Here is a 121,896-nt window from a genome sequence, read left to right as displayed (position 1 = left end):
CAATACCTACACTTTTGATGCTTCCTTTGCTTCCCCAATAAACTACTTACACTTTGCTCCTCGCCTCAGGCTCTGCTTTGGGGAGAGACCAGCTAAAACAATCACTTCACACAAAAGGTTTCACATCTGTTCTTGGAAGGACTCTGAGCTGCACATCCTGGTGCCTGCTCAATGACACCGTTTGGAAAAAAGAACAAGACAAATCAAAACAACAAGAAGACTAGCCAACATGTCTTGCTGATGGGTTTTGAACAGGTACTGGGTTGTATCCAAGGCGTCCTCCTAGCTGACTGGGCAAAGGAGGGTTCTGATCTAGCTGGTGGCTAATCTCAGGCTGGCCCCTTGGCCAATAAGGCCCAACAACTAAGCCACGAGAGCCTCACTCTAGGACTAGGGTGAACTAGGAAGTGAAGAAAGACCCAGGCAGGGATCGAGCAATTGGAGCTAAGCAAAAACAAAACAAAACATAAAAACAATTAAAACAAAACAATCAAACAAAAAGCTGGAGCTTGGCTATGAGAGGCCAGGTTGAAATTATGAGAGAGCAGAATCCATGAGAGTGGAAAAGAGGGCAAGGACACCAGCTGGTGGTACGAGGAGCCCAGGCTTTCAGGAAGAAGCAGAGCTTTGGAGCAGAGTGGGATCAAATTCACTGCTGTGGGCCAGAGTCAGGATCTCCCCAGTCCTCCACGGAGATCCTTGGGGGCCGCAGGAGCCATCCAACTCCGAGAGGGCCTGGTCAAACAGGACTCCAGCATCCATTATTCCTGCTTTTGTAAAAAGACTATTTCAGAGAAGAGTTGCCAAGCTTTGCTTTTAATTGAGGATGTGAAACTAGGTATGACCTGGCCTTTTAGAGTTGAATTAGCTTTAAACTTTCATCAGAGCTGGAAAGGAAACCAAAGGCTCATTTAATTCAGGGAAGGCAAACTGATTGCATCTCCAGGGTGGAAACTTATTGATGGATGGTGGTCACCTGGAGGCTTTGCTGGGCATTCTGAGGCTGCCCTGGACACAGCGGGAAGGAATGCTTGATCGATTAAGCAATGTGTGCCAAGAGCAGAATGTGAAGGCAACCACATACTGTCCACCCCTTCTAATGTGGAAATGGAGGCTTATAGGACTTAGGTACTAAAAGTCACTCAGGACTGATTTCTTTAAAGTTCTTTTTTGGTGCTAAGGATTGAACCCAGGGGTGCTGAATCACTGAGCTATATCCTATTCATGTTTTTGCATTTTATTTAGAGACAGGGTCTCACTGAGTTGCTTAGGGCCTTGATAAGTTGCTCAGTCTGGTTTTGAACTTGTTATCTTCCTGCCTCAGCCTCCTGAGCTGCTGAGATTACAGGTGTGTGCTACTGCGCCTGGCACACAAGGCTGGTTTCTGAGACTACAGCTCACAACTTCTATCTTTCTACTCATCAGCTTCTCCGACATCTTTCTGATCTAGCTAATTTTGGCCATTTATAGCTACTTTAGGAAGTTAAGAATCTCTTCTCATATGAAAAGTTATTATATGAGAAATTGTATGCCCAGTCCTCCTGAAGTTGACTAGAATCTGCATGATGTCTTTGAAGGCAGTTAGTTCTAGGAGGGTAAAGGTGCCAGATTGAGCAAATAAGAATACTGACTATCCAGTTAAATACTTATACAGAGACATACTTATACAGAACAATTATTTGTTGCATAATCTGAAATTTAAACTTGAATTTCCTGAATTGTATCTGGCAACTCTAAATGGGGGTAAGATAGGTCACCACTTTTTGTTTGTGTATCTTATTATATGAATGCATATGTATGTAAGGTCTTGAGCATCTTATATACCAAGCATCTGATTATTATTTGCCAATAGTCTGATCCACTGGGATGCCTCGGGTGGCGTGTTCACTTTTAGTTCTGAATATGGTAAGACCTGGATGTTTGCTGTTGACAATCTTTGCAACTCTCCTCATTGTTCCTGAGTAGTTCCATCAACAATAAGGGTGCACAGCAGTGCCAGATTTGTTCTCTGAAGCTGCGGTAGGGATACATCGCAGAGACTTTGACTTTTCTTCTCTTTATTTTAGCCAAGGCAGCATCTCACAAATACTCTAGTAAAAGAGCACTTTAGTCACGTAAGAGCGTCCATGCAACCCCTCGGAGCTTATGGCTTTCTGCTCCCAGTGCTCTCTGTCATTCCTTGGAATGCTGACTGAATCAGGCCAGTCTCTGGTTCAGTGCGTTCTGCCACCTCCTTGATGGCACTGGAGAAAGGCCACGGATCCAATCTTCATGTTGCTGCTCATAAACGCCTCTGCCATCTGACACATGCACGGGTTCTGAATGACTTCATGCCGTAACTAGCCCATTGGGTTTATAGTTCCGGACTATTAAAAACTCAATAAAATGATGTCAATTCAAGACTCACTTCCTTCCCTGTTCAAGTTAGGAGGGAATAATTTAAAAAATACACAAACTAGCATTATTTTGTCTTATTCTTATTTGAAGGATCCCCTGGAGTAGAAGTCTGGGTAAACCACCAGAAACTTTAAGGACAATGTCATTTCACACTTCAACCTGCAGCTTTAGGGGGTTTGTTTTTGTCTCTCCCCTTAAGACTTTTTCTCTGCAATCCTTTGGAAGTAAAATAGTTTACAACTACTCTGATGATCCAAGAGTCTATGTAAAACAGTATTATGTAAAATAACCCAAATATGTTTATTATAAAGATTGAAAAGAAAGATCAAAAGGGTAGAAATTTGGGGCTGGGGATGTGGCTCAAGCGGTGGCGTGCTCGCCTGGTATGCGTGTGGCCCGGGTTTGATCCTCAGCACCACATACAAAGAAAGATGTTGTGTCCGCTGAAAACTAAAAAATAAATATTAAAAAATTATCTCTCTTTCTCTCTCTCTCTTTAAAAAAAAAGGTAGAAATTTAAGAATATCTTTTAATTACTTATTTTTATTGAGACCTCTTTTCGAAGCACATGTACAAACACTTTAAAAATGGTATAATTATGGAAAATATTCTTTAGTAATCTAGTTTGTTCCATTAATATTTCATGATCATCGGTGGTGCTAGTACATTTTCACCCTCAGTTTCAGCTACTAGATCCCATTGGAGAAAGGTACACAATTCATTTGACACATAGTCTATTATTAGGCAATTAGGCTATAGTTTTCCATATTGTAAGCTTTCCTTCAAGACTCTGTAATCAAATATTTGCAAACATTTTTAGTTAGATTTTTGGAGTAAATTCTTAGAAATAGGAGGTTTGTGATTTTTGTATCTTAGACAAAAAAAAAAAGAAATATTTTAGCTGTCATAAGAAGGACGTGCAATGAGGTCAGAGGTTCTGTTGCCTCTTGGACACCTTTAGGATGGTGTGTGGGTCAACTTGGGGGTCTCACAGGGAACAACTATGTATCTTACCTAAACAAATGACCAACCAAGTGGTCATGTCTATAAAAGTTAGAAAATGATTATTAGTAAATACACAGATTGGGGGACTGTGTCACCATGCCAGGGTTGCAGAGACATGGTTCTCAACCGAGGACAGTTTTCCCCCTGGGAACATTTGGCACTGTCTGGAGACACTGCTGGTTGTCATTATGGAGGACAGGTGCTGCTGTCACCTAATGGATAGAGGCCAGGGATGCTGCTATGTGTCCTCTGGTGGACAGGCAGTCCTTCACAATGAAGAGGGACCTGGCCCAAAGTGTGGCTGTGGTTGAGAGTCACACGTTTCCGCGTGTCTCTCGAAAGCTACAGCATGGCATTCAAGTTTCGTAAATTTTCATTTTTGAAGGATTCTTTAGTTACCCAACACTTTTGTCATATCTTGGGTTTGATTGAAAAGCCACATTGGGGACATAGGAGGCCTGTGGAGAGGTGGTTCTGTTAGGATTCATCCTGAGAAGAGGTGGCAAAAGGACACCACCCCGTGAACAATCCAGCTCACCTGGATTTTTCTGAGCAAAGTGATATAGGGATTATGCTAACATTTTGCCCAGGTTCTCTGTGACACAGAGGATCTGGAGTGGACCCCTGGGATCAGTCTTTATTCTTTGCCCAGAACCACAGGGGCAGATAGATTTTGGGCTCTGTAGAGTTTGCAGAGCTGTGTGGTCAGTCACACTATTTCCATAATGAAAGAACGAGCCTCATGGTGACCTCCTTGGCTCCTGTTGAAGCAGAGAAAATCAAAGCCTCCTGGGGCAAAGGAGAGGATCCAGGGTGGAGTGACTCCCCACCTAGTGCATGATCTCCTGGTGAAGCTGCCTTAAGGCAGCATCTTGGGTGGGGAGTCCTGGGGTCCAGGCTCATGGCGGGGCATGACATTGGAGGCAGGTGGGCAGGAGTTAGAACCCACATTTACTAAAGTTTGAAAATGGGGAAACCGCCCAACTGCTCTGAATCTCAGTATTCTCATGTCTAATCTCTGAAAGGGTAAGAAGATAATTTAATTCATGATGAACGGGAAAAGCTATTTGCCTAGAAATTTGAACCCCCGAATGCTCCACTGGTTGCTGATGCTGTTTCAAGTTCAGGAGGGGGGTTTCCAGGGGGGATGCTCTGGCAAAACTCTCTGTTCATGACTGCAAGGCCTTGGCCCCACACCACCACGCAATTTTCTTGTAAGTGGAGCTGGACCACTTCTGAGACCTGACGGCTCCTTCTGCATTAGTTACAGGCAGCCTTAAGCAATTCGGAAAGGTGTCCCTTCTGCGCTTCTCAAGACAGGTTGCCCGTTCTGTTGTGCCAGCTGCATGGGATTTTAGACTTTAGAGTAGGAAGGCCTCTAAAGGCCTGGGCTCTGTAGAGTTGATTTCCATTCACTTCCTCCTACTCCTGTGGCTCCCATCTATTTTCTCTGTTCTGTTCTTTGCCCTGGCACCCCATCTCTGCACTGCGTCACCCAGACTGCACGACTCCTGCGTTGATGGATTTGACCAGGGCGGGATACAAGTAGGAGACAGAGGGTGCAGGGGAGCATGGCCAGGGGACTTGTTGCCCTGGCTCCCTCCTTCCTTGAATGTGGTCCTGGCAGGGGCTCCTCTCCAGGCACAGCTTCTGTAGGATGGTCCCTGTCCCAAGTCTCAGGCTCTACCACACTCAGCCGCCAACAGTGCCTCCTTGTCCCTCCAGGCTTTGGGATGGTGATGGGTCCCTGCTGTTGCCAATGCTTTGATACCTTGACATCCCTTCTTGGTTCTTTTAACCCAGCCTGTACCTCTGAATACAGTCCTTTCATTCCTCCCTCTCCCTAATCCCTGCCCTATAAAATGAGGGGCCTTGGTATGGAAATGTTGGGGACCCCAGTGCTGGGGTATTTCTTAAGCATGAAAACAGAGGGAGTCAGTCTCTTGAGGCCACCTACTCCAGGTCTCTTGGGTTCGGTTGCCATGAGAATGCACTACTCAGGGACCAGGCAGGAAACCGTAGGTCTCACTCAAAAGGATTTCAGATGGAGAATCGAATGAAAGGATTGTACTCAAAGGGACCAGCAGGAGGAAGGAAGGACAGAAAGGGGCAATACTGGGGAATGATATTGGCCAAATTACGTTGCTATATTGTGAGTACAAACATACAACAATAGATCCCACCATTATGTACAACTATAATGCACCAACAAAATATGTAAAAAAGTTAACATGTGCTCTTTCTGAGAATAAAATGAGGTACATGCTATGAGGATCCAGCATGGCACCATTTACGAAGGAGGCACATGGTAAATCGGAGCCACTGTGTCATTAGACACTGATTTGTGATTTCTCAACAAAACAAGAAAGAAGGCTGGACAGCAATGTAGTTTGTGACTTAGAGTGGCTTTTTGGAGCTCTTGTTATGTTGTCTGAGGAATGAATTGGATTTACTGGCCTTTTTTTTTTTTTGATTCCATAAAGAGACTTATCTCAAAGCATGCTCCCTTTTTATAATTATCAAAGACAATTGCATATATTGTTGCACCTTCTGGAGTTCTGATGCAAAAGTCAGGGGGTCTTAGGGAAAGGAGAAGTGTTTCAGTTGAGAATAATATATTCTTTCATTAAAAGTGTCTGTTGGTGAAATGACAGCCAGTGGGATAAGATCATCACAGATGACAGGCTAATATAGTGAGAAATACTTAGTTGTGACCAAGTATTGTCAAAAAATTAGGTTATCTCAGAGAAAAGTGATTCTATCAACACATTTACTTTGCATCATGCAGATAAAATAAATGTGGTTTTGATTTTAAATGGAAACACTTTAGGGAGGTGTTGTTTGTGCTTTTGACTGCCAATTAAACAGTGCTTCTTTTTTTCTAGGACTGGCCCCTTTATTTTCTTTTGGGATATATTCTCTTCCCCACTTGACTCCATGGGACTCTGATAGAAGAGATACTGTTTCTAGTCCAGGGAGGTGCCATGCAGCCCGGGCCAATGGGCCCAGCACATCCCCTTGGCCAGGCACTGATTCATGATTCAACAGGACCCATAAGAGCCAGAAGGCTGTCAGACGGGGTCTTTTGTGAGCTATTGGGAAAAGGACTTTTCTTTTTCTTGCTGAGACTGCAGAATGCAAACCTGGAGCTGGTGGTGGCCATCTTTGCCACAGGCTAGAACCTGCCAAAACTGAAGCCAACCCTGAGGGGAGCTGACTTTTGATGCAGGGAAAGATGAAATCATGGCACCATGGATCAAGTACCCAGATCTGCCTCCAGAATTGTCTGTTATTTCACTTCCCTTTTCTTGAGTTGGTGTGAGTCAGATTCTGGCAGCTATAATCTAAAGAATGTGGGTTAAAGCACAGGATGTTACTGGGCTTTTCCTGGGATTCCCCCTCCTCTCTATGTCCCATTCTCTATGCACACGTGAAAGTTGTGGCTGAAAGGACTGGTCATCCATTAACTCATCACACTTTCATTGAGCACATTCTATGGCAGTTACCATGTAGAGTCCTTGGACATAAAGATGAATAGGAAAAAATCTGCACCAGATAGACAAATGTAAACAGGCCTGAGCAATGTGAGAAGGGTACAGGCCCAGCACAGTGGGTAAGAGCATGGGCTCTAGTGCCAGATGGCTTGGGCCTACCGCAACACTATTGATTTCACACATTTCCTCACTTCTCTCTCCCTCTGTTTCTCCATCTGTAAAACGGGTAGAATAATCACTGTGAGGATTTTCTGTCCATTTGGGCGGCTGTAACAAAATACTAAAAACTGTGCAGATATGAACAACAGAAATTTCTTTCTTTCAATTATGGAGGCTGTGAAGTCCAAGATCAAATTGCTGGCAGATTCAGGGTCTGAAGGTGGGCCCACATCCTGGTGTACAAATGGTGGTCTTCTTATCACTCTATTCTCCTGAGTTGGCAGGGACAGGGCAGTGTTCTGGGGCCTCGCCTATAAGGTCACTAATCCCATTCATGAAGGCAGAACCCTCTTGATCTAATCATCTTCCCAAATCCCATTTCTTGTTACTATCACACTAAGTGATTAAATTCCAACATATGGATTTGGAGGAGACAGAAATGTGCAGACCATAGCAAGGTCCAAGTGAGGTCATGCATATAACAGGTGCTTGGTAAGGCATGTAACAGGTGCTACTGTGACTAGATGCCACTTCTCAGATGGTAGAGGAGACACGGGAGGTTACCTATTGGTCCCCTCCTGCATAGGGAAGGGAATGAGTAGAGGAAAGGAAGTAATTTTTGAGCTGGACCTTGAAAGATAAACTAGCTAAGCGGATAAGAACAGCAGTGGCCTACGAGCAAAGGAAACATAGTGTGTAAATGTTCTGAGGTATGCCCTGGCCAGCCACTCTTGAACTGCAGTCGTCTGCATTTTCTTAGACTATATATTATATGTGGGTGACTTCTGCTTACCATGAAAATAAGCATAGGCTAGATCCCCAAAGGCACTATTATTAGTAGTAGGTAGGATTACATCTTTTGCAAATGACCAATTTTACACAGAAGATTTAAGTTAAAATGGCATTTAGAAGTTATCATTATGAAAAAGTACAAAGAAAAATACCACCATAGGCATATCTAGTTCAAGGTTGAAACAGTAACTCCAAGACTCACTTTTTCTCTTTTATCTCCATCTTCATTTGTGGATGAATTCATTCTCAGGTGTTATTAGCTTTGTGATGTAAGATGCCAGCTGGAGGTTCAGAAGCTGAAGTCCAATGGAAAAAAGAGATTCTCTCCAAAGAAGTTCCAGCAAAGTCCCACTGGCTTTCATTGAGTCACCTGGACCAATTATTTTGGTGAGGGAATGCTATTCTTCGATTGATCAGGCCAAGAAGCTCATAGACTAAGCATATGAAGGAGGATATTCCTTCAGAAGGAAGTTGGGTATAGATGGCAGGAAAAGAATATGGAATGCGTGCCTGCTAGAAACACCCAGAAGTGTAAGACACATTTTATATTTAGAGTTTGGGAGGACCATTGCTGGTTTTTATGCTGTGGAGTGACGTGACTGTATTTCCATTTTAGAAGAATATATTAAACTAGGCGTGGGGGATAAGTTGGAGGGTTGTGGCTGGAGGTAAGGGGTTGGTTGCAAAGGTTTCTAATAACCAAGGGAAGCGATGATGAACATATGGATGAGACTTGGCATCCAGAATGAAAGTTTCAGTGACTCAGAAGTATACATTTAGGGTCTAGAACCGCAAGAATTTGGTGCTGAACAAAATTCAGTGGGGAGGGAAAAGAAGACATCTAGAATGCATTTAGGCTTGTGGCCTTGGATAGTGATGCCATTTAAGCAAAGTGGAGCTACAGAAGGAGAGAGGGGACATTATAGGACAAAAAATAGCTAATATCTAAAATTTATTTATGTTCATCATCTTTTTTCCCAGAGTGTTACAGAAAAGGTATATTCAGAGTTCATGACATCTATCTTTCACCATAAGCAACATTATTCGCAGTGATGAGTGACCTGGGTACATCCTTGTGCAGAATGTGAGCTAGGAACCTGGTGCCCAGGTACCTGCACGTTTTTGACTCACACTGTGGTCTTCACCTTGCCCCTCTGCCTTTTCATTTGTTTTGCTCTTTTCTTTTATCCTGAATGTTTTCTGTCTGTATTTTACTTTTCTAAGATGCTGTAAGTCTTTCTAGAACAAGATAGTATGTATTCAATTCATAATGCCTTATTAATATTCAATACAAGTTAGCCCTTACAAAGAATGATTGGAATGAAACTTAGATTTTTCTTAAAAAAAAAATCACGCTTCCATTTTCCTTACACAAATATCCACAAATGTGGAAAAATTGTACCTGCTTGTTTTTTTTTTTTTTTAAGAAACAAAAGACACTGGCATTTATTTGCTTAAGATTTTATTCTTTCAATACCAAAACTGGCTTTCCTTTCCCATGTCAGCTCTCTGATCCCCATCACCACCCCACCAGATATCTCAAGATAAAGTTTATCTCAGGGCCTAAGACGAATAAGAGAAACTTTGTTTAAAATGCTACTCAAAATAGGCTTTGAAATGAAAAGCATTTACAAGATAAGTAAACAATGTCCAAAAATAAATGCATTTATAGATCATGCTCAGAAAAAAATTTACACAACAATCTTGCGGGTCATGACTGTCTGCATGACATCTCCATTTCCACTTTCTCCAGAAAATTCTGTTGTCCTGAAATGGCCTAAATTTTCTATTTCTAAGATTAGATAGATTCGGTTGTTTGTGCTCTATATCCGGGAATCTGGCTTTAGCTGTAATGCGTAGGCAGATGATCATCTCACACCACTTTGGCTCTCTCTTCTTGGTCTAACCCTTATTGCTCTTGAACAACTGGGCCCATTGCCTGACTCAGGAGAGCAACAAGGGGACAGAGTATGGAGGCAAGGGAGGTCTGAAAAACAGGAGAGTCAAGCATTGCGCCCAGATACAACCCATCAGTCATTACAAGTTTCACCACTGATAATGGCAGCTCTCAGTTCTGGAGCATGCAGACCTTCACCCTCTCATGAAGTCCCCACCCCTCAGGCTGGCCTTTGGGGCTCTTACAAATATGGTCCATCAATATCTGTCCTGGGTCTCTGCTCTCACTTGCTGCTTTGTCTGCATTGCTATTCCTGCCTGTGTGTCCTTCCTCTCACTTGGGTCACTCCAAGTCCTGTCATCACCTAAGGCCCAGTGGGCAGAGATTTCCTTGGCCTTCTCTATCACCTCACAGTTTGGAAGCAAACATTTGGTCCTCTTTTACAGCAATTTGTCTCTACCCCGAGCCCGACACTTAGCATATTTTAGTTTGTTCTTTTCCAGAATTGTAGGTAAGTTTATGTATACATTGCTGTATCCTTAGAAATTTGATGGCAGGGGCTGTGCCATTTTCATCTTGGTGTTCCTCTGTCTTCACAAAGGAGGTGACATGATTCACACATTTGTAGGCACTAAAAAACTTATTAAATTAACAAGCAAAGAGGGGAATAAATAGAAGGAGCATTAGAAGATACTGAAAGAAAAGCCTAAGGGAATATGATTACTATAAACCAAGGGAGTGGGAGATGAGACAGAGCCACAGACTAACTGACAGATTGCAGTTCAAAGGGCAATAAGAAGTGGGACCTGGGGGCTTGGAGGAGACAGCTATTTATCTGTTTGATCTCTCTCCTGCCTCCTCCTGTTCATTCTCTGATTGGCTCACTTGTGGATCAGCTAGCACTCATGGATCAGTGGACACATGCTTTGCCTCCTTGGAATTCAGGATTTAGGAAATCCACAAGAAATCACGTGCTAGAGTGATATAAAGCAGTGGCCTTATTTGTGAGAATGCTATCAGGTTAGAAGTTTGATTTAGGAGACCATCATGTTGAAAGGTTTGGGAGAATGACCTACTGGCTGTTTCTCTCCATTTCCATCTTCATTTCCATTACCCCTCCCAGGCCTCTATTCCCTCTCTAGGATTTTCACTCCTTCCCAGTTGAAAATACCATGTTTTGAGGGAACAGGGAGTAAGTGGTGCTGACTTCCTCATTTTCTCTGCATCCATTTCACCCACTTAAATACACCTTGGTATGCCCACTCTCTTCCCACATGTAAAATCTCCTCTGGTCCCCAATCCTGGGAAAAGCAGTCTTGTGTAGCTCTAGCATTGAACCCATCTATTTTCCACAGTGCCCAAAACAGAGTTGTGACAAGTGTGCTCCCTGCACTCTATCTAGCCTCTATGAAGGTCAGGCTGTATTCCACCTGACTTGGCGCCATGGTGTCTGGTCCACACACAGGGGCTCACCAAGGAGCTGTTGTGTGAATGTACACCAACACAAAGAACTAAACAATAAAACAAAAGAAATTTATCACTTTAGTTTGCTTGAAAATGCTCAGCGTCTCTTACCTTTGTTGTATGACCTATTATAGCTTTTGAGAACTCTCACACCCTGTCTGGGATGTTATGTTTCTCTTAAATAACAGACAAAACTGTAATTTTATGAATATTTAATGGGACAATATCATCCAGCTGACTTTATCACAATGGACATTTAATAAAAGTTTTGTCAATATTGTCTTTAATTTGTTTAAATATTTATGAACATTACTTTTTTTTTTTTTTTTTGGTGATGCTGGGGACTGAACCCAGGGCCTTGTGCATGCAAGGCAAGCACTCTACCAACTGAGCTATATCCCCAGCCCCATAGACATGACTTTCAAGAGAATCCATATCTGGAGTTATTGTGGACAGCTCATGTTGGTGTGGTTTTAGCTGCGTGGTGGTTTATCTTGTTTTGATAAATTCCTCCAGAACTGTCTGCAGATGCTCTGGAATCTGAGTAGGAGTTCTTTGGAACTCTTTCCTGCTCCTTCCACCTTCCAGTAACCCAGATGAGATTGAAGCATCAGCCGTGGTGACCTGGAAACTTTCAGGTCTGCAGTCGGGGTCACAGTTCGTCATCTTCTGATATGGAATCCAGGTAATCCGTGTCAACGTACAGGAGAAATCCAGAGAATAAGCTGTCTGCCCAGCCTGGGTCTGAGAAGAGGCCATTCTGGTCTGTGAAGAAGATCTCCAGCCAGACTTCATCTTCTGGCTGCAGGTAGATGACGGTGGACCCTGAAGCCACGTCATGGTTCCCTGTGTTGGCATCGAAGGTCTTTATCCGGAATTGCCCATTGTGCACCAGCCCGATTGCCAGGTGCTTATTGGCCAAAGTGATATCATAAGAAAAATAGTAGATTCCTGGGAAAGCGCAGATGAACTTTCCTGTCGCAGGGTTGTAGTGCTCACCCTCATTGAAGAGCACCTTGTTAAATATAATAGGTATTCTTTCTTCAGGGTAGCTGGTGGTGATGCCAACAGAAAAGGCGGATTTGAGCACGAGGCTGCCACATCTGCACACTCCAGGGAGCCCTGGGTCCCCTTGGTCTCCTCGGTCTCCCTTTGGTCCAGGAGGCCCAACTGGACCTACTTCTCCTTTCTCTCCCTCTGGTCCCATGGGTCCTTTCTTCCCAGTCTCTCCTTGGTCCCCTTTTTCGCCAGCAAGACCCAGGGGTCCCGTCTTACCTCTCAGACCTTCAAAGAGAGTTTATAGTTGAATTAATAGTTCTTCTAAAGAGTCATGAACAGCATTATCTACATGGTCCCAGCACACCAACTTTGTCTTTTCAGTCAACCTTTTAGTTAGTTAGCATTACTAACTAAAAAAATCCTCTAAAAAAAATCACTGATACACTGAAAATGAAAACAGAAAATTTTCATCAGAATTTCAAGTCTGTTTTCCTGAGTATGTTACACATCATTTAAGACCTGTCTAATTTTAAAATAATTAACTACTATTTTGATGATGATGGATGACCTGTCATTCAATTATTCCAATCCAGGTACTGGTCACTGTCTGAAGAGTTCAGTGAGCACAATGATATTATTCTCCAGAGTAGACTCATAGGGACAAATAATTCTTATAATCTATTTAGTCTCATGCCCCATTCTATTTCAGTTAGTTTTTTAACAAAATAACGAATGTTAAATTTGCTTATGTTTATGAACCGTTTATTATGTGTCAAGAAAAGCATTAAGAGTTTTATTTGCTGTATTATCTCATTTAAATATCACACAACTCTATGAACTAAGAATTATTAATACTTTAATTTCAGATGAGAAAGCTGAGCCATGGAAAAGTTATTTTGCTCAAGAGATAGAGCTAATGAGTGATAGAGCTGTGATCAGAATGGCATGCATCCTGCCTGACTCTGGAGACTGAGTATCCCCCAGGGGCAGTGGCTAGAGTATGAGCTGGTATGTAGTGTTAATATGATACAATAACCAGAAAACTATGACTGCCGCCACCTCGCATTAGTTCCTTTGTGGAGAGAAAACTGATGCCTGCAGCTGTGACGAAACTTGCTTCTGTGGCAAGGCCAGGGCTAGAGTCCAAGCCTTAATAGCCTGATGATGTTGCCCGGTCCTCAGAATGCTTCTTCCCTTTAGGGTGCTACTCAAGAATCCTAATTCTGTTTGGCTCTGCTCCTATATGGCTGTTTTCTCTTAGGGAAGCCCATTCATTTAACTGGGAAGGACATAATAACTATGAAAAAGTTTTCAACAAATTTGAAGTTACCGTGCAAGATTATTTTCTCTATGTCCAAATTGCTGTTATCTACAGATCAGCTACAGATTAAGTGCAGAGACATGGTGATCATGGTTTAAATAAGCAAAATACACTTAATTTCAAAGCTGTAAAGACTTAATATTATAAAAAAGATGTTATTCAATTTGTTATGGTTTAGATATGAAGTGTCCCCAAAAAGCTCACATGTGAGACAATTCAAGAAGGCTCAGAGGTGAAATGATCAGAGTATGAAAGGCTTAAACTAATCAGTGGATTAATCCATTGGTGGATTAATTGGGCGGTAATTCTAGGCAAGTATAGTTACTGGGTGTGACTGGATTAACAGGCCACTGAGGCCATGCCTTTGGGGTTCATGTTTGGTCCTGGTCAGCAGATCTCTCTCTGCTTTCTGCCTGTCAGGTTCTGAGCGGCTTTCCCCCACCACGCCTGTCCACCATGAAGCCCAGAGCTAGGAAGTTGGCTATCTATGAAGTGAATCCCTAAAACCATGAGCCAAAATAACCTTTTTCTCTTCTACGTTGTTCTTGTTAGGTCTTTTGATCAGTGCACTGCAAAAGCAGACTAAAACACAATTGTATGGCCAAATCCATTTTATAAATAGTTCTCATGTCATGATATTTTCCCCAAATTTCCAAAATATCCAAATTATCAGATATCTGCAATGTACTTTTGTAGTCAGAGAAAATATATTGTTGACATATAGTTTTACTTTTAACTGTGATTCTGTTCTCAAGAACTTTTATGAATGTAAATCTTTTTATCTTTTTTAAATTTTATTTTATTTATTGGTTTGTTTTATTTTTATGTGGTGCTAAGGATTGAACCCAGTACCCCACACATGCTAGGCAGTGTTCTACAACTGAGCTGCAGCCCCAACCCTTTTTTGTTTATCTTGGTAGTGCTTTGACATCATTTATTTGGATATTGTACGTACATCAATGTGTGAATTTTGATTTGTTTTTCAAACAAATTAAGGCAAAGTTAACAAAGAAGCATTCTGGGTAATGCAAATTGGAGAAGAATTAAAGCTTTGCCTTTAATATATCAACTATTGTGATTTAATAATTTTGAAAAGTGGCTGTTGGCAATTTATGCTGCACAGGATGCAAACAGTGAACATGACCTTTACTTGGTGGGTAGGACCAGCGTTCTTCCTGATCCAGTCCTGCCTCCAGCTGAAGATGGTTTTTCTTGTTAAGTTGAAACTCTAGTCCCATCCAGAGCACTCTGATATTTATTTCTTTGAATAAGGTCAGAATAGTCTGATCGTTCTATGTTTGATTTTTTTTGGTAGAGATGGAACATGAACATGATTTTATTGTTAAATTTACTTTAGACTCAAATAACTTCTAAATTGCTATTTTATCTTCAACAGAAGCTTAACTTTTTCTGTCTTCATCATTGATTTTTTTATGTATTAGTAAAAATTATTTTGGTCTCAATAACAATTTTAACCATAAGATTTCATTATGAACTCAAATCCCCCTGCTTCTATGATTTTGGGTACATCACTCTCGATTTCAAATGCTGCATTCGTTAAAAAAAAAAAAAAAAGCAGACCTAAATCTACTTCAAACTTAGTGAGCAAAGGAGTCAATAGCGACTCAACAGATCTGGGATAAAACCCACTTTAGCCATGGATTAGTTAGATGCATTTGCTCTCTGGCTCCATTTTCCTAGTAGTTGAAGTGAAGGTTTGGACTGGATTGCTTAAGTCTCATCCTCTTGAAAATTCAATGAGGCCAAATCATAAAGACTGGGATGTCATTTCACAATGCTGCACATGAAAAGATCTTCACCACCTCCATGCCTGGATGTCCCATAATAATATTGAGTTAATGTGCTGAGCTGTTGGGGTGATGACCTTCATGGACTAATTATAGTAATTCTTTTTTTGTGCATGAAGAATTTGTCCATGTGCTGGAGGTCTACACACTAAGAGCAGAAAGAAGGGCTGAATCATTCTCCCTCTTCCTATTTAATCAGATATATGCTCAGATAAAGAGAATTATGGAGTAAGGGTTAGTCTATGCTTAGGTACTGAAGCTTGGACAGAAGCAATTTCTTCTTATTTCTCCATGAAATGTACTTACCTTGATTTCCTCTTCAGGGCCATTTTATCCATCCATCCATCCATCATCCATGGATTTATGCATGTATGCACACATCCATCTAAAACATTCAATATTGGTTGACCATCCACTATCTTCCAGTCATTGTGACAGGGGTTGGGTGTGACATTGGCACAAAAATCACCTGTCCCATTCTCAAATTAGCTGTTATTATCTTGAAATCTTTAAATATGGGTCATAGATAAGCTAAATGATACCTTAAACCCATACAGTAAACTAGAATGAGGAATCTGTTTCATGAGTTAGTTCTAGGGCTATTTGAAAATATATTTTTTTATGGATTTGCATTCAAATTAAATGAAATGTGAATATGTTACAGTAATTATGGCTATAGACCAGAGAGAGACAGCTACTTTTTTTACAGATAATTTATGATTTAGTATAATCAGTTCTGTGTTTCTAATTTAGGGTAGAGAAGTTGGACAACAACAACAACATAATACCCTGGTTCCACCTGGACTTGGTGGGGTGGCTGTGGTGAGTGTTCACTAAGAGTGACCAATGAGAAGAGACTTGTGGTGTCATTAAAGGAGAACCAGGGAGCAGAAACCCCCTATGCCAGCTTCAGCTACATTAATCCTCAAAGCCCAAGGCTGTGCTCCCATAGTTTCTACGGGGAATGCTTCTCTATCTTGCCTTTCCTTTTGGAAGTGTTATATAGCCTTATGTATATATTGGGTTTAAATAATCCCAGGCTGGGAGAGTCACTTTACTTTTGAATATTAATTTTTTAATTTATAGCATTCTTTTCATTGCTCATTATCATCATTGCAAATTATAATAGTGGACATCAAATACTAGATTTAGAGTTCTAGATGAGTAGTAAGTTCTTAATGAAAGGTCATTATTTAGACACAGTGTAATTATGTGTTCATATATTGGCCTCCCCTACACACATGTCTGCTTCTCAGGACATGGACAATGTATTATTCATGATTTTGTTCCCAGTGTCCTCAAACAGGTGCAATTTTGCACTATCCACCTCCTACCCAAGGGGACAGTTGGTGGTGTCTGCAGATATTCTGGTTGTTGTAGTTGAGAGGCATTCAGGTGATACTGCCCAAAGGCCTACAGTGCACAGGAGAGCCACCCGCACAAATAAACACTGATCCCCAAATGTCATTAATGCAGAGGCTGAGAAATACTGTCTGGAAAAATATTGTATACTAACAGGTACATAAAAAATTTCTGAGTGAATTACTCATGGGGACATGGAAGAATAGATGGATTGATGCATTTGGGTAGACAGCTAGCCTCACAGAAGGTTGAACTTGTAGCAATTATGAACATTTAATTTAATTTGAAATAACATTAGAACTACCTCATGAAACAGATTAAGCATTTTTAGCTTATTATATGGCTTTGGATAGTCACAGTTTCTCTGGTCTCATATTTGCAGATCAAAATGTAATAAATAATAACAGTTAACATTTACTCTGTTTGACCCACATGGCAGTTATTCTGTGGAGTGTTTTTATTGCTTCATTGTCCTAAACTTCACAGTTACTATTACCAATTCACAAATGAGGAAACTGAGGCTCCAAGAGTTTATTTGCCTAAGGGTATTAAGTCATTGAAGGAGCCAAGATTTGAGTCTAAGTCCTTCTGGCTCCAGGGCTTAATGGTTTAGCTGCTACATGGTTAGTCGGAGACAGAGTACACCAAAAGGGTCACTAACACGAAACTGCAATCCTGTTGTTACTGCAGGATTTCAAGGAAACTCATAATCTCGGCTCAGTGATAACTTAGATTCATGCATTTCCTATGGAAGCCTTTGAAAAATTCTACTTGAGCCTTGACATTCAAAGTTCTTTATTTGATGTTGAACCTTTACTAAAGTTTTTTGTCTAATACTGAACCACTCTCATAGGTTTGACAGTATTGATTTGCCAAGTATTTTTTTGCATGGGAAATTCAGAAATGAATTATTAGCCAATAACTGGAATATACATTATGGTTCTATTTCATAGAACTCCAGTAAATCAGATGCGGTGATTAGATAGAGGCATATATCTTAAATCCATTGACTTTTTCCTTCCTCTTTTTGGTCCTGACTTCTACACTCAGAAACTTATTTTCAAAGATTGATTCTGAATCCTTTGGAGTTAACAGAGTCTCTGCAGAATTTCAATTTGGTTGACTTGGAAGGACTGAAGAGTCTGGCAAGTTTCCCGGACCAACTTATTTGATGGGGGGAAAAAAGTGAAAATTACCGAAGGACTAGGGGACAATTGTGTTGCTGCAAAGTGCTACAAGAAATCTATGCTTTAACTGCTACAGGACAGGTGGGAAAGCGATGGGCTATGAAAGGCTACTGCCTTTTTATCTGTGAGAAATAAAATCCAGAAGCCCTTTTGGTATCTCCATCAGTGCTCAGCAAGATGGCACCTGTGTGTCTGGCTCTGATTTCTGCCTCTGCTTAGTTTGTGCATCTCCCCTCCTGTCCATCTGTCTGTCTATCCATCCATGACCTGTGCATCCAGACATCATCTGGAGCTGGAATAGCCAGGTGGGTCCAGGTATCGGGTGTCTGAGTCCATCCCATGAGCAGTGCCTGTCCATCTCTCCTGTTCCACTCAGCCTTGGTGTGGCTCAGTTTCCTCACATGCACGATGTGATAATGTCTACCTGAAACAGTCGTCATTACCACAAAGCAAGGATGCAGGTGAAGAGTTGAGGGCAGCACCTGAAGCATGATAAGAGCTCAGTGCATTGTTAGGACTAATGAAGTTGAAGTAGAGAGGGGACTTTAGGAGCAATTCCCATGAGACGAAGCAACAGAGGAGATGTGTGTGTGGGGGGTAAAGTGGGTGAGGGGAGTGGAGTGTGTGACATAGCTTCACCGTCCGTTACCTGCTGTGCCCTTTTCACCTTTCTCTCCTTTCCGGCCGTCTCTACCATCTCTTCCTGGAAGGCCGATGCGACCGTGGGGCCCCGGGGATCCGTTGGCTCCAGGGGGCCCTGGTGGCCCAGGTAAGCCAGGGATGCTGCAGATGTATCTTGGGGAGTAGCTGTCTCCTTTGACCTGATTGCCCCGAGGTTGTCCACTTGCACAGATGGCAAAACTTGTGACATAGAGCAAGACAAACATCTTTGGCTCTGGAAGAGAAAAACACACATCAGTGACCCCTTCCAGGAGGGGGTTTGGCGTGGCTGACTGTGCTGGAGCAGGGGAACTGGCACTGACAGCTCTCAACTTTTCACACGTGTGTTCCCTCATAGTTCCATTGAAAATGACATTAGATGATGTGGAGTCTCAGTGTCCCACACAGGGGTTGGTGTAGACAAAGGCTGGATTAAAAGGTTTTCCCAAAAGACATCACTGCATTGCCTTTATTCTACAGAGTCAGTGATAGACTTTGAAAAATGATGCTTTCATTTTGCAAAAGAAAAGCATTTTTAAAAAATGGAAAATTACAGATGCAAATGAATAAGATAAATATCGGCACTATTCTCATCACTCAGAGATAATTACCCTTTACTCTCCAATATATACATGCTTCCAGTATTTTTTGTCTGTGCCATGGAGAAAAGCAATAGGGTATCATTCCTATAATTCTTCAACTTTCTTTACTTTACATATGAACATCTTCTTACGTCAAAAGTTATTCACAGCATTAGCCAGGTGCAGTGGCACATGCCTGCAATCCCAAGGCTTGGGAGGCAGAGGCAGGCGGATCACAAGTTCAAAGCCAGCCTCAGCAAAAGTGAGGCACTAAGCAACTCAGTGAGACCCTGTCTCTAAATAAAATACAGAATAGGTATGGGGACATGGCTCAGTGGTCGAGTGCCCCTGAGTTCAATTCTTGGTACTTCCCCAGCCCCCCATGAAAAGTTACTCATAACATTAAAAAATATTGCTTTTGTCTCTACTACTTTATATATATGTACAGATGTACATATATACCCCCACATATATACACATAGGCATGTATACATGTATGTATGTATATACACACACACACACACACACATGTATGCAATTCCCCATTATAGACATTTGTTTCCAGTGTTCTGCTAATGTAAACAGCACATCAGACATGTTCTAACTAATCTTTGCATATATCCATGATAATTTTTTTGTAAAAGTTAAAGCAGGAGCAAGGAAGAGGCATTTGCAGGAAAACCATGTTTTTCACTTGATAATCATGCCTAATGCCAATTAGTGTTAATTGGAGTACTGTGCATGTCCTGAGGGGAGTCTCAAACTGTAATTTAGAATCTGCAGGATATAATGTCTTGGTGTCCTATTAAGCCGTTAGCACTGGGGGTCAATTAAAGAGCTATGTGAAATTAGACCACGCACGCGCCACATGCTCTGAGTGAAGCGGGCGCAGGTCTCTTTGGCTCTAGTCTGGTAGGACGTGGGTTTCCCTCCACAAGGCCTGAGAACGGAGCACTTATTAGCATGGACCCTGGCACACAGGCTGAGGGTTGGGGAGGGGCGGTGCAGGCTGTGGAGACCTGAAGTTTTAGGCCAAATGATCCTCAGGATAAGCAGTTTCTTGAGAGGTGGTTCTGGTTTTGTGTAAATGGGGAGTATGTGGATGGTTGAACATGATTTTTTTTGTACTTCTGATTATACAAAAGAATGGGTTTCCTAGTGGCATACTTGTACAGGCAGATAACATGTACTATGATCCTATCCATCCCCCAACTGATGGGGGGTTTTCTATTTTCCCTTCACCCTCCTCTTGATCCCCTTCCTGTTCTCTGATGGTCTCTCTGGACTTGGGTTTTAGCAGGAAATCTGTACAGTGCTTGATCTGGACTATACTCTCCCAAAGGAAATAATCATGAAACCTGGGATAAGCAATTACATAGTTTCTTTTTTCTTTTTTTGTACCAGATGTTGAACCCAGGGATGCTTAACCACTGAGCCATATCCTTAGTCCTTTTTATTTTTTGAGACAGGGTCTCCCTAAGTTGCCTAGGGCCTTGCAAAGTTGCTGAGGCTGGCTTTGAATTTGTGATCCTCCTGCCTCAGTCTCCCAAGCTGCTGGAATTACAGGTGTGTGCCACCGTGCCCAGCTTGTTATTTTTAGACAGCCACCTCAGAGAATTTAACCATATACACAATACCACTTTTTTGGTACTTGGGGGTAATTGCAATATCCAAAGGCTAGACTCAGAAATTTGCCAGAGCATAGGAATGACAAACTGAGGAAAACACAGTATGCTCCTGAGATTTTTAATTAAGACTTATTCCTAGAAATCTTATTACTGAAAAGCCGAAGTCACTTATCCAAATAGAGACTCCATATTCTTGACCAAATCTCAGTGTTATCAGCCGTCTTTCTTCCCTCCCAAATTAGAGAGAATGTCTTTGCCATGTTCTGTCTGCTAGGCTTGACATACCACACTGTCTTAATCTGATTTTTTGCTACTATAATGAAATACCCAAGATTGGGTACTTACAAAGAAAAGAGGTTTATTTAACCCATAGTTATGGAGGCTGGATATCCAAAATGCATAGTGCCGGTTCTGGCGAGGACCCTCTCAGCTGCATCACTTCAAGAAAAGGTGGTATCGTGGTGGGAATGCAAGTGAAAGGGAGAGATCAGTTGGCAAGACAGGAAGCCAGAGTAACAGGGAGTGGCCTGTCTTGTGACTGTGCACTGAGCCCCTCCCCTTAAAAGTCCCACCACCATTCAGGACATAGCTTCCAACACACGGACCCTGGAGGCATACACCTAAACCATATCCACATCATGGCAAGCACTATCCTATGGCTCAAATGGTTTTAAGGTTGTTTCTGACAGCCCCAGGGTTCTGATAAAGACACCAGCACTTCCAAGCAAGCTGCAGATGAAGGAAAATTGTGAGAACGTTCTAGACACAATCCTTGCTGCAGTCAAAACCAGATGCATCGACTAAGTTGCCTGTTCCTCTCTCTTGTAAACAACTGATAATGGGGAGGCTCTGAGAAGGAATGTGAAGGTGGAGAACATCTGAGGTCACCTGGAACAGAAGGTATAGGCTATAGGCCAGAAAGTGGTTTGAAGAAAGACTGGGAATGATCTGGAGGAAGGTGCCCTGGGCAGTGATAGAGAATACAACAAGGCCAACAGTTGTGGAGTGCAGGGGCCGGGTATCTGGAAGAAAATCTCAGTAACATCTAGTTGATGATGGACAGAGGAAGCAGAAACCTAAAAGATGTGCTTGCAGGAAAGAATATTGACCATCACCAATAGCCAGGCAACAGGTGCTCAAAGAGGGATAAATAAGAGCAACTGAAATGAACCTTGCACCAATGGGTTGCTTTTCTTTGAGAAATGCCCTGGTAAACTGTCGGCACCAGTCTAAAAGCACGTCCCCATTAGGACGTTCTGAAAGTCTCTCCCGATGATCATCCACTAACGATCCTTATCTGACGCAGAAGCACAATGTGTTGTGGGGCCTGACGGGCAACGATGGCCTGATGATGAGTGTCAGTCCATTCTTGGGACTCCGTTCACGCAGAAGGAAAAGGGGTGTGGGTCATGATGGAAAGCCACAGTGGCCTCTCCCGCGATGGCTGTCCACTTCACTTAGGAGCCAACAGCTTCGTGTCCCTGTACCACGGTGGGTGAGGCCCCCTAACTCCCCTGATTTCTACTCTGCTCACTCTCCAGTTCCAGTCACAGTGGATAACCTGGGGTTCCCAAGGACACGGGTGCCTCTGCCTCAGGCCTTCACATGTTTCTTCCCTCTGTGTAAAGCCCTCTTCACCAAGATGTCCATACACGGCTCCCTCCCTCCCCTCCTTCTGCAAGTCTTGCTCAAATGCCACCTTTTCATGGAGCCCAACGGTTTGCACCTTATTCACGATGCAATCTGCCCCCCACCCCAGCCTCCCTCTTTCTGCTCTACTTTTCCTGTCTCCATTGTGCTCACCATCGAGGACTCCTGTCTTTATTTTACACTGCACATTCTGTCTGAGGGAATGGAAGCTCCCCGAGGGCAGAGCTCTCTGTCTTAGTCATTAATATGTCTACCCTAGAACAGTGCTTAGTACAATAAACCCCAGCCGGAGGAAGTGAAGACTTTTTGTGGGGATGGTGTGAGTTTTGTTGAATAAAAAGTAGTGAGGAATTACGGAGTATGAAATATTATAAGAGAAAGAGAGAAAAGAAGATTTCCAGAAGGCTTTCTGGGGTCTATGTGTCCCTTTCACAGTATTTGAGGAATAAAGGACTTGAGTTGTTTTGCCTTTAAGTCTATGGTGTTTAAAAATATACAAAAAGCTCTTTTTTTGTATTTATAATATAGGCGCTCTAAAATTCAAAAGAAAAAGGGTATGAAATGACAAGTAAATCTCTTCTTATTTTTCTGTCTTCTCAACAGTTTCCTCCCTGAAGGTGGTGACTGTTGTCAGTTTCTTGTGTCTTCTCCTTCCCCGTGTTGGCATCCTCTGTACCATGTTCTGCACTTGGCCTTTTTGCTGAGCTTCTTTATAGGTATGCAGAATCATCCCTTGGTGTCCATGGGGGATTGAGTCCATGACTGTCCAGCCCCCATGTATACCACAGTACAAGATGTTCAAGTCTCTGATATAAAATGTTGGCATATTTACCTATGACCCATGCACATCCTCCTGTGTACTTAAGTGGTCTCTGGATTACCTATAATACTTAACACAATGTAAATATTATGTGAGTAGTTGTTACTGTATTGCCTAGAGAATAATAAGAAAAAAGTATATATGGGTTCAGTACACAGTTTTCTAAAATATTTCTGATCTGTGATTAATTGAATCCATAGATGTGGAAATTGTGGATGTGCAAGGCCAACTGTGTGTATCTGTACTGAGGTTGACAGAGCTACCTTAGTCCCTGTTATTTAGGTGTCCATAGAATATCCATCATATGTTATATTTAAGTAGTTGATGGACAGGTAGAATATTTGCATTCTTCTGTTATTCTAAACAACAGTGCACTGAATATTTATATTTATCTATCTGTACATGGTTCGTGACACACAGCAAAAAATTTTTCCCAGTTTGTCTTTTCACTTTTTTCATGTAATTAAAAAAACCATTTTTATTGTAAAAACATTTTTTGAAGTCAAATTTATTGTGTTTAGAAAGCTTCCCCCACTCTAAGGTACTAAAAGAGTCTTTCTCTTTCTCTAGGGTTGGGGGTATAACTCCTATTGTAGAGCACTTGCCTAGCATGTATGAAGCCCCGGGTTCAGTCCCCAGTACTGCAGAAAACAAGCAAAATATACTTTTCTTTCAATGCTCGTCTCATTTAAAATTTTTTTTTTTAGTTGTTTGTGGACCTTTATTCTATTTATTTGTATGTGGTGCTGAGAATTAGACCCAGTGCCTCACACGTGCTAGGTGAGCACTCTTTCACTGTGCTACAACCCCAGCCTTCTTGTTTCATTTTGTCACCTTCAAAAAATTTTATTTGTTAGAATTTTTTGATTAAAAACTCAGAGGTAGGGATCCAGGTTTATGTTTCCAACACCTTGTCTGGAACAATCTATCCTTCATGGAACGTCCACTGCTCTGCAGTCAACTTGATTATTTTGGCTGGAAAGGAACCATGTGTGTCACAGCTTTATAAGCATTATAATAACTTTAACAGCTTTACAGAGAGATAATTTGCACAATGTAAAATTAACTGACATATACGATCAATGCACACCATAATCCAACTTTAGAATATTTTCAAAATCCGCAGAAAAAGCTATACCCATGAGCAATCACTTCTCATACAGTAAGCTTTAAAGCGTTCAATTGAATTATGCAAATTTATGCAGAATATGTGCTACATAGTTAAAGTACAATATTTCCACTTTCATGCTCCTTTGGAGTTAGAAAATCGAAGTTCTGGAAATAATGCTAATCTAGAACAGATCTGTCCTGGAAGCTAATTGTAAATGACTCTCTGTCCGATTTTTCTGTAGGGATAATAAAGTAACAAGTTTTTAAAACTTTAAAACACATATTTGAAACACACATACATGTATACATACCAGAGCTTTCATGTTAATGGGTGTTCTGAATTTTTAAGACAGGGATATAGCATATCATGTTTTGTAAACTTTTGTAAGTAATAGAATCTTTTGTTCTGCTAAACTAGCCATGAAAAACTCTTGAAGAAAAAAATACTGATTAAATCAATGCAAAAATTGAACTCCCAGAAAGTGTGTTCAGAGATTGGAATCCCTTTATAAATAGCCCATGACTTTTTTCTTCTAAAAATAAAAGATGCTGTTTATGGGAATGTAAAATGGTGCTACTTTGGTGAAAAACAGTGCAGTGAATCCCCAACAAAATTAAGTATAGGATTACCAAATGTCCAGAATTTCTCTTCTGGATATGTATGTGTACATATATCCAAAAGAAGTAAAAGCAAGGACTCAAACAGATATTTGCACACCCACATCCACAATAGCACTCTTCACAATAGCCCAAAGGTAGGAGCAACCCAGTGTCCACTGATTGACACAGCATGATGTATTCACAGAATGGAATATTATTCAGCCTTACAAAGGAAGGGAATTTCAATACATGCAACAACATGGATGGACCTGGAGACATCGCGCTATGTGAAATAAGCTACGCAAAATGACCCACACCACAGGATTCTTCTCACATGATGATCCCAGGCCAGCCACATTCACAGAGACAAACATTTACAATGCTCTGTGGTCCTATTTAAGGTCATAAAATGGCACAGCCAGGATTTGAACTCAGTTCTTTTGTCTCCAAACATGAACTTTCTTCTCCATCATGTGAAGGAGACTATAACAGATTACTGCAAGACAAAGGTCCGGACTTAATTATGAATTCAAGCGGAAATGTGCTTTGCGTGGAAGTCAGAGGAAGAGGTAGGCCACCGAGGAGGGCCGAAACAGGATGTCTCCTTGGCCTCTGACCCAGAGATTTCACGAGATCAGGCCTGGCCTTCTCTGCCTGCCTGACAGGAGCATGAGCTGGGGACGATGCTGGGAACCTCGGCTGTTTATGCCTCCTTTCCTTCTGTATTGCGACCCCTCAGCTTCTTTGGGGCTGCAAGTTTCCTCGCAGAACTGCCTTTCCCGTTTGAATGAGCTCCCTCCTCCTCCTGGCACTACTCGGGTCCCCCAGGGCCACACAATTGCCTTTGCGTTATGACCATTTCCTGCTCATTTTCCCAGCAAAATGTAAGCTCCGTATCACTGACAGATAAGACTGAGCAAGGCCCACGGGAGAGGCTCCACAGGGCTGTATGAAGAACATACACATCTGTCAGCCTTTCTCATCAACAGTTCATGATTTATCAAGTTTTGGCTATCTCCTGATAAGTGCTCTGACGGCACAGCAGTAAAACACTCTGACACCTGCAAACAGTTGATGGTCTGCAGAGCAAGGCTAAGATCATCCCATCCTCCCAGAGACATTCGGGGGCAGGTTGGACAGGCAACCAAGGTCTAGAGACCACCGTCTGTGGTCATGAAGCGAGCCGCTGACCAGAGATCTGGACCCAGAACTTCAGCTTCCTGGATTCTCCTTACAAAACCACCTGTTTAATGAACTAAAAAGCTATCACTATGAAAAAGGCCATTGTACCCACATTCACCAAAATCCTATAAAAGAATAAACACCATACCGTGCTCTTGGCTGGTGAGCGGCTGCAGGGTGCTCAGAACACTGAGACCGAGGATCTTTCATGGGAGCTCGGTGAAAAGCTTGCTTTGGTACCAGACAGAATAACAGGTCCAAGTTCTCAAAGATTTCCAAATAGTTGTGCTAAAAATAACCTTCCCGCTTAGTCCCAAAGAGCCAAAGGCCCTGGAAGTCATTCATCCAGCCAGGCTCAACTGAAGGACCAGTTAAAATTATGGTTTTATTTGGGACAAACCCCGAGTTCCTGCTCCCCATGACTGGTAAGTTTGCAGGCTTCCTTCTCCATCTCTGGGTGTAGTGGCCTCTTTTTCAGATCTGTTTACTTCATTTTTCCCTTTTCATTTGTTTTCCGTTGAGTGGATGGTTCAGGAAAAAAATTACTCACCGCCTGGAAATTATTTTTTTAACTTAGAGAAAAAGAAGTCATTTCCTATTCGAGAGTGTTCGAGGGGGAATCTTTAGATTCTGGACATAGGATGGGGTTTCATGGAATAATAGGGAGCACTGTCCCTAATCTTGATAAATGTGGCAGGAAAATGGCCCTTCAATTCTATGTGCTGCAGAAAGAAAGAGGGTTGAGCGCGGCATGATGTTTTCTTTGTTCTTTGCTGAATGGAGACAATGATTGAGTATTTTTAGATGACTAATATGTCTTTGTTCCTACCGAGAATTGATCATAACAACTCAAAAGGCAAAATGATTCTCCAAAGCCTAAGACTAGTCATCTTTGGTGCAATCAATTTCTTTGTTTCCTTCTGATATGTATTTCTTATATTGCCTTGGCAACGGCAATTTATAATTCATGATGTCATTTAAGGAAATTAAGTGGCTGAAAAAAGCCTCATTTTTATCTTGCTTTCTCACTCATTCTTCTCCAGCAGTGAGATCTCCAAAGGAAAGAAATGTTCAGAGTAAGGGAAGTGAACACTGATCACAAATTTGAACAAGAATTTTAATGGGCTCTCTGTTCCCATCAGCTTTATCCTGCCCTAGGTATTCACCCTCCAATCTAGAGGAAATGGTCTTTTTGAATTTATTGGCTCTCAGAATCTGAATGCCATCATGGCAGGTAAAACAGTATCTTGAGCATAAGAGCCAGTCATATATGCATTTTTTTCTAACTTAGAATCTTCATCTTGCAGAGTCCCTGGTTGGTTAGTCTCATCCTCAAAATAAAATGGTGACCCTTACTTATTCTGAGCCTCCTAATAGTGCTTAAATTTCTCTAACAAAAGTTCTGGTGACAAATGTCAGCTACAGACAAGCTTGATCTCAGATGGCCCAGCTTATTTATTTATTTGTTCATAATTGATGACTTTAATGGGCTTTCCTCATTTTATCTCTAGGATAGCACAACATCTGTCCAGGACCCCAGATGATTATTGACCAACAGAAGGCAGATGTGCCCAATCTTGCTACCTTTGCTTGGCTAAGTGTTGATGCAACTGATGGGTTCGCATTTGCTTTTATGTGTTATTCACAACATCCACAATTTCCCCCTCATGTTGCTTACCACATTTTAAAGTTATTTTTGTTAACATGTATGAATTGTGCATACCAGCGGGGTTTGCTGTGACTCTTGATACCACACACGCTGACCAAATCCGATTTTCCTTTATCACCTTCCCCTGCCCCACCCTTCCCAGCATCCTTACTCACTATTCTACATACATGTCAACACACTTCTGGTGATAAGATTTCTTGTGTTGTTAAAGTATCGCAGTATTTTGTTCTGCAGTACTTGATATTTTCCTTGAGATGAAAATTATTTTTCAGCTTAGCTAACCTAATATAATGTATGTCTTCCCAAATGGACTTTTCTTTCCAGAGAGAATGAACCTCTGGACTGGTTCATTCAGAGCATTCGGCTGTGGGTTGAACTTGTCAGTGTTCACATCACTCGGTTATTCTCACACTCACTCTAGAAGTGGAGGTGAGAAGCGTGGATAGGGCAGCATGTCCAGAAACATGGGCTTGGGGTCAGACTCTGTTCTCCCCTGCCACTGGCCCCAAAGTCAAGGTCTCATTTTCTCTTTCTTGAGAAGGTTTTCCTTTTGAGTTTGGGATCTAAGTTTGGTGGACCCGACTTAGATTCTTAGATTATAGTTTTCCTATAACTTTACTGACTTTTCAACTGAATCTAGTTTAAGTCATTTTGATGCAGTCAACATTCCCAGAGCATCTAACAAGTGTGCAGTGAAACCAGCAAGAGAGAAAGAGAGAGAGAGAGAGAGAGAGAGAGAGAGAGAGAGAGAGAAGAGAGAAGAGAGAGAAGAGGGGGGAGATTTTGCAATGTCTTTGGTATAAATACTACACTATGGTCACTTTCAAGTTTCCAGCCTCAAGTTACCAGCCTGACATCTAATGAATGCAAAGATGGGAAGCTATGTGCAGAACTGGCCCTTGCTAACTGGTCTTAGTTGGGCCAGTAAATTACTGATCTCTTTCTCTCTCTCTCTCTCTCTCTCTCTCTCTCTCACACACACACACACACACACGCCACTTTGAAAAGCACGATATTATTTTATAAAGATGATTCTAGCTGATCTATAATAAGCACATACAATGTGCCAAGATGTCACAACCATTACTTTCTTTAATCCTCACCACGACCTGTGGAGGTGTGTGATTTTCTACCCTCCTTTCACGGATGAGTACTTCAGGCTTCCGAGCGGGTTCTATATTTATCTCCTCCCTAGGGTGTTGGTGACTTTCCAACTTCCTGCATGGAGACAACCTGCCACCAGTTGGGCTGCCACTCTCTCCCCCTCAGGAGGTTCATTGGATTCTCTTAGGAATCGAAGCTCTTCTTTCTAGTCTCAGAGCCTCGCCTGTATCTTCTCCTGGGCTTCAAGTCCTTGCTGAGCATGTGCACCCCACACCCCTTTCTCCATCTGTTTATATTTATATTCCTTTTGTATCATTTCCTCCAGGAAGTGTCCTTGCTACTCTTGAGCAGGTACGAGGCTTCCCTTAAGTCCTCCTCAGTGTTATCTTGACCTCTCCTATGCACTCTGGCTCACTGGTTCTTAACTAGATCTACTGAATTTTCACAGCAGCGGAGTAAGTCTAGGCATTTACATCTCTTAAAAGCCCAGTGGGTGATTCTGATGGGCATCCAGGCTTTGGGGGAATCTGTGTCCCATCTACTCTGTTTTTTTTTTTTTTTTTTTTAAGAGCGAGAGCGAGAGCAAGAGAGAGAGAGAGAGAATGTTTTAATATTTATTTTTCAGTTTTTGGTGGACACAACATCTTTATTTTATTTGTATGTGATGCTGAGGATTGAACCCAGCGGCTCGCGAATGCCAGGCGAGCGCGTTACCGCTTGAGCCACATCCCCAGCCCCCTACTCTGGTTTTAATGGTGTCCTGCTTGTTAGTCTTTCCCAACCAAGGAGTTTCATGGATATGAATCTAGTCTTCTTTGTCTGTCATTCTGTTATTTTATTCATTGATTTGTCATACATTGATTGGGTTGCTGCTAAATGCCAGAGGTTGAATGCTTGGTCTTAGAGCAAAGAGAGAGCCCTTGTAGAAATAAAATCTAGAGGGTAAGACAGGCATTCATCAAATAATCTCAGAGCCATGTTTGACAGGATATTAACTGGGAATTCCCATCATCTTGGAATTTCAATTGAGGAACCAAAGCAGAGAAAAATGAGCAATCAGTGCCACCCATCTGCTTAGAACTAGTGAAAAATCAACTGCATTTGACATTGAACATTATCCACTTTTTTTTTTTTTTGTACCAGGGATTGAACCTAGGGGTGCTTGATCACTGATCCACATCCCCAGCCCCTTTTTATTTGTTATTATTGACAGGATCTCACTGAATTGCTTAGGGTCTTGCTAAGTTGCTGAGCCTGGCTTTGAGCTCACGATCATCCTGCCTCAGCCTCCTGAGCAGCTGGGATTACAGGCATGTGCCACTGCACCTGGCGACCACCATCCATTTTTAAACCACATTAAAAAAAAAAAAAACAACAACTAGAAATTCAAAAAAGGATTAGCAGAGAGTTGTTGGCTGATGAAGGAGTGTTGAAGTGTTTCTCCTTTACTTCCCAAGTGACAGGGACTGCAAGGGAAGTCACTGAAAAGATTGGGGGTGCCTGCAAGAAGAGAACTGTTTATCTACCTTGCCTTGCAGTGTGGGACTAGCTGCACTGTGAAGCTGAGGGCCTTGAGAGCCTCTGGCTGTCGCAGGATCCAGCGCAATGTGATGGAGAAGTGCTGGGGTGCTTGAACCTACCCCCAACCTCTTCTGTGGTCATGCCAACTCAAGTGTTGTGAAGGCAGAGGTGACTGGAGGAGAGAGCAGGGCAGGGGTAGCTGTCGGAGAGCCAAGTTTCCCAGGAGGCAGATGGTTCTGAGGAAGGAGGCTGGGAATGGTCCATCCAGATGGAGTCCTCCCTGGGAGAGGAGGCCACTGAGTACGTCACTGAGCACAGAAGTTGCTTGTGGGGCCAACCAGGCTATCAATCAAACAGTCTGCCACTCACATCAGGGAAGTGTGCCACGTGGGGGCCACCTAGGAAGCCTCTGGTGCCCTGTGAAGAGGCACATCCTGAGAGAGCCAGCAGTTCAGTACCTGGGCAGCCAGGGGAGGACCATGCAGGTGGCATTTAGTGAGGAATCTGATCACTTTTTTCTAATTCTCCTGCGCTCTGATCTGAGTTGCCAAAGGTAGGAGTGGGAGGAGGGCAGGAGGCGAGGGGGGAGTGAAAGAGAAGCGCACATCCAGGCTGCAGCCACAGAGGGGGGGCGGCTTTTGTATTAGATGTGCAATAGGAGTTTTGATTTAGATTTGTCTTTTTAATATCTGAAAATTGTCCTTGTAACTGAGAGTTACCAGAAAACTAAAGAATTTGCCTGAGATGTCTCGGAAGGGCAGGGCAGGGCAGGGCAGAGAGATCTAACAGAGTTTGACTAGGACAACTGATGGGAGAAAAATGAAACTGCTTTTTATTTATATCATTTGAAGTATGGAGAAGATCATTTGATCACTGGAGAATCTTTGAAGAGTGCTGTGAAGGAGAAGTGCAGGGCGTTACAGAGTGTTCAGCAGGGAAACCCAGTTGAACCTATAGCTAAGAGAACACTTGCTTAAAGAAATGACATCTGACCTAAAATATCAAACAGGAGTGGCATTGATCAGGCCAAGAAGCAGAAAGATGCCTCCAGGTTGAGAGAATGCCTGTGCAAAGGCCCTGAGGTGGAAGAGGAGGTGTGGAGTGGCGGCCTCTGGGAAGGAGCAAAGAACAAGAGCCTGGAGGGAGAGTGTGTCTGCACCCGGTCGGCTCTGCTGGACCCAGAAGGTTCTGGTCTTGACTTGGGGGTGGGGGTAAGAGCCCTTGAAGGACTGCGAGTGGGTTTTATGGTTTAGACTGTGCCTTTCCCTTAGTGCTGATTTATAATAATGAGGAAGGTATAAGCACAGGTAGTGCCTGCTGTCACCCTCCTGGCCTTCCAGGGTGACTTCAGCCAGCTAAACAGAATTGATTTGGCTTCTGAACCTGCTTTCATTGTAGGGAAACAGGCAGGTTCTCATGTGGAAAGGAGTTTGTCTAGTAAGAATGGGGCAGTGAACCCACTCACCGAATGTGCAAACGTCCCCATACTGTGTGCCAGGTGCCATCCTGAGTCCTGGTCTTGCATCCTTGAGGAAGGAAGACAGGAGCCCTCTCTGAATCCAGACATTAAGGAAGGAAGGGCCTTTCAAGACCTCTGCCTGCTCTTCCCAGTTCACAGATGGTGAGAAGTGGCTTGCCTCATGTTGTATTTACCTGCTAAGCCAGAACTGGAACTCAGGTCCCTGCATGATGCCCAAGACTCTCTCCTCCATTCAGCACAACCTCCCATCCAACCTGATTCCTAGCTTCACACGTGGAAGACACTTCAGAGTTTCTAATATCCATAGACATCCATTATTGTGAATAATTGAGAATTAACGTCATCCCAGATCATAATACTTGATCCTTGTCCAAAATATCACTTTTCATATCTTAGAACACAAGAAACTTCAACAAATCACAGGAAATTTCAAACACAGAGAGAAACAGACATAAATAGATGAGTTCCCACGAGCCCGGTTACCAGCTTCAGTGGTTTCCCAAGCACGACCCTATTCCATTGACACCCTGAATATGTTAGTCCCGTTGTCTCCTTACACTTGCATCTTGTATATTTTCAAGGAAATTCCAGACATTGTATCACTTAGCCCATAACTATTTCTATAAAAACTAGAAATTTTTGTCATCCTGGATAATAATAGAGTGATTGACACCATATAGCTTCCTTGGCCCTTGAGGTCTTTTTAAGCAAAGATGAAACGTTTGTGTTAGATACTCAATAGGAGTTTTGATTTAGATTTGTCTTTTTAATATCTGAAAATGAGTCACAATAGACCAATGAAATTGGTCTAAGTGAGAGTTACCAGAAAGCAAAAGAATTTGCCTGAGATGTCATAGAAGGGTAGGGCAGAGAGATCTAACAGAATTTGATTAGAACAATGGATGGGAGAAAACTGAAACTGCTTCTTATTTATATCATATGCAAGATGGGGAAGGTCATTTGATCAATTGGATAATCTTTGGAGAGTGCTCTGGAGGAGAAGTGCAGGGTGTTAATGGAGTGTTCTGCAGGGAAACCCAGTTGAACCTATGGCTGAGAGAATACTTGTGCACTCAAAGTTCTGAAATAGGATTTTATGTAGTTGTCAAGACTTTTCCGTGATGTTTTCAGAGTGCAGAGAGAACTCTCTGATGACTTGTTATAGAAATTCCAAGAAGAATTGAGTGCATTACAGGCCTATCTGTGCATGGTGGATTTGGGGGAAAGGACGTGGGTGGAGCTATCTTCAATTCCCCAACACGTTGAGGACTGGTGATGTGACTGTCAAGGGATCCAATTTTTGTTTTTACTAATAAAACCTGTCATGAGTGTCTTAAGATTGTTTAAGAAACACTAGAGAACTGGTGCTGTTTTTAAAATGTTAGGTCATCCCAGAACCTTGGAATACAAAGGCTAAGGGAGACCCGAATTGCCTTCAGAGGTGATGGCCACAGAATCAGGGATGTCGGCCCTGGAGTGTGGGCAGAAAGCGGGCATTGCTACTCCCACCTCCCTGCTGCACAGCCACAGAAAATAGGGGCAGAGAAAGCACCGTGCAGGAAAGCCAGGAAGGCAGACCATGAGGAACAGCACCCCTCAACTATGCTAACTTCAGTTTGCTCACTTTCAGGAGAAATATTTGGTGTTTTTTTTTTTCCCATATTGATGGATTTAATATAAAAATGGATGACAGTCAGACATATCAAAACAGAACTCTGACCCATCATTTTTCCAGCAAGTCAAGCCCTTATTTTAATAATAAACTCAGAAGGCCAGCCTGCTGTAAGTTAGACTTGCAGAACATCAGATTGCCACCTCCAATAACAATCCAGGAAACCAAGCAATAACTTCTAGAACAATTCATCCCAAATAGCCAGGAATTGATTGTCAACTGACCATTTCTCTAATTTTTATCCCCATTTCCAACTCAAGTTCAACTGGAGAAAACCAAATATGTACCCCTCACCAGTCACCCAAGAGGCCCCACTTCTGGTTTGCCACCTCCAGCTTCCCCACATCGACAGCTTCCAACCAGGGCATGGTGGAAGCCTCCCTTTTTTTCCATGACATTTTCCCCTCCCCTCTGTCATCTTTGAGTCTCAGTGGCCAACTCCCTTGCACAGAAAGCTCCAAATAAAGAGTCTTTGCTTGTCTACTGCAACACAGATATCAGCATGTCCTTTACTTCATTTCTCTATTTGTGTTAATCTCCAGCAAGGAAGATGAAAACTATTTATTGGGGGCCCTAATCCATGTGAGAAAGCCAAGCTCTCCTTTTCTAGGGTTTGCAAACTGGTAGGGGAAGCCAGACTTTTGTACACGAGTTAAACCTGACAGAGACCCGGGTACAAGCATGTGGACCATACAGTGAGCTCCTCTGAGCAGTAATCCCATCTTATTTATCTTTATATCACCCGTATGGTGCCAGAGACTGGAATCAGCAATGCTCAAACAAAACTCTAATTCTAATGCTCCTCTAATTTGAATTAGGTGCCAAAACACAAGCAAGAAAATTAGTCTGTAATGCTGAGTGGATTCTGGAGGCAACCATTGAGGAGTACATATCAACAGCCAAGTGATAACACCCTGGATTTTCCATCCCGTTGTCTCTTGACTGACATCTTGTGATGGCCTCTTTACTCTCTTTTCTGAACTTGGAGTTTTTTTTTGCCTTCAAGTTCAACCTCTAGTTTGTTGCTAAGGTGAACCCAAAATAGCAGGCATTTGATAAATGAATATATGCTAAATGAATTAATAATTATAATTAATAATCACTTCCATATTTGAAATTATTCCAATAATTAAATACATGCTGTTTTTATTTGATCAAGAGGAAAAAAAAATAAATCTATGGTGACAAAGAATATGTTTAAGCAAATGTGTTCAAATCTATTTGCCAGATTTTATAAATAGATCACTTAAGGTTTGTGTTGAATTTAACCTCCTTTATAGGTAGCTCCCATGTTAAAGTGTTCACAGATGCCTGATTTGAAGATTTTTGACTGAATTTTCAACTGTATTCTAAATAAATGAAATCATTCACAACAGTGGTGATCATCGTCATAATGTGGACATTGGAGATGACAGCTGACTTTATTTAATGTTATTGCCCTCAGGCACTGTGCCACCACGGACATTGCTTCTGTTTTCCTAGGAGTTGTTCATACGCTAGCTTGGGAATCCTGACCACTCAGTGAAGTAGGTGTATCATCTTCTTATTGCAGCGAGGCCTCCAAATGTGAGCTCCATGAGGACAAGATCTTGAGTAGCTCCTCAAAAGAAGGACTTGCTCATCATGAGATCAGTGCAGGGATCCCAGGAAGCTCTCCTCAGTAGCCACTGGATGATTTTTTTACTCCCTTTGCACCTCTACATAAATCACAGCTTCAGGAGGGTAAGGAATGTGTCCCAAGGCACTCAGCTGGTCACTGTTGGGGCAGAGATGCCAAGTGGAACTTTCTAGGGTCCCAAGTTTCCATCATAGTTGCTTCTCCTGAAGTGTCCAGCTGAGCTGTGGGTGGGTCCGAACAGCCAAGAGATCCTTCTGGGGTGTTCATTCTGGCCAGGGTCCAGTGAACGGACTTGGGTGAGACAAAGAGAAAGGAGGGGAGCTTCAGGGGCCAGCCGCTCAACTCTGAGTGATGTTCCTTCATGAGAGAAAAGAGAGACACTAAAAGCAAAGGATGACTTGAGATCTTATCCGCGCCTGGAGAGGAAGTAGGCAGCTCCTGGCAGCCAGCTAACAATAACCTTCAGCTTGTTAAGAATAACAAGGAGCTGGCTCAAGGGCATCTCATTACGCAGAACTTGGCCTGGGGCGAATGCAAGGGGGAAATCATAGAAGGTGCAAAGGGAAGAGGGCTCTTGGCCAGCACGTGGGTGGCACTGGTTGAGATGGTGAGACTCACCTTACTCCTGGATGGCCACAGCACCTTGGCGCCCAAGAAACCTTCTCTGACTTCCAGCTGGCCATGGGCTGCTCCTTCTCTGGTGGGCAGGTGTGGTCACCACAGTGCCCACATCTGGCTTCCTAGGACATTTACTAGTGGGCCAGGACCAGGATCTATCTGAAGGGCTGAAGCTGGCAGCCCAGGAGTCTTTAGGAGCTGATGGTAGACACCGTCTGCCAGGACTTCTAATTTGAAGGACTTCTAATATGAGGGTGTCCATTTATTAAGCTCTTCCCATACGCTAGCCTGTGAATCCTGACCGCTTAGTGAAGTAGGTCTATCATCTTCTTATTGCAGCGAGGCTTCCAAATGAGAAAAGTCGCTCATGCAGCTGTGGAGTAAGAGATTTGGCCTTCAAACATGGATTTGCCTGACCACCTACATTAAACCCTTAGTCTGAAAGAGGACAGTGACAGGATTTAACTCCTTGGACTGCTGTAAAGATTAACTGAAATAATTCACAGAAAATGGGTTACATGTTGCCAGGCACATAGTAGGTGCCCAGTGAGTCTTGGGGGAGTTAACAGTGCTGTCATCACTGCAGATTTGGCTGCTTTTCTTTGCTAAGGGCCATTGTCTTGTGTTTTTCTTGCTTCTCATTTTGGCCCCTGCAAACCATTCAGAGCATCATTGTTGGCTGCAGGGAGCGCAGAGTCCTAGAAGTACCACGGCCATTTAATGATGCAGCCTCTCCACGTGAGGCTTGTGTGACGTTTGTGTGCATAATGGCAGTGATGATAATACTAATAATAGTTCAGATTCATTATTTACTAGAAAACCCCCCAAAGCGCACTTCCTTTTAGGCATCTCAGTTCTATTCAAGTGGTTCTAAACATCTGCCCAGATACTGGAAAACCCATGTCCCCTGCTTTGCTTCTTTCAGAAAACATATGGGGCATTCTGTCAAGGAGGCCTGTAGACATGAGCCAAGCCAAGGTCAAGAGTCACCCAGCTTAACAAAGGCAGATTTGGTAGCAGGTGGTACCTCTTGCACACACCTCCCTTTCCAGCCCAGTGTCCTCAGCGGACTCTGTTGTAGTGGAGAGAGAAGTGGAAAATCCAGCAATGAGTCACAGCATGCTGGTGAGGAAAGTTGAGCATCGCGGTTTGGCAAAAATAGACAAAAGCAATGGAATGTTATTCTAGAGTCTAAATGAACCGGCCCTCCACATCCTCTCTCTCCTACTGACATCCCTTGGTGGTGTCTGGTGGAGTAGCACCTCTGGCTTTGATGGCCAGAGCTATCATTGTCCAGCCACGTGACCTCGGGCCAATTGCTGTGATCAAATGAGCCTGGTATTACTCTTCCGGAGCCTTAGTGTTCTCTTCCATAAAATGAACTTTTAAAAATGCCCAAATCAATGAAGGCTGGTATAGTTCAGTGAAGTTTTCATCTCATTAGCTGACATAGCTGTGCCACTCAATGAATGCTGATTTCTGGTATTGGGGCGAGATCAGCTTCAAATCAGGGGAATTTATATATCTCTTGCTGGGGCTAGGACATGCAGGTCCCTGGACACACTTCCCTTGGGTTCTAGATGTGTGATTTCAGGTCAATCTTATCTCTATGATCAGGATAACTCTCCCCAAAGGAGACAATTCCTAAGCAATTTCTGTAGACCCAAAGAATGACTAGGAGGTGTCTGAGAAAAGAGGTTCCAGGGTCGGGTGGAGTAGGATTTCCAGAAAGAACTAATGGCGTTGAGAGAAACTGAGTACTTTGGAGAAAGTGAGAAGAAGCTGGTGAGGTTGGAGGAAGAGAAGGGGAGGAAGGAACAATGGAGAAAGTCGGAGGCCATGGCAGAGGCTGACTAAGTGTGTGGGCATCCTGGGCACCACCTTAGGGGCAATAAGGAGCTAGTGAGGGGCACATGTGGAAGTAAGGAGACCATGCATGTATTTTAGAAAGCTCGCCTGGACCTTGATCTGGAGAAGGGATTGGAGGACTCGAGAATTAAGGGGCTCTGGCAGATAGCACCCTTGGGGAAAGATGAGTCACAAAACCACCCAAACATCAGCCATGACTCTAATAGGATTCTCCCAGGCCAGTCACAGCTTTGGTTTATTTATATTTTGTTGGCCTTAAGTGTGTGTGTGTGTGTGTGTGTGTGTGTGTGTCTGTGGTGTGTGTGTGTGTGTGTGTGTGTGATTTACTCCTAATATTTTTCCTATTATTTGTGAAATTTTCAATCAAAACACATATATTGCTTATTTTCTATGCCCATATAATTGACATAGGAAATAACATTGCCGTTTTATTTTGAGTGTATGCTTATTAAAGCAAAATTTGTAATAAAAAGGTTGAAAATAAATGTAAGATTTTTTTATAGTTCTCTCTTTCAGATAGCCACTGTTACCACTGGAGTTTACTTTTATCCTCTGTGCTTGTGTATGCACAGATCTTTTAGACAAAGACTTTGAATATTACCTATACAGGTTGCCGCTTGCCTTTTCCTTAACCCAATAGTATGTCATAAGCATTTCCTTGATTATTGTTTGGAGCCAGGAATGGCCAAATAATATCCATGAAGTGGTTGTTTTATAATTTTTTTAATCGCTTTCCCTGGACAATTAAGCTGTTTCCATTTTTTTTTCCTATTCTAAACGAGATTACATTGTGCACAAGCCCTTATCCCTAGTTAGGATTATTTTCCTAGGATAGGTTCCCAGAAATGGAATTACTGGGTCAGAAGGTTTGCATGTTTTATGTCCCTCTTGATGTGTGGTGCCAAACTGCTTTCCAAAAGGCTGTGTGAATTTATACCGCACCATCCCTGTATGAAAACACAGTCCAGGGGGATGTGCATTCCTCAGCAATCAGGCACCTTTTGTCCCTGGAACACAGACAGCGCCTCAGAGACTCAGATCTGGAAGTCACTTTCAAGGCCGGCAAAGCTGATACCCACTGTGGAGACGGCATCGAGGCTATTTCACAGTGGTATTGGTGATTGTACGTCTCCGGGTTGGGTGGCATCTCAGGAATCATTCTGCACAAAAGTCCCAAATTCTACACAGCTGCAACCAGGACCTGGGCTGTTGACCTGTCATCTCTCAGAACTAGTAGGGTGCCTGGCTCTTTGCAGAGCTCCATCTGTACTGGCAGAATTGGATGTAGGTGGTGAGACAACAGCCTAGGTTGAAGCTATCGTCTCAGTGTCTTTGTGGATTGATGTCTCTGGCAGGAACAGAATAGTCTCCTTCTGATGTGGCCGGGGCTCAAGGGCACCAGAGGCCCTCGGCTCTCAGGGCACCTTTTTTGAGGGGTACCAGGAATTAAAACTCAGAGGCACCCAACCACTGAACCACATCTCCAGCCCTATTTTGTATTTTATTTAGAGACAGAGTCTCACGGAGTTGCTCAGCGCCTCGTTCTTGCTGAGGCTGGCTCTGAACTTGCAATCCTCTTGCCTCAGCCTCCTGAGCCACTGCGATCACAGGTGTGGGCCCCGCACCTGGCCCCAGGGCACCTTTTATGCAGGGTTTTAAGTATAGGCCAGTCTTGAAAGTTCCCTGGGGCTCTTACTGGGCAATGGGATCAGGAGTCATGTGATCAGGGAAGCAGTCACATGGCCAGGGAGGCAGGATCCATTTCTAAGTCTTCCCCCACTCATGGTGTCACCGACCCAGTCCTACCTGTGACCTCTGCATTGGCTGTTGGCTGCCGTCTGGCCTTTGCCTGCTGCTCAGGCAATGCAGAACCCACCGCTTTCCTAGTCCTCGGCAAAAGCTGGCCTTGGCAACCCCAGACAGTTGGTTCACTCCATGGAAGTTCATTGGGCACCTCCTGTGTGCCAGTGCCCGCTGTTTTCTGGGGGTGCGAGTTGGACAAACTCATGCTTGTGTGCCATTCCCCTGGTTCTCGCAGAGCCCTGGGTTTCTGTCCCATTACCCTTTTTCAAGCTGCAAGGTTTTCTTTCCATTTCTTCCCTTGGTCCAACCCTCTTCTCATTAAAAAACCCTTCATTAATCTTCAGCTACACACTCAGGCACTGGTCACACACAGGGCAGAAGCAATGTAGCCCATGTGATGTGGGCTGGCGCGCAGACCCTTGCTGACCTGCTGTGGCCGAGGTCAGTGTTTTCGCTCTTCCTGTAACTGTGGCGGGAGGTTGGACCTGCAGTGGTGTTATTTCCATGGTTTGGATGGCATAAAGGGTAAGTCACTTTCTTGAGGCCAGGTGGTCTTAGGACACCTCTGTGTCTTACCATCTCTTTTCAATAAGTCATTGTACAAACTAAAGAGAGTCAATCAAGCACTATGAAAAAAAAAAAGAGGGATTGGAGCTAGAGATTGAAATGGGGGGATCCTGTTTAGAGGATGAGGAAGGTCACTCTAAGGGACTCTTAAGGGTTCACTCAAAGATGATTTAGCCAGGGAAGGGTGGAATGAGGCTTCTGGGGCCCTGTGACAGGGTCCTAGGGCAGGAAAGGACATTGGAGATTCTAGGAACTGAGGGACAAGGGAGTGGAGCTTATAGGACAAAGTAGCCTAGAGGAGAGGAAGTCAGAGAAATAGGTGAGGTCAAATCAGCCGGGGCCTGAAGAGTTTTTGTTTTAAGAGCAATGGTGACCATGCAAGGGATGGCGACCATGCTTGTGATGTTTAGAATGATTGTCCAGGTGCTCGATAGAGAAAGAATCAGAGACGGCTGGTGAGGAGGGGAGGGTAACCAGCAGGGAGACTAATGCAGCTGAGTGGGCCAAGATGACCATGGTTGGTCACTGTGGCGCCAGGGGGTGGAGAGAGAAATGGAGTTTTTTTTTTTTTTAAATAAATGGAACAAGGACCTGGACATTAATTTATTTTTAGGTGGTGCTGAGGATCAAACTCAGTGCCTCATTCTTGTGAGGCAAGTGCTCTGCCACTGAGCCACAATCTCAGCCCTGAAATGGAGAGATTTTAAACACATTTTTGTTGTTGGGCCAGACACAGTGTCCTGTGGAGCCTCTTTAGTTCTTATCCCTCTGGCTGGCCTGGAGCACATTCTTTGTGCTCCCCTAGCATCCTGACCCTATGTCACATGAGTCCCACTTTATTTCGTCAGCTTCCTGTCTGGACTGTGAGCTATTTTGTTTATCGTTTTGCTCATTTCTATACCGAGGGGATGGTTGTTGCTGTAGACGAGGTGCTTGATGGGTGTTTTTAAAATTTGTCAATCACTTACTGTGGACGGGTCTCTACATGGAGGTTTTGGCACACGCGTCTTCTTACGACTCCATCCCCATTTTACAGATGAGGAAACAAAGGCACAGTGAGGCCCATTGTGCTTCACACATGCATGGGGCTATGAAGTGCTAGAGCCATGTCTCCAATCCAGCTGTACCAGTGGAGACCACCTGTGTGAACCCAGCTTCATTACAGGTGCCTTTGCTTGTGTCATCTTCAAGATGGAAACCTGGCCACAAGGCCCCAGGTGGCAAATGGGTGTGCATGGAACCCAGTCAAACTCGGTCTGTGCATGCGTATTACTGGTTATGATTTGACTGCAAAAAGTGATGGACTACCCATACGTGCTGTATGGATGAATCTCAGAAACATGGGGCTGAGAGACACAAAAAGTCATGTTAGCTGGGTGTGGTGGCACATGCCTATAATTTCAGCAATGCAAGAAGCTGAGGCAGGAAGATGGCAAGTTTGAGGCCAACCTCAGCAACAAAGTGAGACCCTGTCTCACGCCCAAAAATAAAAAGGAAGCTGGACACAGTGGCACAAGCCTGTAATCCCAGCAGCTCGGGAGGCTGAGACAGGAGGATCACGAGTTCAAAGCCAGCCTCAGCAAGAACGAGGCACTAAGCAACTCAGTGAGACCCTGTCTCTAAGTAAAATACAAAATAGGTCTGGGGATGTGGCTCAGTGGTCGAGTGCCCCTGAGTTCAATCCACAGTACCAAATAAATAACTAAGTAAGTAAGTAAATAAATAAATAAATATAAAGAAATTAAAAGGAATTGAGGATATAGCTCAGTGGTAAACAACTCCTGGGTTAAACCCAAGTACCCCCGCCCCCGAAAAAAAAAATGTCACATACTGGGTGGGTGCATCCATTTCTATGAATGCTCAGAGCAAAGCCTGGCATGTAGAAGGTGTTGGATAAATAGTTGAATAAAAACCAGCTATGGGGCATGGAGATTGCAGAATTATAAAGTAGCACTGTGTAATCTTTTAGGAGTGCAGAATTTATATTGACAACTGCATACAGAGCCTTAAAATTGTGCATGTCCCTGATTTAATCTTAAGAAAACAATAAAATCATAGTCAAAGGTACAAAGCTGCTGCTCCTGGTGAAATCCGTATTTTTTTTTTTTACTGTTATAATTGATTATGTCTAAAATTAGATTTTGAAAACATCAGTGGCACATCAACAAAAGGACTGTTTTTCAACCATTAAAATCTATGTTCTATGAGAACATTTAATGACAAAAGCAAATATTCATAATATATTTCTTAGGGAAAACATAGGCTACCCAATAGTATATCTAGTTAGAAACATTCATTCTTATTTAAAAATAATATACACATTAGATAAAAAGATGAGATGGCTCAATAACAAAATATGAATGTGGCTACATGGCTGTGTGGGAGGGTTATGATTCATTTCTTCTACTTTCATTTCTATTGTATTTTTCAAGTTTCCTGCAAGAGGCAATCATCATATTCCGGTTTTAGAAACAAATTGATAAATGTTGCAGAAAATCAAAGCAAGCCCTCTTTACCCACTCAACGGACAATATGCTCTGTGAATGAAATTCACCTTTTCTAAAAGAAATAAACAACCAATAATAGAAAAAAATATTTTGGACATTTCTTCCAGTGTATTTTCTCTTTCTCTTCCCACTCCCCCCAACCTTTTTCTCTTTTGGTTCTTCAATATACAACTCTAGCTCCTTCTCTGGTTGGTGCCACACTTCAACATTTGGTTAACATCATAAATTCTCTTCTTCTCCTACGTCTTCTCATTGAGGAATTTGAAAGCAAAGAGTTTTGGATTTTGGACATCTGGGAATGGCCAAGATCTTGGACTTGTTTCGAGGGGGATGTATTTGCTCAGTTGAGCGAGTGTGAAACAAATGCTTTCAGCGTGTCAATTAATCTTAGCAGCCTGAGTGATGTAAGGGTTCTCTCACTCATGTTTTATGATGTTTGGTTTCATAAAAAATATGTTTGGTTTCAAGGCATTGGCCCCTGTTCTCTGTTGAGGAACAAATTTGGAGTATGGAAAGCATTTTGAATTTTATCCCAAGCCTCGTTTGTTTTTTAATCATCCACTGGAACTCTCTGATAGCTATGACTAAAACATTTTGTGAGTTCATGAAAACATTTATTTTGGTAGGAAAAAATATAACAGCAATGGAATCAGAGTGATTGACACCTTGTTTTGCCAAAGGACTCTTGATGGAGGGTTTTGTTGGTGGGTTTAGAAGGCTGTTACTGCTTATCAGAGAGAGGAGAAATGGAGAGAAACTAAATTTAGGTCACAGAGTATGAAATGGAACGGAGGCAAAACAAAAGGATTTTCTAGTCAAGTTGGGGAACCGTGGCCTGATTTGTAACAGCTGGGATGCAGCCGAGTTCTCTTTTGATCACACCAGAGTTGAAGTTAATAATGCGCTCAATGGCCTGAAATTCGCCTGTACCCACCAAAGCCATATCAGAACATTCTTCAGCTTTAATCAAGCTTAAGGGCTACAAGCTGCCATGGGGCAATGCTTATGTTATAAAGTCTAGTACAAGAGTCCAACGTTGAAATGTGTGCATATGATTTTTAAGGAGAAAAAGGGAAAGAGAAAAAAAAAAACCTCCTTATATTAAAAATAACAACAGCAAGGCCAGAAAGAAATATAACAAAATGTTACTTGCTTTTTTGTTATGATCTTGGAACTGCTGGCTCCCCTCTCCTTCACTCTATTTTCTGAAACTCTTAATGATCTCACCTTATCTTTATAATAAAAGATTCATCCACTCTTCCAATATACAGGTGCCCATCCCTAAGTTTAGAGATTCAAAGATGGTTCAACCCCATCACTGCCCTGAGGAAGCGTGTGGCTCTCTAGGAGAGAGAGAAAGAGAGAAGAAGGGAGTAGTTGCCATGAGAGAGGTGGACTTGAGGTCCAAGTGTGAATTAAAAAGGCAGTGGCCATTCAACTATGTGCGGAGAGTCAAAGTTTAAAAGCAGTTAAATGCACAGGACTATGATGACAACACCCCACATGCATGAGAGGAAGAACAGCAGGTCTCGGACTTAGGATATTTTCTGCAGTTCCATGTTTTGAGAGGATGGAATCTAAAAACTGCGATGAACTATTGTGGCTTTGCAATGAGTCAATTTGAGAAGCACAGTGATTCCACTCTCTGAATCCTTAGCTCTACCAACAGAGGCTGGAACTTGATGTGGCTCTGAATTCCTTTATATTGCTGTGTGGTTAACTTGCTCCTCTGGCTCCCTCAAATAGATAATCTTCCTTTTAAATTTTAACTATAACCGAAGCACATCTCTTTTAGGAGGATTTGAGCAGTAAAGAGCTCAACAAATGGGTTAGAAATCATTTTTTTTTTTTAAAGAGAACAGGCTCTGGAGTAGGTCTCGAGGGCTTTTCCAAAGGGACTGTGCATTCACTTGGACTCGGAGCTGTTTGTGTTGGCTGTTGAGAAGTCTTTTTGGAGTGCTCGTTATTTTTTAGCATCCCATCCATGATGCATGTGGTTGGGTTTGCTCACCACAGTTATTTCTGGATCAAAGAAGAGTTATTTGATTATTATACAAAGATTTATTTAGTGCCTATGATGTGCCTGTCCTGTACTGAGCTGGTGTGACAACAGTTGGCAATAGACAAGAGCCTAACCTCTGTGAGGCAATAGGAAACAGGTAAATAAGAGATAGGTGCTGAGCTGTATTAGTTTTCTCTTGCTGCTGTAACAAGTTATTGCAAAGTTAGTGGCCTAAAGCAGCACAGTTATTATTTAACAGTGCTTGAGGTCAAAAGTCCAGAATGGGTTGCACGTGCTGAGTGGAGGGCGGAGGTGGACCCTGGTTCAGAGAGCTGCCTCAAGCTACTGTAGATCTCCTCTGCTTGGTGTTGTTAAAGGGTGCTGTTCGTTTTGATTGCAGTTGGTATCAGTCATCTTTTAGGAAGTACCCACCTGGTCCTAATTGCAGAGCTGGTGAACCTCAGGAGAAATGCATAACTACTCTAAGCCTTAGCTTTCCCTTCCTTATTTTGGTGACAGGCTGCTTCCTGTTAGGGCTGTTAAGGTAAATGAAGTATGTGGAACTCACTAGAGGCTTGAAGACTGAGCGTTGGTACATGGTCTTTTAATGTTCACTCTCTCTCTTCTACCGCTGGCTCTGTTGGGATTGATAGAAGTCTAAATAGTTTTCCATTTCTGCAAGATCTCAGGAGGGTCAGAGCTATCGGGAAAAAGTGATGGAGGACAGAAGCAGAGGGAAGCAGCACGAGAGAGAAGATGCTACATCAATGGCTTTGAAGATGGAGGAAGGGCCCATGCACCCAGAAATGCAGGCAGCCTCTGGAAGATAGAAAAGAAGGAACTGGCATCTTCTCTAGAGCCTCAAATAGGGACATAGTCCTGTGAATCCATTCTAAACTTCTGACCTCAAGGACTGTTAGATAATGACTTGCTGCTTTAGGTCACTAACTTTGTGGTATTTTGTTATAGCAGCAAGAGAAAACTAATACAGAATGTGAAAACAGGATATCCTGCAGGAGCTGTATGCAACAATAAGAATAGGGGTTTGGGGGCTGGTTAATGATTTATGAAGCCTGCAAATTTGAAGAACAATTTCACCATCTAGTAACTGTGGTCAATTATGATAAAATGACAGACTCTCAGTGTCACAGCGTGTCTGATGTAAAACAGCATTTAATGTAGGATAGGGTTAGGATTTCTAAGGACATTAGCACATAGGAGGTGCACAATAAATGCCAATGGTCATTAATGTAAATGAATTCTTATTGGAATGGACTTAGTGTTTTCCTGGAATAATGGAAGATGAATGAACGATTGCTGCCAAGGCCCAGGTGGACACTCACCAGCTGTTGAATAATACCAAAGGATCATTTGAGTTGTATACATACTCCTTTGAATGTTGGGGCCAGTGGCAGTTTATTTGCCTTCCTGTTACATGTGGAACAAGAGATTCAATTTGGATGACAGGCACTGATGCTTTTCAAAACTCTGTTTTGTTTCTTGGTTGTAACTTTCCATTGATGTTGAAGCTTTAGCAGACAAATAGAGTGAAGCCCTTTGACCCTTGTGCAATTCTGCTCGTCTCTGATAGATCATAGGCTGCCTTGTGGCTGTTTTGTGAAAGTTAGTCCCCTGGTAGTTCTGAAAACCAAGGAAAAAGCACAGGCATATGGAGCATTTTGTGTTTTTTCTAAGTTTACCTAGTTAGGGTAATACTGTTCTCTGGTGAGATTTTCTAAAATAGAAGACCTGCTGCTTGTATAAATCTAACCCAAGGAATTGATTCTGAATTCACTAAAAATAAATGCATACAAAGTTGTTCATAGCAGCATTCTTTTTTTCTTGAATTTTTAAGATGTCGATGAGCCTTTATTTTATTCATTTATTTATATGAAGTGCTGAGAATTGAATCCAGTACCTCGCACATACTAGGCAAGTGCTCTACCTCTGAGCCACAACCCAGCCCCATAGCAGCATTCTTAAAAGCAGAAAAAGATAGGAATAATCTGAAATGCTAGACAAGAATGCAATCGCTAAACAATACAGTAGTCTTGCCACTCTCTGGAATATTATGCAACTAGTTCAAAGTGTGGTTATAGTGACTTTGCCATAATAAGGTCTGTATGCAGAATATACTGTTAAGAGAAAAGCTGGGAGACAAAATTGTCTTCAGTGTGATCATAATGATTATGGCTCACACACTAACAGCGTAGTGGAAAATACACCAAAATACCAATAGCCACTGTGTTAAGGTGGCAGAATTGTGAATTAGTTTTTCTTTCTATTTTTAAAATATTTAGGAATATAGTTATTTACATCTTTAAGCAAAAATTAGTTAAATGAAAACATAAAACAATAAACCAAAGCTTTAAAATGATGTGGAAGATATCCAAGAAAGTTGTACATGCTCATGCTAATAACTCTAAGTTAAAATGCAGAGGGATCTCTGATTTCCTTAATTGTTTCTGATGGTTGGAAAGCTGTGTGAGGAATTTTGGCCATTAACACTTAGCAGGGCTGCGGAAACTGTTTTGGCTCATACACTTTCTGCCTTTAAAGGAACTGATTTGGTTTCTTATGAGAAAGAAGAGTCTCTTCCCCAAATAACTCTGGTCATGTCAGTAACCCCCATTCCAGCACTGGGGCATGGAGCTAATAAAAAGAAAAATTCTACATATGATTTATTAAGAGCTGACTGTGTGCCTCGCTCTGTGTAGAATTCTTACATGAATTATCTTAGTTTAGCCTCCCAACTCTGCTAGAGGGCTCTGTCTTCTACAGATTTCACAGATGAGATGCTCAGGAAAGTGAACAAAACGTGCACAGGGTTGTGTGTTGATTGAGAAAGAAAGGGGGTTCAGACTCAGGCTTGTCGGATTCTGCAGCTCACTGTGTTACCTAGGAACCCCAGGTACTGAGGCTGCCCCAAGAGCCCTGCACAACACTCTATTATGAGGTTCAACAGCATCTCACAGGGTTCATACTTCCCGACCATGATTCCCTATTCACGCTCACAATGACTTTTGAAAGATTCAGACAATAAAAAACATATACACTGAAAATAAGTCTGCCTTCCATATCATCTCTCATTCCCTGGTTTTTCTTCCCTGAGACCACCATTGAAAATGGAGAGCACTAAATAAATGCATGTAGACACCAGGGACCCATTCTAATGACTCAGAATCTCCAAGGTCTGTCCAGGAATGTGGACATCCAACAAGCATCCCTGATAGTCTGGGTGCAGGGCCTGGGACTGATGCCCACCTCTCCAGTGATACAGGGATGCCCCAATGAATCAGCAAAACAGTACATTAACTTTGTGTATGTCAACAATATTTCAGTTGCACACAGTCTTTCAGGAATATAAAAAGAGATAATTTTTATATTGATAAAAGAGATATTATTTGATAAAAAGAGATAATTTTTTTCTTGGCTTTTTCAAACTCAACCATTAAAAGATTGGTACCTTTTAGATGGAGAAGCAGAAGTGAAATTGAAAACTGACCGGAAAATTCCATCTGTCCTTGGGCCCCAGATGGTGTATTGGAAGAAGTATGAGCTGGAGGAAGACTGGATGTCTTAGTGGGCTTGGGATGCCCTAATAAAACACCATAGATTGATTTCTCACAGTTCTAGAGTCTGGAAGTCCAAGATCAAGGTTCTGGAAGACTTGGTTCCTGGTGAGGGTCTACTTCTGCTTGCAAACAGCTGTTCTCTTGCTGTGTACTCGCATTGCAGAGAGAGGGAGGGAGGGAGAGAGAGAGGGGGAGAGAGGGAGGGAGCAAGTGCACCAGGGTTCCTCCTCCTCTTTTTAGAAAGACACAAATCCTATCATGGGGCTCCACCTTCATGCCACATCTAAACCTAAACACCTTCCAAAGTTCCAACCTCTAGAAACTACCATACACTGAAGTGTAGGAATTCAACCCTTAACCCTGGGCTTCTGGACCACTCTGCCAATGACAGTCTGGTGCAGTGGGAGGTTTTAGATAAGCCTGCTGGACCAGCTCAGGGTAGCCAAAGTGCTCCTGCAGGAGCCCAGAGCTGCCTTTGGGGCTGAGGTGGGGAGGGTGTCAAAGACTGAGCAGACAGGTTTCTAGCCCACTAGCCCAGCCCTTCCCCACAGCATCCCACAAGAGCAGCTCCCCTCTGCGTATGCTTACAGTTAGACTCTAGGCTGTTCACATTTTCATCAGTTTTTTCACTAATGTTCTTTGGCTTTCCAGGATCCAATCTAGGATATCACAATGTAGTCAGTGTCTTATTTTGTCTGATTAAGATTTTTGGTCAAATCAATGTCTCAAGAACAACTGTCAAAGGAGCTGTTTGATGAGCACCAGATTAGCTGCTCATGGGGGTCTTCCTCCGGTAGAGGCTTGAGGCTGAGGTTACAAAAGAGGATTCACCACCACGCAGGCAAAACTGCAAAGTCCTTGGGGTCAAGCAGAGTGGGTCATATTTAGACTCTCTAGAGAATACCAGACAAGTCCCTGAGCCCCTAATCTTCAGGATTCTTATCTCTAAAATATGAGAAACAAATCTAATTTTGCAAGTTATGAGGATAAAGTGGGCTTGGCACAGGGTACAACTCTAAGTGGCATTCCAGCCCAGCCGTGGTGGCTGTTTCCCAAGTCCATATGGTCCATTGTCTCTCAAGTTAAGGGCTGTCTAGATCTTGTCGTGGCTCACTATTGGTGCTACCCACTGGGCATTGTAGTCCCACGCCCAGCTGGTGTTCTGAAACATTTTTATATGTCTGAAGAATGTTTGGTTGTAGCCTGCTCTGACTCCAAGTACAGACGTCTGATAGCTAGTGTTTTAATCATTCTATTGAGATGGGATTTAAAACACGTACCCTAAGTTCTTCCAAACCAGAAAAAAATTTACACAAAATTAATGCATATTAATCATAGAAAATTAGAGTATACAGATAACAAAAGGAAGAAAATAGAAATCAGTTGTAATTAGACCACCCAGAAATAACCTTGTTATCATTTTGGGATTTGCAACTGGAAAATCATTTTCTCTCTCTCTCCTTTTCTTTTTTAAAAATCACACTGTTTTGTGCTTTACTTTTCACACATCCTTTTGTCCCTTAGTATATGATCAATTTCCATGTAATAGAATGTAATTTTGCAACATAATTGTTCAATTATACTATGTGGATATGTTGGAGTTGCTTTCACTAATTTCCTATTGTTGGATGGTATGGTTGTTTTCAATTTTTGTTTTTGCCAATAATATCACAGTGACCATCCCTCCAGTGGAATCTTTGCACACCACTTTCCAATGAAGATGTTTGAAGCTGGCAGCCATCAGACTCAGCCCCCACCCTCTTTTTCTCCTACTTCCTTTACAGAATCCCTTGTGCTGTTGCTTCATGCAGTGTCTTCCCATATGTTCCTTTAGAGACAGTGAACACAAGAATCCGTCTTCATTTGTTCCTCTGTGATACTTAGCCCCATGGAGGGGCCTTAGTGTGTTTCTACTCTCAGTTTATCATCCTAAATTTGTGTTGTCATTGTTGGTTCCGTTTGGACATTTGCCATCTATGTTCTGGGCTCTGGTCCATACCCTCACTCTTTTGACAGAGGGCTACTGAACATCTGCTACGTGCAAAAACCGGATCTAGGTGCTGGGAAAACAGCAGAAAATAAGACAGAAGAAAAGTCCTGCCCTCAGGGAGTGGCATTACACAGTGGCAGACAGACATCCAACAAGTGCAAACGCAGTGGTCATTTTGAAGAGCGTAAGTGCTGCAAAGACTAGAAAGTCATTAGCTGGAGGGGGGATCATGGGGGAGACAATGGACAGCTAGTTTAGGAGGGGATCAGAGGTTTCTTTGAGGATGCATCTAAATGATGACAGTTGTGACCAGAGGATATGGAGGGATGAGAGGTCCTTGCAGATGGGGCACACAGTAGGAGCAATTGGCAGGAAAGAGAGTGAGATGGTGGAGGAGAGATGGAAGGTGAAGGTGTTGGAGACTGGAGGGGCTGGACAGGGATCAGGTCATGTGGGGTCCCTGGGGAGGAATTTAATTTTATTTGAAAGTCAATGGGAACTTCTTGAAGGAGTAAAAGGGACATGGCCTGGTTTTTATTTTTCAGAGCTCCCTCTGCTCACATTTCATCTTGAACTAACCAACCTAGATGATAAGCCTTTGATAGGGAGGAGGACAGCTCTAAGCAGGTGCTGGTGAGGAGGAAGCAGCAGGGGCTTCTGAATATGAGTTTCCTGATCTTTCTCTTTTTGCAGCACCTACAGTTATTACATCGATACACTTTGCTACCAGAATCTTGATTGGTTGGGTGGCAACCTTTGCCCATCTGCGTTCTTATTTCCCAGCCTCCTTTGGAATGTGGGCTTTGGAGTCACCTGACACACATCTGCCAATAAGATTTGAGCAGACATCTCAGAGGAATTCTGAAAGGTTTTTGCCTCTTTTGAAAAGACACAGACCCAACTGGCACACCGCCTCTCTCTTCTGCCTGCCTCTAGCGCAGATGTGACGGCTGAATTGAGGTGCCATCTTGCTATCATTTGATAACAAGCATGAAAGGTAACAAGTTCAGGGCAGAGAGTGGGAAGAGAGAAGCAGTCTGGGTTCCTAAGGGCTTTAATGAGGATCTGAATCAATGCTGGTGACCACCTGACATCTTGTTCTGTGGAGAAATAAAAACCCTCCTAGTTTTAGTGACTGTTACTCAGGTACTCTGCTGCTTACAGTCAGAGTGTTCCTAACGGATACACTTATAGGAGGAAAAGTGGGAATCGATTCAATTAGAGATTCCACGGGAGATTACGCAAATCATTGGAGTTCTGACCATCACAGTGCATATTAAAATTGAAACAATTATTGAATCCAATGTATGAAGACTGTGTGCTGTGGAATTAGGGCTTCTGATCTCAGATGCTATGGGGGAAGTGCCAAGAAACGTCACATAATAGAAAGTGTTTTCCATAGTGCTATGCAGGTGCCCTTTTCCAAAGAGGTGAGCCATGCCAAAGGTTTTGGTGCAAAGGGTTTTCCTTTCTGCTCAGGCTGTTTGGTTCCCTTGATCTGTTCCCATTAATAATGAAATGATGCTCTGACTCCTGTCAGCCCTGCTCTATCCATGCCACTCGGAAGTCCCAAGTACACACACAAAAAATCAAAGGACATACAATTTAGTGATGCTGGTCGTGTGTGGACTTAATGCAAATACCTTTGGGTTTGGCTGATCCCCTCTTCTATGGTGAGATGATTGAGATGGGTCTGTCTGACAGAATCTCTCTGAAGTATGATTCATAATGCTAACATAATAAACACCTATCATATTCTAGACACTTCACGAAGCAATTTAATCTCTAATCCTCACCTAATCTTCATTATGATTTTTAGACTAGAGATTATTTTCCTGGTGGAAATCAAGACTCAGATAATTAAGTAAGAAGAGGTGACACTCTCATATACCTGGTTCCCAAACTATCTGTGCTCTTCTGGGATCCTTGGACCCCATGTTGAGTGAAACCTTCAACTAGCTGACAGCTCACTGCTCCCATGCACGGACTGCATGGGATGTACAGATGACAGTTCTGGTTTTTAAGGTCTTCAGAAAGCTCTTGCAGCATGTTGAATGGCAGTCTTCCCAAAGACAGATTCACTCCAAACCTGTGCCCATGATCGTATTTGGAAATAGGGTTTATACAGACGTACTTAAGGATGTTGAGCTGAGATTGCCCTTGATTAATGCACAGCCTAAAGCAGACTGTCCCTAGAAGAACAGAAAAGGGGGAAAGACACAGAAGAAAAGGCAACATGAAGATCAGTTGGAGACAGATATGATGCATCTACAGTCTAAGGACTCCCAATGATTGCTAGCAGCCCTGGAGGCTGTGAGAGAGGCTGCTTCTGGCCTCTAGAGCTGTGAGAAAGAATAAATTTCCATGGTGGCAATGTGTAATGACAGCCCTAGGACACTAACACCACATGTCTCGTGTAAGAGGATGAGGGAGGAGGAGACCCACGTGCTAAGGTCTGAGAACCCTGAGAAACAGCTCAGCATACTGCTCACTGGCCACATGCACCCCCACCCCACCCAGATGAGCAGGGCCCTGGGCTTGCAACAGGGCTTGGGGGAACATGGAGATCAGGGACAGGCAGAACTCTAGGGCCCTGCATTGATATTATCTGAGAGTGATTATTTCAGGGAGTCTGTGTTGATCGTGCTTATGCAAATGTAGTTGCTTGTAAAACTATTAGAGTTTCGGGAAAGAGCAAAGAAAAAAATCAAGCAGAACAGGCATCCACCTTGCAGAAATCGTTTTGTTAACATTTGATGAGCATCTGGCTTTTCTCTAGGCATAGTTTAGCCAGAGGCCTTGGTGAATTTAATTTAACAAAAAATAGATTCATACCATCCATTCTCTTTTTATAAAAATTGGTAAACATAAGACTACTTGAATGTGCCAGGAGCAAAATAAACTAAAATCAAACTGAAGGAATGAGTGAACCTCAGACAACTACTGTTCATAACAAGCATGTGAGTTTCAGAAAGGTACTTTTCAGGTTAAGAGGCAATTATTAAAGAAAAAAAAAGTTGAGAGTTTTAAAAATAGAATTCTGCTCTTTAAAAAACTCAGTATATTTTAGCTTTAACCAACATTTATCTACTTTCTTTCAGGCAAGAGCAGCCTTCTTTTTTCCTTCTACCAGTCTCCCAATTTTTGTTCCTAACATTATTTTTGAATTGTCTGGAATTATAACATTTCTATTCTGCTCTGTCAACTAATTCCCATTATTGTTTAGTTTTGATTTTATGTTTAGACAGATCAAATACTTGCTCTTATCCTTTTATGGTGGCGTCTCTGTTGCTGATTGTTTAATTTTGATGCATGTGTTGTTGGGCTGGATTTCATCATCAAACGTTTTCAAGAAGGGCTTTGTTAATACAGTCCCTGAGTTCTTGCGTGAGTAAGAATGATGACCTGTTTCTTTTATGGTTGCAGTACACGTCGGCTGACAGCAAACCTCTGGGGTCATTCTTTTCTGTTTTAGGACTTGGAGGATGCTGCTCTGTTATTTGCTAGTGTTGAATGTCATAGCAGAGATGGAGGGAAGCTGCCAGTCCCTCTTTGTAATTCACATTCTCTGAACAACTTGTACGAACGTTTTCCTTTGAGCATCAGAATCTTCAGAGTACCTATCTTGATATCACCAGTTTTGCTTGATTTTCCTGGGACATAGCATGTTCTCCAAATTTAAGGATGCCTTGTTCTCTTTGCTTCAAGAAACTTTTTTTTTTTGAATTTGAGTGATTTTCCCTGTTTCTTTTTTTTTCTGTTTAGAATACCAATTTGAGTAGGTTAACCTCCCTTTTTCTTCCATTTAAATTGTCTTGTCTGTGATCATTTAAATCTCATTGTTCCTTTCTGTTTCTTTGCGTGTCATTTCTTAAGTTTGTCCAGTGCTTTCAGTGGTATTTATTGATTTTCTGTTGCTAGGTTGATGTCTGTCTTGATAATTGTTTTACGTTTGTCTTTCAGCGATTTTCTGAGCTCTTCCAGTATACTCTTCAGTGGGTCTTCGTCTTCATTTCTCTTTTGATCACATCTGTTTCTTTGGTGAAGTTATTTTTGTTTTTTCTTTTTGGGATACTATGCTGTTAACTCATTTAAGACTGATGAGAACTAACCTCTGTGCTCTCTGGGGGTAGATTATGTATGATGCATATAATTTTTTATCTGCCTTCTATGTTTGCTTTTATTCCTGTCCCCACCACCTGATTTTTGCAATACCCATGCCGGGTCCCTTGTCTGGTTTCTGTCTGGTGTTACTCAGGCATGAATAAGTACATCCAGCCGTTTTGTTGACAACAGCACCAAGGAGGCTTGGAGGCCCTGGTTAACCCAGATCCATGTTAGATTTGTGATCTCCCCCTGTGCCTTCTACTCAGCCTGTCTTGGTGAAATGCCTCCTCTACATTTTAGCATTCAGGAATCAGTGTGGTTCAGAAGGAAGCCCTCAAAGGTGCAGATTTGTTGTGACTCCAGGATTGGGCCTCCCGTACCCCCCCCCTCTCCTTTCTGTCCCAGGCAGGTGTTCCCAACCAGAGCTGATTTCTGAACAACAAAAATGGCATCTTTTCCTGGTTTCTCCTCATTTAGCAGCCTCTCCCTTCCTCCTGGCTCATCTGCAAAGTGAAAATAGATGTTTATGGGAATATTCTGTCTTCTTCATGTGTGGTGTGCAGCACTGGGTATATGCTCACCAGTATTTCTCCTTCTGCCCTCTTCTGAGACCTATAGCAGGGTCAGACCTTTTCTCCTCCTCCAAAATTAGGCCAGTCAGACCTGACAAATGGCTTGGGCAGCAAAATCTGAGCTGAAGTAACTGCTTTCTTTCCCTTCCATGGTGAGCTCTGAAGTCTCATGCTATGATGGTTTTGTTGGAAGAGGGTGAAGTTGGCAGGTCCCTGTGTTCCTGCTGTGAACAGAAGTCCTAGTTGGTTCACCATAAATGTGTAGCAACATCAATTCACAAATTTTTGCTGTTTGAAGCCACCAAGATTTAAAATTTGTTGTTTATTTCTGCAAAACCTATCTTCCTTGACTAATGCAGGAAAACAAAAGCCAATAATTTCCCCAGCAAACAAAAGGAAGCCTGGGAATTGAGGTGGTCACACGGGTGGCTAGAAGGTAGGGATCAGAGCCGACCATCCATCACTAGCCAGTACTCTGACTAGCTGTAATGGTGTTGTTGAGTGTTGGGGGGAAATGTAGTGTTGGGGGGAAATCTCTAAATTTTGGGTCCAGTGTTGCAGAGGGTTTCAGATTTAGCTTGTGTTCACTGTGAACAAACCAATGGAACCTAAGCCTTTTCTGTTCCTCTCTGCTTCCTTTCATATAAATATATCTTCCTGTGCACTGAATTGAATGCTGTTGACAGTATTATTTATACCCTTGAACAAACTTGGCTGATTTATGGTGGATTAGAGGGATCATCTATATCCCTCAAAGAGCCATGGGAGCTGCTGCCTTGGGGTCTTGTTGCAATTTATAGTCTATAAATGTTTTCTCCTTTTCCTTTCTTCAGTCAATTTTTTTTTTGTCTTTACAATTAGAAAAAAAATGTGTGTACAATCCAAGATATATTTGAAGAACAGAACTTCACATCTCTGTGTTACTATTGGGCCTAGTGACAATGGAAGATGTCATAGCTCCAGTTTCATTTTTCTAAAATTCAGCCACATGTTAGAAACATGGTGTCATCTCATCTCCAGAACTGTAGAAGGCAGGCTTCAATCCCTGTCCTGCCATTCACTAAGGTTTGGTCTTGTAAAATATCACATAATATTTCTCACCCATGAAAATACAAGAATAGCTTTTTAATCCCACAGGAATATTGGAAATAGCAGATGAACTCTAATGTGGGAAAGGCCCTGGGAACAGAGCCTAGTTCCAAGTGAACACTTAGTATATACAACTTGAAAGCACCTTGTGAATTCTTCAAGTGTCATCTAGTTCATTCATTCTTGCACTTAATATCAATTTGCCAGGCATTCTGCAGGACAGTTGGATTTAAAGTTATGTAGGACATAGGTGAGAGTTGAGATAAACTAACAATTAAAGTGAGATTCACTTCTGAGATTACATAATTCTGAGATTACAATAGCTGACATTTGGGGCTTACACCATGAGCTCAAGGGCTGGGCTGAATCTTTACAGGAATCATCATTTCTTTTAACCTGTGCCTATTCACTATTGCAGACATTGCTATTATTATCCCCATTATAGACAGGAGGAAAACAAGGCTCAGATATGTGAAGGAACTGGCCCAGGCTGCACGGCAATGGGAGAGACCCTGACGTTGGTAACACTCTGAGTGCACGGGCTTAGCTCTGACTGTGACACATCCTGACACTCACAGCTCCTAAAGACGGCTGCCATGTTAAGATGGAGAGCCATGCAAGGCACATCAGAGAAAGGGATTCCTGAGCTCAGCTTGAGATGAGGGTAGGAGATGCCTACTCAGTCAGAGGAGTCCTAACCCTATTCCCAGATGGTCACCCAAGAGGAATTCTGGGTAACTACCAACAGTTCACAGTGGAAGTACAGAATCTGAAGGTTCACCTTGGAGGATGGGACTTGAATGAATAGTAAGCAGGCAGGAATCTGATCCAGGTGCTTAGATAACCAAATATAGGAGCTTTGACATGGAAAGGCAATGATAGATATTAAGCATGAGTCTAATATGATTAGCTTTGCCATTTGTGTTAGGTAAATGGATTCTAGCTGGTTTCATGAGAACCTGTGGCAACCCCCAGGTGCTTTTAAAATTGTCAGTTGAGCACAGAAGAATAAAATTTCAATAATCTTTATGACCTGTCAGATCTTTTTCACTTGGGGTCGTATCTCATTCATGGTTGCATTGAACAAATCAAGTACTGCATGTTATTCATGACAAGCACTGAGTAAATTGTTGGATGAGTGGATGAATAAATGAATGAAGACCTAGATTAGTGATAGTAATCAAAGTGGGGAAAAAGTAGAAAAGAGCAGAATTGTGGGTGTGTCCATCTGTTGGCTAGTTGAGGATGGACGTGTAGGGACAGAAGTGAGGATGGTAGGACTCTATCTCCTTCTGGATGGTACCACTCATGCAACTTCAAAAGTAATCTGGATATTTTGGGGATTCTTAGAAGTAGATGTAGGTAGTCACCAGCAACCATGGAGAGATGAATAGGCACAGTGAATAGGCACAGTGATTTGTTAGTAAAATTCTCTGACTGTGGGTGGGGCTTTTGTAGCTGAACTATTAGATGTCTTGTGATTAATTTTGGAGCTAGAGTGAAGCTGATTCCATAGAGGTTGCTTGTGTTTTCAATTCTTAGAAGGCATGTTGCCAAGCAAAGTCTTGATGACTCTTTGGAGTGTTCACAGCCTAGGAGGTATTGAGATTCTCTTGTTCTTCAGAAATTAAATTCTTGAAGATAAGTGCCATGACTTACTGTCTTCAAGTCCAGTGGGGCTCAGAGCACCTGTGTTCAATCACTATCTATGGTGACTTTACAGATATCCCTGGGTACTGGAAGAAGATGCTGCTTCAGGTTGGATAGTCATGAAAGACATTTCTGAAAAGCTTTGCTCATGCTCAGCCATGAATTTGAGTAAGAGGTTCCCACACAGAGGAACCTGACCCTTGGCCAAGATGGTTGCAGAGTGGGTGGGTAACTACAAATAATTCACCATGGAAGAACAGTCTGCTCCTGGTATGTTGGGATCTTGATGTATTAGGAACTGCTGCTTCCATGCTCCACGGTCTTAGACCCAACTCGGAATCTATTTGGAGCTGCAGAGGAAAGTCCTGTCCACACTGACTGCTTGAGTGTGAGTTGAGTTCCCTTGAGCTCGCCTGGGACTTTTCCTTTCTTCCCTGCCTGGGGCTTCCTTGGGAACTATAGGAGCCTGTCCAGCCGGTCTGGGCTGCCAGGAAGTGCTGGTGATGCGAGGTCCCAGGGGCAATTCCAACCAATCATCTAGCTTGCAGCTACTTCTCTAGCAGTTCCTTGCACCATTTCCCAGAAAGGAAACCCCCTACCCCCGAGGGGACAACTCTGAGGTGTGCTCTGCACAGGTCCTTGGAGTCTCCAGAAGGACAGTGCCCCTGTGGCTCACAGAGTTAATCTGCTTTTTGGCTTCATTGTCCTTTCTCTGTCTCACTTTCCTACACCCTGCTTTAGACATAAATGATATTCTCGCAAGTCTTAGTCTTAGGGCTTGATTTAGGGAAAAATAAAATATGATACTCTGGTTGGTGCTCAATAAATACTGGCTGAATATATAAATCTGTTCAACTCCTCAGATCAGGATTAACCCAAAGACCTGGAGGACATAGTGTTCAATTGCACGATTTCCCTTGACCTCCAGATAGGGTTTCTCCTGCCCTGGAGATACTTTTCATGGTCCTTTGAGTCAGTGCCTGACAAACTCCTGCCCCTGCCCCTGGGAGGCACTGCTCCCCTCCCATCCACAGCCAGGGCCTCTCTCTCCATTTCCATTATCTTCATCTCCATCTCCATCAACTCCATCTCCATCTCTGTCTATCTCCATCTCTATTTCCATCTTGTAGCCAACCCTGACTATGGCTGGCTCAGGACCACCTTGGTGAGAATCTGGATATTGGGGCCCAGGATGTGGTACAAGTGGCTTAGTCTTCACATTTGAGTTCACTCAGGCTGTTCCTGGCCAGTGTGGAATGAATATGCCTTGAGATCCCTGTGAAGGTCTCAGCCACACTAACCTACTTGGAGATTCCACTTGTAATTATCATGTAGCTATGCCCCAACCAGAAGCCACCACTGCTTAGAGCCCTCTTCATACCTTTCCCCATACCAGAACCAATTTCTTTATAGATCACCATCTACCTAGGATCAGTTCCAAATTTCTGAGGAATGAGACTTTAAAGTAAAATGTTTTGGGATTGAAATGAACTCAATTTTAAATCTTATTTCCCCCACTTTATGGCTAGATGATCTTGAGCAAAATACTTATTCCCCTCCGAGCCTCATTTTTCTCAAATGTAAAATGATAGTATAACTTGTGGTTCAAAGTGTTGTCACAGATAATATATGTAGGGTTCCCTGCATTTACTCAGTAATGATAGGTCTTTTATTCTACTGCTTTTACAGTATCATTTGGATTATTGGACCCGCTCTCAGTCCTGGTACTGCGCCCCTGTATTTTATCCACACTTCCCGACACCATTCCATTGAGCCTCCTGGCAGAGAATGTCTGAGATAAGACCCAGGATGCTGGGCCTCTTCTAATTAAATTGTGGTAACCATGCTTTCTTAGAGTCTGAATTTGTCTCTTTGGTATCCGTTCATTGGAGGCCAACTGGAATAACTACACTTTCTTATTTTCTATATTTTCAATGCTCTGAAGTCTGACTAGAGAAAGAATGACCCACTCAGGGCTATCCATTTTTTAAGAGATGATAAAGGGCTTGCCCAGGGGCTCTCCTGTCCTGTGCAAACCAACCAATGAAAGCCCATGCCACAGTCGTCTCCTTCATTGGACTCCAAGTACCAAGCCAATATTCCCCTGCTCTAAAGGGCCCAAGGACCAGGTAATGGTCAACTCAATGCAGTCCCTCTGTCCCCAAGCCTGTCAGAATTATTCCAGCTGGGCCATCCTAAGCTGCTGGCTCTATGGCAGCTCCATTTTCCTGTGGAAAACACGGTCACAGCTTGGTCCCAGGCTTTGTCCTCGCTCGATACTCCCCCCACCCAAACAAAACCATGCTTCCCTATGTGGCCCCCGGGGCACGGTGCCCCTCCTCCTCCTCTTGGGAAATATAAGTAATAAAAATCTTTTTTTTCATAGCATCAACCTATGTTGTCACTTAGTCACCTCCACAAATTAAAATCCCTGGGAATATTTAGAGAGAGTCCTCAAATCCTTTAGAGAAAATGTGAGGTGTTCACTTATTAGAAATTAGAATCCAGTCGGGTGCAGCGTTCTTATCTAAGGCACTTAGGGAAGATGGCTTAGGAAATGAAGTGCCAGAGCCAAGCCTCAGGGCTCAGGACCCCTCTTAGCGTCTCTTCTATAATCCCAAAATGGGAACAGTAGAGTCCAGTTTAATTTGGATCCAACATGTAATTTTTGAAATTTACAGAAGGAATGTATTTCTCAAAAAAATTTAAAATGATATGACATAAAATGGAAGAGTCCTAACATACAGATTTCTCCTCTGAAGTCGGTTCCCCCACATTCCCTGTTAATAGTCTTGTGTATATGTGTGTGTGTGTGTGTATGTGTATTCTTCCACATTCTTTTATTCTACACAAAAGTGTACACATATGAGGTAAATTTCTTGAAATAAATCGACTCTCAACATACCTATTTTCTTTCTCTTTTTTAACTATTTTTCTCCACATTTTGTTCTTGGTGCATTATAATTTACTTAATGATGGGGTCTATCATTGTTACATATTCTTTACATGGTCACAATGTAACATTTGGCCAATATCACTCCCCAGAACATTTCCCTTCCCTTCCCATCCCCCATCCCTGGTCTCGATCCTCTACTGATCTCCCTTTGATTTCCATATAACTCCTCCTCCCTACCTTTCTTTTCCTTTTTCCTGTCTGGCTTCCATATATGAGGGAAACTTGACCCTCTGAGTTTGCCTTATTTCACTTAACATAATGGTCTCTCGTTCCATCCATTTTTCTGCAAATGGAATGATTTCATTTTTCTTTATGACTGAGTATAACTCCACTGGGTATACCACATTTTCTTTATCCATTTATCTATTGGTGGACAGGTCAGGTGGTTGCATCATTTGGCTATTGCTAATTGTGCTGCTATAAACATACCTATTTTCCAAACATGCCTTTTTCCCTCAACACCTGGTGCTGATTGTCCGTCTCTGGCCAGGGTTCTGAAACAGGAGTAGGTTAACTTATTTAGACATTTCCCTACTGCTGTGCAGCTAGATTGTCCTTCACTCTGGGTCAATTCAGCTACTATTTCTTGAGCTCATGCTGTGCAACTACAGTAGCCATCACGGCCCTCTATGATCTGCCCTTGGTTTCTTTCCAGCATCCTCTCTAGAATCTCTTTTCCCAGCCATGCTGCCTTGCTTTCCTGAGCACTCCTGCCACAGGGCCTTTGGATGGGAATGCTGGAGCCTCACAGGCTTATGGCCTCAGCTTCCTCAGGACCTTGCTGAGATGCCAGCATTTGTGAGTTTCTTTTGCCCTCCCCTTCTACATGGAGGAGAAGGCTCCCAGCTTGGCCCAGCCCATCCCCTGCCCTGTTCTGCTTTCTCTTTGGTGCAGTCATTGCTGATGTAGGAGAGAGCTGCTGGGAATAACGTGGAGCCAGCACTGCTCCCCTTCCCCCAGGCCATTCCACAGGACTCTTGCACTGTACTTCCCACACCAACTGGCCCTCTGTCCTAGGCTTCTATTGCAACTGTATGGTGACTTGCTCATGGGAGAGCAGCAGGCTCCCATGTTGTCCTGCTTACTCTCACCTCTGCACTCTCCCTCCACCAACATTCCTCTTGGAAACTCCCCACTCCTTCCTTTTACATTGTAATTACTGGTATTTATGGCTTGGACATGGAGGAAGGAAACAGGCCAACAGAGAGGCAGAGCAGGTTCGCGAGGAATTCCTGGCTCAGTGCTTCCCCATCGGTCTTCACCGCCCTGCTGGAGCCTGGTGGCATTAATCCATGAGATGAAGGGCTGCACCCTGGGCACCCTGGAGAGGCTGAGCTGGGAACCTGCAGGATGTGGATATGCCCAGGGCTTTAGGGAACGTGTAAGCTGGGGCCCATGTGCTGGGCAGCAGCTGCTCTCTTGTAGAGGTGTCTGTGGTGGGCTAGGGGGGCACTGGCCTTGGGGCGAGAGGCCTGGTTCACACACTGGCTGTGACTCCCTCCTGTCTGTACTGTGGGTCTGGGATGAAGGTCATGTCTACTCACTTCAGGGCTTGGAGGATGGTGAATGAGGCAATGTATGTAAATGCCTCCTAGAGGTACACAGCTGTGGGCCATGGCTCCAGGGAATGGAATTTCAGTCTCCTGGCAAGACAGGGAGTTGCATTTCTCCACGCCTGGAGGGGTTGAAGGGTTTAGGAATCCTCAGTTTTTAAATTCAGCTTGGTATCTATGGCACATTCCTAAAATTTCAGTTTCTTTTGCCCTCATTAAAATGTTCTCTAACAAATCCATTCAAATTAGTACCAATCCAAGACTAATGGAATATGCTAGAATACTTTGCTTCTTTCCATTCCTCCATACCTACTCCCATTTCTGCCTGTATTTCTGAGGCTTGCATTACCAGGCTGTGCAAAGAACACAGGTTAAAATCAGGCCACTTTCAAGTCTCAGGTTGTCTACTTGATTCCTTATGCACCAATTTTTTAATCAGAAAATGGAGATGAGGATACCCACCCCTCCAGGTGAGTTTGAAGGCCAATAGCAATAGTTTATATTTACAAAACATTTAGGATATACCCAGCACTTTTCCTATATCAACATGTTGAATCCTCACAATAATCCTGTAAGGTGGGTACTATTATTATCGCCCTGCACAGATGAGGAAACCAGGGGTTAAATAACTTCCCACAAGTCACATAGCTAGGGAGGAACAAATCTATGACTCTAAGTACTATAGTTTTAATTCTTCCTTGCAAATGGGACCTCTGAATACAAAGCCTTGCCTGTGTTGGCTACGTTAACAAAACAGAACAAAGCCCTCTTTACCTGTGTCACTAACTACCCAAACAGGGCATTTCTTCTTGCTCATTCTCTTTCTTCCTGATTCTGCCTTTTCCATCCAAATTGAAATCCTGCCGCATCCAGGAAGCTGTCGCCACACCTTACTTATATATAATGCTTATTGCTTATGGGCAGATTTGCATGTGTTAACTCATTTGATTTTTAATAATCCTTGTAGCTGTGATACATACTAAGTGTGCTTGTTACTCTCCATTTAGAGATGGGCAACAGCCGCTCAGTTAGGACAAGAACCTTGGTGGGACCCTCAGCTCTGTCCTGACTTGTGCTGGTGTCTGGGGCTTGAGTTGTCACGTCTGGGTGGAGGATATTGACTTTCACCATTTACCTAATATCCGATCCATTCCCTCTTCTGGAAAAGCCTCTGGACTTGCCTTTGGAGACCTTTCCTTCTGCTTCCATAAGAACTTGTGGTTTGGGTGGGGTCCCACGCTCTGGCATCTCCACGCTACTCCAAGGCTCTGGTCACAGTGGTCCACAGGCGGGAGGGCAGAGAGAGACCGTTGAGACACGGCCTGGGAGATTGCTCTACCCTGGAACCTGGCAGCCTTCCGGCCTGGGATTGCTGAGCTCCAAGGAGGTAGCCTGGAGTTGCTGGTGATGCTCCCTCTCATTACCAGGAGGGGCCTTGCCAACGGGGAAGCACATCAGGGAAAAGAGGAACTGAGAGAGGAGGAAAGACAGTGCAGTCCATGGGCTTAGAGCACCTGGATGCAATGGAAATTGTTATATGTATTTAGACCCCACCACACCCCACTCTTATCTTGCTTGGAAGCATTTGAATTGGGTGTTCTGTCACTTTCAATTGAAAGAATGCTAACAAATGGAGTCCCCAGACAGAATGCCCCTTGGGCAAGGGGGTTGGTAGGAACTATGGACAGTTTTTTCCACATTTTCATGAGAGTGCTGGGCACTGATTAGGCACCCCAAAATGCTCATTAATTTGTTAATTGTGAATTTGACAGAAGATTGGATAGTCATTGGGAATTTGATCTGTTACTTAAAATCCTTACACACTAGACAATAATTTCTTTCTTGAGATGTCCAGGGAAATTTGGAATAACTTTTCTTTGGGGTTCTTCCCAACTTGCCTTATTTCCCACTGAGAACAACTATAATTCACATGGATTTGCACCGGAGAAAGTCATATTTTATTTTTAGTACTGTTTGTTCAAATTCTTTGCTAAGAATTCTTACCACTTAAGCATGAAGATTTAATCTTTCTGAACTAGAAGGTGGACACACTTCTCCTACAATGCTACACAAACTCTCTTCTGTATTCCTAGCCATGGATCTATAGGTTTTAGGGAAAATGCTGACATCCTGATCAGTTTTAGGTATCACTTGGCTAGCCTTCAGTCCCCAGTCACTAACAACACTAGGTTTTGCTGGGAAGGAATTTTGTAGTTGGGATTAAATTCCATGCTCTGTTGACTTTAAAGACAGTTTCCTAGGTTATCTCAGTGGCTTGATTCAATCTGCTAAAAGGACTTGTTCCATTTTTTCCCATTGTTCTAGATGTGGAACACCTACAGAAACCTAAATTGAGCAACCAATATACCACTTATTTTAACTTGAAATAATATTTGAATATTGATTATGTTCACAGAATTAAAAACCTGGTACTTAATGGGTTACGAGGAGAAGTGAGGCTTCCCTGATGGAGAAGAAATTCCACCTGTTAACCACAGCACCAGCTCTTGCCTGGTAGTTGCAGTTTACCCTTCCTGGAGGCCTCCTTGCATTATTTTCCTATTGCATTGGAACCCACTCTTTTTTATAACTATTTTATACCTTTTCCTTTATCTCTTCCCCCTGTGGTCACTCTCAGCAAATGACCCTATTTCCCATCTGACTGAGAGAAGTAGAAGTGATCAGAAAAGATACAAGCTGTTACCACCACACAGATGCCATACACCCCATAGTGCTGTGTGCTGTGCTTTCCTCTTGTCACCGAGAATGAACAGTCAGTGCCTCATGCAGGGTCCTATTGCCTCCCCTGCACCTACACACACCAGCAATTCCCCTCTCTGTTGTGTATAAGTTTCCTCCTTTTTAAAGGATAATTTGCATGTGTGCGTATAGATATGTATATTGATGTGTATATATATATATGTAGCATGGTAATAAGTATGTACATATATAGTAATGTTGATGACATATCTATAATTATAAAGTAAATAATGTGTTAATAGATGCATATAGCAATAATGTGTGTAGAAATAAGACATATAAGTAATTACATATGGAGTAATATATACTTAACATATATTTCCCCTATACATACTATATGTGTTATTTTTAATATATATTCCCATTTCTCTTTTCAGACAGTGTCTCATTACTCATGCTTATAGTAAAAACTCCTTGAATAAACCACCTCTGCTCGCTGTTCAGGATTTCATTCCTCTCCTCTCTCTTAAGCTCACCCATGGGGCTTCTGCCTCACTGTGTGCTGAATCGCCCTTGTCAAGGTCATGCACAGTCTCCCCGGGTCTACTCATGCGTCAGCCTTCAGTCTCTTAGTACTTGATGTGCTGTTCCTCCGCCTTCTTGGCTCTTCCTTGAGAAGCCTTTGTCCCTGGGTTTCCCTCTTGCCCTTAGCCTCCATTGCTGCCCTTCTCCAGGTCCTCGTTCTTCTCCCAGATACCATTTTGGGTGCCGTTACTTTTCTCCCTTGGTGATCCCATCCAGTTACATGGCTCAAAGTTCCATCTTTGGCCATATCTCCTCCTGGACGCCAGGCTCAGGCTCATCACCAGCAGGCATCTTCAAGTGCACATGCAACGGGCACCATGAACCTCGTATACCCAGTACCCGGCTCCTGATCTCTCACCCTACTGCCCATACTTTCTCATCTCAGTAATCATAACAAATCCTCTCAGATGCTCAGGCCAAATTCCTTGAAGGATCCCTCAATTCTCTTCTTTCTGCAAATCCACATGGACAAATCCTTTCAGTTGACCTTAGACATCTCAAGCATCTTGCCCTTTCTCACCACCTCAACTGTTGCCACTTTTTCTCTTTCCAAATCATCTGCAGCCTAATTTAGCCACAGTCTCCATGTGGTCTTCCTGCTTCTGCCTTTGAGGAAGCCACCCCACAGACATGCTGTCCTGTCAGGACTATCCAATGGCGGCTCTTCTTATTCTGAGTAAAGACTGAAGGCTTAGACTGAGCCCTGAGGTCTCATATTCTGCTTCTTGCTCCTTTGCTCATCCAGCTCTGACCACATTGTTTCATGTTCCTGCCACAGGACATTGGCACACAGAGTTCTTCCTGCCTGGAGAGAGTTCTCTTAGGTGTGCACTTATATTGGTGTCTATACAGTAATCTACATCATCTATATCTGTACCCAACTTTTAACTTGATCTGTATTCTCATCCTTCTCTCCATCATATTTCATGTTTATGCTCAAATTTCTCTTTCCCAGTGAAGCCTCTCTGGCCATTCTTCTTTAATTGCAACCACTGTCTGTCTCTTCCTCTCTTTATTTTCTCTACTGTGTGGATCGTTATCCAACACACTTCTTATTGTACTTATTTCCTTTTGAATCATCTGTCTTTTCCCAAGACAGATTTCCTGGAAGATTCAAAAAGACAAAAAGGTAGACATTGTTGTCTGTGCTCTTTGCAGCTGCGTCCTGAACATCTAGAACAGGGCCAAGTGCATACTGGGGGCATGCATTTGAGCCAAATCATGAAACAAAGGCTGCAAAGGTATCTGACTGGGAACCATGACCTCTCACCTCGCAGAATTCAATTGGCTAGCTTCTCTGTTAGACCCTTCCACAAGTTGCCAAAAAAGACCCCTGCATAGGAGGCCAGGCCACATATGGAGCTCTGCCCACAAGCCCCTGAGCAGGACCTCAGAACCCTGGTGAACCTGAAGGACTTGGATATCCTCCCTGCTCTCTCTGTGTGTGGGGGGTATCCTTTTGATTGCCAGGAGAGGCTCATCCAAGGAAAAGGAGTGTGGATAGAGAGCTTTTTTCTTTTGGCTTCCTTGTCTGGTTTTGAACACAACAGTCTGGTATTTGAGCTTTCTGGCTGGTGAAATAAAATACTACAAATAGAATAGTCCTTAGTCAAATTAATATCATTTTATTACCATGCTATGATGTAATTTGTCTGCCCTCAAACACAGCAATCTAATGTAGAGAATCAACTGTAAGGTAGATGGTTGTCACACTTTTTATGCGGGTCCATTTTAATACGACCTGTGAATCCCTCATCGAGTGAGCTGGCAGCTATTGAACTTGCCCATCCAGCCTGCTGAGAATGGAGCAGGAAGCTAGGCTCCACCTTGCCTTCCCTCCTGAGAGGCGACATTCCAAACAGCAGACAGAAGGGAATTTCAGATTTCCTGTTGGAACCTGTCAGTCCCTCAGCTGCTGCAAAACCTGCAAGAGCTTGCCACCGCCCCCCCTGCATGAAGACCAGTCTTTGAAAGACCTTAGTTGCTCTCCCACTTCCTTCTGACCTGCCTTCCTCATTCCAGGCACAATAGACAGGCGATGCAACCCAGCTGCCTGGTATCTGAGCTTTTCCTGGAACCAGTCACACACCATCCATCCAGCCTGTGACTCTTCAGCCCAGAGCTCTGCGCCTGGAGGCTGATCTCAGGGTTCTCTCTGCTCAGTGTTGCCCTTCAGTGGCTCCAGCCCACCTGTCGCAGGCAGAGCACCTGTCCTTTTTCTGTCCCTGGATCCACTTGCTTTTCCATGCTCTTCCCATCCTGAATGTCTTTGGTTTTTGTTTTCTATCAGCCAACAGGACTGGAAAGGCCTGGAGAAAGGGAGTTTGTTGGTTTTGATCACAACTCTGACTCAAGAATCTACAATGAGGTCAGGCACCTTGTAAGTCCTGAATCCTGGTTCTGCATTATTATACCAGTAATGTGGGTACTAGAATTTTTAAAAGATAAGCCAGAGACCAGTATTTAATTACAAGAAATTGGAGAGCGGCAAAGGTGAGAAGAGGCGGGGGAAGGGGAGAGAGAGAGGGAGAGAGAGAGAGAGGGAGAGATAGAGAAAGGGAGAGAAAGAGTTTTCCAGAAATCCCCAGCTCCAACCCTTGTTTTCACAAGAGAATCCTCCTCTTGGGGTGACACTGGCTCCATCTGGGCCTCGTTCACCCACATTATTCCGCCCCTCCCTCACCCCACCTGAGTGAGGGTTAATAGGGCAAAATGAAGAAGACTTCCGAGAACCCACCCCTGAAAGCCTCTACCTGCAAGGTCTGTCTGCCAGCTGCCCTCAAGTCTGAGCACGCGCCCTCCCCAGACCAGCCCTGTGATTTCAAATAATCAAAGGAAGACAGTCCAAATCTGAAACAGTTGAAGCCAAGAACCTGATTTGGCTGAGGAGAGCTCGTGCTTATTAAAATCTTCAAAGGCCCAACCCAAAATGGCCCGTGTTTTCGATTATCTCCCTCTCATTTGTCATGTCTGGAACCATTTTTACAACACAAAACACAGAAAGTTTGGAGTTTAGCTCTCTTCCCATACACACCTCTCTTGCTGGAGAGGTTCCAGAACTCTCCAGGCTCATGGGTCATGGAAGAGAGTATGTGTGGTCAAAGGGCTTCTCTGAGAGTATGTATCAGGACTGAGTTATTTAGAGAGGTCATTACAGTTCAGAGTTTAAAATAAGTTTCAGGAAGGTTCATGTGTTTCATGTAAAAAGCAAAATGTGTGGGTGGTGTTGTGGGCTATTTTTACATGAAGTCTTTTGCAGATAAACATTTGCTATGAATTTCAGTCTTCTTTTTCTAGCACTTACTCTATGTTCAGCCCTGGACCCAGTGATCTCTGCACATTTAATCAGCTCAGTGTCCTTATCTTAAACAATGATTGCAATTCCAAAGCCCGAAAGAACAGAGAGCATCCCCATAGTGCCGTCAATTTCCCTACTATCCCTAATTTAGTCACATTCCTATCCTAGCCATCCTCACTGGCTTCCCTCCTGTCTCAGTGGAAAAGGCATGAGTCAGGATACTTGGATGTTCAACCCCAGGCCCTCCACCTACCTAGTTGTTTTCATGTACCTTCTGTTTCTCCAAGTTCACCCGACCCAATCGCTTCTCATTCTCTGTTATCTTCGACTTCTATCTCTGGTTGGTCATTCTCAACCAGTAAAAATGTTCAGATCTCTTCCATTCTGGAATAACCTTGACTCAGCTCCATTGACCTATCACTAACCACCATCTGTCTTTCCAAGGGAAATGGACCTGGTATGTAAAAGGCATTCTGTAGGACCAGTAAGGTCCTATAGAAAGGTCCTAAGAAAGCAAACTGGCTCTTTCTAAGGATGCTATAGAGGTCACTACCTGAAAGCATTTAGATGCGCATGGTCAACAATCTCTGCCTTCAATTTGTGCCTTCAAATTGTTTCTGTTTGGAAATAGTTGGTACTGCTGACTGTCCTTGGAGTATGTGGTAATGACCATTTTCAAACTATACCAATTTGAAGGCACAAAGCTTTAGGTAGATTTTCCAGATTTCAATGGTTTCTGGAGTGTTCTGGCTAAGACCAACTAGAAGTTGGAGACTGACCATTGATGGTGAGAGGGTTGGGGAATGTGCAAGTATCTGAATAGGAAGGCACTATACAAAGACAATAGAAGATATAAATTATTTCTGTTCTCTTCCCAGTGACTGTTTTTTAGGATTTATGGAAATAGTTGTTAATATCAGACACTGAAAGCCATGTTTCTAGTAGGGCTTTTCAGGATGACATTTGCACTGAGGACTTGAGTCTACTTTGAGGATCAGTGACTCAACCTGGGGAGACAGCTTCCTTTCTGCCTCTGCCCAGAAGTTAGCAAATCTGGCTGCATGGAGATTACCAATGTAGGGGAAGACAGGCGATTACATCCTTCACATGTTGTTTTCTCAAGATGAGTACCATCAGGTCCATGATTGACATCCTCTGCTATGATATGCATAACAACGGTTAGCATGGAGTTTATGAGCACATGTGTGCACAGCACAGAAACACCAAGAAGTGCTTGGGGCATGTTGCTCAGTGAGTGGAGCAAGCATGACATTGGACTGCTGAGGTCTCTCATGAGGCCAGAGGAATGCTTTCTCCAGGAGGGCAGCAAGTTTTGTCTGTTTTGATCAGACCTGACTAGGTAGGTACTATTAAATATTTTTTTCAATGAACTTGAGAAAATGATCAGGCTGCAGAAAGAAGGACTCTCAGTCTGGACTGCTGGAATCAAGTAGAACCCAAGAAGAATCAGCTACGTTCAGATTAAGGGTATGTGCTTGTTTTGTATGGTGCTTCTATTCATTATAATGGAAAGAGGATCTCCATTATTTTCATAGGTGAAATGGGTGGGTTAGGGATGGTCATTCCTCTTTCTAGGTGAAAAGTGAGGGAAGGATGATAAATGGTGGCTTGTGAATGGTCTCAGCATACATAGGAGAACAGGAACCTGTGACTTAGAAGAATGCCTAGAATTTCCACGTTGCCATATTGCAGAAGGGATTTTTGGTTCATGGATAGATTTTGACTACATGCAAATCTGTGGGCTCTTTTTGGTTTGTTTCATCTTTTAGATATTGTGGTGGTGACTATGAGGTGAAAAACTTCAAGCATTCCCTCTTTGACTGAAAAGATCAGAGTAGGATGGGGAGAAAATTAAAATGGGGAAAAAAAAAAAACCCAGTTGAAAACCAGGCTTCATGGTTTAAGATGAGGATAATGTTACTGAAACAGCTGGGAGCCCCTGTGAAGGCTGTATTTCACATCTCAACAACACAGAACAAATTGCACAAATTCTAGGAATTACAGCTTCATAACAAACACTGGAGTCCCTTTCGAAAATGTCACCAAATGTCTCTGTTGACTCTGTTTTGTAACCAGTCACAAGCAGATGGCACTTTGAAGCATACAACACATTTTGGAGAACAAAATCACTTAGACATTTTTGTCTGGTTTGCTAAGATAATGTGAGAAAGCCCCAAATGAAAGAATCTTGGCGTGCACTGATGAGAAGGGCGACACACCATTGAGTGGGTTTGCTCTAATTTCTTGGGAAAGTTGATTCTTCAATTGTCTTCTCTGTCTGAGTTTGGTTTCATGAAAGGTTATGAACTTACTGAATAAAAGAAGCAAGGCAAGGGGAGGTGAGAGCTACCATTGCCTGAGTGCGTACTGCATGTGAGATGCTTCATCTAGTATATAGAAAATCTATATAGTTTATTTAATTCTAAAATGATTCTGTGGGTACCTATTTTTTCTCTCATTTTAAATATAAAGAAATCGAGGCATCCCACACCCAGTTAGGTACAGGTGGAATTCAGACCTTTAACTGTTAGCCAAATCCATGTTCTTCCCATTTCATCTACTTCAGGTAGGATTCTCTCTATCTGCCTTTATTGCTCACTCTACCAATATTTTCATGTTCACAAGAATTGTTAAATATTGGAGATGCAGCTAGTGAATGTTTGTGCAATGTAGTCCTATTTATGCATAAAATCCCAAATTTATTGTTTTCATAAATAGGAATTTTTAGCATATATTGACAGGTAGGTACACATTCAAAGCCCATTTTAATTCACTTTCCCTTGATTTTTTTTCTAAATCAAATACTAAAAAGCAAAATGTACAGATGTTCATTGTTACCAGGGATGACCATTTGTTATGGTTTAGATGTTAGGTGTCCCCAAAAAGCTCATGTGTGAGACAATGCAAGAGGTTTAGAGGTAATGATTGGGTTATGAGAGTCTTAACCTAATCAGTGCATTAATCCTCTGACAGGGATAAACTGGGTGGTGCTGGAGGCAGGTAGGGTGTGGCTGGAGGAGGTGGTCACTGGGGGTGTGCCATAGGGGTAATTATTTGCCCATGATGAGGGCATCTCTCTCTCTCTGCTTCCTGGTGGCCATGTCCTGAGTCACTTTTCTCCACCATGTATTCTTACACGATGTCCTGCCACACCTCGGGCCCAGAGCAATGGAGTCAGCTGTCTATGAACTGAGACCTCTGAATCCATGAATGACAAATAAACTCTTCCTCCTCTAAAATTATTCTTTCCAGGTTTTTTTTTTTTTTGGTCAGAGTGGCATAAAAGCTGACTAAAATAGCCATGTTACATACACAGTTTGGCTAATAAGATGCCCATGGCATGTCTTGGAATAGGGCTTCCTCTCCCAAATTAAACAGCAAAGTTCGACAGGCGAAGTCTTTGCTGAATATAAACTCAACATTAAAAATACAATGGCTATGTCACCACCATAAGAATGAAAGCCACATGCTAACATTGGTGGAGCAGGAACACGGCAGGAGACGGGTTTCTTGATGACTTCCTGGAATAGCTATACCACCCCTGGACCACCTACTCTGAGCTTCTTATATGAGGGAAAAATAAACCTTTAGATATTAAAGGAAGTGGGTTTTCTCAGACAGACAAACACTAACTGATAGAATAGAATTTTAAAAGACCTTCCTATTTTCCTACATAGTTTTATTTTCACACCAGTTTTTGTCCTGATCTGTATTCCCCAAACATTGGAAAGTAGACAATAGATTCTTTGGCATAGGGTTCCTTTCGTTGGGCACAAGTTGGAACAGAGTCTCATCCCCTCTCTGGCTGTGGGAAAAGGGTCAGCACGGTTGTGATCCAGGAGACTGTGGCCCTTCCAGATCATCTGCGCATCACTAGCCAAAACCATCAGATGGGGTGGGAGAGGGGGTCAAGGGCTGGGCGGTACATGTCCTCACCATTTTGCTTTGTATGGATGTAGACTTGGCCTTTGCCTGGAAAGCTGAGCAAGGAACTTGAGGAAACACTTTGTCTATCTTTCACCTTGGGGAAGACCACACTGAAGTCATACCAGACATACATGATAACCAATCTGGTTTTAATAGACCTCCAAGGAAGACAGTTCCTCAGCCTCTTCCCTCAGGAGGCCATTTCAACATTTAAAAACTTGCAGTAAATTCTTCTTTTACTTAAAAAGAACGTGTACTGCATGTTTGAAGGAAGTGTCTTTTCGATCTCTAAGGCAGATCGGTGGGGCAGAAAGCCATGCAGTCAGGCAGTCCTGGGTTAAACTGTAGCTCCTCTACTTATGAGCTGGGGCACTTCCTTGTGACTTCACTTCCTTGAGCCTCGGCTCCTTATCTATAAAATGAGGGGGCAATAGCTACACTAAGCCTCCAGGAGTCACAGTGGGGAATGTATTACTAAACACTGGAAATACCATTTGCCAGGATGGTACCTAGCTGCAACGCCCATCAGCCCCTGCCACACACTCTGTGTGAGAGTTCTGTAGAGCCCTTAGGAATACCATGGGGTTTCTCTACAACATTTCCTACCATGGGCTCATTAACTCCAGTTTCCTAATCTTACCCTCTTTGCTCTTACTTTTTAGTCCTTGAATCTGAACTTGGAAACTCTTTTTCCAACAATTTTTTTAAAAATATGTGTTTTTCAATTGGAAGTGATTGCATTTTTACAAAGTAGGCAAAAACAACAACAGCAAAAAAGAAATGAGAACTTGAAAATTGGAAACATCGACCTGTATAGTTTATGTGGCTGGGCACCCCAAATTCTCATTCTAGGTTGTGACTCCATAATTGAGGTTTGCACTGTGGTGACAAAAGCAAAAATATAGCAATAAGACAATTGTCTGGATCGTGACAGCCAAGAATATTCTGGCTGCCATTTTTTTTTTTTTTGTTGTTGTTGTTAATTGAAAGACAGTCTCCTCTGGTGCAAATTTTCTGCTTTGTTGACCTTCCTTTTGGGTAGACGCTGTCTCAGACTCAAGTGAGGTCTGCTGCACCATTTTAAGAAAGGAAACGTTTCAGACCATGGACTGTTTTTAAAAGCTGTACACATGACTCTTGGCTACAAGAGCACTGGATCTTCTGGCTTCTGGCAGCTCCGTATGTTGGCTCCACAAGCATATGTACGATTTCAGACTTGCAGCCACACATGAAGTAATCGTGAAGCCACACAATTCATCCCTAAAAATATGCCATACAGTGGTTCTTGTCTTCTCCAACAAAGTAATCCCTAGAAATTGTGATGATTTAAAATTTTTAAAAAATCATTAATTTAATCTTCATTCACTAAAGAACATTTTTTAAAAAGTTCAGAAACTGAAAGAATAAAGCAACTACTGTAGTGGAGTTGGGTTCAGAGATTTTTTTCCCCCTTCTTCTTTTTGTACAATTATTCAAAGCACATGATACTAAAAATGAGAAAGAAAATTCAATACAGAGTTTCAGGGCTGAAGGAAGCCCCAGAGGTGCTTTGCTCTAGCTCTGGAGTGTGCAGGTGATGTAGACCTAGAAAGAGTCGCAATGATACGTTTAGTGTCACATGGTTAGAAGCTTAACTGTGGCTTTGTGTCATCATGTTTTTCTTATGATTCAAGACTGCACTAGGAGCCATTTCCCTAATGAGGGGTCCTGGGCCTCTTGGCTAAAGATGGGTCCTCCTCCTGGCACTGCTAGTCATTGTATCCACTGCATATTTTGAGTTTCTCATAGCACTTAGTCTTGCTGTTACTTTCTTGATAATGACTTTGTCATTTGTCACTTCCTCTAAAGTGCAAACTCCAAGAAGCCAGGGACTTTGGTTCTTATTCGCTGTTATGTCTTGAACAATGTGCAGCACATGGTAAGTGCTCAGTGGAGACTTCTGGACTGAATGGGCCAGAGCTGGAGAAGGAAGGATGTCCTGTTGGTTAGGTACCTGTCATGCTGGGTGCTGTGCTCAGTTATGTCTGCTATACAAACTTACGAAGTAAGTGACGTGCTTGGAGTCCTAAAGTTGAAAAGTGGTAAGAGAGTATATAAAGCCAGTGATATTTCCCTTCAAGTTCTGACATCTGCCACGACACCATGGGAGATTATTTCCAGTGTTCAATACTTTCTGTCCCATGACATCTAAAGCTCCCAGGTTCCAAGTACATGCTTTGGCAATCTCCCTCTTGGTTTGTACCTATCTGTGCTGCAGTAGTCTTCAGAGAAATCAACTGGAATAAATTTTATTCAGCTCAGTAAATATTCTTTGTTTCTGACTTTTCTGTAATAAGCTTATCGAGTATATTTCTCAGATTATAGATGTGATATTTTACTCTCTCCTAATTTGTTGATGGATTCTATTGAGTTGTCCCAGTTTGCAACAAAGCCTAGAAAAGGAAGAAAGCTACCCATCTGCTGATTAATGGAGGCTGATGCAATCGAAGGGATTGATGGCAAAAAGTTCAGATGGTCACAGGGCTCAGAAAGTAACATGTGCCAAAAGATGAAGCAAGCCCTGGAATATAGACGAGACAGTAAATAACCCCGAGGTGCTATTGACTCTGATCCGCAATTCTGAGTGGAGAGGAAATGCCAAATACCTGTACTTAACAGAGTTTTCTACCTTCTTCAGGTGAAGGTCCCATCAGACATGACAATCTTTGCTTCTTCCCAGATCACAGAACTCGCTGAGGACAGCAATCGTCAAAGTTTGTTGTACATGTGAAACATCTGGAGAAGTCCCTCACAAAGTGGCACAGGGACCTGCGTTAGTTGATGAAGCAGGCAGTGAGGGCCTAATTGATGTGTCCTTGTCACCACTGTCTAGCTTACTATTCTCCACAGGGCATGTATGCAACTGACCTGGTCACAGATTCGCAAGACAAGGAAGGAACATGGGTCGTTAAAAGAGCACAGGATTTGGAATTTGGAGACCTGCGTTTGGATCCCAGCCCTGTAAATTGCTAGGGGTGTGACTGTGGGCGAGATTCTTCATGTCTTTGAACTTCAGTCTGTTTGTCTGAAATCATCAAGGTTAGCAATGTTTATGTAGAGGGCATTGTGAGAGCCGGGAAAGGAATGTGAAGGAACCCAACGCCAACGGGAAGGAGGCAGCAGTTGGAGAGCAGACTTTCTCCATTAGGATCAAAGCAGATTGTTTCCTTCCACATCCCAGCCTGCCCTCATCTCTCTATGTGGCCAGGAGTGAGTTAACCTCCCTAGCTTTAGTTTCTTCATATACGAAAGAGACAAAAACAACACCTACCCGAACTCTCACCCTTTTCCTGAATCCTGCTGTTATAACCTCTATTTTATAGCAAGGAAACTGAGGCACAGAGGAATTCAGCAACCAACATGGGATCACATCTGGTCTGTGCCCCCGGGCGCTCTGGATTCTGACCTCTATCCCTTGGTAGAGATCCTCCGGCTCCACATAGCAGGTGGGACAAGGCCAGTCAAGGGCCTGGAAATTGGCAAGCACTCAGAAAATATTTCCTAATACTTGAATAATTTCCTTTTCTGTCACGCGTCCAGCATGGGCTTCATGAAAGAAGGTTTGGTTCATAAGAAATTACTAGGGAGTTTTAAATTAAAGAGACAGACTCTCATTACCTTTAATTATCAGTTCCAAGGCTTCTCCTAGCTCCTGCCTCCAGCCACCTAAAGCGGTGGCGAGGTTTACAGAAGAGACTAGCGAGAGAGGGAGAGCACGCCAGGGAGTGAGCTTTTATTGGGGAACAAAAAATTCCAGGGAAAATCCCATCCAATGAAGGTTAAGGGGGGCAGCACCCTAAGGTCAAGGACGACGATTGGGTCTTCAGGACAGTGGCCAGGCACGCCTCTGCACGGACAAACCCTCGGACCTGGGAAAGGGTGGGGAAGGCTCAGACACAGCTGTGTTTAAGCGCCTCTCACCCAGCCAGGGAGGAACTCAAATCACGTGCGAGGATGGCCTCCCACATCCTTTCACTTTCCAAACTTGTATCCCTCCATTTTATGACATGGCCCACCATACAACTCAAACAGCAGCCACCTTTTGCAGTGACCCATGAAAATGGTAGCTCACTTGGGCTCAGCTATAGCCATGTATCCAAGAAGCGGGGAGTGCTATGGCGCACTCGCTCTGTGTTGCTGTCACACACCGGGCACATAGTCTCTATTTACTAGGTAAAGGTGAAAGGTTAGCTATCAATTCAGGCTGATGTGGAGACAACTTGCTTGCTAAAGGGCTGTAACAAGTTCCCAGTAATTATGAGGCCTCTTTCTGCCGGGAGCCTCTTGAACCTTAAGCTTGTGTTGACATTACTGACACACCGAGAGCAGAACGATCTCCTGTCTCAGGACATCCACGTGAGAGCCCAAGTAACTCAGAAGAACAAAGTCTGATACTATCAACCAGAGTCAAAGACAGGTATTCGTGCAAATTTGGGAGCATTCTAGGGAGTTGGGAGTTGGGAGGGTAAGGGGCTTGAATATTTAAATCAAGAATATGGTCAACTGGGAGGTGCAGTCTGATGATGGGGCAGAAGGTGACATCTGGGGACATATATTCTATGCAGCCACAGAACACAGGACAAAGAAACCTGAAAAAAGACCCTTAATTTCCTGGGAAGGTGGAGGGTTTAATGGAACAAGGATTGATCAAAAAACACAATTATTTCCCTTAAGTGTGTTATACTCCCTCAATTACTTCCTGGTCATCAACCACAGTCTGATTTAAGACGCCTGTAAAAGAATCACAAACTAATACAATGCATTGTTTATGATATGCAATCCACTCATATAATTCCTGTTAATAAGAACCCATAGTTTTATCAACAAATGTAGAGGCTTATGCTCATATATTGCCATGATTACTTTATCCCCCCATAGCCGTGGGGAGCTATGAGCACATTTGTTTAATCATAAAATAGACAGTAAATAAATCAGCACCCTTAACCAAAAATAAATCGAGCACAGGATTTATACCACTACAAAGAAACCTCCACAGAACAATATTAGCTTTAATGTTTCCTTTTTCCTCCATTAAGACCCTGCAGTATATCAAAACAAAGGAAGCATCCTAAACTTGAATTATATAGAGACTCGATGACAAATCTGTTCTGGGCAGGAAGCACCGAGCCACTCCTGCTCGCTCCTGCCGTCTGGGTCGGCCTCCTGCTCCTACCGAGTGGATCTATAGCTCCAGAGGAGCAGCGCCAGGTCCAGGGCTGGGCAAAACCAAGGCCGATCTGGCCACTTTCGCTTTCCCTCTGTGGCTCAGCAGCAGCATCCCTTTGAGATGCTTTATTGACTGAGCCTTGGTCAGTAAACACCCCCGTACATCACAGAAGAACAGAGGGAGTAATGCCGACATGAGCCAAAGAATACTTCTCTCGGAGGAAGAACGCCTGAAGGAGTCCTTCCTCATGGACGGGAGAGAGGGCTGTTTACTTACAGAGCTCGCAGGGCTGTCCAGCAGCTGGATTCTTTGAACTCAGCGCGCGCAGATGTGGAGTCTTCGCTCAAAATCCCCTTCCCTCTGGCAGCAAGGAGCACTCATAACTCTCTGCGGCTTCAGCTTGATAAGCTAGTTCTTGATTTGCTTTCCAAATTGTCCTCCTAGGCTTTCAAGGGTGGCAGAGAGAGGCAGCGTACAAAGCTGCTGGGGTGCAATGACACTGGGGCCTCCACGGACCTCCCGATTGTTTGATGGAGCCTCACAAACAAAAATAAATATCTTCTTTATCTGTTGGCTCCGGCCTCAAGTCATATTTGGGAAACAGCACAACGAGTCTGGACAACGCTTGTTCTGAACGCAAAATACTCAAGTTGAATGGCTTCTTTTTCACACTGGGGAAAAGGGGGTACCTCTGACCAGCTGTCAGGAGGATTTCTTACCAGCTCCTTATGGGGATGTTCTTGGAGGTGGTGAAATTTGTCTCCTCTAGTTGGCAGTCAAGGGGGAAGCAGCGCAGGGCTGGAGGGACCTGGCCAGGCTCACACAGTTGGTGGAAGGACTGGAACCCGGGGCCTCCTGATTGTCAAGCCAGAGTTCTCTGCACCACTGGCAGGCAGAGGTGGAGGCCAGGGTTTGAGATCTGGCTCTTGGCCTTTAGGATTCACGCCACTGGACTAGGTCCTTGTGCTTCTGAGTCTCTATTCTCACAGCTGCACAATTGCATTTGTGGTAATGGTGATCCTTGCTTGGTCCCACAGCGTGGTGACTGTTGTGAAAGAGCTTCATGGAGAATGGAAGCAGTTGTACACACTATGGAGTTATGTCAGCATGGTCCCACCCATGAGATGCTTTTTTCCCTTTCCGTTTGATATTCCACTCGATGTTACATCCCATGTTGAAAGAAGCCACCAAGTGACTTTTGGGTAAAGGATAATACAGGTCGGGGAATGCAATAGGATATGGAGAAAACTTTTGACCTTGGGTAACCAGGTCAAGATCAGAAGGAAGGGTGTAGAGCTTGTCTAGGCATCTGCTGAAGGAAAAACTGGATCCGGAGACTGAACACTCCTGGCTCTGGCACTGCCCAGAAGACTTGTCAGTTTAAACATGGGGTCATTTAAACCTTCCAGACCACACCAGGACACAGTTCCTCATGTTGTTGTGCTCACCTTGTTTTGTTCTGGAGAGGGCGTTTTGGGGGTGATTAAATCATGAGAATGATACACACATGGGTGGAATTGAGGACTTTATGAAAGGACTGAAAGGCCGTTTTTGCCCTCTGCGCCTTTGTCATGTGAGGACACAGCATTCGACCCCTCTGGAGGATGCAGCAACTAGACGCCATCTTGGAAGCAAAGACCTGGCCCTCACCAGACACTCAACCTGCTTTCACTTGGATTTGGGGCCTCACAGCTTCCAGAACTGTAAATTTCTATAGTTTATGAATCACCCCATGTGGCATTTACTGGCATTTACTGTAGCATTACTATGGGACTAAGAGTAATTTATTTATTTATTTATTTATTTTTAGGAAATAATACAGAGAAAATGCTGTTGCTGGGAGGGTATTGCTTCCATGCCCCCTTCCGTCATGGCATTGACCCGCACCCTTAGTGCCAGTGCTCCTGGGTTCCATCTTGACCTTCTTTTCTTTTAAGGAGCAAATTTCACTTTCCTTCCTCTGTCATCTACCTCTTTTCATATGACCCTCTCTGCTGGCCCCCGTGGGTTTTCTTTGTTTTTGTTCGAATTGTCCTCTTTTCTCATATAATAGTAAGAGTGAAAAACAAAAAGAAATATGGTGCTCAACTGCAGAGAAAAGCATCCACAGGGTCTTGATGTGTGTGTGGGGGGGTCATCTTTATCCTTGAAGTAGTCACAAATACCAGATGAATCAAGACCAGCTTCCCTTTCAAAAATGTTCAAGCCCCAAATCCAACTCATATTTACTTATTCCATTCACTTCCTTTGCCCTTTCACAAACTCACCCCTTAAATGTCATTTCAGTTAAGAGTTGCACTCTATCATCTGTAAGAGCAATTTTCTAATTGAGCCTTGTCTTAGCTTGGGCTGCCACATGAATTCTTTAGGGGACACAATTCAGTCTATATATAGCAAGCCTGGAGAAATTAAGAGAGCTAACATTGATTAAGCCTCCTGGTTTCTTCCCTCATTGAATCCTTAAAACAACTTTGAGAGGTTGGTAGTCATGTTTCCAAGGTCACAAAGCTAATAAGTGGCAGTTTCCAAAGTAAACTGGGATGACCAGAGCCCTGATCTTTTCATGACACATTTGGCCTCCCTCTGTCCTTCTCTCTTAGATTCTGAGCCATGACCCTCAGTTCTTCCTTCTTAATTCCTGATTTAGTGGCCTTGAGGGTAGGACATTGTTATTCAAAGTATTGTGAGAAGGAAAAGGGAGTAGGGGAAGTTAGGGTCTGTGCTGAGGGGAGGCTGATGGCTGTGACGTCAGCTATGACATGTCCTCCCTGCCTCCTTTCTGTTGATAGATTCTTCTCATTGATTTGAACTCAGCTCACATGTTACTTCTTTAGGGAAGCTTTCTTTGATCTGCCACTCACCCACATTGCTATATTTTCTCATACTCTCCCATAATTCACCTTCATAACTTTTCTCCTTTTATAATACTTCATAAATGTTTTGTCACTATAGTGGTTATAATAGTGTTTACATACTTCTAAGATAACCTGTGCAGTGTCTGTCTCCCTCACTACTCTCTGAGGTTCCTTGCTCACTAAGGTGTCCCTAGTCATCGGGGCAGTGGTGTGAGAGTCTTCAGGGGAAGAAGGGGGATTAGGTTAAGATAAACAGTAGTAGAACTGCACTATGAGATTCACCTGAAGCAGCAAAGAATTACAAATATGTCTGAGAGCACAGTCTAATGGGGCCCCTTTATTTAGTCATCTATGAACCACCAAATGTATGCTTCTCCTTTTTATTTGGCACAAGGATGCCAGCATTGGCTAATTGAGGATGAGTTTCTCTGAGGAAAGAGAGGCAGCTGAGATCCTGGGTCACATCTGCTGGCTTGCCAGTCACCCTCTGGATTCCTGCAGGGGCAGCACAGCTCATTCATATCCTATCAGCCTCAGTCTCTTGGTAGAAAGAGGGGAAGCAGGACTCTGATGAAATAGGGGATAAAGAGGTAGGAACCTGCTGGGAGGAACTGCTATCAGAGAAGGGTATTTTAAGTAAAGGGAACACATGGGTGAAGACATGGAATGATAGCATGTTGGGCTTAGAGAACTAAGGAGCATATTTTGATCATGGACTGCAGGGAAATGTGATAATGGAAATGAAAGTGCCAGATGAGTGTTATGTGTTTTCATGATTATTTTTTTTCTCAGCACTGTTTGGAGGGCCAATGGGTACATGTGGAACTGTTTTATAAACTGGGAAAAATCCCTTGAAAATATTTTTATTATAAATTCTTTTGGATGAAGATAGCTAGAATATTAGACTAGAGAACCATGTTGGGAAAGTGAATTATGTATGAATTTCTTCTATTTATAAACTGAGATTTTTGATTATCTTTCTTCTAATCTTCTTTCAAAGTCTAGATCATAAGTTTACAGAATCTGTTAAATATCGGTGAGTCAAGATGTATGCTTTCAATTCAACATTGTCCCTGATCCTTTTCTGTGTGTCTGTCTGTCTCCTCCCTCCCCCATTGTGGACTGGAAGAGTCTGGGACTACATTTCCCAGAATCCTTTGAAAGCAGAGGCCCCATTAGAGTCATCTGATGAGAGCACCCACAGGATGTGTGAGACAGAAAGGAAGTGGGAACATTATTCTTTGATGGCGGTTGCAGACAGAGCAAGAACAATGAGCTGCTGTGAGGTTTGCAGGAGCTCCAGGGTGAGATTCTTAAATCACACATTTAACAGCAATCTTGTGCTTCTGGGTTTGCAGTAAAACAGCACTGTTTTCTACAATCGTTGTTTCCACCATCCCCTTTTAAGAAAGCTTTTTATTTAGAAATAATTATAGACTTCTGGAAAGTTAGAAAAACAAAAACAAACAACAACAACAAAACAAATTAGCTTCCCTCTATAGAGACATCTCTGGAGCCCTTAATCAGCTCATCTTGTCTGCAGAGATGCACAAAATCTTGGTAAAACAGAGTAGTTTTTTTTCCTCACTCTTCCCTCTGACTTTCTAACCACAAGTGATCATTGTTCTTTCACATTTAAGACACATTTCCTCTCAAAGTGCCCTGGTTTGTAGAGATGCCACTGGCTCCAACTTAAAAAAAATGATTTTTATAACAGCATTGAAATCACATGTTTCAGAAGGTGATCTTGGCTGTACATTCACCATTTAGTTTGCTTTTCCAGAATAAATAAACGGTCTGCCCTAAAGAACCGTACACATCTTCCTCTCTACAGGACCAAGAATAGAATCATGGTTGACATTTGTTATAGCCTAGCACAGGTCACTGATTTTCCTGGGCATTATCTTAATGAATCCTCACCAGTATATTGGCAGAAAATTTAAGTTATTAAAAATCTCAAGGTAATGAAAGATGGAATGGAAATAAGAACCATGTGGGGTGGCTCCAACCCCTTCCTGAATGCACTAAACTGCTTTTCTTGAAGATGACAATATTTTTCTTCTTAATTAGATTTCAAAAACATTAGTGTCTGAAAATCAGCCTGAGCCCTCTGGACACTGATATGCATGAGCCCCAATCAGGTGCACTGGCTGCTCAGTCTGTCTGATAAAAAAAAATCAATTTATAGAAAAATGCCAGTGAACAAGTGGCATAGGTGGTACTGTATAGTGACAAATATCGTGAAAGTGATTTGGGAATGCTGACTTATCCTTGGAAACCTTGTTGTGAGGAAGAATTTGGTTCACATCTAAAGTAGAGTCGATTCTTAGAACTTCACACTTTAAGAAAGGCAACAAAATTCAAAACATTCTAAAAATATATAATTTAGTACACTATTTTCTCCAGCAGTGATTCTCTTCTGAAGACTGGAAATTGCTTCCCTTCTAATCTTAATATTTTGATTGAAGACATTCAAATACAGAACTGGCTTCAAAGCATAGTTTGTGGCCAAGAAGTATTTCCTGGTTTACATTGCTTAATGAATGATAATATTCATGCAAAAGAAGAAAGGCACTGCAAATCCTAGCTATTGACATTATTCATGGATACATCTTCTATAAACAGTTATACCAAAAAACTGTCTCTTAAAGGTGCCCAATCTCATGCACCTCTGAATTTTAATCTTCTCATCTTACAATCATCACCAACTGTTTTTTACCTCTTCCCCCCAATTCTTCCATTCCCTCCACTTGGCCATCATGACCACAGTATCTAGAACACCTACAGAAACAGTACCTACCCATCTTGTCTTAACAGTGAAGCTTCCACTTATGGGGTAGGTTCTGCAGGATAAGTGAGGCTGGCTTATTTTAGTCAAGTCTCATAAAACAGCAACTTGGGAGAATGCAAACAAAGTCTAAGTCACATGTTCCTTTAAAGGTATATGGGTAAATAAGAGAGAGAAAAAGCAAGGAAAAGAATGAAGGAAGAATCATCTGAAAGGGAGGAAGGAAAAGAAAAGAGAAAAAGAGAGAAAGTGAAAGAAAAAGAAACAAAGAGCAGGCGAGGAGGAAGGACAGACCCTGAGACTCCAAATGAAGCAGATGCAGTCTGTCCCTGTGCCCCTGGGACCGTCTACTATAGCACACATTTTTCCACGGATGAAGCAACTCATAAACTGACCCCAGACCTCAACCCACACTAAGATTTCCACTTAGGAGTACCATTTTGAGGCTGGGTGGTCAGCTGTCCTGGTTTTTCCTACAGGCTGAGAGGTGGGAGTTTCAGATTTGAAACTGGGATTATTGAGACAACCCAGGGCTGTTTGCCTGGGACTGAGGAGTCCACAGCATGGGACATTCGGTGCTGAGCCGGGAAAGTCCCGGTAAGATGGGAAAAGTAGGTTTCCTGGTCTTTGGGCAAAATCGTTCATCTTATCTCATATGTCCTTTGAGCATTGTGTGCTTTTTAGCTACTAGTGGCCCATCTTCCATGTGCAGTCAGTGTTCTCTGCTCCCTATAGTGGACATCTTTCTCTTCCTGCCTGTCCAGTGCTCCATAGCCCATTTTCTGTCTTACATGGCTTAAGCTGGGTTGTCATGTGTAGCATCCTTCATGTCCCCTGCCTTACCCACGGTGAGCAAGTACAAGCTGAGGTAGGCACAGCAGGCCATCTAAAGTGCCAGGCTACAATGAATAGTTGAGCCTTGATGTAACCCAGTTAATACAGCCTTTGGGAGAGAAATGTTTTTGCTTCTGGTGGAGACTATCATAATGTATCTTCTCCACCATGTATGATGATGATGATGATAATGATGATGATGATAGGGGGTGGGGGAGGATATCCAGAACACCTGGTTCCCACCATCCATGAAGCTAACTTTATTCCAAGGTTGCCTAATTACATAAGTTAACGTTTCCCCTTTTTTCTTAACCTAGTTTTAGGTGGGTGCCTGTCATGTGTAACCAATAGTTGTGACTAATAGACGCACAACTCTTTTGTTCTGGACTCTGTCCTCTGAGACAGGTTTAGGATAAACCATGTGAAATGGTCAATATTCAAATTCCTTTGGCTGCAAAAGTGTAAATTTCATCTGGCTCAATTTAAGTATTATTATTTCTATTTTACAGATGAGGAGAAAACTGTGGTGATAAGTAACAGGCTCAAGGTTTATATTTATTAGATGGCAGACCTGGGAATCCAATCCAGATCTGTTTAAGGTACACAGCATATTTTTAGTGTTTATGCTGCTTGAAAAAAAAAATCTCTCAAGAGATCTCCTAGCTCACATTAGGTTTTGACTCAGCCTATGTGTAAATTAGTATATGTTGCCAAACACCTGCTTGTTTGCTTCCAAAATCCTTGTTTGACCAGCTGTTTCATGATGAGGAGTCAGATACATGAGTGTGTAAAGCAAGATAGGAAACAGTATCTAGCTCTGGTGTGAATTTACATTTTGCAGAGATGAAGTTCCAGGAGATGATATATCGGATTTCTAAATTCATTGCAGCTTTGGTTTTCACCAACAATCCAGAGGTACTATTTTTGCCTCATAAAGGAGAGATTCTTACATTCAACTCTGTCTGGAGAGACCGCTTAACCATTTCCCATAACTCAAACCCAATGTATGTACAACACAGCTGTGTCAGTGAGATAAGAATTCTGGGTACTTGCTTTTATCATCCTTGTCCCATATGCTTGGCTACTGATGTAACAGAAGGATGCTTGCCCAGGAAGTATTTGTTTTTCATGGTGTGTTCTATACATGCTATAAAAAATTTCAGAGTATGATTTTGAGAAGCTTATGGGTCATTTCTTTAGTATTTTTCATATGTGAGGTTACTGCCTTTCAGGATTGTCTGATAATTTTAACTAATGGTAGAGGGACAATGTTCTTGTGACATTGTGGGTAATAATCTATGTAAATGCCTTTGGCATAATTCAATGAGCATCTCTTTCCAGTGAATTTCCTTCCCCAGTCTCCATGTGGCAGGTTCTAGCGATTAGCTGTTGCTGCTACAATGTGGCAGTGTGATAACTCCAAAATTCCAGCAGCTCATAATACTCATTGGAGATATAAAGCTTGCCCAAGATGGCACAGCTGGTCAATGATGAAGCCGATATTCGTTTTTTTCATTAGATATCATTGAGTACCTACTCAGTGCCAAGAAGAGGCTCATAATCACCAAAGACTATTTATGTCTTAGCTGATAGTGTTATAAGTGAACACGTTATTATTACAGCTCTGGAGAGTCAACCAAAGTGAAAGAACATAAAGCAGGAAGAATTTGACATGCTCTAATAAGTCTGCAGGGTTGTGTTTGCCAGGGGCTGGGGGATATGGAAAACACTGGCCAGAAGCATAGCCATAGTTGGATCACAGGATTAATTAGACAATGCAAATATAATGGCATTCCAAGTGGAAACCAGTGTTACATCTCTAATTTCATTTGAAAGAGAGATGAAAAAGAAAGAAATATTTGAAACCATTTTTTAATGTTTTCTCTCTGTCAGGCATTATCTTATGAGAAAAATTTATATAGCAATGTTCTGAGACATGTGCATCCTATTTCACATTGTATCTCTCTCTGGATGTCACTTTTTAAAGATCTAATGCAAGGACAGCATTCTTTCTTTTTTAGCGCTGTCTTAGCTTGTGCCTACCACATTTCAGGCCCTTGTTGAACGGACGTTTTCCTGGCAGATTCCTCTAGTAGTTGCACAATGTCTACTTGCCCACTCTTTCTTACTAACGGAGAGCTTTTTGTTTGGAAGAGCAATGTGACCAGGTACAGACACACTTTTCTAGACTTTCCTGTGGCTAGCCCGGGCTAGGGGACCCACCCATCTGGGACAATCATTAGTAAGCAGAGGTTGTTGGAACAGGTTGCTGAGTAAGAAGAAAGTCTCAGATGGTGCCGTCTGCTCAGATTTTGTTCTTTGTACTGAGTTGATAAAACAATGCAGCCATGACATTGAGACTGATAACTACCAAAGACTATTTATGTCTTAGCTGGTAGTGTTCATAATAGAGAGACCTGCAGGCCAAGACAGAGGAACATCTTGTGTTCATAATAGAGAGACCTGCAGGCCAAGACAGAGGAATGGAGAGGTAGAAAGAAGTTGGGTCTCTGATGACAGTGGGAAGCTGAATGTTTTGGTGCCCCCCCCCCCACTTTACATGTTGGAATCCTTGTCCCCAGTATGATGGTAATTGAAGGTGGGACCTTTGGGGAGGTAATTGAAGGTGGTGCCTTCATGAATAGAATTATTGCTCTTGTAAGAAAAGACATGAGAGAGATGATTTCTCTCTCCCTTTGCCATGTGAGGATACTGTTAGAAAGTGGCTGTCTGCATCCAGCAAGTGGAGCCTCACCAGACATGAGATCGGCTGGCTCCCTGATCTCAGACTTGCCAGTTTCCCAAACTGGGAAATAAATGTTTGTTATTTAAGTCATCCACTTGATGTTTTTTGTTATGGTAGCTCCAACTGAGACAGAGCCATTGCACCAACCCTTGGATGCATATCTCCAAACCCGTTTCTTTTTAGAGGAGAAAAACAAACTCCTATTTGAGCAGGCTGCTGAAGTTGGTTCTGTTGCATGAAGTCAAATTCCCTAACACACACATCTCTCCTCATTTCTGTCCTAGACTCATTATGGAACTCTTTCAGATTTGTGTATAATACTTCATTGTTGCAAAAGATTTGGCTTCTTTTTGAGCAAATTTTCTGGAATAGTTCATATTTCCTTTTAGATGAGGCATCATTTGGCCACAGAATAACAAGATCCTGCTTGAACAAAACACCAATTAAAAAATATCTTTTTTTCCCCTCTGAAAACCGACAGTCATAATAGCCTACAGACACAGCTCCACCTGGCTGACAGACTCTGCCGAGCTTAATCTTGCCAACCATGGTAAAACCAGACAAAGGAGAAAAATCAGAACTCAAAATAAAAAATATATGCATCCAAAGGAAGAGATGCAACCAAAGAATTAATGAGGCTTCTTCTAAGGTTTGCATTTTTAATCCTACAACTAAGCAGTGGATTTTGAAAGGGAAAAAAGTACAAAATTTTAAGGCAGGGAAAGCAGGTTCAAATTCCCACTGTGCCTTTTACTAGCTGAGCAGTTTGGGAGCAAGTCTTTTCACATTCCCAGGTTTTATTTTTGCATTCTGCAAGATGATGGGGATGATGATGGTGATGGTGATGATGATGGTTATGTACTTGTGTGTTGATGGAGAGAGTATGTAATATATGTGAAAGTGCTTGTTGAACAATAAAATATTCCACAATGATGCTAGCTTTTGTTATTATTGGGAGGTGAAAAGGTATGCTGTGTGTGAAATAGTGCCAAGCTTGTCCAGCTGCCACCTGGCACTGATGCATGGTCAGAGGTGTGGGGGATGTATGGGCTGCAAATGCTGTGTTGAAGGTGAGTAATGAAGGTCATTTATGGCAATCATTATGTTTTTCTTGCAAACCTAGGTGCCAGTCATTAATGGGGGCTTAAGGGAAAGAAGAAGGGAAGCCATATATTTTTTTTTTGATTACTGTTATGAGCATGTTGGTGTTCTACAGAGTTGATCTTTAACTAGAGAAGTGAAGCCACCTCCACAAATCCTTTACTTCTACCAGCATGAGTTGGACTGTGTGAAAAGACATGGTGACACAGGTAAGGAAGTTGAGTCTGGGCCAGGCTTAGGGGAAGGGTCTGTGATTTCAAGTTACTCACAAAAGGAGGGGTATCTTGGTAATCAAAGACTAGGGAGACTCAGGCCTGTTTAACTGCAGGGAAGGAAAGGAAGGGACTTTCCTGGCCATTGAGGACCTCCTACGCCCTATACTTCTTGGAGAATATTGAGTGTAGGTATTTTGCGGTGTGGCTGGTACTGTGCTCAATTATTACCTCGTTAATCTCCACTACAACCTTATGAGGTGTGGGTATCAGGCTTACCCCCATTTTACAAGTGAGAGAGTTGAGGAATAGAGAGGGTAAGTGACTTGTGCCCAATTATTCAGCTGAGTTGGAACCCAGACAGCCTGGCTTCTGTGCCCTGCACTTTATCATGAGGCTGTTGCCCCCTGGGGGGAGAAAGAAAGCACAGCAGATGTCAGACAGCTGGGCTGTGAATCTTGAGAACTCTGCTTCTTAAGACTCAAGAGAGCTCACATATTTTCTTTTTTTTCTAAATATTTTTAGTTGTAATTGGACATAATAACTTTATTTTATTTATTTATTTTTTAATGTGGTGCTGAGAATTGAACTCAGTGCCTCACACATGGTAGGCAAGAGCTCTACCACTGAGCCACAAGCCCAGCCCTTCACATATTTTCTTATTAGGAGGCTGTAGAATTGCCGAAGATCTTTTTGGATTCTCAGGGAACTAAATGTAACCATTCACTTGCATATAGCAATGTCTCTTTTTAGGCTAATGTGAGATTTAGGGATTTGGGAAGACATCTGGAATTTATTTATGCCATGTGGGTTTTGAAATTCAATATTAGATTCTTATAATGAAAGAGGCAAAGAAGTCCGAGTAGACCATATTTGCGAGATCTGACAACACAGGGCATCTGCTTGCAAACTGGGCTTTAATGTCTGGCTAAAATATTGCTTTGAATAGTCTGGGTCATTCCTTTCAAAAGGGGAAAACACATTGACCTTCTGTACACATAGCAATGGAGGTGACTTTACTTCAGGGTTTTTCTTCCCCTAGATAATGTCATAAAAAAGTGATTAAGTTGCCCTTGCTGAGATTGTAGCACAAAGATCATTAGAACAAAATAGGGCCTTGACAGTCCTGGTTTTTAATTTTGATCCTGGGAAAACAGCATGTGCTTCAGAGGTGGACAGCCTTTGACTGGTCTTGACACTTCATTAATTATGTAATGGACAACCCCTCTGAGTCAGTTTCTTAACTTCGAGGATATTCCAAGCAGAGAAGGTGGCAGGTAGTAAATGGGTACAGATTTGGGGAATTTCAGGAGGTTCATTGGGGCCAAAGTGGAAAGTGCTTGTGAAGATTGAAAGGAGATGACAGTTGAGAGGTAACATCACAGAAGGTCTTCTGTCCCCAAGCTGGGGTTACATCATGGGCTACCTTCTGCCTCAAGCTGGGAGTTGTATTTCATTTTGAGAGCAGTGGAAAAACTATTGAGAAGTTTCTTGATTTTACTCTTTTTAAACACTAAATAGAACTGCTTTTCCTTATTTTAATCAGAGTAGCTTATTATCGAAAACAAGAGATAAAGAAGAGAAATACTTTAAATTGAACCAACCTTAGATAGTGGATGTTAAACTGTGGGTAATATTTTTCTCTATGCATCATAGATGGATGTTTTAATGAAAATATAATTAAGTCTCACTCATTCTTTTGACCTTCTAATATGATCCTATGAATACCTATGGAAGTCAATATAGATTTGTTTACATTGTTGTTTAATGGCTGCATAGTATTTAAAGGCTAGATGGACATGTCATAATTTTTTAAGTGTGGTTCTAATTTTGGTGTTTAAGCTGTTTTCACATGTTGGCATAACAAAGAAACCTGTAACGAACATCCTTGGAACAAGTGTTAGCACGAGTCCATGAATATTTCCTTAAAGTAAAATTTTAAGACCTGGAAAGAGAGGATCATTTTAAAGAGTTTTTTTATATATTGCCAGATTACTCCCCAGAAAATTTGTACAAATCAAGTATCTTACCAGCAGAGTTTGAGATCACTTATTTAATTCTGGAACCCAAGCAGGAGTTGGCAATCAGATTGTGGAAGATTAGTCCCATGTCCCAAGTGACCGAAATGGTAATATCAGAGGAATTGCAAAGAAGATCCAGGTGGGATGTCAGAAGGGGAAGTTGCAGGCTTAGAAGAGAGACCTGGTAGTGTCTTTGGGTACTTGAAAGACTCCCTAGTGAAGGAGAGGCCATGTTCTATACCATTTCTGAGGACAGAACTAAGATCCACCAGGTTCCAGAAAGTCTGACTGACATGGGAGGGTCTGGAGGACATTATGAAATGAGCCAGAAGCAGGCAGACACGTACCACACTTTCTCACTCATACGCAGAAGATAAAAACGCTCATCTCCTAGAAGTGGAGTGGTGTAGTGGTTACCAGGGGCTGGGAAAGGTAGGGAGGAGAGGGTAAGGAGCCGGGTTGGCTAATGGGTAAAAACACAGTAGATAAAACAATAAGCTCTAGTGTGCTTTGCCAGAGTGGGGTGAATATAATTAATAATTTATTGTATATTTCAAAATAGCTAGATAAGAGGACTTTGAATCTAATTCAAAGAAATGATAAATGTTTGGGCTGGGGTTATGGCTCAGCGGTACAGCACTCGCCTTGTACCTGCAAGGCCCTGGGTTCGAGCCTCAGCACCACATATAAACAGATAAAATAAAATTATAAAAAAAGAGAAATGATAAATGTTCAAAGTGATGGATATGCTAATTACTCTCTGATAATCAATACACATCATATACCTATGTCAAAACATTACCCCATGATTATGTATAATTACTATGTGGCAATTAAAAACAATGAAAAACATTAGTTAGAAAAAGGGAAAAAAAGAAAGAAAAAGAAAGAGTTTGCCTTAACAGGAAGACCTTCTCAATTTAATGCTAAAATGTGCAAGTGGCTTATGTAGTATCTTGGAAAGATGTGTTATGAATACATTTGGGGGTCCTTTTTCTTTCAGAGAAAAAGTACTTTTCAAAGGGGCAATTTATTTTCATTTGAAACCCTGGGGTCCCTTAGGTCAGTTAATACTTGGAGGGCTTCAATATAAACATAGCTATGACTTCACTGGAGACCTAGGCTGCGTTCAAGTGCAAACATAATGCCTAAGTGTGTGAGTGAATTTTAGATAGTCCTCACTGTTCACAGATTTTATAAATGCAGACTCACCTATATGCTAAACTTTATTTGTAATTTCCAAGAAATACTTGTGCTTTGGTGGTTATTTACAATTAGGTACAGCTGAGATCAAATAGCTGAGATGGAGACCTTCTGCTTTCAGCCCTCACACTATATACAAGTGTCCTTTTTTTGCAGTATATTTAGTGACATCTTTCTTATATATTTTTTTGTGATTTTCTGGGTGATTTTGCAGATTAAAATGATGTCAGGCATAGAAAATGCTGTCTAGTGGTTCTGAGTGCAAGAAGGCTGTCAGATGTATCACAGAGAAAATGCCTGTGTTAGGTGAGCTTCATTCAGGTGTGAGTTACAGTGCTGCTGATCTGAGCTCATGGTTTGTGGATGAGCAATATATATAAAATAATGTGTTTTTAACATAAGCATACATAAAATGAGGTTATGTAATGATCAATTGCTGAAGATCAGGTCCTAAGGCTACCAGGAACCTAACCCTAAAAGCACTGGCTTTGCACTTACTAATTCAACATTCATGGTGAATGTGTATAACCTAAGTACTACAAATAGTGAGAACTGACTGTGTGTGCTTTTATGTCTGATGGGTTACTTTTTGCCTTCCAAACCCAGCCCTCAAATGCCTGGTTAGCGAACACAACCCCAAAGCCCTGGATTCTCAGAGGGCTGCTTGCTGTCCTCATTAAGGTCTTTGAAGGCCTTTTCTGTGAACAGGCCATTGCTGTTATACCTGCCAGACCCTTCATAGACAAGTCCAAACCTGAGTACAGTAGGGCCCACAGACTGCAGGAATGATGTTACCAGCCCACATTTAACCCTGAGTGCACAGGTGAGAGACTGTAGCCTGGCCTCCCGCCTCTGGCTGAGTCTGGGAGGCGGGGCGTAGGTATGGGGGCCTGCTTGTGTTTATCATGCACTGGGAAGACTTGTCTTTGGGCAAAAAGCCATTCTTTGGAAGGGAAAGAAACCCATTCCAGCTGTGTCCCTGCAACTGTAAATCAGACTCTCTTGGAGTGGACAGGTCATAGGAATTTCCAATGAGATTCTAGGTGGTGTGTCAAGAGTTTCAGAGATTTGATCAACAGCCCCCAAGATTTCTTTAATGTTGAGGTTTTTAAAAATTTTGATTTTACAATCTAATTCTTATGCTAACATTGCTTTTGCCTACCTTGATTTTCTCCCTCTCTGTGGGTTTAACATAGGTGTGGGTGTGGCACCACACCCCTTTGGAGGTATTTGGGATTGGCACCTTTAGTTGGGAGGCAGGAGGGCTGGGATGCCAAGTGTCCCACAATGCCCTGGACACTTCTAGATGAGGTAGGATTGGGTCACCCCCACATGCTAGTAGGGTGAATCAACTGTCATCCACCTCTCCCTACCAGATTCCCAGAGATTCTTCTCATCTCCAGTTTCACTTCTAGAGTCAGCAACAAAATGTATGAGCTTGGTACACAATGAAAATGTGAGACCCCTTGTTTGAAAATCCAGGGAAATCTTTTTTCTTTCTTCCCTGGTGTCTCTCTTGACTCATCAGAGTGTTTTCTGATTGCTATTTCACGTGGCCCTCTGGCCTGGGGATGCTGGGTGGTGGGCCACACCACTGATGAATGACCTGCTCACTGCCATGTCAACATCTGGCTTTGAGTAAATGCTGGCATAGCTACTGTTGCATCGGATCATCAGGTTTCTATCGGTATTCTGCAGATGAGTGAACTTGCCCAAGGTTACATGGCTAAGACGGGAACTCAGGTTTAATTCTAGTTCCCTAAGACAGTCTTCTTGAATTTTTGCAACCTGTAGGCATCATGAACCCATTCCTTCCAGAAGTGAGTCCTGGTAGGGTCTTACCAATGCATTGCTCTCTGCTGACTGCTCTGATAACACCAGGATCCAGTGGACCTCCTGTATATGTGAATAGGGGTGAGACAGGCAACCTGGCTACAGACATTTTTCCTTAAGCATTAGCGATATTCATGTGAGCCCTTCACTTACTGTGGTTTCTACTTGGGGTCCATAATTTAAATATATGTCCTATGGCAATGGGGGAAAAAAAAATCTCATTTTTCCCCAACTGTGTTTCCCTCCTCATCACTCTCTCCCTGCTTCCTGAGGTCAACATGTATACAGTGTGGGGCCTCCTGTATCACATGCTCTTGCCTGGAAGATTTCCTGGAATTCACTCATGTCCTGATGACATTTCCACATCAAAAGCCATGGGGATGCAGCCCATCCAACAGGAACCACATCAGGCAGAGCAGGGCAGCCTGAGATGCTGCTTCATCGGCATAGCTTCCTGGCACCCAGGACAGAGAACAGCAGAGCTCAGATGACTTGCAGAAGATGACTTGACCCCCTGAGAGCCAGGGAATGCCGAGGGAAGTCCCCCATCCGGCTTCCTCCACTTCCAGTCCCTCCCCCACACTGCAGACAGCTTGATCTTCCCAAACTCTGCTTCCCACATGTCTCTTGGAAGCCTTTCTCCCTTGGAAGCCTTTGATGGCTTCCTCCTTCCTTCAGAATAAAATCAGAATTACCTTTTATATTCCCAACTCTTCACAGTTTGAAATTTAATCCTCATTAAACTTTAAGGTTATTACTTTCCTTCCAGAACATTCTTCTCTGACCAAACAGGGCACCTGGCCTTAACTAAGGACGGCATATACGTCTTTCCCTGTTCCTGTCTATGTGAGATCTGCCATTTCTTCCAGGCCCTTCCATCCTCTCTTCTGTGAGGACTGAGCCCTCTGAGCCTCACCCCCAGTTGGAGGGTGGGTTTTAATGTATATGCCGGCCTTCCCGAGACCCCCTTCCACAGCCATCCGTGGAGGAGGCCATGGTGCCTCTGGGAGGCCCCTGACTACCTGACTGAAGCTTTAGCCTCCCAGAGGAGATCCAGTTCCTGTCTCCCAGGGTTAGTGAGCCAGGGCCCTTAGATTCAGTGTATGATGAGATTCTTCTTTTTTTCTTTTTTTTTTTGTTGCCTTCTGAGATTTGTTCATCCATTGATTCAAACAAATTTTGGACAGAATTTCAGTCTGGTTTTCCACCTTGGATTTACCCCCTCCCCCCAGCTTCTGCATCTTCCTTGGCTCCTTTTTCCTTTTGGGGGGGGGAATGGGAATAACATCCACTTAAAGGGGGTAACTGGGAGGTCCACATGAGGCGATGTTCGTCCAGTGCCTAGTCAGGACTGAGGACACAAGGCTGACCCACAGTAGGCCCTCAGCCTGCTCTTTCCTTCCTTCTGGTGAGGTTGTGATCAGTGAGGGCCATCATGGACAGCAGCCTTGGCCAAAACACCACAAGCTCCCCGGGACAACTTTCTGTGAGGCACAAGCCCTGGATGAGGTGTTTGTATATTATGGGTGTCTCATACCTTCTCTCAAATTTTAAAATCTGAGAATATGAGCTGAAAAAGAAATTCTTAGCCAATCCTCCCTTTTATGGGCATTTTTGTCATTTTTTCTCTTCCAAACTAAACAGTCTCCGTTATGGTCTTACCCAACTTTATTCTCAAAGAATTTAAGTTTGTCCTGGAATGAACCTGAAAGCCAGCATTTTTAAAAATATAAAATTATTATTATTATTTTTAACTTTAGAAAGGCAACATGAAATGTCACTGACTCTTTCAAGTGAACATTGCACCAGCAATTCTTGAATTTGAGGTCTTTTTCATTGGAAAGGAAGCAATATTTTTCTCATTCCCCTGTCTCGTTACAAAGGATAGCTAATACTTATATTTACACTCTGAAGACCAAATGGGAATCATCTCATTGACACAGATTATGCTGCTATTTGGAGCTAATATATTTATATTAGATTTCATTATCTTCTAAGTTAATATTCCAGAAACCAAAGCAGCCCTGTGGATCATATATACCTGGATATAACAGGAGGAAGATGTTACAAATGGACTCTAATCAGTTTTCAGGGGTAATTAAGGGCTATGGAGATTGGGTTTCCACAAGAGAAGACGAGAAGATGACCCATTAAGCTGGCACGTATGGGATGACTCAACAGGTGGAAACGGGCAAGAGCTTCGTGCAGGACAGGAGGCAGGAGTGGGCAGATGGTGGGCATGAGTGGAGCTGGGGTGATCATTCCTGTCCAGACCCACCTGCCCTTAGCTCAGAAGGCTGCACATCCCCTTAGTGTCCTTGTGGGCAATCCTGATTCTGGCTCTTCTCCACTACCTTCCTGGGCATCTGTGTCAATGATGGCAAAGATCTTGTGCCTACCTTGCCCTCTCGGAAATCAAGCCCTTCTGCAACTTGAAGGTTTAGCTGCATGCAGCCTTGGAGACTTTCACTTCTCACTGATTTTGTTCAGAAGCTATTGATGTATCTTTCAGGACACAGTTTTTGGTTGTTGTTGTTGTTGTTGTGTGTATGTCATTTTGCAGGTTTTGAAGGAAGTATGCAGTTCTTCTAGAAATGAATTTTTTTCTTTACACCCAGAGTGGCAGCATAGAAAGATTGTGAACTCTGGGGTCACGCCAACCCAGGCTTGAGTCCTAGTTTTGCCACTTACTGACTTCAGGGAAACTCTCCGAGTTTCATTACTCATCTGAGAAATTTCTTGTCTGTGAGATGGGATTTTTGAGGGTGAAGAGAAGTGATCAAGTGACATATTTGACACAGCAGGAAATTTAATAAATGGCAATTAAAATGGTGAGGTGTGAAGCAGGAGATATGCTTGGTTGGTTAAGAGCCTCTGATGAATCAACTGGGTCAAAGCACATATTTTTTCCTTTTTACCATTTTCCAAAATTTAAATTTTAAGCTTACAAAAATGTGGTAGACTTGTTTTAGCTTAAATATGCTTAGGTTTCCCATATTCAAAAAATGAGTTTTGTTTTAAAAAAAGTGACATGCTGCCTTTGTTAATTCCTCCAACTGTCTCCCCCTGGCTCCCTGGGTTCTACCATGTCTGTTGAAGGCACAAGGCCCACTCTAGATCTTTCCTAGCCACTCTCTCCTTCCTTTCACACCAGGATGACTGTTTCTTCAAGTCTCCTGAAAGGGCTCTGTGGTGTCTAGAAGGTTATCGATGTCTTCACACCTGAGTACACCATGCAGCCCTGGGGTGGGCAGCTCTCCATACCATAGGCCATCCCCTCCAAACATGGCTCTCAATTTTGGCTACACATTCAGGAACTTTAAACAATTATAAATGCCAGGATTCTTCCCCCAGAGATCCTGATGTCCTGGTGTTGGGTGCAGCCTGGACTTTTTCCAATCTCCCTCATTGATTGTTTGGGTGCAACCAAGGTTGAGAACACCAGCCAGGACTCCTGCCCTACTTACGCCATGTTGTTACGCTCGCTCGTTTCTCCCACTTGCCAAGCACGTCTGAATCTCTTTCAGGATCTCATTCAAATCCAATTTAGAATATCGTTTTGTGTAGTAAAGGACACAAATCTTATAATTAAGGCCATTTATAGCTGGGGTTGTTGTATAAAGAAATCTGCAATTTTTGTTTAATTAGAAAGCTTATTGAATGCATTCTCACACTGGGTAGCTTTGAAGGGAGAAAAAGGGAGGAAGAAGGGATGGAAAAACGGAAGAAAGAAAAAAGGAAGGGAGGGAGAAAGGAAGGAAGAGAGGGAAGAAGATTTGGTGCTTCATGATCAGTCTCCACCCTGCCTGCCTGAACGTTTCTCTTCTGTTTCATTCCCATGGTAGAAACAGGAATTTTAATATCAGCTATAATTAACAGGGCACCATATTATCTCATATAATCCTCACAATGACACGAAAGAAATGGGTGCTCTCATTCTCAATTTTTGCAACAAGGAGGTGGTGAGAAGTTAATCGACCTGTGGTGCCCATCCAGAAAATCACAGCCGGTGCTTCCCCAAAGTGTTGGCTTCACAGCCAACCTACCTTGTGCTGCCTTTTTGGATTAAAATATTAAGTAATTAGCATTAAATCTTGGAAAATTACTCTGGAATTCCTACTGGAGGGAAATATTCAGAACCTGAAATCTGTCTCAGAAGGAAAGTGATGGTAACGCGGGCAAGGAAGGAGGCGAAATGAGTGTCTTAAAGGGAAAACAGCTTTTTCAGGAGAGCCTTTCCCTTCTTCCTTTATCTGATACTTTCCTTCCATCTATCTCCCAGCTGCAGCTGGCCCTGGTGTTCAGTAGGCTTTCAGATTAACCAGGAGTGACAGGTTTCCGCTAGCAACGCCATAGCAACCGCTTCAACTGCGAATTGCCTTCACTATAAGGCGCGCATTCTCCACCGCACAAAACAACAATCAAACAGCGTCGGAGTGAGGCTTCACCAGCACACAGCATGACTGCTCCGGGAGAGATTAGTGGGTTGCTGAAAATAAAACCCAAGTACAGGGAAAAACAGGGCGCTCAGTGCCCTGCTTGGCCCTTTGCCCGCCCCCCCCCCCCCCCCCCCCCGCCCCAGCACACCCGAGAATACATGGGTCACTTTTTGTCTGAAAAGACTCGGGTTTGGCTGCCAGGAAGTGAAATTTCACACTCCATCACAGTAACCAGATTGGTCCTGTGGTTCACATATTTGTCCTTCTTCCTCTCCGTGGCTTTGATTTTCTGTTTCCATTTAAATTGCTTTATTTTGCACATTTCTTTCAATTGACCTCAAATCGTGTGTGCAAGCAGCCAACTTTTGTTTAGAGGGTTTTTACCATGTACCAGGCTCTGGGCTAGGCACTTTATTTATTCAGGGGGACTTGTAAGCTACAGGAAATGAAGCATAAATACAAACAAAGCAATAGAACTTAGACTTGAGGGTGGAGAAGAGAGCAGGGAGAAAATAAAGAAAGAGGAAGGGATCTTGGAGAAGGTGGGCATAAGGAGAGAGAAGGGTGGGAAGCTGAAGTGGAGAGAATAGGAAGAGAATGTGGGTGATGGAAAGAGAGACCAGAGACATGGTGTGAAAGGAAAGAAACACAGGGCACAAAGAATGGGATGGGAAGAGGGTGAGACCGAGTGAGTGAAGCAGGCCAGGTGAGAAGAGGACTAAGTTAAGGAGTAGGAAAGGAGAAATGGGGGACATGCAGGAGAGGCCAGTTCTCCACAGAAGGGGTAGAAGGCCAGGGAGATTAGGGCCAAGAGAGGACAGGGCATCATGGCTCACTCCGTGTCCACCACTGGAGGAGTGAGCAGCAGTAACATTTCACACTACCTCCCCTGGTCCTGTGTAACAAAGGCGGTAGGACTTCAGCTCTGTGGGCCAGCAGACTTTGTGCTCATTTACATTTGTGTCACTGCTGACCCAAGGTGAGGCGTGGGTCTCATTTGCAAAACAGGGCCAGTCACCTTCTCAGCCTCCTAAGTGTGTTGAGAGATAAACTGAGGGCTCGTCCACAGGGCCGCCTTTGCTGGAGTGGGAAGCTCTGCTTTCCAGCCTGACTGGCAGGTAATGTGCACGTGTGTACGTGTTTATTCAGGACATGTTGGCAGAATGGCAAAGGCTCTTGAGATTTCTCACACAGTGGGAAAAAAAAAATGGGAACTCATTCTGTCTCTAAATTACAGTGAGTTCAACTCTATGAAAATGCCATTTCATGGGTCAAACACACAGCAAGCATTTTAAAATAGGAATATTTCACATAAAAGCATCCAGATATATGGATTTTATTGAACATAAAACGACTGGCACTTGCTGGGCCACGTTCTCCTTGGATTCCATTCATCAGATAGTGTCCGCCTGCTGCAGATAGGGCAGGCAGTCCTGGCTCTCAGGGGTCTCCCTGTGCTTACCCACTAGTGTGCATTTTCTGCTTGGCCCTGTAGATTAAGGGTTGTGGCCCCTGAATTAGCGTGTTGCATAGAGCTACGCGAATGTCTTACTGATGATGTATCCCTGAGAAATGCTTATGTATGTTTGTGGTCCAAAGCATTGGAGCAGCAGTGTTGAAATGTGTTAACAAATGGCAAGCACAAATCATTCCAAACCACACATTCAAAGCCTTGGTTACAGTAGTTCCCCCTTATCAGTGGGACCTCCAGGGGATGCCTGAAATTCAGATAGTATAGACTTTTCTATAAATTGTGTTTTTTTCCTACTCATACATACCTTTATATACATCTTTATAAAATTTAATTTATAAATCAGGTGTAGCAAGAGACTGACAACTCAAATAGTAATTAATGAAATAGGACAGTTATAACAACATACTATAATACAGGTTTGTACGTTGGGGCCATAATTAAGTAAAATAAAAGCTTATTTGAACATATGCACTGTTATGCCATGACAGTTGATCTGACAACTAGAAGGACTACTCAGCGACTAACAGGTGAGTAGCATATACAGCATGGATACACTGGACAAAAGGCTGATTTATGTCCCTGGCACCATAGAACAGGATGGTGTAAGATTTCATTATGTTACTGAGAATGGTGCATAATTTAAAACTTGTGAATTATTTATTTCTGGAATTTTCTATTTAAAAATTTTGGATCATGATTGGTCAAAGAATGTGGCTGGACTGCAGTGAAACTGTGGAAATCGAAATCACAATTCAGGGGACATGACTGTCATCAAAGAAAGCCAGGCAAAGCTGCCTGGGATTTGCTTGTCACTGCTTTGACCACATCCTGGAGACATTTCCATCTTGGCTGAAATTCTCTGCCTTGGCAAGGGTACACTCACATGCAAGTCCATTCACCAAGTCCCTCGCATGTTTGCATTCCTGTTGCTTGTGCTTTTGTTGTTAATGTCCAACTAGGTGCCAGTTTGTCCAGAGAGAAGGACGCCACCAAAACAAAGAGACCAAAGGGAAATCAAGTTGGCCAGTTAGAAGAAATCAGGCTCCTAATGATAACCAGCATTTAAATTTCACCTTATAGCCTTATGCTTTTTCTTATATAGTATCTCACTTCATACTCCCAGAGAGTCCAGTGGAATAGGTAAATGCTATTCCCATTTTCAATGATCTACAAAGACTGAGTACTCACATGACTTGCCCATCAACACACAGCCCTGAGGAAGAGCTGAAACTGAAAGAGATCATGATTCCAGATTCTTCATTATTTTTTAGTTCAGTAAGAAGAAAAGTGGCACCTTAACAAGGGTAAAAACAAGCTGTACCATAACTAAGTTTAAGAAATAATCTGAAATGTCTTATTCAATCTTTTCATGAGATGGGCTTATTAGCAAATAACTGATACAAAACTAGCATTAAGGAAAACAAAGAATTTGAGTAACAGTTTCTTTATACTCTGGGAGGTCAGATAATATCCAGAATAGTAGTTAGAACAGCTCTGGAAAATATCTGATTTTTCTGTTTGACATCACTAATTGGTTTCTTGCTGACTCCAGATGGGGTTCTGATTCTTTCTCAGTACAGGGCCTCAGGGAGCCACGTGCCATCCCAGGTCATCAAGATGAAGTTGGCTGGAATCATTTGGAATCTGCTGGTCAAGTCCAGATGTCTGTTTTAAGAGGGCCGCACAAATCTTAGGTGAGTCCCAGGTGTCTGGGAAAGTTCTCCCTTGTGTGTTCTGGGAAAGAGTGGGTAAGTATTTAAAATGCCAGAGGAAAGAAGACTTTTCCTTGTTACATCTAAAAGCAAAACAAAGACCAATCGTAAGATGTTTAAAAAACAAACAGATTCGGGCATGACAAAGAACATGCTAGTGACCAGTGGTGTTTTAATGGAAGGGGTAGATCTATTAAGGACGAGTGTTTTGCTACTGCTAGCACGAGTCTAGGGAGGTCTGCAGCTTGGATGAATTCTAAAAGTCTGTTTAGATACCGTTCCATCTCAGGCTCAGGGACAGAGGATGATCAGCACATTTTTTGTTGTACGTAAGAGCTGGCATGTAAATTAACTTTAAGAAGGGAGAGTTTGTCTTTTACATTTCTAGATTATATTGGAATCCTATAAAATTGTAATTTTTTGTAGGTAATAAAATGATTTGAGGACCAGAAATTTCATAGTTTTAACATAGTTTATACAAAGGTAAGATGTGGTCTCAGATTATTTAGAATGATATCAGGTAGACAAGAGGGCTGCCCCAGAAACCAAGGAGCTCACTGTATATAGAAAATGGATTTCTGGAGGAGAGTGGCAGGAGTGTCCTTGAGTGGACAAGAAGGGCAGTCAATAGATAGGTTTTCCAAGGGCCAGGGATGTAGTTCTCTGGTGGAGTAATCACCTAATATGCATGAGGCTCTGGGTTCAACCCCACAACACTGAAAGAGAGAGAGAGAGAGAGAGAGAGAGAGAGAGAGAGAGAGAGAGAGAGAGATTTTAAAGACTCCTGTCTTTATCTGTTTCATGCTCTGTAACAGAATACCTACAACTAGGTAATTTACAAAGAACAGATTTATTTCATTTCTGGAGGATAGGAGCCTTAGATCAAGGGGCCTATGTCTAGCGAGGGCCTTCCTACCATGTCATCCCCTGATGGAAGGCAAAATGGCAAGAGAGAGCATGTGCCATATACTCACAGCCTTCTCAGTAGGCATTAACCCATTCCTGAGGCTGGACCCCTCATAGCCTAAACACCTCCCATTAGGCCCCACCTCCCAACCCATTGTTGCACTGAGCATTGTTTCTAACACATGCTTTTTGGGGTGTCATTCAAACCAAAGCACGCCCTTGGGCCACACCGAGGAGCATGATTTTTACTGTGAAGGGAAAGAGGAATTGTGAATGATCCTGGCAGCTGATAGAGATACCTGTGATAAAGTGGGTTGGCAAGGCAGATACATTCCAAGAATCCTTTAAGATTCCAGTGGTGTTAAATTCGATTTCAAGTGAATGAGATAAAAATCACTTCGTAAAGGTCTTTTCTAAATAAATTAATGCTTCAAAAAGGAAGCTGAAAAAAGATCGCTTATCAATCTAAGAAAATCTTCTGTTGGCAGGTGTCAGCCATGAGCAAGGACACAGTGTTTTAACAACAGCTCTCAAATCTTCTCAGAATACATCTGTTAGGATGAGTTTTAAGGCACCTAGATTAGTGCTGTTCCTATGTTATTCATAGCACACAAAGGCCCTGAAACTGCACATATTTAACACTGTTTTATAAATAGCCTTTCATTAGTTAAGACTGACTTTCTTCCCTTGACCTTGAGGCAGAAGAAAGACAAATATATGCTGGAGTTTGAGCTTTCTTCTAACTGTGGCCTTAGACAAAGTTAATCTTGCTGTCTACTCAAATTGGATTGAATTCCCTACCTTGCCACCTGACCATGAGTTGCATGTAAAACATTCTTTAGACTTATCACTGTATCCAGTAGAATTATACCATTTATGGTGAAAAAAAAAAAAACTCAATCTAAAATAAATTTTAGTAGGAAATGGTTACTGAAGGATTAGTCAAAAGCAGAGCTCCAAATCACTGAATAGAAAATCAGGAGTCCTTTCTGGGATTTGGTGTGGTAGTGTGAAAGGGGTGTAGGTTTTGGAGACTGGTACAAGATCAGTTTAAAATACTCTCCGACGGTCTGTAGATAAACTATTCACCTCTCCTAGTCTAAGAAATGAGGACATAGAAACAATATATATGCAGTACTGGCATAGAGTAGGCACTCAATAAAAAGACACTATGAATCTGATCATAATGAATACCTTTTCTGGTAGCAAACAGTGAGTTCGAGGAAGTCATGATATTGTCTAGTGGGGAACGTATTTTATTGATGATTTTTGAGTGGGTATGTGACAGAATCACATACACATACCAAAATGTTAGTGTGTCTTTCTCCATTTCTGCCTTCTTATTTCAAAAGCATTGCCTGGCTCTTTGCATTTCCTTATTTCAAGGGTTTTGCAGAGCAAGAAGCAAAAGGCAAAAGTTTCTTGAAAGCAACTTCCTCCCCCCCACAAGAGTCCCCACCTCAAAGTATATGATGGAGAGGGAAAGTGAGAGACTTTTTTTTAAAAAAAAAAAAAAAAAGAGAGAGAGAGAATTTTTAATATTTATTTCTTAGTTTTCGGCGGACATAACATCTTTGTTTGTATGTGGTGCTGAGGATCGAACCCGGGCCGCACGCATGCTAGGTGAGCGTGCTACCGCTTGAGCCACATCCCCAGCCCAGTGAGAGACTTTTGATGGGGGATTTTTCCAAACTTAGGAAGACAGGGGGAAAGGGACATCTATGAGAAGTGGACACGCTGGCCCTGTGTGGCTGACCAGACCTCAGACTGCAGGGCTGCCCAGACTGTTCAGACACCGGGATCCTAACCTTTGCAGTGATTCTCAGTCCCCCGTGAGGGTTTGAAAGTAGAATCCACAGACATCAAAGGTATCAGCAAGAACTTGACACAGGCAGCGCCATTTCCGAACCTATATTCCAACTTAGAACAAGAGTCACCTTGGGGTCATTATGTCTCAGTCTGACCTAAACCCCAGACCATATTCCATCACCATGCAAAAGAAGGAAATTGTTACCTGGAACTGGAATTCTGAAAACGCCTGGTTTAACTTGTAACAGTGGCCACCTCAAAGAATGGAGGTGACGACCACAAGGACCCTCCCCTAGCAATGGCCTACCCGCAAAAATTCCCCCACTCCTTCATGCCCCTCTATCTACCCCAGGCTGTAAACAGAAGATGGGGCTCAGTCTCAACTGGGCCCCCCTCTGCAGATTTGTCCCAAATAACCTGCTCCTGTTGAGCTGTCTCCCCTCTCTATTTTCTTCATTAGATTCTTTCCTTACAAAAAGGACAAAAAGACTAGGTAGAATCGATGTGGCAGAGGATGTCCCAGAATCTGTGCCTGACCCAAATGTTGGGGATTGTGTAGTTAGGAGCACCAATAATTTCTGAAACTAAAGTTCTTACTGGCACAAATTCTTGGAATCAGATTTAAGTTGAATTAAGAAAAATAAGGAAATGTGATGTCTCTTGCAAACCTGTTCGTCACTTAAGGTTCAGACCTGCTACAGGTATAAGGCATTGCAGAATTAAGAGGAACTCTTCCCTGTTTCCTGAAAGCTTATCACCCATTTGCAAGCTGCAGGAGGTCATAAGACACCTAGGTAAATAATTTTCATTCGAGACACTGTGAAATTCTGATATGGTACACGCTGCAGGGAGAGTTCTTAATCACTGAGATAGACAGTTGAGTTTTGCAAGAGGCAGAGGCCAGGAAGATGGACAAAAGTATTCCCTGAGGGGGTATATTAAAATGCACCCTCCCCCAGTCCTTGCGTGCCAATACCATTATTATGTAATTGCTATAGCTGTAAACTCATAAAACTTTTGTAGACCCTAAAGTTGTTTTGGAAACATGCCTGCTTGATATGAAGGAGAAGTCTGGAACCTGGTGATCGAATAGGGAACTGTGCAGCTAATGATTTCCATAAAAATATTTAGGATGTTATCTTTATGGCTTGAAAGCTGGGAGAGCCCTCAAAGGTCAACTAGTCCCTTCTGCACTCTACATTCTCCACCCTTTCTCTCCCAATTGACAGGATCGAAACTGAGCCCCCTGTGGACTGTGGACCCAGGGAGGCCTCAGGGTTGTTGTTTGGAAAGACCCTGGTGGTGGCGAAGGCCTTGGAGACTGGGCCAACTGTGCCCCTCCTCCCTTCACTGCCTGAGAGCCACAGCTGCTGCTGTCTCTTGCCGGCACCCATCTAGCTCCCCACTGAAGTTCAGCCTCTGTCCTTGCTGCGAACAGATTAATCATCCCTTCTCATCATGTTACTTTCTTGTTTACAAACCTTTAATGATAATTCCATGAAAGAAGTCCAAACCCTGTGGTTTGGCATTCAAGGCTTTCATCATTCCAACCGAGTCTCTCCAGCTCGCCCTTCCCCACTCTCTGAACACTTGCTTTGTCCTGCCAGGCCACTCTCCTGTCTCCCTGGGCTCTTCTCTCTGGTGCTTATGCCTCTCTCTCTGCACCTTCCACCAACCCTTTCTCATCTTCAAAGCCAGTTGGCACGTTCCCTCCTTGGAGGAGTCTTCCCTTGGTGATAGACGCAGAGCATCAGAGGGACCTAAGCTTGAGAACTTGCTTCCCCTTTGGTTTGGACAGACTACAGGCAGGTTACTCAATGTCTCTGGGACTCAGGTTTTTTCAACTGTGAAAAGAACTAATCCACTCCCAACCTATGGTCGGGTTGTAAGGTTTAAATGGATAGATCACATGGTCACATGGTAAAGGACTCAGCCCAGTTCCCTGCACATGACAGATGTCAAAGAATGTGACTGATTATTCCGATAATTGGAGTCTCTTCTTTCAATTTCCATTCACATCTTGTACAACGTGTCTTGTGATATCTAAAGTCACATTTTTGGCTATTGGAAGGTGTGCTTGATTTTCCCCATTCAATCAACAGCTCCTTGAAAGCAGGACCACGTTCCCTTCTAGTATCTCTCTTTTGCATTGAGGACAGTAGGTCCTCAAACTGGAGACAAAGGCTAACTTTTCAAGTGAGAAATCACAGACTAAAATTTACTTTGCTGTCACCTCTTCCTTCTAAAAGTTGAAAATGGTTTTAAGACAGTCGATTTTCTAGGGGGCTCTGGAGCTTAGAAATATGAAAGATAATTTGTGAAGTGGCTGGTAAAGATTGGTACATTTCAGATAAGATCTTGGGAAACTTTGTGCTCTTTAAGGACATTTGGCCTCAATGCACTGGGCCCATTTGATCTCACCATTTTCCAGCACACATCATGGTCTGTGTGATGCTACTTGGAAAAAATAAAATTCCTGGTGAAATGAATTGGAAAATATTAGATTCTAATGACCCACTCATGGAGAGTCATTGGGCCCATTAGCCAACTAAAATGTGTGAGAGATCCTGCAACAAAGAAACGAGCACTAAATCCAAAAACCAGCTAACATCCATTAATAGCTCTCATATGCCAGGTACTTGATAATAGGCTCTTACAGGGATTCTCTAAGTTAATCTTTAAAATACCACTAGAAGATGGAAATGTTCACTAGTAGATGGAGAAATTGAAGCTAGAATGGGTCTGAGTTTACATGGCAGTTAAGACGGGGGCACTGGATTTGAATTCAGGCATTTTGAACCCAGAACCAGGGCTCTGGTCCACTGTGATGCAGTTTTCTACATTCCCATATTGGCCTAACCAGAAAATACTTATAAAAACCCATGAAAGTGTGGGCCCTGGCACTCACTTTGGGAAACAGAGCCTTGCCACCCCATGCAATTTGGCTTTTGGAGCGGCCATGATTTTCACACCTCTGAGCCTTTGCATACCAGCCTCTTCCTGGATGTCCTGGCTCCTCATGGCTCTCTATGAGGAGGCGCTCAACCCCAAGATCTAGCTCAAGTACAACTCCATGAAAAGCTCCCTGATGTCAGCAGGCTGACATGCCCAGCACTTGTTGGTGTCCTCGGGTGCTTTGTGCACTGCTGTAGAGGTCTAATTTGTCTGGGCTGAGACTCATGTTCAAAGAATCTTGCTAAGGTCTCTCCTGCAGAGTGGACACCCGGGTAAGATTGCTGAAGTAAGTGCATGTCTCTCTCCTATCCCCCAGCGTGGATCTCTGCAGCCCACAGCCGGGGCTAAGCCTGGTTCATATCCAAAGCAGGTCAGAAGCCTGGCCACCGCCCGGCAGTTCAGTAGTTAACAACACCCCCTGTCCCTGGTAGGCGCTGCTCCCTCTTCCTGCCTCTCTGAGGCCAGAGGGTGCAGTTAGGTCACTTGGGCCTCTGTCACTAGCACCCTTTGGGGGAGAACCCTGACCTGTCCTTTCCAGGGAGCTGTCCAGGTTTCATCACGGCCCCCGTGACTCCGATGAGTCAGCTGGCTTGGGGCTTCCTTAGTAACCCTAATCGCCTTTTGTTTTTGTCCTCCTGGGGCCTTTTCGGGCTCAGGGGTGGGGCCTGGCGGGTTTGTCTTCCAGAGATGCCGCCAGCCTCCACCGGAGGAGCCCGTGATGGGAAGCCACGTCATGCCACACGGTGCGTTTCTCGGCCACACCCGTCCCCAGGGTGCTCTCAGGCGCCATGCAACCGCTGGCCATCCCGGCTCTTCGGCTGCCTGCGATGAGGTCATGGGTGCGGCCCTGAAGACCCCCTTCCAGAGAGGGATGGGCTAAAGGGACAGGGAAGGAGGCGAGGGTAATAATCTTGTCTGTGCAACCCGGATCCCTCTCTGTGGGTCGGTAGGGATAGGAATGGTGGAAATTCAGAGGAGCAGGGCGACAGATCGCAGCAGTGGGTCCCTTACTTCATTCACTAAAACCACGGACAGAGAGAAGCTTAATGGAGGGTGTCCCCTGACCACCCGCAACAAGCTGGTGGAACTGCCTTCTTTTTTACAGAATGTCCTTCCTCTGACCTTAATCTCTGAGACCGCAAGGCAGGGAAGCCACCGTAATCCACCTTACATAACCAGAACTTGACACAGAAGGAAAACATATTCCAGAAGCACAACAGCCACGGGGACAGCAGGAAGGTAGAGCCTTTCACAGCCCACGAGCAGTGGCCCTGGGCGGCCCCCACATTTCCCCGCAGGCCGGGACCTTGACTGGGAACATTTCTACACCAGTTGGGTTTTGCAGACTGAGGCGACCTCCCAAACCACTGGAGCTCAGTCAGACCCACAGGGCTTTTTAACCTCTGCCTGTGAGCACATGTGTATGTGTGCGCAATCAATGAGGGGCTCTGTTAAAAATCTCAGCCTGCAGAAGAATTTGTAGATCTCAGTGGATATCTGGTTTTTACACCTGGAATTCTGCCTTGGGAAGATGGGAACCCTGATAACAGTGTTTCTCGGGCAAGTAGAAACGGCACACTCCATAATTAATGCCGCTGCACCTCAAATCACCAGATGCTGCTTCTGTGACGGATGCACAGAAAGACAAGGAAATGTCTGAGGCTGTCTGCTCCCTACCTGTTTACAAGGCACAACTGGCAAGGCAAAGCCACCCTACAGAGATAACAACATTGTCGGCCCACTGTGACTTGAATTAACGATTATTGAATCTAAATAGGTTTTTCTTTGTTCCTTTTTCCTCCAAGGATGTATAATATCGGTAACATCTTCCCGTGTCATTACAAGGAAAATTCAAATGATTTATTTAACTTCAAAAGACATAGGCTACAAAACAAGTTTATAATAAGTCATTACAACCACAGTTAAGAGAAGTTTAGGAATGATATTAAAATCCACGGGAAAGTTTTCTGACTTATAGGAATCAGCTCTGGAAATTGAGCTGCATATAATGGGATAAGAAAACATAGATGCTCTGACCTCGACCTAAATCAGCCCATCGATGCACTGACCAACACTAGGTCTATCAGATGGGAGACTTTGGAGACTCTCTCCCAGCATTTTCTAAAAGAAGTGGCATTTCCAAATAGTCAAAGATATTTCACAGAGATTCATGAATCAAGCAGAATAGAAAGTAGGAGAAAACATCGCTGCTGAGGTTTTCCGACCTCTGATTTATCATTTGTTGACATTCTTTCTTCAAGTTCCCTCACTTCTTTACAAGTAGCTAAGTCCTTCCAGTAAATATTTTGATAAAACCCAAAAAGGAGGGAAAATAAAATTTTTAAAGAGAGAGAGAGAGAGAGAGAGAGAGAGAGAGAGAGAGAGAAGCTATAGTGCAAATGGTAGCTTACCTCTTCTGGGCATTGCTGGTATCAAACTTTTCCCCCGAACATGAGGATTTCTTGCGTTGGTTGTCCCATGAATTTAGAAACCATTAAAAAAATGCAAAGCAGAAATATGCTGATTACTCGGAGCTGCTCCAAAACAACCCCCAAAACGACTTGGTGAAAAATAAAGTGCTCTTCTGAGCAGGGGAAGGCGTTTGAAGCGTGGCGCTCATGCTGGTGTACAGCGTTTCCAACTGTCTTCCTCAGTTTAAACAGCCTCCCACTCCTTCTCCCAGGCACTTGCCAACTCCTATAATTTAAAGCAACTGCGATCCTTCCCATAATACTCACATTTCAAAGAGCTCAATCTATACACTCGTTAGGAAGGAGCAGGAGCAAGCAGCATGTGCAGACCCCAGGCAGAGGCAAAGCAAAAGCCAGGGTCTCAGGTATCTAAACACTGCTCACTCTTTCTCCCACGAGTGGCTCTATGCGCCCCAATGCTCCACATTGCTTTTGCCTTTTAAAGTGTTACCCAAGGATCCAATGGCATCATTTTGCTGGAATAAGAAAAAAATAAAGCACTTAAGAAAGTTTCTGCCTCAACTCACAGACTGAGATACCAGTGAAACTGTGTTTATATCTTCTTTGTGCTGAGTTATTTCTGTGCATCGTGTCCCTAATTTATCTGTTTGAAAATGTCAAATAATTGTACCTGATGTTTTTATAAAACAGGAAAGTACTTGAGATGTTGTTATTGTTAAGTTTCTTTCCATATGTGAATCATAATTCTAGGAAGGATGCTTATTTTGCAAGTTTTGTCTCTGTGGGGTCGAATAAAACTTCTGACATTTCAGTCTCTAATCAGAATAAATCTTCCGACATTTCAGTCTGTAAATGTATTACAAATGTTACTATTTCCATCCTTTCTTTGACTGCCTTACTCCCACAGGCCACAAGCGTTTGTGAATTCAGATTATAAACAATGTGAAGTGTGGTCAATAAACAAAGTTAATTAAAAAAAATAGTATATCCCCAAACAGATCTTGCTCAGTATCTGCTACACAATAGGTGTTTAATAAATATTGAATGAATGAAGTATTGCCTATGTTCAGACTATTCAACAGTTTTTGACAATTTTGGCTTGCATATGTGTAGATGCAATAGAGGTGGTTAATATGTCAAAACTTGCACAGAAATAATCATAGGACAATGTATGCCTGTGCCAGACTTAATAAATAGCTAGTAATAAAATCCCCTAAGTGAATAGAAACATTGGCTAAATAAACAGACCATTCAGTAGAGATTAGAAATATTGACATGGGCGCAAATCATTAAATATACTCACTGCACAAAGTTACACAAACAATTTTCAGGCCAAACCCTCATTATTTCGAAAACTATAGATTCTTTCCCACTATATTTTTTTGAGTCACCTAAAGTAACTACTATGCAATGTATAGTGGGCAATATAATATCTCTGACTGAAATCATTCAAGGAGAGAAAGGATGTAAAACTACAGGGAGACGGTCAGGCTTTAGGATTTCTTTGCTGTAAATGCAGAGAATAAGGTAGAATCCACTTTTGCTCTGAAAGCTACTGAGGAGAGAATTGTAGGCCCAAGCACCTGTCATGGCTTTGGATCTAGATCCTGGATCTACAGTATATGGCTTTCTATGTGTGAATTTATTCTTTGAAGCTTGATTTTGTTAACAGTAACAGATTAAATATATCAAAACAACCTATTTGCTTATATATCATAAAGCATTTATTCAGCAAATTTTAATCAGGCATCTTTCTATGTATTAAGTACTTAGTGAGACCTATTTTATGAATCACTGACATTGAGGAATTTGTCACAGCAGCTAACATGCCTTTTCCTGACTAATACCAATATTGATAATGGGTATGAATGCTGCTCTAACAAAACCTCCCTCAGTGGCCTTGGCCCAATAGTCATAGATGAGAGGCCAGGGAGCTGATCCAGAGGCTGGAAAGGTGGAGTTCCACATTTCACAGAGGTATAACACTGGGTGGCTTTGACAGTCATGACAGCTCAAAAGAAGATATGTGCTGAGTAACTCAGTAGCTCCATGGCAGGGGCTGGGGAAAACATGAGCTGTGTGTGTTGCCTATGGTGACTGCATTTGTCAAGGTGTTTCCAGAGTGAGGCAAGCCCAGGAAAGAAATGGTTACATTATAAACAGGAATGGAAATAGGGAGAGAGGGCATTTGATGACTTATAGGAACCTACCAATTCCTTGAGGGGCTGAACATCTACATTGATAAAACTGTATTGCTCACAATTCCTGTAAGCCTGTACTCAAAATGTCTTTCAAGACCCAAAACAACTTTTTCTACCAGCAGGAGGTGTGTTGTGGGAATGTGGAGGATGCTCCCTGACATGCCTATCCTTGGTGGCCAAGGGGAGCAGGGCATGGGACTTCCAGGGGAACTGGCAGCTGCAGAGAACAACCTTCAAGAGAGTTTCCCTCGAGAGCAAGCCCAGGGCTAGGACCTTCTCCACCCACAGGAGCAGGCCTTCACTCTGCCTGGACAGTCGGGGGTCAGTGGCTGCCATGTATTTCCCATTCTGAATGGGAATATTTGTTGTGATTATCTTATTACACCCATTGGAGGGAGGAAAGGGGGGGAAGGGGGGAGGGGGAGGGAAAGGAAGGTGGCTTGCCTGATTTGTTCATAGATCATTTCTGTTTTAGTTCATAGGTCAGTGGACCAAGAGCTGGTTACATCTAGACTATGCAGAGACCTTTGCAGCCCAGAAGCCCTTGCCTGGGGGACGAATGCTGTGATCAAATGGCATTAGGGGTTGTTTTAGACTTGCTCTGTGTTGGGGAAGAGAGAAGGAAATGGACCCTTGGTGGCCAGAGGGTAAACTGTGCAAATACTTTAGCATTGGCTTAGATCTACATTTCCCAACTTTCCTTCCAGGGAGGTTGGTGGATAAAGTTGATTTCTGGCTAATGCCCTTCAAGCAGAAGTAGTGAGGTACATCTGGGTTGAAGTAGCTTAGATCTGGGGTACCTGCTCCCTGTTCTTTCTCTCTCCTCTATCCACCTGGAAGGAAGAAAAGGACTCAGAGGAGGTGTAGAAGGAACCTCCAGGTTGAGGCATCCCTTAGCAGATTGCTGCTCGGGGAGCCACCTACCCACCTCGGACATTGTTGGACACATATAAGCTCATATTGTGCTTCTCTGCTGGATTTTGGGATACCTTTGTCAGAGTTAAAAGTGCCAATTGGTCTTACTAATAGAGCCACCTAAAAAGATGCTTAGATGAGTAAATGAGGTCAGTCAGATATAGACATAGATACCTAGAATCAGAACAGGGCCCGACACGATCATAAGTACTCCATAAATGACAGATATTTTAAAACCCAGCTTTTTAAGGTATCAGTGACCTACAAAAAGCTATGCATATTTAATGTATACAACTTGATGAGTTTAGAGGTCAAGTACAAACGTGTGAAACCTGCAGCACATTCTATGTCATAAACATCTCCATCTCCTCCAAAGCCTTACTCTCACCTGCTTTGTTCATTACTATTTTGTAACAAAAACACTTAAGATCTATACTCGTGGCAATTCTTTAAATGGGTAGTGAAGTTATCTGCATGTGCTCTGCTGTGTAGTGGATCTCCAGGGCTTGCTCATCTTGTATGACTGCAGCTCTGTACCCTTCGATAGCTACTTTTTGATTACTACCAATCTCCATCCTCTTGCTCTTACAAAGATAACACAGCCGTGTGCCAAACGTGAATCCTTACACAAAGTTTATAAATTGTTTACTACTAGGCTAAGCTAACTGAAAACCCTGGAAAGATTAGTGAGAGAAACAGATGTGGAACATAAAATTTACTCCCCATCTTTTAAACATACATAAATGTATGCAAGACCACCTCAGGAATTACCATCGGGTTTCATAAGCCATCTTCAAATCAAGGGCTAAAGGGAGCTGGAAACTCCAAGGTGTGCATTAAGTTTTCTCCTTTGCATTTAGCTCTTGTGACCCCCCTAGCCCAAACATTTGTTTTACTGTGTGCTGACATTGACTATTACAGGCTGCTCTTCAGTGGAAATAGGGTAAATTCCCTATTAATACTCTTTGAGAGATATGTTTTCTAAAAATGCCCTCCACTCTGTCCACGTGTCTTTTGCACTGGCTTTGAGCTCTTGGAACAGAGGGACAGAGGGTCCAGTTCAGACATTTTTGTTTCTACCTCAGTTATTTGGAACATTTCCACTGGAAAGTGGCTTTCTTCATTCCACAAACCCAAAGGGCAGGGCTTAATTCTTTTCTAGCATTTTAAAGCAAAAGAGACAAGAACTGCAACCATTCACCAAGTATTTACTATGCACTATGCATGGTTTTATGTGGTAACAAGCATATTAACTCATTTTATTCTCTCAACAGTCTCGTAGAGCAGATGCTAACATCACCCCCGTTTTACAGGTAAGTCACCTGAATCCCAGAGAGTTTCAGTGATGAGCTTATTATCACAGTTAGTAAGAAGCTAATCCTGTGCTGTCTGGTTCCAATAATCCAAGCTTTTAAATGCGGGTGAAAACACATACTACATGCCAAGTGAAGAGAAGGTACTCAAAATAAGCATTTTCCTCAGCGTTGATGGCCAGATGGACATTTGAGATGACTATGGATTACTTCTGAGAGATGTTCTACATTGCTGCAGGTTGTTATTCTTGGAAAGCATGCATGCTCCTATCTGAATGTAATTATAAAGCTTGAACATCTTTCTATATTAAACTTTGTGCTCTTATGGTTAATATTATATTTTCTCCTTGGCTCACAGGCAGCAGCCAAGTTTCAAATTGTATCTTGAGACCCAGGTGGCTTCATCTGGATTTTATAAGAGAGTCTTTGCTACATTCTATCAAACATGTGAAGACATCAAAGCAGAGGCCCAGAGAGAAACAATCCTTGTGAGAAACTCCATCTTCATCTTGGAAGGCATTTTGTAGGTTTGGAGATTGGAGATTCACAGAAATGATCTCCACTTAGAAAGGTGGGATGTACCAACCAGCTGTAATGTGAGGCCACTTAGAAGGTGCTGCCCCTGCTCCACGTCAGAAGATGCACGATGCCCCTGTGTGCTTGTTGCTGTTGGGTATTGAGGACACAGAAGAGACAGAAGTTGATTCTCTGTAGTTTCTGACTCACCCTTCATGGATACTGGTCATGGTGAATGCTATTGTTTGGATCTTGAATTCCCCCAACCCACCATGTTGAAAGCTTGGGCCCCAGTGTGGCACTTTTAGTAGGTGGTGGAACCTTTAAGGGGTGGGGCCAAGTGTGAAGTCTTAAGGTCTCTGGAGATAAGACTTCAAAGGCAATTGTGGGAACCCAGACACTTTCTTTTCCCTTTCTTGGCTTCCTGGCCATGAGGTGAGAGGTTTTGCCCTACCACATTCCCCCACCTTGCCATCGCCACCCCCCCCCCCACAACCAGGACTGAAACCTCCCAAACTGGTATCTAAAATAACTTTTTATCTTCATAAGTTGATGATCTCAAGTGTTTTTTTGGAGTAATGGAAAACTGACTGATATAGTGAGCAAACATAAAGGTATCTTTTTACCTTCTTGATGACTTAAGGCAGCAGATCAGTTCATTGCAGATACTTACAACTAGAAAAAGAGAGTAGAGAAGATCTATTTGTAGATTTGGGACCATATATTTGGAAGAAGACTTGAGAGTGTTCTAATTCATATTCTCACTCTGTTCATGATCATCTGCACAGCCTTGGCACAGGGCTACGTCACTTCTGCTTGACTGTTCCCAGGGAAAGGGAGCCACGACTTCACAAGGCATTAAAATAGTTCTCTGGGCATCAGTGAATGTGCCTGCTCTATTTTCCAGATGTAAGAGCCTTTTCAAATACCCAAGGGCAACTCTCAGCCTCTCCCCTCTCTACAAACTTTGTCTTCCTTTCTTCAAGTTCAGTGATTCTGACTTTTTCAACTGTTCTTCATGCAGCATGATTTCAATTAGGTTACCAACTTGGTTGGCTGCACTCCAGTGAACTGATACCCAGTTCTTGGTGAAATGACTCATGAGCAGGGTGGTAAGTGACCGGGACCAGCCATCTGAGTTACCATCTCAACTGTGCTACCAGCCCTGAGAAGTCACTTTTCCACTCTTGGCTCTGAGTACGTGGCCACCTTCACCAGGATCTCCCTTGTGAGATCTCCTCTTGTGAGTCAGCTATCCCCCCATTTAGTACCAAGAGGACAATCCAGCCTCTCCCCTGGCATGATCCTTTTTAAATGCCTCTTAGCTCTTGCTTTCTGGAATAGTGCATTCCCTTCGTGTTTAATATCCCTAAAGCAAAATTAATTTCCCTCAAATCTACTCTTCCTGAGCTGCCTAGTTTCGTCATTAATACCACAATTCTCTCAAGTGCTTAGGATTTTAAACATATGTTATTGGTTTTATTTCCTCTTCTTTCCCAAGATATTCCATCATCAAATCTTGAATGTCCTTTCTTTATTATATCTTTAAAAATTGGCATCCTGGGGCACTTCTATTTATTACAATTATTTTTAAACCTCAGTATTTCCCTGGGGTATTTTCTGTGGAATTATATCTTGGAAATGTTCTATGGAAAGGGCACATGGTAAAATAAGTTTGAATGATACTAGCTACATATGGAAATCTCCAGGAAAGGTGGATCAATTAACTATTTCTATGTTTAAAAATTCCCTCAAACTTAAGTGTCTTATGACAGTGACAATTTTTTATTCCTAACAAATCTGTGGGCTCTGGGACAGTCTGCTGCCTTGGCCATGCTGGGCTGGGCAGTTCCGGTCTTCTTGAGACTGACCCAGTCTTCCCTCTGGTCAGTGGATCTATGATGGCCTTGGTCAGGGCAACTGGCTCTGTTCCATGTGTCTCATCTTCTCGCAGGACAATCTGGACATGCCCTTAGGCAGTTATAAGAGTCCAGGAAAAGAGGTAGAAATATGCAAGTGGTATTTCAAATCTTTGCTTATATCAAGTCTTCTGTTGACTGGCCAACCAAGTCTATGCTTCTGTCCAGAGCCAGGGTGGAAGAGTCTACCAGAAGACATGGTGTCTACTCTCTTTTCTGTTACCGTAACAAAACACTTCATATTTTTACGAAGTAAAAAGGCTGAGTGCTTTATAAAGTAAACAGGTTTATTTGCTACATGATTCTGGTGGTTGGAGGGTCCAAAGAGCAGGACACCTTCTTATTTCTCTCATGGCAATGTCCTGATAGGGGCTCCCTGGCTGTATCACAACATGGTGGAGAAACAAAAGGGGAGTGGATGCCAAGTATGTGAGCTGGGGTCTCTTTGTGACAACCCATTTTCATGAGAACTGACGAGGGAGGGTCCTGTGAGAACTTCATGAATTTGTTCTAAGGGTGCTGTCTCCCACTGGGCTTCATCTTTTGCAGGTATCACCACCTCTTCATCACCACACTGGACCCAAGGTTCTGACATCTGAACTTTAGGGGGACACACTTAAACCTTAGGACACAGGTACAGCAAGGCGTGAGAAATTAGTTCCATGGAAACATTCAGTCTTCTGCTAAGGAACAGCCCATGTTTTCCAAAAGACTTTTTTTTTTTTCTTTTTGGAAAGCACATCATACAAACATTGTGCATGGCCAGAAGGAGGGTTTCTAAGGTAAAGAAATGCATGGGGAGAGGGAAGATATTCCTATCTCCCTCTCACATCTCATCTTCAGCCACAGGAAAGTAAGATGATACTACTGCCTCCCTCACCACCACCCCCTTTTTTGGTACCAGGAAGTGAACCCGGGGATGCTTAACCCCTGAGTCACACCCCCAGCTCTTTTTATTTTTTGAGACATGGTCCCACTCAGTTGTTGAGGATGGCTTTGAACTTGTGATCCTTCTGCCTCAGCCTCCTGAGCTGCTGGGATTGAAGGCATGCACTACCACACATGGGTACTGCCTCCATTTTTCATGATTTTCTTTCCTTTGTGTAGTTTTCCTCTAAAAGAGGAGTTAGAATTTGCTTGATCCAAACCCGAAATTCACTGGCCACAGAAAGTTCATGCTTTCTCTGACTGACTTCTCTTCCTCTTCTGTAGTAGACCAAGAAATGATCTGTCTTCTCGGGCTGGACCTTCCTCTCATCTGCATTTTCACTCTTGTTCTCTAATGTGGTGAGTTTTCCATTTTCTGTTTTCATACAGGAAGAGGCAAATCCTCCCCCCACAGGGTGAATTCACAATCCTTTAATTCTGCTTCAGGACTTTGGTCTATACAGTTGATGAACGGCAATTATCAAGAATACAAATAACAGTAAGTGTTGGCAAAGATGTGGGGGAAAAGGTACACTCATATATTGTTGGTGGGATTACAGATTAGTACAACAACTCAGGAAAGCAGTATGGAGATTTCTCAAAACACTGGGAATGGAGCCACCATGTGCATGACCCACTATTCCACTCCTTGGTGTATATCAAAAAGATCTAAAATCAGCAACTATGATGACACAGCCACATCAATGTTTTATAGCAGCACAATTCACAAAAGCCAACCAAGGTGCCCTTCAATAATGGATGAATACAATGTGGTACATATACATAATGGAGTATTACTCAGACATAAAAAAGAATAACATTATGGCATTTGCCAGTAAATGGATGGAACTGGAGGCTATTTTGCTAAGGGAAATAAGCTAGATGCAGAAAGCCAAAATTTGATGTTTTCTCTGATATGTGAAAACTAGTCCAAAATAAGGAGCGGGGGATAGGGAGAAAGGAAAGGATAAATGGGGGTGGTTCCATCAAAATAGAAGATCAGGGGATTAGGGGAAGGGAGATGGGGTGGGATAAGGGAAGAACAGTGGAATGAATCTGATTAACTTTTCTATGCACATTGAATCTCACCATGATGCACAAGACACTAACTATATAAAAAAAAAGGCTAAAAGTAAATATCAGAAAAATAGATTAGTAGAGTATATGGAAGGGAACAAGGGGAGGGATAGGGAAGGGAAAGGGAAATATTGGGGAATGAATTAGAGCCAACTATATTCTGTGCTTTTATTATGTCAGAATGAATCCTAATGTTATGTAGCTAAAATAATCAAAAAAGAAAATTAAAAAAGAAAAAAAAATAGAGAAAGAAAGAAAGGAGGAAGAAAAGAAAAGAAAGAAGTAAAGAAAGAAAAAAATGAAAGGAAGAAAGACACTGGGTTCTGCATTGGCTTTACAGATCTGGGGATGGACAGCTGAGGTGGCCATGCTTACTTCTATTTTGAAGCACGAGTGTTGTGTTTCCACACTATTCTCAGAGACTAGCTCTTCCCCCCATCCAGAGGGTAGTATTAATGGGCACTCTCTCAGCTATTAATAAAAGCATGACCTTATTCCTCACTTGGCTACTAATTCTAGTTTGCATAGCTCTCTTGGCAGAGTGAAGCATTGCTTACAAGGACATTCAATTCTTTCAGGCTGCAGTCATTTATCTCACTCACAGGGTACTTACCGTTTTCTGCTTTATGTCATATTTCTTCATGCATGAGACTTTTTTTTTCCTGTCCTAAAGTATAAGTTTCTCAAGAGCTGGAATCATGTCTTGAACTTCCTCATAGCTTTCTAATACCCGTGGTGCCTCCCATAGGATTTTGTGTTTATATACCTACTTAAAAAATAACCAAACGAAGCCACAAAAGTTATGTTGTGAAAATGCGGTCAAATTTCAGCAAATTGAAGTCATGCATGCAGGTTTTTATCCACTTTCAAACAATCATTAAATGCTACCAGATACAGTGCTTGAGACAGGATGTTGTATATCATGAATCCTAACAAGGAAAGAGATAGACCAGGAGAGATTGAAATGATTGCATTTTGATGGTAGTTTATTGCCAGAATGAAAGAGGAAATGGGAAGAAAGTCAAGAAAACATTGATGCTTGGATTTGGTTTCAGGGATGGACGAATCCTTGGCTTAACTTTTGTTTTGCTTTCACAGATAAACTTAGACTTGATTATGGAGTGTGATTCTTTCAATTCACAAAGGGTCAAAATAAAATGTTACACAAATGTGTGAGAGGATAAATCTTCAAACTTATTTTAGGGTTAGCCAGGCCTTGGTATAATATATTCTCACTGATAACAGTGGTTCTTTAAATTTGCATTATACTTTATGGTACAAGCTTCTTTTTTAAAACCAAAGTTCTCTACTGTATTTAGAAGAAAGCCAATTGTTCAACAATACAAAGCATATAAAAATGCACACTTTTTAATGTTATCAAATTGTAGTGTGAATATGATGAATTCTTGTTGGGTAAATTCTGCTCTTGGAACTTAAGTTATTAATTAAAATCCAGCTTCAAGCATATTGACAAGAAAGGTACATTTATGAAAAGTTTTGAGGGTAAATGTTGGCAAAGACTGCATCACACAGGGCCATGGTTTGGATATGGATTGGGAGTCCTCCAAGGGTCCATGTGTAGGATGCGTGGTCCTCAGGGTGGTGTTATTGGGCAGTGGCAGGACTTTAAGAGGCAGGACCTTTGGGGCGATCATAAGGTCATTGGGAGCCTGTCCTTGAAAAAGATCAAGGTATTTCTTGAGCAGCCTCTTGACAAGAGAGGATGGTTATAAAAGGAGCAAACTTGGCCTCTGCCCCTCTCTTCTTCCTACCTCACTATATGATCCCTTTTCCCACACAAATTCCACCATCTGCCACAAAGTCCTCACTAGAGTCAATTTGAGGCTGCTACCATATCCTCAAATCTCTAGAACTCTGAGCTAAAGATAACTACTTTTCCCCATAAGTTAACTTGTCTCAGGTATTTTGCTATGATAAGGAATAGCTGACCAATGCACACACTAAAGAGCAAAATTTAATCCAAGTTTGCCATTACAAGCCTGCAATGAATTCAATTGTGTTCATTCCTCAAATTCTATGCTGAAGCCTGCACCCCCCACTGCGATGGCATTTGGAGATGGGATCTTTGTAGGGTAATTGGGTTCAGATGAGGTCGTGAGGATGGCCTCATGATGGGATTAGTGCCCATGTAAAAGGAAGCACTGGAATTGCTTGCTTCCTCTTTTGGACAGGCAAGGACACAGAGAGGAAGGCAGCCCTCATTAGGGACACGAATCAGCTGGTAGCTTGATCTTGAACCTCTCTGCTTCAGAAATATGGAAAATACATTCCTGTTGCTGAAGTCACCCAGTCTATGGTATTTTGTTATGGCAGCCCACTCTGATTAATATAGGATGCTGTTGGTAATAACACCAGGCCACTAGGTGTAAACTGGGACTGTTCTGGACACATTGGAGTATGGAAACTCTACCCACTCAGCTTCTCTCTTTGTGAGACTCCAGTCTCCTCTCTTCCAATCTTGAAAAATGTATTAAATGTTCATGCCATCAGGGAAATGCAAATTAAAAATATTGTGAAGGTAACACTACACACCTCCTTTCATGGTAAAATGTCAAAGACTGTGCAGTGGCAGGACTTTAAGAGGTATTTTCCCTAGCTCATAATAGCAAAAACAAAAACTGGAAATAAAAATATCCTTCTTTAAGTGAATAAATGATTTGTAATACATTCATATTATATCTGTATGAAAGAACACTGTTAGGCAATAAAATTAGAAAAAAACCCCACAAATGTTCATTAATAGGTGAATGGATAAGCAAATTAAGGTCAATCCCTACAATGGACTAGTACTAAGAAAAAAAAAAAAAAGAAAGCTGATATTTGCTGTATGTTACTTGGATGAATTAAAACCACTAGGAAGCCAGACACAAAAGAATATGATGTAACAACTCAATTACATGAAATTCTGGAACTGGCCAAACAGGTCCCTACTGACACAGGGGTCAGGGGTTGTCTGGAGTAGGTTGGGGTGGAGGTGGAGGTCAGGGGCTCTGGGAAGGTTCTGGAGTTGTGGGAGCACTCCACATCTTGACATTGGTTGGAGTTATCATGGTAGACGTTATTACAGCTCATGGATCTGTACATGTGAGATGGCCGTGTTTTATCATGTGTGAAATAAAGTTGATTTAGAAAGGAAAAAAAAAATTCTAGGGGATAATTTCTGCAATAATCTTGAGAATTCTCACCTTTCTCATCAGCTCACCTATGCTCTCCTGAACAGGGAAGGCTACAAATGTTGGCAAAAAACTATAACTATGTACTGATCTCCAAACATGACTTGGGGTGCCCTCGGTTCATTGTACCACAAACATATGTCTGAAAAATGTTAGAAAGTCTTGAATTGTGCCATTGCAAGCTGTTTTGAATTATTACCTGTAAGATGGTCTTATTTTATATATTTAATGTGTGTACTTGCCTAGGCACAATGTTTAATACTGAAAATTCCAAAACTTTTGTTGCATCCTATCACCTTGTCCTTGGGACTATTTTTCTGATCACCTTTATCCTTTTTTCTAAAGCTTTCACTTGTCCTGGATTTAAATGCCACATAACAGTAAAAGTGTAGCCTCGAAGTAACTAAGCACCAAATTCTGTGAGGATTGGTCATTAAATTATCCCAACTATAAGCCGCCAACATAACTCAGAGGGTGGAGACTGGCATCTGGTGACCAGCTGCTCAGATTCCATTTAAAAAAAAAAAAAAGACTTTAAAAGTCTTCCAGATGAAACAAAGTATGCAGGTGGCATCATTTAGCTTCATGACGTGACTCACCAGGCTTCAGAAACTGAGTCCCCACGAGCTTTCCATCCGAGCTGTTAAAATGTCGAAAGAGAAAGTAGCTGATGGCGGAGTGAAGGATCTGCTTCCCTTTTCTCAGCAGGACTTGAGTCCGAAGCTGGGAGGGGTCCAGT

The 121,896-nt window shown here is 42.8% G+C and overlaps 1 protein-coding gene across 3 annotated transcripts; it reads right to left on the bottom strand.

Moving 5' to 3' along the window:
* Positions 1 to 11,445: 11,445 nt before the first annotated feature.
* On the bottom strand, positions 11,446 to 109,207 carry C1qtnf7 (C1q and TNF related 7). Of its 3 annotated transcripts, none has more exons than XM_071614782.1 (3): positions 109,075 to 109,207; positions 18,535 to 18,780; positions 11,446 to 12,492 (listed from the first exon to the last, which is right to left on the bottom strand). In XM_071614782.1, exons 1-3 carry the CDS (start codon positions 109,085 to 109,087, stop codon positions 11,861 to 11,863), a joined length of 891 nt encoding a protein of 296 aa, XP_071470883.1. In that variant the 5' UTR covers positions 109,088 to 109,207; the 3' UTR covers positions 11,446 to 11,860. The 3 variants fall into 3 exon arrangements, with proteins under 3 accessions (XP_071470883.1, XP_071470884.1, XP_027801309.1); XM_071614783.1 differs by lacking the exon at positions 109,075 to 109,207 and adding an exon at positions 78,052 to 78,106; XM_027945508.2 differs by lacking the exon at positions 109,075 to 109,207 and adding an exon at positions 26,265 to 26,348.
* Positions 109,208 to 121,896: the final 12,689 nt, after the last annotated feature.

This window comes from Marmota flaviventris, chromosome 7, assembly GCF_047511675.1.
Source record: "Marmota flaviventris isolate mMarFla1 chromosome 7, mMarFla1.hap1, whole genome shotgun sequence".
In the NCBI taxonomy this organism is placed as follows: Eukaryota; Metazoa; Chordata; class Mammalia; order Rodentia; family Sciuridae; genus Marmota; species Marmota flaviventris.
The sequence above is the reverse complement of the archived record's forward strand: the minus strand, read 5'-3'. Positions and strand labels throughout refer to the sequence as shown.

Coding starts and splice junctions, on each gene's coding strand:
- C1qtnf7 (XM_071614782.1), bottom strand. Junction 12,493..18,534: donor AGGTGAAAAGGGCACAGCAG/GTAACGGACGGT, acceptor CTCTCTTTGAAG/GTCTGAGAGGTAAGACGGGA.